The 144,179-nt window shown below is 33.1% G+C and overlaps 3 protein-coding genes across 3 annotated transcripts; 2 read left to right on the top strand and 1 right to left on the bottom strand.

Moving 5' to 3' along the window:
- The first annotated feature begins 35,557 nt into the window (after window positions 1–35,557).
- LOC145323750 (cuticle protein 19-like) lies at window positions 35,558–36,692 on the top strand. The gene is made up of 2 exons (XM_080166255.1): window positions 35,558–35,681; window positions 36,221–36,692. Exons 1-2 carry the CDS (start codon window positions 35,673–35,675, stop codon window positions 36,605–36,607), a joined length of 396 nt encoding a protein of 131 aa, XP_080022381.1. The 5' UTR covers window positions 35,558–35,672; the 3' UTR covers window positions 36,608–36,692.
- A 4,904-nt stretch (window positions 36,693–41,596) lies between these two features.
- On the bottom strand, window positions 41,597–42,495 carry LOC145323749 (cuticle protein 18.6-like). Its single transcript, XM_080166254.1, has 2 exons — window positions 42,434–42,495; window positions 41,597–42,064 (listed from the first exon to the last, which is right to left on the bottom strand). Exons 1-2 carry the CDS (start codon window positions 42,440–42,442, stop codon window positions 41,678–41,680), a joined length of 396 nt encoding a protein of 131 aa, XP_080022380.1. The 5' UTR covers window positions 42,443–42,495; the 3' UTR covers window positions 41,597–41,677.
- A 28,810-nt stretch (window positions 42,496–71,305) lies between these two features.
- On the top strand, window positions 71,306–143,042 carry LOC145324319 (uncharacterized). Its single transcript, XM_080166937.1, has 27 exons — window positions 71,306–71,358; window positions 72,173–72,323; window positions 78,060–78,208; window positions 78,871–78,974; window positions 81,808–81,879; window positions 88,386–88,429; window positions 90,743–90,809; window positions 95,325–95,399; window positions 98,840–98,894; window positions 99,736–99,780; window positions 100,338–100,367; window positions 109,788–109,841; window positions 118,243–118,336; window positions 120,953–121,004; window positions 123,093–123,173; window positions 123,906–123,999; window positions 126,106–126,176; window positions 126,741–126,808; window positions 127,174–127,284; window positions 127,723–127,819; window positions 131,053–131,152; window positions 133,645–133,690; window positions 133,930–134,026; window positions 138,270–138,337; window positions 138,883–138,908; window positions 141,113–141,197; window positions 142,767–143,042. Exons 2-27 carry the CDS (start codon window positions 72,215–72,217, stop codon window positions 142,820–142,822), a joined length of 1,950 nt encoding a protein of 649 aa, XP_080023063.1. The 5' UTR covers window positions 71,306–71,358; window positions 72,173–72,214; the 3' UTR covers window positions 142,823–143,042.
- Window positions 143,043–144,179: the final 1,137 nt, after the last annotated feature.

The following is a 144,179-nucleotide window of genomic DNA, read 5'->3' as shown; positions in this document are numbered from 1 at the left end:
ACCAACATAAAAAAAGATCCTTCTTAATTTACTTTGAAAATTAAGTTAGCATTTTAGACTTATTCTCTTAAACCAAAAATATTAAAATTAGGTTTTTTAAAATTTTAAGTTTAATAAGAACAAAGAAATAGTTAATTCTTTAACCAAAAGAACTCTAATGAAATTATGTTTAAGAAAGATCAAGTACCAAAGCAAAAAAATTCTTCAGACGGAACAGTGAGACATAGAGCAGATTATCAATGATCATAAAAATAGAGTTTGAAATTTGAAAAAAATATGATACATGTATAAAACAATGACGAAACCTGTTCTTACCTTTATGGCTTTTCTAGCATAACCGACAAACAGACAGGACATATAAATTATATACTGTATGCTCATTTGGTACATTGAATCTAAATATTTATTCAAGTTTACCTAATTCTATTTTTCTTTACATACGGACGGATAATTAAAATTTTAGAGTAGCTATGCTACTAAAAAGCAATGAACATAAAAAAGCAATAAACCTATGCTACTAACCCCAGTTTCGGGTATAGTCCCTTTCGTGGCAACGCACCTTAAGGGTCGATTCTTCTTTTTTTTTCACAGTAGCTTTTCTCCTATTTCTAGCCCCTGCGGGGCCAATTGCCTAACCTTGTGAGGCAATCACCTAACCCAACATAACCTAACCTAAAATAACCTATTAAAAGCTATTTCAAAAATACGACGAATCGCCCCTTAAGGGGCGTTGCCACGAAAGGGACTATACCCCCAGTTTCCTTTATGTATGTAGCTGGGTAATTTGACATTCTTAGGGGGTTTTGGTTTATATGTTGGTTATGTTATTGCCAGGGATTCTAAGGGATTAGACAATGGACAATACATTGATTCACTTACCCAATGATCATAAACAGAATCCCCCCTTCTGTAGACTAGAATTATTGGTTTGGACCTAACTAATAAGAAAGAACCCAAAGGTTTAAGGCCTAGAATAAGATATCTTGATTATAAAACGTTGGGTACCAGCATAATTTATAATCCAAAGTCCCCTCCCTCCCTGGCTTATTGCCCTAATTAAGCTCCCTAATTAGGTGAACAAAACTCAAATTTATTTTTCAATGTGCTGCATAGTTTTCTTTTAAAGCAACAAAAACTCAAAAAGTAGCTATTATTTTTTTTTGTAAAAAGCATACAAAATTAATTTCCGTCTTTCAATGTATTTTGATATTTATTGGGGGATTTGAATATTCTTACGTAGAAGTAAAAAAAATATTTTAAAGATTGTTTTGTTAGGTTTAGACGATTTTTATTATTTTTTTTTATGGTAAAATTGGCAGGTTTTAAACCCCTTACCCAATTATAAGAATATGAAGTAAACCACGGTAATCGATTTATCATTTCTTGGATGTTGCACCAGTAATTTGGTAAAGTGATGCTTGAAGAAGGCTGAAATAACGGTAACTCCCATCCACCCACTTTACCATATCCCCTCCAGCATTACTGGATGAATAGACTGACCAATAAATGAGGTCTATATTAATATCCTAAATTAAATACAAATTTTCATGTAATTTTATAAAGTGATGCTTGTAGCTGGCTGAAATAACGAAACATCTCTCCACCCATTTTATAATACCCCTCCCCTCCTACTGGATGAACAGACTGACCAATAAATGAGGTCTATATTAACATCCTAAATTAAATACAAATTTTCCCCTGTCATAATATCCACGTATATCCTATATCCACAGTATCTCCGTAAATATATGTTGTTCTTTTTCCTTTGTCTTCAAAGTGAATCTTCTCAACACAATGAGCCTAATGTGGATTTTTTTTCTACGATAAAAAAATTTAGAAAAAGAAATTACCCCAATATTAGCTCCTTCTCGTAAAATCTTTTCATGGCAAAGCCTTATATCTCACATTGCATTGGTTCCATTTTCTTCGTAATTATAAATAGATTTATGTGTTTTTATCCAGAGAGAGAGAGGGCTGTTTCTTACACATATTAATAAAGTTTCATAATAACCTTGGTTAAATATCTTTGGGAAATTTGGTGAATTTTGATTGGTTGGTTCATTAAGTTGAGTGTTCAAACGTTTCAACCACTAATCTAATCTACAGAAGGGGTAATTTTGTGTATCATTATTGGAAATTTACATAAATTTATCGGCAATTGTTTTATCCCTTTAGATCCCTGGTTTTTGTCCCTAGCAGTGCCACTGTGTGATATAAGACTGGGAACATCCATCAGAAATATTGTGATTTTGTCCCTAGCAGTGCCACTGTGTGATATAAGACTGGGTACATCCATCAGAAATAATGTGATTTTGTCCCTTGCAGTGCCACTGTGTGATATAAGACTGGGGACATCCATCAGAAATATTGTGATTTTGTCCCTTGCAGTGCCACTGTGTGATATAAGACTGGGGACATCCATCAGAAATATTGTGATTTTGTCCCTTGCAGTACCACTGTGTGATATAAGACTGGGGACATCCATCAGAAATATTGTGATTTTGTCCCTTGCAGTGCCACTGTGTGATATAAGACTGGGGACATCCATCAGAAATATTGTGATTTTGTCCCTTGCAGTGCCACTGTGTGATATAAGACTGGGGACATCCATCAGAAATATTGTGATTTTGTCCCTTGCAGTGCCACTGTGTGATATAAGACTGGGGACATCCATCAGAAATATTGTGATTTTGTCCCTTGCAGTACCACTGTGTGATATAAGACTGGGGACATCCATCAGAAATATTGTGATTTTGTCCCTTGCAGTGCCACTGTGTGATATAAGACTGGGGACATCCATCAGAAATATTGTGATTTTGTCCCTTGCAGTGCCACTGTGTGATATAAGACTGGGGACATCCATCAGAAATATTGTGATTTTGTCCCTTGCAGTGCCACTGTGTGATATAAGACTGGGGACATCGATCAGAAATATTGTGATTTTGTCCATTGCAGTGCCACTGTGTGATATAAGACTGGGGACATCCATCAGAAATATTGTGATTTTGTCCCTTGTAGTGCCACTGTGTGATATAAGACTGGGGACATCCATCAGAAATACTGTGATTTTGTCCCTTGTAGTGCCACTGTGTGATATAAGACTGGGGACATCCATCAGAAATACTGTGATTTTGTCCCTTGTAGTGCCACTGTGTGATATAAGACTGGGGACATCCATCAGAAATACTGTGATTTTGTCCCTTGCAGTGCCACTGTGTGATATAAGACTGGGGACATCCATCAGAAATACTGACTTTTTAATTACAACAACTCAGGATGGTTGTTGTTGTTGGGGGCAGGGATCTACAGGGATAGGACAATGGTAGATAAATTGATGTACATCCCCCATGATAATACTCAAAATCACCCCTTCTTTAGATGACAATTTGTGGTTGAACATTTCAACACTTAACTTAATAAACAAACCAATCAAAATTCAATGAAAGTCCTCAAAGTTATGAAGTCAACGAATAAAAAAAACATTATTATAAAACGTTGGGGACAAGTGCAATAAACAGCTGAATGTCCCCTCCCTCCCTGGTAGTGTGGGGGAGGGGGGGAAGGGTGGAAGTTAGTTATTGTACAATGTCTTGTTGCCTAATATGTGTATCAGGGTTACATAGATAGGTCTCTAGATATTTAGTAGATTTGTACCCTTATAAATTTTAGATTGGCCGAAACTTTTAAATCTAAATGATGTAGGATTAACTTAAAACTTATACTGAAAGTAAACTTAACTAATAGTCTACTAGATTTATTTTAAGTTAATAGGGATAATAAATATTACCACTGGGTAATGGATTTATTATTACTTACCTATTACTTTATTATTTATTACTTTATTAACTGACCTATAGGTGACAGGTGAAATAGAAACCTAAATTGACGGCGTTTGTTCCTGTCATAATGTACACTTCTATTCTACATCTATTTAATTATTATATGATTCACAGTGGGATCTTTTGAAAAAAATCGGGACATCCAAAAAATCTAAAATCGACTTTTATCTATCCTAGGACCTAATAATGGCTGTAAGTAGACAGCTAGAAAAGAAATTTTTGAAAAAATATTAATTTTTGGCGGATTTATGCCATTTTTAAAAAAGGTAGTGAAAAATTTCTTTTCAGTTTTGATGATTTTCCAGATTTTTTTACACAATTTTTTCAAAGCAACAAAAAATACATTTATGTTCATCTTATGAAAAAAAAAATGTATTGAGGTACTTTTCAGATACCTGTACCAATGTCTAATTAAAGAAAAAATTTTAAAAAATATTTTTTTGGTGGTGTAAATTGACATTTTGTGAGAAAATTTCACCAAAAATATTAAGATTTTTAACCCCAAAAAATCAGTTTTCTCTATTTTACCGAAAAACGGACAGGAGGCCCCGGGTTTTGCAATAATAATATCAATATACAACATGTATTGTGTATAAAACAGTTTTCACAACCTGGGGCCTCTTGTCCGTTTTTGAGTAATTGAGCATTTTACATTGCATGGTTTGAACAATTTCGTTCTTGTTAATTTCAAATTTTCCCCCATTAGAGGGGGAAGGAGTCATTTTAGAGCCCAAAGTCATCTCTGCAATATTTTCAAACTTATTAAGGCGGATCTTTCTTGACTTATGCATCATTTGCCTCTGGCGAACCGTTTCGCCGTTATATGCCGCCGTTGGCGTGATTTTTAACGATTTTTGCCGTTCTCGCGGTTTTAATGGACATTTAAGGGATAAAGGAGTCGTTAAATAAAGATGACTGAAAAATACTTTTATTTTAGCAATTAAATTTGCTAAATTTCATGTGTTCTAAAAAAATTTGTAGTTCTAACTAGTTTTGGTCCAGCAGAAATTCAAATATGGGGATTAATTATAATATTGCAAAAACATTATATACGCTAAGAGATATAAGTTTTCCGGAATTTTAATGTAGGGAGTAGATTTGAAATCTGCATCAAATTTTAAGGATTTTTTATAAAATTCGTTTTTTGTAAAATTCTTTATCTAAAAGCGAAAATACATTTTAAGTTAATTAATTTTGACCAATAGGATAGGTGAATTTTAAACTACCTGCGCTCTAATTGGTTGAATGATGTACGACATCCAATCAGAGCGCAGATTTTTTAAATCCACCAATCACAGATGCCAAAATTAATTAACTTAATTTGTATTTCCGCTTTTAGATAAAGAATTATACAAAAAACGAATTTTATAAAAAATCCTTAAAATTTGATACAGATTTCAAATCTACTCCCTACATTAAAATTCCGGAAAACTTATATCTCTTAATATACGCATCAGAGAGAGAGAAAGAAATATACGTTTGAGAGAGAATATAATTTAAGTAATCATGCTTATATTCTTATACAAACTTTAAATGAAGATAGCTAGACTTAGAATAAAGGTATTAACACAAAATCAAAAGTGTTTTGAAAATTATGTTATTGTTGTTTATATCTGTAAAAAAAATATTTGAAAACATGCCTTATAAGTGTCCTATTTTACTTATACTGGACCTACCTAAAAAAGCCGGGACTCGAACTGGGTGCACCTGACGCTATATTCATGTTCACAAACATTGTTTGCATTGAAGAAATATTTACATAGACGTTGATTTTGTTAAAATATTCCTACCCTAGCTAAAGTTATGAAGGTTTATAGATTTTTTAAAAATAGGGTAGCTTCGCTCCTCCAAAACAGCAAGACGTACTTACCAAATGCACATTAGAAGTTAACAGGAGCAAAATTTAAGTTATTTCCGAGTTAAAGCAAAAGAAATTACATCATTTCTTCAAATACAAGCTTATTTATTGAAGTTTACTTTTGTCTACTCTAAATGTCCCGTTTTTTGGCAAAAGATCCCACTGTGTGATTTGTTAACTTATTTTTGTAAAAATGTATAGAAAAATCTATAGAAATATTAAAATATAGTATGCCAAAAAAATAGCTTAGTGTACAAAGATAGTTTGCGAAGGATTTGTCTGCATTGCTTGAAAGAAATGTGATTAATATTGACTTATTCACCCATCATTTTATCCATGCAGTACAAACATAATCACACACACATACACACACACACTCAAAGAACAAGAAAACCTCTGAGCAAAGTTCAAGTCCATTCTATTAATTCATAGCTGAATATAGCTCAATAAGATCTCATAAACAAAAGAACTGATTAGTCCACAATTTATTATTGATACTGAGCAGGTTCAAGGCCATTTTGTGGTTAGATCATATCCCAAATGAGGTTAGTCAAAGAAAAAATAACTTAATGTCAAATAAGATTTCGAAAACGGCTGCACCAATCAGGAAAGTTTAATGCTAGTCTAGGGCAGGTTTTAAACTATGATTTGGGGTTTTTGGGAGGGTGGGTTCTTTATTTAGGCGAATCAAAGTAAGATCTAGGAGGGCAAAGAAAGGAAAGCATAGATCAACCAACAGGGATAAGACAATGGTCTATAAATTAATGTGCATCCTCAATATTAACACACAAACTTACCCATTCTGTAGATTAAAAATATTGGTTGAAACGTTTGAACACCTAATTTTATAAACCAACTAATCAAAATAAAGTAAGGGTCCCCAAAGTTGTTGCGCCAACGTTATTATAAAACTTTGGGGACCAGTGCAGTAAACTAACCATTATCCCCCCTTTCTCTCAATAAAGGCAAGCCTAAATAAGGAAAATTGAGCTAAATTACACAAGGAAAATAAACCTATAGAGAAGCTATGGACTGAGAAGCTCACATATAAATAAATTTTCAACACAAAAGGCATTGAAAACCATGGACATAAAAGTTACCCCACAATGTTACTAAAGTTTTAATCAAATTCATACTTCATTTTGAAATTTATAATGATGTTAAAAATAAGTAAAGTGTTGCATTTTTTAAAATACAAGAAATGTCTTGACACAGATAAAGAAAGCCATTGCAAAACTGCAGATATAGATATTTAAAGTTGTCGTGAAAATCGGGGTTTAAATGCAACTTTGTCACACTAAAGATGTTAAAAAAATGAATGCATAACCATAAAAAAGATATCATTGTACTAAGAATACTTAGAACAAAAAGATAAAAGTTATGCAATTAAATTACATAATTATTGTCTAATATCTTTTGTACTTTGCTTATGATATCTACGTTTGGTGATACGGAAAGTGTCATGTGTGACGTCATAAAATTAAGGATGAGAAAAGAAGTGGGAAAGAAAACCACCTAAAAAAGCGATGGACGTATTTTTGTGTCGTTATTCATGACACTTTAATTATCTCCTCTAAGTTTAGATAAAGGTGTATAAGTTTTGCTGTTTGCTATGTACACCCACTTATTCTTGTTACGTCGCACGTAAAAATTACATAAAAGCGGCTCAACAACGATATAAAAACAAGGACAATCTTGTTCATAAGTAACACAGTAATAACCATCTACCAATCTAAATAGTTATATTTCAAGAGAGAGAGAGAGAGAGGGGACAATGGGTTGTTTATTACACTAGTCCCCAAAGTTTTATAATTACGTTTTCTTATTCGTTGGCGCAACAATTTTTTTGTTTGGTTGGCTCATTAAGTTGCGTGTTCAAACCTTTAACAACTAACTTTTATCTATAGAAGGGGTAATTTTGTGTATCATCATTGTCTTATCTCTTAATATCCCTATATATTTCACAGAAATAATTAAATTTTTGTTTTCTCAAAATGAATTTAACGTAAGAAAGAATTTAAATTTTTTTTACATCAGTTAATATACAAGAAAATAACAGTCATTTAAAGGCAACTTTCATCGAACGACTAATGTGCTGTTGGAGGGTCGTACAAATTAACTTATTACTAGAGTAGCTGCGCTACTAAAAATTACATAAAAAAGAATTATAGGCCGTGTCGTTTTACTTTTTTAGGCAATGTATATATTTTTCTCATACAAGTAAGAAGGGAGAGAGACAGTTAATCAAGAAAAATAGAAGAATTAAGCAGGGATCTAAAGGGATAAGACAATTGCCGATAAATTGATGTACATCCCTAATGATGATACACAAAATTTTCCCTTATGTAGATTAAAATAAGTAGTTAAAACGTTTGAACACTCAACTTAATCAAGTTCCCAAAGTTGTTAAGATAACAAATAGGAAAAGGTTATTATAAAACTTTGGGGACTAGTGTGATAAACAGCTCATTGTCCCCTCCCTCTCTCTCTCCCTCTGAGAATAATGTATGAAATTTAGAAACATTGAAAGAGCAATGACGATGAGCTGAAAATGGATTGCCTATTTCATCTCTAATTTCCAAAGTTGTACAGCAGATAACCCAATTATTGCAAACGCTATTTTCAGCGACTCCGGTCAAAGAGTAAAGCGAAAAATGTACAAACGATTTATACAGTATATATTCAAAATTTTAATTTTTTAAATTTAGATTTTTTTTGGAAGTTTAAAGCTTTTTTAGCTAGTAGCAAATATTGAGATAGGACGCGGAGGCTAGGTACACTTTCGGAAACTAAATTTCAGTACATCGCAATGACTACAGTTTCAATAGATTTATTACCCCAGATGGGATGTCATACACATTTATCTGTCTAATTTAATCCAGGGTGTATTTTTTAGTTTTAGGGGGATGGGAGACACCCACCTTGGTTTCAAAGTCAAAACAAGCGTTCCTGAATTGGTAAATTGGTAGCTATCACCCCTCCCCCTCCTCAAACAATTCTGCCAAGGGGGTGGGGGAGGAGGGGGTTGGATAAACTCCTGCAACCCTCTCATGCATATATATTTTTTATCATGACCTACAAATCGACGAACTAAGGTAGTTGTATACTGAATTCTCTTCAATAATGGGTATCTTGCCCAAAAAATTCAGAAAAAAGAAAATCACATTTCCCACTAAAGATCTTTGTTTGTCATGATGTACAAATTATTTCTGAATATATATCCCTCCCCGCATGTAACATAATAGTGAGCTAATTAAGTTGCCAAATACTAAAAATATTTAAAGAATATATAAAAAAAAGAGAAACAAAGGGGACAAAAAAATTTTAATTACAAATAATTATGATATTGTCTGTATAATTAGGGCAACATATTCAAGTGCGGCGGGAAAACGGTGGATAGTGGTGGTGGGGGGGGGGGGTTGTCTAGAATATTCTCCCCCTTATAATTTCATGATACGCTCCTACTACACCCCCTCCCCACCATCTAGAAAATCATATTTCACAAAAAGATTAAAATGAAAAGACATTTTGGTTTTCACAATAGCTTTTTTCCTATTTATAGTCCCTGCGGGAGGGGCTCTAACCCTGTGAGGCCAATTTCCTACCGTTGCATGGCAATCATTAACATTTACCTAACCTAAAATAACCCATCAACAGCTACTTCGTTTTCTTTCCATAATACGAAATTTCATATAGCAAGAAACTAATTTTCCTTCAACAATTTTATTCATTTGAATTAACTTAGTGAATTTTTGGATATTTTAAAACGTATTTATAAATGTTTGACTATGGAATACCTTAATTATAGAATAGCTGCATTAAAAAAACATCTAATACTGATGCTAAAAATAATGCGATAATATATACTGGTAAGTTCTAAAAAGGCGAACCAAATTTGGCAATAATTTTTATCCAAAATATACAGTTAAAAATGAAATTGACAAAAACATACCAACTTTTTGTCAAAAACACATTGGCTGTATTTTTGCTAGTGGTAAAAATGGCAGCACCCCAAATAATGGTCAACTTATTAGCCTATCATTTAAAGTAGTAAGAATTTTTTTGGCTGTAGCTTAAGATTTTGATGACTGCTAAACTCTATATTTTGGAAGCTTTACATAGGGCACGGGATGGATTTAGCTATTTTGCTGCACTTCCTTGACTATTCATATTATAATTCACTGCATTGGAATTTATCGTTAAGAATTCTTAATTTTGTTTGATATACACAAAGCAAGTGCTTGTAAGTGGTCATCTTGTATATAAGTGTAAAATGGATATTGGATATACATGGATATATTGACAAGGGAAAATTTGTCGTCAATTTAGCTTGCTAGTATGAACTTCAATTATTGGTTCGTTCGTTCATTCAGTAGAGAGGGATTGGATGAGGGGTATCGTTATTTTAGCCAACTGCAAGCAATACTTTTTTAGAGTACATGAAAATCTGTTGCTTCATCCAGGTAGTAATATATCGATTAAGTGTAAATAGCACATTAATAATGACACAGTATGATACCATAGGTATTAAACCAAATATCAGGGATCTTAAGGGATAAGACACTAGATGATAAATTTATGTACATCCTCAATGACAATAAACTAAATTAGACGTGTGTAGATTGAAAATATTATTCAAAGTTTCAAATTAGTATTAAATAAAAGTACCCAAAGTTTTAAACCAACATATGAGAGTGAATATTTTAAAACTTTGGGTACCAGTGTAATTTACAGTCTAATGTCCGTTCCATTCTTGCAAAAAATGAAAGATAGATCGATAATTAAATAGAAAGATATTATCTACAAAATTGATTGATAGATAGATTGATAGTTAAAGGGAGATAATTTTTTTTTAATTCGAGGAGGCTAAAATTAGGAATTTTTAAAGTTTGAGGGGGGGAGGGCAAACACACCTTTACCCCCACCCTTGGATGTACAAACCAATCCTTACATATCTGTTGATAGTTGTTAAAGATAGAAATTTTACCGTATGTATTTATAGTTTTTTGTACTTGAAATTTAAACCAATCTTTTTGTGTCTCATGACGGTTAGATATATAAATAGATAGTTAGATAGATAGATAGATAGTTAGATAGATAGATAGATAGCTAGATAGATAGATAGCTAGTAAGATAGATAGATAGATAGCTAGTTAGATAGATAGATAGATAGATAGCAAGATAGATAGATAGGTAGTTAGATAGATAGATAGCTAGTTAGATAGATAGATAGCTAGTTAGATAGATAGATAGTTAGATAGATAGATAGATAGATAGCTAGTTAGATAGATAGATAGTTAAATAGATAGATAATTAATCTTGTGCATTTAAAGTTTTTGTATTTGAAATAATTTCTTTCTTTTAAGGATGGTTAGTAAAATTATTAGATAGCAAGCTGAGATAGATAGATAGCTAATCGTGTGTATTTAGAGTTTTTGTATTTAAAATAAATCCTTTGAAGTGGTTAGATGCAGGGAGGGAGGGGTTAATGGACAATTTATTACACTAGTCCCCAAAGTTTTATAATAACGTTTTCTTATTCGTTGGCTTACCAACTTTGGGGACCATTAATGTATTTTTATTGGTTGGTTTATTAAGTTCAATGTTCAAACGTTTCAACCCCTAATTGAGATCAAGAGAATCATAATTGGGTATGTACATCAATTTATCGGCCATTGTCTTATCCCTTTAGATCCCTGGGTTTGTTGGCATACTCCGTGGGAAAGTGTTTATGTACAACATACAAAACTGCTAAAATAATTTTCAAATAAAAGTAGCAGGATGTCTATGTGTAATGAAGGTTCTTGCTAACCGATAACCCAATATGGTTACGTCGACTTACATTTTTCATGTCACAAAATAAGGGATCTGTAGGGAAGTGATACTGAAATATAAATTGATATACAATCTCAAATGATGAAAAACAAAATAACCCCTTATGTAGATAAAAATCGTGGACTAAAAAGTTTGGACACTGCTAGTTTAAACTATCCAAGTTGAATATAGCAAAAGTATTGAATTTCTTATCGCTAGCTAATGAGTTTTTTTTAAATCTTTGGTTCCTGGTTGAATTTACAGTCCAATGTCCCATCCCTCTCTGCTTAAAATAAAATAAAAAACATATTTTAGGTATCGTATCTATGTTATGTCCTTAGTTTGATAATTAAAATTTTTACTGCAAAAAATGCTGTATCACAGACTACTGTTATTTTTTTCAAAACAAAATTAATAGCTTCTCTTAAAGTGCCTGTCGAGCACCAAAAAAAAACCCACCTCCATATTTTAGAAAAGTTATATCTAGTATGTAGAAGTTGTTGGGGCAGAAAAAAGGCAAAAACCTTTCCTGAGCTGGATCTTTAAATCATTTTAGCGGTGAGCGAGATCGGGGTGCGCCAAATTTTAGCCAATCACAGCGCGGCATTTCATAAAACATTGGTGGAAAGTTGGCTCACCCCGATCTGGCTCACCACTAAAATGATTTAAAGATCCAGCTCTGGACATTACAAATTAAGCATCATGTATTTTTATTTATCCAACTGAAGATTGTTCTTGACATGAAACACTGTGTATTGGACTTATCAAATAAAAATAACATGTTAAATTAAACTGTGTTGATCACTCTATGTTATGACATTAAAAATTAGTAAGAAATTGAATAAAACCACTATATGAAGCTTCTTGAAATGGATAACTCAATCGGTTCAGTGGTTAGACAGTTCGTAACTGACCTCTATACAAAGAAATAGTTTTTATTTTTATCTAATCCGTAAATCTTTTAGCCATTTTTGTGAAATTATTGTAGAAACGTTGAGAAAACCGCAACATTTGAGAAAAAAATAATTGACCAAAGATATTATTTTCTCCATACAAAAGTTTACTTTGTTTATATCATACTAGCGGCTACGCCCCTAGAGGCCTCTAGGGGCACTTGAGGAGGAGAGAGTCGAATTTGATAATTCAATTTCTTATTTTAGATTTTAAAAGAAAAAGTTTAAAAAAATTTACGTTTGATGTTTATTTTTCGTTGAACTCTCTTTCTAAAATTGGTAAATTTAAAAAAAATTTAATTTCTCTAGGGAGGGTGGTGGTACCCTCCCCCAAAATAGTTATAAACCTTCCTGGGACATATGAGAATCTACCCTGTTAAGGAGAACCCAATCGGTTCAGCGGTTAGCGAGATCCTTCGGTACACACAGACAGACACACAAACAGACAGACACAGAGACATCCTGTTACTTTAGTATAAGGCTTATCTTCTAGCGGCTACGCACCTAGAGGCCTCTATGGGCATGTATGTCAATGTCGTGTGGGTGAGTTGCACCTGGACTGAACAGTCAACTTGTCAACTCAAGGCCAGACTCTTGGTCCTTTACCTCATACCCGTGGTACAGTACATTACAGACAACCAACCCTTTGATTGCACGCTCTTTGTCTGGAGATCCTAACTGTGCATGGTAGTGAGTTGCGCCTGTTTGGGGCCAAGGCATTCCCTCTACTCAAACTCTTTGATGTCCTATGCCGAACAGATGGGCATGTAAAAGGTTTTTTTAAAAATCTATGTTAAGATCTGCTGTTTACCAAAAAATGTTTTTCGCTGCTAGATAAGGTTCGAAAAACTAACCTCCCCCCCCCCCCAATTTATAATTTTTTCTATACAAGGAGGTAGAGTTTCAGTGCTTGCAAGCAATTTGAGGGAAATTCCAAATACTTTTATCAATCAATTCTTTCTATCTTTCTATCTATACACCTTTTTTCTCTCTATATTTTTATTAATTCAAAATTTTCAACAAGTTTTCTTTTATATTATAACTTATTCATAATATAAAATTGTTTTATTTCATATTTATTTATATTCAATAATTTAAAATGTAACAAAAAATGTATAGAAAAAACTTTTTTTTTCAAGAAGAAATAACTTAAAACTTCACCTTTTCTAAAACTTAACAAAGTACAAAAGTTATGAAAAAGGAAGGATTTAAAAAATGTAAGACATAGAGGCCTTTGTCTGAAAGTCCTAACTATGCAAAGAATGAATAATACTTGCTCCTATTTACTGACAAAGGCATTCCCCTATCACGTGCCAGATATAGCAGCAGTAGGGACCATTAGTAATATAACCTTTTATATATATTTCCTGGAAAATAAGATTATTGGATTTAAAAGAGCAGCCAATGAGAGTTATTACAGATTTATTTAATCTCTATGCGATTTAAATGCTCAATGTTTGGAGAACTCAAGCTCACCCATTTTTTCAGTTATTTAGGTTGGTATTTGAGATAGTGGTCCCCCAAACGAGTATTTCTTATTTAGATCTGACATGTTAAAAATTGTAAGTATATATCTGTATAGTAAAAGTTATCGCAAATATAGGTATCAAATAATAGTTTGTTTTTTTTTATCGCATCATGTTACAACAGCTTTCCGCGGATATTAGAATGTAAAATTAGCCAGTTTGTTAGCCCCGTATATGTGGAAAATTGTCTGTAATATACATGATTTTTCAATACTGGCTGAGAACTTGTTCGAATCCAGCAGATATCAATCGGCTTCGAAGCCATACTGTAAAATTTTTTTAATCAGACTGTCAGCTGAACTTTTAAAAAATCTTGATAGATGGACAAAAGAACAAAGTTATTTAAAATGTTGCTGCGTCACTAATAAACTGTTAAAGATGCAAAAATGAAAAATGACCAACACGTTATTTTTTGCATTTGTCAAATGAGATGGTAAAGACATGCATAATTATTTTTTGCATTAGGGCTTCTCATTAATTTACTCTTGTCAGCAATCAGTAGCATAGAGTGCAACACGTCAATTGTTGTTGGTTACATGAACTGCATTACAGACAGACAAACATCCACATACTCTGAACTATAGAGTTACTTTTAGGTAGATTAAAACATTGAATAACTCCCAAAATGTGAAAAATTAAACCAATAAAGTGAAGCTTAAAAACCTAAAGTTCTACCATAAAATTTAGGGCAGTCACATTAATTCCATTGAATACTTTAAATAGAATAGTAGGCCGGCAGGGGTAAATTTGCATTTTTTTTTTGAAGTTGATTTTGTTACCAATTCAACTATATTTCTTGTCAACTTAAAAAAACTTAAAAAAAAACATTATTACGCCTAATTAGAAAATAATGGTTGATAACAACGTGGGACCAGACCTTTATAGTGGGTCTCAAGGCCATCACATTACATGCATAACGGGTTCTTCCCAGCTTCTTAGGCTTCTTGTTGGTGTCTCAACCCCTTTCCCCACCAACAAAAACATTCAAACATGACATTCCTCATGAAAATAAATAGCATATTGTATTCTTGTCCTTATATCACAAGAATTAGTATCAAAAGATATTCTATCATCCAAAAATTTTGTGCAATTATTCACAACCTTATTTTTCCATGTTTCAAACTTTTTGTTGCTTAGAAAAGAAGATCAAGGCTGAAAAAAAGTTTCTTGTACAAACACAGAATATATTTCACAAGGAAAGTGAGATAGATAGAAAAAATAAGCAGAGTCCCTTTCCTTAAAACAATTTAGAGATAAGATAATTACTTTATGAAATTGAAAGATACATGGTAAAATACATTGACTGTTCAAGAGTGAAAGATTAATTATTTCTTGTATTGCATTATAATCAGCTTTCCAAGGATATGAAATGTACAATTATAAGATTAAAACTGGTTTTAATTTTATGATTGTACATTTTTATATTCATAGAAAACTGGATATAATATGATTCTAGGCATCGTTTTTTCATATGGATGAGAACTGGTTGTAATCCATCAGATATTAATCAGTTTTTAATGAATAAAAAATGTTTACCAACTTTTTAAAAGTATTATTATTCAAAAGTGACCAACATCCCAATTATGAGTTTAATGTTTTTAGACACTCCCCAACCCACATGGTAAATTACACAGAAACTTTGCTGCAACATACAGAGAAATAAATTTTGAACAAATTCCAAGAATTTAAGTTTTGCTTAACTGAACATTTTCCTGGGTATTTTCCTTCTTCTAACCAGGGCCAGGATGTAATAACAATAGGAATATTTATGCCTTTCAGAAAAGTATTGTGTTTGTTGGTAGGTAGGTATTAGTCAAGGGTCTGCAATTGATTCTCAGCCGTGCATAAAACTCAAATTTGAAATTGATTGTCAGTTAAGGTTGAGACATCCAGCTAGATTTTAAAGTTTTACTTTTAATATAAAAATTTCAATGAGGCTTATATGCAGCTGCTGAGCCCTGGTATAAGTCCATTCTCAATGGCTTTCATGAACTATTTAAGATTTATATTTAAGATATATTGACTTTTGTATAAGACAAATTTCATAGTATCATCCTTCCCTGTGTAGGTTAGGGTTTAAGCCCCCTAAAAAAGGAAAATAGTTTCCATTAGGTAATTTATTGTTTTATAAAATTTATGTATTAGTTGGATGGATATTTATTACTTTTAACTGCACACCTAACATTTCATCAAACTGGATTTCTTAATCTTTTTAGAGTTTTAGATAAATTTTTTTTATGTTTCTGTGTAGGTATTGTAAATGTGGTAAGCCGAACGTTTCAGCTCACAGGGTTGCGAGTTCGAGTTCAACGAGCCTTAGCCTTGAATTATTCTACCAAAAACAAACTAGCAGGATTTAGTCATACAGAAATTATATATTTAACTGAATAATATTTACAATGAATGTTTACTATTTATATACAACAGATTATAACAATGGTTAGGTTTGAAGGGGGTGTGGGGACACAAGGGCTTAGCCCCACGGTGGTAGACAGGCTGCGGGGGCAGCCGTGGTAAAAGGGGAGGCAGCGCCTCCCGGTTATATAATTGCGTGAGGGGCGCGTGATAGCTGCGTGTTTGTGCCCCTCCCCATATTTAGGCAGGCCAGTTTGACCGCTGGATAGCGGGGTCACCGTCGGTCATGAGGTGAATGGTGATATAATGGGGATTAGTGCAGAGGGCTTGTTATGATAAGTCACTGCATAGCAATTCTGTAAACTGCCTGTCCGTCTGGTTGTCGTATTACCACAACCTCCCCTTCAAGGGTTGCGGGGCTCTCGAGCCACCAGGCCTTGAACCTGGGGATACGACAACCTATGTCTGCGCAGGACAGGATCTTCCTGGGGCACAGCTTGGTGGAGGACAGCTCTGGCTACACAGGCTCCGCGGGACACTCGCTGCTCTGTCTGGCTGTGGTTGGATATCAGCATTGTCAACTCCTGGTTGGCTTCCAGCCGTGGGTTAGCGACGGCCAAGCCCCGCCGCTGTAAATTTTGCCTCGTCTGCAGAACTAACTCTGTCTCGGCGGGTAGCTGGACACGGAGGCCTAGACTAACTCTGGAGGCTCCCAAGGGGGGAATGACGATGGAGGAAGGCGCATAAAATTCCATGGGGGCGCCCGCTTGGTCCAGGTTACTTGGCCTCCTAGCTCCTACTCGGATGGGGATGGCTGTCATCAACAGGGGGCACATTGCTTCAGCTTCGTCCTCTGGGGCTGCCTCTTCCATCGCAGTGGCCGCCTCTCCTCCTACAGGCTCGCTGCTGGCCGGCAGGTTCTCCATGTCAGTATCAGGGTTCCAGATGGCATCTCTGGGTGGCTCTGGAGCTGGCGGCGGCGGCGGTGGTTCGTTGGGTTGATCCTGCAGGTTCTCTTCTACTGGGTCACGATCCTGGCCGCTAGGCTGTGGGGCGGCTGCGGCTGGCTGGTACACTGGGAACTGCCCTGGGTCACTAGCTGGCGGCGCCGCAGCTCCGACAGGCAGCTCGGTGGCCTCCTCGTCGCCGTCCAGGTCGCCTTGAATGTCTGTTGGAATCTGATGGGCAGTTACATCTCCAGTGTATTTGCGCCATCGGCCTACATGCGAGGTGACTTCCGAGATCCTGGCTGTTGGAGAGGCAGGCTTGATGACATAATGGCCTGCCGCACTATCTTCCAGGGGCCAGTCCACCTCTTGGTAATCTTGGCTGCCTTCCCTGGCACCAGGCGGGGGGCCAGGTACCAGACCAAGTCTCCAACCTCGTACTTGGCCGTGCCTTCGTAGGCGGTCGCGCTCCTCCGGATGGTTCCCTCCTCTCGCTGCTGGATGGCGTCATACACGGCATGGTAGCGCTGCAGGAGAGCTTGGACGTTGGCTGGAACCGAGGCATACTCTGTGTCTGGTAGCCGGAGCACCATGTCCACCGGAAGTTTGGCCTCTCTCCCAAAGTAGGCCAGGAACGGGGTCACGCCTGTGGATCTGCAGGCCTTGGTGTTGTAGGCAAAGGCAATGGCAGGCAAGTGTGGCTCCCAGTTGTTGTCGTCTCTGTCTAGGAACAGACGCATGCCTGTGTTGAGCGTCCGATGGAACCTCTCCACTCGGTTGGACTGCGGGTTGTAGGGCGGTGGATGTGTCAGGCCAATCTCAAGCTTAGAGGCCAGTTCCTTGAATACCTGGCCGGTAAACTCCATCCCGTTGTCGGAGTGGATCTTCAGGGGGCATCCGAACGTGGCCAGGTGGCGGTGCAGCAGGGCCTCAGCCATCGTGAGGGTGCGCTTGTTGGGGATGGCGTAGAGGCTGACAAACCGGCTGAACCCATCCTGACAGGTGAGGATATAGCGGTTTCCAGCTGGGGTCTCTGGCAGCGGCCCCACCAGGTCAATAAACAGGACTTGCTGTGGATACCCCTGGCGGGAGGGCACATGTATTCCTAGCTTCAACCTCTCCTTGGTAACCTTCTGGACACACTCAGGGCAGGTTTGAACCATCAGACGGACGTCACGGGACAGGTTGGGCCACCAGAAATGCATGGCGACGCGGGCAATAGTAGCGTCCATTCCAAAGTGCCCGGCCATGGGGGTCCCATGGGCTAAGAAGAACGCGTCCTGCTGGAGGGCCGAAGGCAGTAGGTATCTGGTTCTTTCTCCTGTCAGGGTCTGGTCAGTGGTGGTGAGGCAGCCATGCTCGTCAAGTCCCAGGGCTGCAAAGCGGCTGGCGTACTGCTGCTCGTCTCGTTCCTTGCCGCGCAGCTCAGCCTTAGTTGGGGCTCTGCCATCGGCCACCCACTGGCGGACACGGAGCAGGAGAGGGTCCTGTGTCTGGGCTTCTAACACTCTAGCCGGGTCCAGTCGTGCGGCAGGGGGCCGGCCAGCTGCGGACTCCCCTAGCTGGCAGAGGTTGTGGATGTACTCAGCTTGCTCTGCTAATTCTTCAGCGGTAGCTGTCGGCATGTTGTCGTCCTCCCGGCGGCTGAGGGCGTCGGCGTTGGTATTCTGGGTGCCAGGACGGTGACAGACAGTGAAATCTAGGGCCGCTAGCTCCTCCTGCCAGCGAGCCACCATCCCTGTGGATGTGTTCAGCGACTTCATCTGTAGCAAGGCTGAGGAATCAGTGTTGATCTGGAAGCTGCGGTAGGACAAGATGCCATGAAATTTCCGAATTCCATACATAATGGCGGCCATCTCTCCCTTCCAGGACGGGTAGCGAGTCTCGGGGTTGGTTGTCTTGCGCCCCACGGCGGCAATCAGCCTCTCCTTGCCGTCCTGGCATTGACTCAGGATGGCAGAGATGGCGCGGCTGCTGAAGTCTGTGGTGAGCTGGAACACCGCCGGCAAGTCAAACCTAGGCGGCGCTCGGATGGGGGCTTGGCGGAACTTGTCCTTGAGCTGTAGCAGCTGGGCTTCCATCTCAGGCGTCCAGGCCAGGGTCTTGGCCGTCTTCTGCCAATTCATCTCGTAGGTGAGGTTGGCATACTCTGGGATGAACAGGCGGTAGTATCCAAAGAACCCCAGGAGCGCCAGCAAATCCTTGGGGGTGCTGGGGGCCGGCCAGTCCAGGATACGGTCAATATAATCCTCTTGCATGGCTATCCCCTCACGGCTGAGGGTGTGGCCCAGATAATCCACCTTGGCTCGAAACAGCTTGGTCTTAGCTGGCTTGAGGCGGATTCCTCCCCTGCGGTGGGCTTCCAAGACCTCCCGGAGCCTAGCCAGGTGGGCCCAGGTATCCTGGTGAAAGGTCAGGACGTCGTCAAGATATGACTGGAGGTTGGCTGTACCTAGTGGATTTAGGACCCCTGCAATAAATCTGGAGTAGACAGACGGTGCCGTAGCAAGGCCAAAGGGCATCCTTTTCCATTGGTACAAGCCCCTGGGGGTGGTGAAGGCGGTGCAGGGCCGGCTGTCCTCAGACACACGGATGGTGTAGTACGCGGCCACCGCGTCTAAGGCACTGTAGACGCGGTGTCCTCCCGCTCGTTCTACCAACTGCTGGATCCTGGGCAAAGGGTAGCTATCCAGTTCCAGGCACTTGTTGAGGGCTCTGTAGTCGACGGCCCAGCGGGTGCTCCCGTCCTTCTTCTTGATGGGCACCAGGGGGCTGCTCCAGGCGGAGTCTGAAGGCTCTATGACTCCCTCTTGTAGCCAGGTGTCCAGTTGTTTCTCCAGCTCAGCCTCCTGCCGCGGGTTCAGATCCCTAAATCTCTGGCGGATCGGCTGGGTCCCTGGCTTGAGGCGCAGCTGCAGCTCTACTACGTCAGTGCAGCCGGGGTAGAGTTGGAGAAGACGTCCCTGTATTCTGATAACATGGTCCAAACCTCCTTCTTGAGCAGGGGATCCTTACGCAGGAACTTGTTCTCCTCCATCTCAAGGGCCTCCCACAGTTCCTGCATATCTGGGGGCTCAACAGGCTCTTGGAATGAGTGGAGACGAGGGGGAGGCTTATCAGAAACCTCTAAAATGTCAGGCTTGACCAGATCCTCAGCCACGGGGAGGCCAGCGTCCAGCAGGAGGGGCGTCTCCCCTTCATTTACCACCAGCACTCGGAACACGCTGGCGGAGCCAGGCCTGTTGGCATACAGGCCTTCTGGGATGACAAGATCCTCCCCAAACCTCTGTTCTGGGGCAGCTAGTTGGATGGCATCCTTAGTACGGTGTCCTACTAATTCAACAGGGACAGCCATGACACCGCGGCCAGGCAAGACCACCCGCTTGGCCGTGCGGAGTTGGGGTGGCTGGCCATCAGTTGGAGTGACAGCGCTTAGCCTATACGTGGCCGGCGCGGGGTCAGCTTCGGCTCCGGGACCCGCCGGCCGCGACTTGACGGGCTCGGCCTCGGGAGGGGATGGCGTGTCGGAGCCAGGTGTGGCTCCGAGGGCGTCCGGCCACGATTTGACAGGCTCGGTGCTGGGAGAGACCGGGGCGCTGGGACCAGCCTGGGCTCCGTGGGCGTCCGGCCGCGACTTGACTGCCATATATAATTCTTTTAATTTTCCTATTAATAATATTCCTCGTTAGCGGTCAGGATTTGGGTGTTGTCTGGAACCAACATGCGTTGCACGCCCATTGCGTGCATGAGATGTTCAGAAATTACAGCAGACCCTGGTACACGGTTGCCAGAATCGACCATGGCATCAACCTGTACGTGCTGGGCAGGGTCAGGAGTGGGAAACCTCACCCTGATATGGCAGGGGAAGTGGAGGTCCTGCCCTTGAGATAAGGGGGCCTCCCGTTCGGCTGGGGTTGGCAGAAACTTCGGTGGTGGCCGAACCGCAGCTATGGTAGTATCGCTTACCATGGTGGCTTAGGCTGTAGCTTCGAATCACTAGAGCTTATCAATTATCACTGGGTCAACAATTTTATATTTCTTTTTATCACTTGGTTGACATTTATACACACTTATGTGTTGTTATCACTAGGAGCTCTAGGTGTGATTCTGGAAGCACTGGCAGCAGGGAATGTCCGTCCTGCAGGGTTAAGAGGGGTGACGGCGGCAGGGAATGTCCCGTCCTGCAGCGCCGCTGGTTCGAATCCCGAAAGATGGCGGCAGGGAATGGCCCGTCCTACAGCGCCTCGGGTTCGAATCCTGGAAGGCAGCGGCAGGGAATGTCCCGTCCTGCCATGCCTGTGGCTCAAATTCTGCTATCCGTCGCAGTGGTAGGCCTTACTTGTGTGCTGAAGCTTCGCAGCCACACATTGCCTTCTCAGGGAGACCAGCACCTAGCTGTCCGTCTCGTAGGTTTGGCCTGGGTGTCCTGGGGCTTGTCCCAGCTACACTTGCCAATTTAGACTCAGTTCTGTAGCCGTTTGAGCTAAATTATCCGATTACCGTGGCTGCGCACCTAGCGCTACTCCTACACGGTACGGAAAAAGCGTCGTAACTGGCGCTTTTAGCAGGCTAAATCTGCTTGCCGTAGGCCAAAGGCCCACATATTGCGTTCAAAATGATGGAAATTTGACCTAAAAAGGCCGTCTCACGGGTCAGTTGGCTTCTCAGTTGGCGGCTGATTGTCCCCTTACTTGCCAAAGGGTCCAATCAGAGGTAGAATAGGCTAATTTCTGTAAGGCTCGATTGAAACACGCTGACACCAAGATGTGGTAAGCCGAACGTTTCAGCTCACAGGGTTGCGAGTTCGAGTTCAACGAGCCTTAGCCTTGAATTATTCTACCAAAAACAAACTAGCAGGATTTAGTCATACAGAAATTATATATTTAACTGAATAATATTTACAATGAATGTTTACTATTTATATACAACAGATTATAACAATGGTTAGGTTTGAAGGGGGTGTGGGGACACAAGGGCTTAGCCCCACGGTGGTAGACAGGCTGCGGGGGCAGCCGTGGTAAAAGGGGAGGCAGCGCCTCCCGGTTATATAATTGCGTGAGGGGCGCGTGATAGCTGCGTGTTTGTGCCCCTCCCCATATTTAGGCAGGCCAGTTTGACCGCTGGATAGCGGGGTCACCGTCGGTCATGAGGTGAATGGTGATATAATGGGGATTAGTGCAGAGGGCTTGTTATGATAAGTCACTGCATAGCAATTCTGTAAACTGCCTGTCCGTCTGGTTGTCGTATTACCACATAAACATTACATTATCATTCTGGCCTTGTCAATGTATGTTCACCTGGCATGGAAATTACTTATTTTTATATCATAGAATATACTTTATGAATAAAACTATTATATTAATATTTCAAGTATGGCTTCAAAACCAAATAGTATACACTAGATTAGAACCGGTTCTCAGCCATACTAAAAATCATTTGTTTGTTGGCCCGGGCCATTGGTTCCTTGGGGCTAACAAAACTAGTATTAATCTTATAATTTTTCATTTTACTATCTGAAAAAATGTCTGATATGATGTGATAAATAATTATTACTATATTATTTTTCCCCAAAAATATTAGGGAAATATAAAATGACTCACAAAAAAATTTACTCTCCCATAAACTCATAATGTGTAAAATAATGCAATGGTTATTCTAACTTACCTTATCTATGATAACTAATAAAACCAGGAAGTAAGGGTATAATGGGCAATTCATTACACTAGTCCTCAAAGTTTTATAATAATGTTTTCTTATTCATTGGCTTAACATTTGGGGACTAACATTGAATTTTTATTGGTTGGTTCATTTAGTTTAGTGACTAAATGTTTCAACCACTACTTGTAATCTACAGAAGAAGTATTTTTTAATCATTGGGGATGTAAATAAATCTATTGGCCATTGTTTGTTCCCTTTAGATCCCTGTAAAAGACCTTCATAATAATCATTAAGCAAATGAGTCAAAAACAGAAATTATTTTTGTTATAAATAGAAATAATTATTGAATCACTTTTGTAACTTTTTTTCTGTTTTTGAACAGAGACAGTTATTCTTTAATTTAAATAAAAAAAAATAATTTGTGTTTAACAAGTTTGCTTTTCCATGACATCCTTCCTATTATTATTATGATAACAAAATACCTATACAATTATAAATCTACTAAATAGGGTGTTTAAAAAAATATATAGTAGGCATTTTAAAATAGGCGGTTTCTGAAATAGGCGTTTCTTGAGATGACAAAACTTAGATCCAATGTGTTTGCATTATGAGGGGAATGCTATGCAGGGTTGCAGCTATTTAGCGATGGTTTCCTATATTTTCAAAAACTTTATTGAATCTAGCAACAATATTACAACATTTATGTCCCATTCAATGCATATGAAATAGAAGATCTTTTAATTCTATAACTAGAAAAGTAGGTCACATCAATGAGAGAATAGTTATTTATTGTATCGTATTATAGACAGCTTTCCGCGGATATTAAGATGAAAAATGTATTGTATTAATTGTCTGTAATACGATGAAATACATAATTTTTTCATTATGACTAATCCAGTGGATATCAATTGGTTTCAAAGCCATACTGGAACAGAAATTAATATTATTTACTCAAGTAGACCATTATATCTAAAAAGTTCTTGTAGTTGTAGATTTTGAAATTTCTATGAATTTAATTTCACAAGGGGAAGGGAGTAGGGCACAAAGTAATGAAATAAGATAGGGGAGGGGGGACAGTAGAGCAGAGAAGAAAAAAAATTGGAAAAGGGGTGGGGTGGGGGGCCCGGGGGATATTTTTGACATATGGACAAGAAGGCGTTGCTGACAGATAGACCAACAAGGGTTCACTTGAAGAGTAGCTTTGGTACTCATAAAGATGAATTATAATTAGCTGATAATAAAAAGTAATTATGTCTCCCGTTATGCCTCAATACAATGTTTCAAACTTTCATACAAAAGATTAAAAAGGAATGTGTACGTCTAAAAGAGGCGAAGATTATATTTCAGTATGGCTTCGAAACCGATTAATATCTGCAGAATTAGAACCAGTTCTCTGCCACACTGAAAAATCAGAATACTTCCCACGAATATCAAAACAAAAATCATAAGATTAATACAAGTTTTTTTTTCATTTTAATATGCGCGAAAAGCTGTCTATAATACGATGCGATAAATATCTATTATAAAGACAAAATTTAACTCCTTAAAGTACATTTTAATGTAAAGAAATCGTCCAGTAATTTAAACACATTTTCACATAAAAATCCAACGAGGGGGGAGGGAAAAGGCAAAGACCAACAAGTATGGATTAAAGGGTGACAGACAGACGAACGGACAAATTATAGAGTAGCTTCACTTACACAAAGACCCTTTACTGACAAACTGGCCGACCAACCTACCTACCAACAGGGATTTAACAGATAATAGATTTACTACCCAAAATAGAAACGCTTTAAAGTGTTATGTGTGACGTCATAAAAATACGTCTATTATTCATCTTTTTTAGGGGTTTCCTTTCCCTCTTCTCCTGTCATCCCTCCTTTTCAGACGTATTTTTATGAACTCACACATGACACTTTCTAGCGCTGCCATAAAACAATTTGGCTGTTCTAAAAATCTGTATTAAGTAAGCGAACACTTTTTGAATTAGTCTGATTTATGGTAAGCCATGACTAGTAATTAGACACATTCATGTAACTACATATAACTTTATGTCAGTACAAAACAACAGAATATCATTTAGCAAATTAGGTTCAAATTTTAGTTGTAGCTTAAAGATTGTAGGATCTAATCATAATCTGACACCAATTGTGAATTAATATTTTTTGGAACACAGTAATAGTGTCTGACTGATTATGACGTAACAAAAAAAATAGCCAATGAGAGGCCACTATAAATTTTACCATTGGTCAATAACGGCCTCTCATTGGCTAATTTTTTTTGTTACGTCATAATCAGTCAGACACTATTACTGTGTTCTATTTTTTGCCCATTACTGCTATATAAAATTACTAGTGGCCAAACTCCTGTAACCTATTACATGCTTCACTAAAAAGGAAATCTTTAATAATTTCGGTAGTTAATGAAATCTTATAAGCTTCAGACAACTTCACTACTTTATATAATAGGAACAAAATTGCTAATGAGAGATGGAGAAATGCCTTGACCATTAAACACTAAACAGGCACATTGGAAAAAAATTACTTCACGCAAAGGTCGTGAAATGACCGATAAATTGATATATATCACAAATTATTATACACCAAATAACCCCTTCTGTACAAGAAAATTTTATCATTATAATATTAAACTTTGTGGACTAGTGTAAATATGTCCCCCTGTCTAATAGTACATTAGTGTAAAACACTAGAGGGAGAAGGGTTCAATAAGGACCCTGTGCCGACTTTTAATTGGGTCTTTGAAAATTAACGAATAGCGTCGGAAAAATTAACACAGCCTAGTCGCTACAAAATAGCAGAAAGCAATTTGCTAGCAGACGGAAAAGGTCCTTAACATGGGGATACAGGTAGTTGTCTGATTGTACATTTTTACCTATAAATATATTTAATCCCTTTACTAAATAAAGATTCGCTATCAAACTGACCTTTTAAATTAGCTGTTATGCGAGTTAACTATTTTTACTGTTGACTGCTCTTTAGAAAATAGATCTTTGTGTAAATGCCAATTAATTTTCATTATTAGTAGCACAGTTGCTCTATAATTAGGGGGTGTGTCTGTACGTCCCCAATTAATCACCTTTAGCTGCCTAAAAAAATTGTGTTGATGAATTTATAATTTTTTTCCATTACTGATCTTCGGATTTATAAAATCTATCAATAAACAAGGAAGTTTGTTAAAATGATTGAGGGACATACTGACATATCTAGTTGTTGAGTAGCTACGACACTAAACTATTTATGCTGTATATTACAATCAGCTGATTTGTTGAAACACAAGTTTAATTATCACACTTAACTTTGGTGTCGTTGAACTAAAAAAAAATCAATCAGTCACTTTTCACTGTACCGTTGAAAGCATTTTAATTGCTGATAAATCTGTTATTTTTCTTGCTTATAATAAAGTAAAAACCTATAAATAACATGGAACACAACATCTATAAAACGAAGCTCAATAAATCAGAAAAAGGAAAAGTCTAATTACAAATTCTGTGTATATATAGTCCAAAATTACTTGAATACAAGATACGAACATACATACATTTAAAATCTTGTTTATAAAAATGCTTTGTCCATAAAAAAGTGAAAAATCAACCTAGAAATTACTATTCCAAATATCCGATAAATAGGATAATTATATCACATAAACAATTAACGTCAAAATAGTTAAAAAAAATCACGATGCTTTAAATAGACTACGATCTTTGTATTGTACCTCTAACTGTAACTTTTGTTATCGATAAGACTATTTTACATGCCAAAACTAACGATAAGGGCCATAGACGTCCAAGGGGAGGGGGGGTAATGGGGCGATTACACCCCCCCCCCCCTATTTAAAATTTACCCCTACCCTGGGGGTGCCGTAGGCACCCCCAACCATTTAGGAGGGGGTAAATTACCCCCCCCCCCCAAAATTTTACCCCGGGGGTAAATTTTGGGGGGGGTAAACTAAATTTATCCCCCCCAACAGACTTCAGGGGGGATAATTACCCCCCCCCCAATCAAATTTTTTACCCCCCCCCCCAAAAAAAAATAGCTTGGACGTCTATGATAAGGGCTATACATATGGACGGACAGACGAGCGAGGTATCAGATAGTCCGGGCCTGCTTTATATGTATAACAAGGCAAAACACGTCAAATAATCTTCCATCCAATTTTTTTTGTGTCAAATATTAAAGTAAAAGAATAGAGGGGGGCATGTTATGCCTAACTTTGGCCATAGAGCGGGAACCCCGTCCCGATTTTGTAATGGGTCTCTGAAATCAGTTAATAGCCTCGGAAATATTAATAAAGCCAAATCCCTATAAAAGAACAGAAAGCATTTTGCAAGCACACAAAAAAGGTCTTCACCACTTGGGCCAGGTAGTTGTCTGTATTATACATTTATAATTCTAGATTTAATTGTGAAAAAATACCTTTGCTAATTGACCTATTGGATCGAGAGTTGTAGATTTTTCAATCGCCATTGCCCTTTCCTTCCCTGATGAAAAAGTCATCTTGCAAATTCATATAAATACCGTTTGACATTTTAAATATCTCAGCAATCAAAGGACAATCAAAAAACATATTTTGCAAAAGTTTTGTAATAGTTATTCATCGCATCGTATTTTATACAGCTTTCCACGGATATTAAGATGAAAAGTTACTAACCAGTTTTGTTATTTTGATATTTGTGGAAAATTGTCTCTTTTATGATGCTATATATATGTATGTTCAGTATGACTGAGAACCAGTTCTAATTCAGCCGTTATTAATCCAGTTTTAAGCCACACGGTAAAAGAAAAGTAAAGATTTGATAAACAAATGACGTAAAAATCGATTAAAAAAAGAGTTATTTAAACCTTATAAATTGTTTTTTTTTGTCAATGCTATAATTGTAATTCATAGAATATTATACAGGGTGGGGCAAATAAGACCGGACAAACTTTAAACGGCCATAGCGCCAAAAATACTTGACCAATCGGGACGTTTGACCACACTATAAAAAGCTTAGGTAATGACATTTTAGCACAAAAAAATCTTTGGACGAAGATCGACGTGTACAACGAGCTGGCCGCGCATATGTTCAACAAGGCAGATTCCAAATGCGCCGGTGGTTTAATCTTGATTCTCGACTAGGGCCCACTAAATCTGACCTCAGCCCATCTATAGGTGAGGTAGAGTTATGCAACTTGCTGGGGATATTGTTAGATACATAAGTAAGACACTAGAAAAGACTAGAGCTCTCTATCTGAAATGGCTTGGCCGTAGTACTCCAGCAAAGTGAAACGGGGCAGATTTTGAGATGTAAAAAACGTCACAAAACCGTGAAAATTTCTCGGTTCTTGACTTCAGAGACCCATATTGAACTTTAAAACTCATTTTAGACTATGGGTTGCGCTGACAACCCTAGTTGAAACTTTATGCCAATTTCAAAAAGGTAAAGAACGTCGTTCTAGCTCAACTGTGGTCCAAATAAAAGCCTCTGTGTATAAGGGTAGCTTGAAAGTTAGGCGAATTTGGATCCTGCGGTTACTCACATTCCTAAGGAAATGTGGCCTCCCAGCAGCCCGATCTGAATTCAATGGACATTTGGGCCTAAGGCTTCTTTGAAGCATGCACCAATAGACGTGCCTTTACCACAAAGACCTCCCTCATTGTCACTATCAAGGAGAACTACTCCAGCTTGGACAGGTACATCTTGACCTGGACCTGCCGGCGGTTGAGAAGGCGGGTAGAGGCGGTGATTTTTATATTCTGATTATTCAGTTCTGACACTATATAGGTGTTAATGTCCGTTTGTCCTATCGTTTCAGTGCTTAGCTTTTATGGATGTTGTCATCCTTGTTTTCATATTATCTCTCTTATTATCTGTCGACGTACAAAATGAATATGATTTAAAACCCCTCGCTCCTCCCCATAAGAAATATTTCCAAAAGTTGGGGTAGTTCGTACCCCTCTAAATCCAACAAAATTTTAATGGTTTATAGTCAAGTTATTTTTTTGGTGAAGGGGTTGTGAAAAAAAGCCTCCCCCCCCATAAAAAATTCAAGTACCGCCCTAAAATAAAGGCTTTGATGTCCTTGCCAATAAAGTACACTTAAATTAAACCATTAGAGAATTAATGTCATTTTGTTATTAGTGTATTATAGAAGTGATAAAAATATGTATAATAAAATTGGCTAAGGTTGTGCAAATATTAATGAAACAAGGATGACAACATCCATAAAAGCGAAGCTCTGAAACGGTAGGACAAACGAACATTAACTGAATAAGCAGAATATAATTATAATAAGTCTAAACAAAATTGTAAGTAAATATGTTGCAAAACTGCCTTAATTCAGGATACTATTTAAGGACATATTTCCATTTAGGATTATAGAGATGATTCGTTTATAACATTGTATCTTATTGTAATAGGAATTTGGGATCAGTATTCCAAAAGGCTTAACGTTTTGTCCGGAAAAGACAGATGGCCCGACCCTAATTACAGAAAAGCTTCGCTTTTAACAAAATGACAACATCCATAAAAGCTCAGCTCAACAAATCATAGAGTCGCACTGAAAAACATTAATAATTTTTTTACTATTGAAAAAGTTGAATACTAATAATTTAAAGGATGATTGGTTTGTAGAAACTTAAATTAAAAGATAATCATTATCTAAAAAATAAATTAATTAGATAAGAACAAAAGATAAAGTATTATCTAAAAACTTCGCATTGTATAAGTGCATGTTTTGTCATTAAAGTGCCTCTTAAATATTTTTTTCTTAAGTGTTTTTAAAAGTTTTTGTAATAATATTGAAATATTGAAAATAATTATATAATTGTCATATTTGCAATTGCAATTAGGAAACTGTAAATATTTTATAAGTAGCGCATCTCATTGACAACTCAGGGAGGGAGGGGACAAAGGGCTGTTCATTATACTAGCCCCCAAAGTTTTATAATAACGTTTTCTTATTCGTTGTCTTTAAAACTTTGGGGACTTTATTGAATTTCTAATGGTTGGTTTATTAAGTTTAGTGTTCAAACGTTCAACCATTAATAGTAATCTTCATATAAGGGTTAATTTTGTGTATCATCATTGGGGATGTACATTAGTTTATCGACCATTGTCTTATCCCTTTAGATCTCTGTGTTACTATATACTATTGTTTGTATTTCTACATATATTCATTTTTTTGGGGATTTTAGTCAATTTTATTAAAAAATGCATAACATAAAAATAAAATATCTACTAAAAACATGTTGTAGATAACTTAAAGGATTTTGTGTAGGTAAAAATTTAGATGGATTAATTGACTAAATAGATATAACATTAATGGATATAGTGTCTATTTGATAGACAATGGAACATATAAATGGATAAAGTGAATAGATAGATGCAACCAACAAGGAAATGCAAAAACCACTAATGCAATGATTCATAGACAATCTTTCATGCTTATACTTATATTTCTGCGTATTATATTAGGGGGTTTCTTATTTTATATGTTCCACTTTACATGATTTCAATGACAGATTTTTATAGGTTTTTTTAAAAGCAACATTAATATTCTTATTATAAAGTAACAGGATGTTTGTCTGCTTTTCTGTCTTTTTGTTTGTATCTCGCTAACCACTGAACCGATCGGGTTCTCCTTAACAGGGTAGATTCTCATAGGTCCCGGGAAGGTTTATAACTATTTTGGGAGAGGATGCCAACACCCTCCCAAGAGAAATCACAAAAAAATCGAAAATATCTAAATATTAATAGACTTCAATGCAACATTGCTAGGTATCGTAGTGATTTGAAAAGAGACTTGAAAGCAACGTAGATAGGTATCGTAGAGACTTGAACTAAAAAAACAAATATTAGTGCCACTAGAGGCCTCTATAAAAATAAAGAAGTGAAGCTTTTATTTAATTAGGGTACAACTTACATCATTGTTTTGCCATTTTTTAGTATTCTTTTAGTAAAAATTGTGACTTTTCAGGGTTATTGTTAACTGACGTAGTCGTAAAAAAATAATTTTACAATAAATTATACATAATTGATATCAGCTATTTTCTTATAAGATAACCACGACACAAATTATTGTAAAAGTCCATCATTAATTTTGTTGTGATTTGAAAGCTCCATAAATGAAAAATGCAGTTGTTTCATACTTCTTGGCCACCGGCTTCCCCCCAACCCTCCATTTTTCAATTTCTGTAGGAAAATTTCTAGCCTTTGCGGCGGGAACCTATCCCTACGAGTCCATATCAATTAAATAGATTCTAAGAAAAATATTGACAAAAATCTCAAATAATTTTATTGATATAGGACACGGACGTCCAAGCTTTTTTGAGGGGGAGGAGGGATAATCACCCTTTGTCCCCCCAAAAACATCCCTAACATAGACAATCTATAAAAAATTGGAACTTTTTGTAAAACCCGTGGGAAATCCAAGGGGGGGAGGTAAATGGGTGATTACTCCTCACGCCCCCAATACTTTTTAATCACCCCCTCCCCTCCAATAAAAAAGCTTAAACGTTTTTGCCTTTATGATATAAAGATTACCTCCTCCCCCCCCCAAAAAAAATTGGGGGTGCTCTAAATTATTCCATTCCACCCCTCCACCAAATGAAAATGCTTCGACTTCCTTGTGACACCCTCTAATGATTGTATGTGTAGAGGATTATAAGTTCCCTAATATGATGTGGTGTGGGTGGGTGTGTTTTGGGTGCGTCAACTCTTACCTTTTTTTTAGATATTGGTTAGGCTCATTGCGGAAAATCGAAACTTTATTGAATACATTTTTTTAGATGATTTATTGATAAAACTTCAGTGTCAGAACATAATAAGCAGAACATTAATTTTAAGGACTTACTTTCATTTTAGGATTTGATTATAGAAATGCCTTACTTTTGAACCTTGTTGTCCTATTCATCATTTTCATTATTTATAAAAAAACGATAATTATATCATACAAAAAATTATTGTCAAAAAAGTGTAAAACAATGCTATACATTAATTTTTAGTTTGGCTGAGAACCGGTTCTAATCCAGCAGAAAGGATATTGAAAATATAGAAAGATTTAAATTTGATTTTTAACATATAAAACTAAATACACTAGATATCTTTTTTTTCAATTTGCCTAATATGTGATTTTTTGGGGAGCTTAAAAATCCAAAAAAAGATGAAATAAGGTTTTTTTGACCCAACAGCCTAATTTAATAATTTTTGTTTCATTTAAAATTTTTCTATTTGTATCTAAGATTTTGCATTTGAAAACTTAAGTTTTGCCGGATTTTGTGTAAACCAAATGTCTATGAGAAGCCTACTGGCTGCTCACATATTTATAGTTTGTGATTAAAATTTATCTTCAGGTTTACAATAAAATAAACAACCTCTGCCAACCAAAATATTTTTTTTTGTTAGAGAGGGATATTTCATTTGAAGATTAATTCATTACCTTTTAAAAATTATCTACTTTACTATGACAATTTTAAGTTACATTCCAGAAAAATATTGTATAAGAATGGATGTACAATATAAGTTGATAATATGATAGGGGAAAAATTGTCGTCAATTTAGCATGCTATAGGGAACTCGTTTATTGGTCAGTTCGTTCATCCAGTAGGAGGGGACTGGTTGGTGTATAAGGGGAAGAGGGAGGAATCGTTATTTTAGACCGCTGCAAGTTGCACTTTGTTAGAGCACATGAAAATCTGGTGTAAGATCCAATTAAAAATTTCCATTTGTAAAAGTTATAATGATGACAATCTATAACAGTAGTGAAGTGTAAAAGTAAAAGAGCAACAAAGTAGATTAAGAAAGGTAGAGTTAGTTAATAATCAGCTAAAACCTGCTGCATTAGCGTACATGATAGCGTTCCTGCCTGCTGTCGGGGAGGTATTGAGTTAGAGTCTGGTCTACACCGAGTCGTACTAGAGACGTTAGAAACATATTACTGCTGCTTTGTCTAGCACGTAACACTAATAGTGAGAGGTTTGGGATTGCCTTGGCCCTCAAACACGTACAGTTAGTACTTCCAGACAAATGACGTGCAATCAAAGGGTTAGTTGTTCGTTGGATTTTACCGTGAGTGTTAGAGTATTGCATCCCATAACAAGCTATATGATGCTTTGAGTTCTAAGATGATCAGTTTAAAGCGAAGGAGAATCCCGCTACAACGCAACAGCAAAACAGAAAACTGTTTACTAACAAAATATAGCTCCTACGTGCTAGTGGTGAAGCCATTAACAGTTACATTACCATTACATCGTAAGGGCGGGATTTTCCATCGATTTAAGTGATCATCTAGAGAATCCAGAGCATCATTCACGTGTAATGAGATGTAACACCCAAGGATATTAGGTTAAACAATATACATCAGACAACCAACCCTTTGATTGCACGACCTTTGTCTGAGAAGTCCTAACTGTGCATGGTAGTGAGTTGCGCCTGTTTTTGGGCCAAGCCATTCCCCCTACTTTTACTTTTTATGTCGTGCACCTGACATAGCAGCAGTAGGAATCATTTTTAATATATATAGATACTATCATATACAGTAGAAAGATTTTTTTGCCTGAAGCTTAAGATTTCAATAACTACTAAACCGAAGCTTAACATAGGTCCTGGGATGGTTTTATGCTAGTTCTTTTCTAATAAAAAAGCCCATAGATGCTAGGGGCTCAACTGTACTAATTAGAGCACCGGGAAATATTCATTTTTAAGTGGGAGAAGAGTTACAAATTTGATATACAATCACTTCCACAAAAATATCACATATTCAAATAATAAGAATCGCAAATTATTACTATTATTAATGTTCTCTTACACTAATAAGTAAAAAGATTTCTAAATAATTTATGTCTGTATCTTTTTAAAAGCGAAGTTTTCTATAATTGGAGTAGGTCCGTCCGTAACGGTTATCTCTTTTCGATAATTTGGTCATGTTAAAATTGTCCTATCGATTAAAAATTTTTGATGATGATCCTTTTACCAGAAAGTCCATAGTCCATTTTTGTATGTTATGATTATCCTATTGATTTGAATTTTGTTATAATGATTCTTAGGACAACAAGGTGAAATATTATAAGCGAGGTATCTCCATAATCAAATCCTATAAATAAAAGTATGTCCTTTTTGTATTTACTCATTTGTATGTACAATTTTGTTAGACTTACAAATTAATGTTCTGCTTATTAAGTTCTGACACTCTACAAGAGTTATTGTTCGATTGTTCTTCCTTCATATTTTAGACCTTTGCTTTTATGGATGTTGTCATCCTTGTTTTAGCTATAATTTAACACTTTCAGGATATAAATATATGCGAAAATGATTGCACACCGTATTTGGCACTCAAGTTTTGGTTTTAATAAAAACTACTCAATATTGATTTGGAAAAAAAACAAGACGTTACAGAGACGGAGAATCAGTGTAGGAATAATTAACAGTGAGGGAGGGGATAATGGGCTGTTTATTAAACTGGTACCCAAAGTTTTATGGCAACATTGACAACTACCATTTATGTTAATTATCTTATAAAAAAAAATTTTGGTAGCTTATTAATGCTGCGCTACTTATGGATATAATTGTCTTTTTTTGAAGTAAACGTGGGTAGATGACAAGCAAAATATATTAGAATAATATTTAACTTATTTTAAAGGAAGAATTCCAGTATTTAAATATTTTTATGTAACATTTCCATAAACGAATATCCTTTTACATAAAGTAGTAAGCTTTTTTTTGTAGCAAAGGATCTCGCTTGCTGATCAAACGATATGGTCTCCTTTAAAGTGAAGCTTCATTTAGGCCCAAGGAAAGTTTATAACGGTTTTTATAAAGGTATATCCACCCTTCCGAGAAAAATCGCCCCTAGGAAAAATGATACCCCCCCCCCCCACATTCCCTTAAGTGTCCATAAAGGCCTTTAGGAGCGTACCTGCTGGTAAATGATAAGGTAATAATTGAGAGAATAGAAAAAATTAAACTTTCATACAGATTGAACAGAACAGAAAAAACAACTATTCAGAAATAATGAATAATAAATGACAAAAAGTCAAAAATAGTTAAAGAAATGTTTTTTGGGAGGGGGGGTAAAATATTACAATAGTTTGCTAAGAAAGTATGAAACTTTATATCCAGACGTTTACGAGATCTTCTAGGACATATACATACAAACAAATTACTACTGAACGTAAAACAAGGATGACAACATCCGTAAAAGCGAAGCTAAACAAATTGGACAATTTAAAATTAACATTAACAAATGGATTTGTTTCACTTATTTTTTGCCTATTTTATTAGGAATAATAACAATAAATAATATTGATAATAATATAATATTATTGAAGAAACAAGGTAAAGGATAATTTTAACATGTGTAAAAATATATGTCAAATTAAAAAAAATCATATAAAACAGAGTTATTTAATTTTTTAAATTATGCCTAAACTTTACAGAAACCATTTTACAATGTTAGAAATCGATAGGACAATTCTAACATGTCTAAATTAACATTAACTTTTACTGACGGGCGAACAGACAGACCGACCAAAAATGTAGAAAAGCATTGCCTATAAAAAGTTGTACTTCAACGGCACGGAGAAAATCCACGAGGGTCCTTTGGCGCCGGCGCTTCCACGGATTTAAAAAATGGCGCCTATACTTGATGAGTGCGCTACTATAAATAGAGGCGCGGATGATATTTTGAATCAGTAAACACTCAATCCTCATCCTATCCTATCCTACAATGTTCAAGGTGAATTAAGTTATTTTGTTTTAAAAATATTAATAGTTATATGTTATTAAACATTGACAAATTTTGAATCTTTTAAACTTTCATTATCATATATAGGTTTACTATTGTCTATCTAACTTAGATATTTAATTGTGGATAAATTTACTCCTAGATATAAAAGGATGAGACAATGGACGATAAATTAATTTATCTCTCGATTACATTTTTGTATATGAAATTATTTGTTAAAAGTTTGGACATCGATACTTTTTATTAACCCTTATAAATCAACCAATGCGCAAAAAGATATTAAACTAACGAATGGCAGATTCTAAATGCAATATTTCTTTATAAACAAGTTTTGTCCCAAGTTTACCTTTTGCCAAAAGTATTTTAATCTATCCTTTCAGTTATTATTTCCTCATTTATTATTTAATGATTAATGCTTTGAGGTTTTCTGACAAATTAGTATTGGTTTTAAACTTGAAAAAGTTATTGTGGTATTAATTTGTTTTGAAATAGAGACAGTATGATGATTATGATTTGATTTTAATGTTTAGGTTATCCTCGCCTCTGCTCTTGTGGCCGCCGCCGTCGCCAATCCCGCCGGTCCCCCCGCCTATGGCCCTCCCGCTCCCTACCATGAGGAGAAGCTGGCCCCCCAGCCTTTCGCCTACGAATACGGAGTTGCTGATGACTACAGCAAGGCCAACTTCAAGAAGGCTGAGTCCCAGGACGCTCAAGGCAACGTAGCCGGTTCCTTCACCATTGCCCTTCCCGACGGCAGAATCCAGACCACCACCTACACCGCCGACCACTACAACGGTTTCGTCGCTGAGGTCACCTATGAGGGCACCCCTGTCTACCCCGAGGCTCCCAAGGGAGGATATGGACCCCACCCCGCTGCCCACCCTGTTGCCCACGGACCCGTCCTTGTTGGCCGTTAAGAAGAGAGAAAGAGAGAGGAGTATCTAAATCCCATAATTATTTATTCCTATTTATTTCAATAAAACCTTCAAAAACCTTTAAAAATTATCTTTAATTCTTTGTATACTAACACGAAAACATATGTTAATAAGTAGCGCAGCAATTACAAGCTAATTGATTCAATTAATTACTTCAATTTTTTAATGAACAACATAATCTTATACGATAGCTCTAAAGCTTTGGGAACTTTTAATCGAACTTTGATTGGTTGGCTCAATCTTTAAACTTATTGTTCATTTTTTGTACATGTTTTGTACATATGTGTTTTCCTCGAAATTTATATATAGGTTTATTTTTACCAAAAAGTACAAAACTAATGATATTCTCAAAACTAACTATAAAGTAAATTTTTGAGGCATATTTTTGTTTTCTGTTAATCGATTTTCATGTACTCTGATAAAGTAATACCTGCAGCTGGTTAGAATATAGATACCACCCCTCCACCCCCTTTACTCCATCCTCTCACACTGGATAAACGATTTGACCATTAAATGAGGTCCATATTAGCAAGCTAAATTGACGACAAATTTTTCTCTATTAATATATCATGTATATCCTATATCCATTTGTATGCACCCATCAAGCAACATATTTTAAACAATTTATTTAGCTGTTATGTTAGATAGACTTATTTCTTGTGATGATTTCTCAATTGATGAAAATATTTTTAAATTGATGAATTCCTAATTTTATTATAGTATAGCTTCAAAACCGATCAATATTCGCTGGATCAGATCGTTTCTCAGTCATACTAAAAAGTCATGTATAGCATTGTATTGCAATTTTTAAAAGCGAAGCTTTTCTATAATTAGAGTCGGTCCGTCCGTCCGTACGTCCGTAACGGATAGCTTTTTTCGTTAATTTGGGCAGGTTAGAATTGTCCTATCGATTTCAAATTTTGCATGGTGATTCCTTTAGTAGTAAGGTAAAATTTAGAAAGCGTAGCAACTCTATAATAATTACCAAAATGTCCGTACGTCCATTTTAAACATGTTGATTTTTTTACTTTTTTAACAACTAATTTTTATGTGATCTAATCATCGGATTGATCTGATTTTTGGTATATTGATTCCTGGGACAACAAAGTATAATGTAATAAGCAATGCAACTATCAAGTCCTGAAAATGTAAGTATGTCCATAAACATTCTCCTGTATCAAGTTTTTTTTTGTATCTGTTTTTCAACAAATTTACTTACAATTTTGCTGACTTTTATACATTTTTATTATGATTATTCAGTTCTGACACTATACAAGTGTTAAGGTTCGTTTGTCCTACCGTTTCAGTGCTTCGCTTTTATAGATGTTGTCATCCTTGTTTTACTAATAACATAAACATTACAGAATTAATACATGTTTTTTTTAGGAAGGGCCTTCGGCCCGTAGGGGCTAACAATACTGTTTTTAATCTTATGACTTTTCATTTTAATATCCGCCAAAAGCTGTCTATAATACAATGCGATAAATAACTATTCTCAGCTGTTTTCAATGAACAAAAAGATTTCTTTCACCTGGTTTCAAATTTGAATGAATTTAAAGACGGATTATTTAAAAAACTTTTTTTCATCTTCAAAGAAATTTGGATATAAGGTTTCTATTTGAACGAAGGTTTTCTGCGAATTTATTTAGGAAAATTTAAAATTAATTTAGTTCTTTTTTAAAATTTCCTAAAAACAAATTTTACTAAATCTATTACTTTAAAATGAGGACAATTTTGTTGTTTTCAAGATAGGCATAGATACAGAGATTTTTTCCCCTTCTGTAGATTACAATTAGTGGCTAGTCTCCAAAGTTGTTGAGCCAACGAAAAAGAACTCAATATACCTAACCAAACTAAAAGAAATAAAAAAACCAAAACTGCCCTTTCGCCTTATTCTTATTTATTAAACAAGGATGACAACATCCATTAAAGCGAAGCTCTGAAACGGTAGGACAAATGAACATTATTACTTGAGTAGAGTGTCAGAACTGATTAATCAGAATATAAATGTATTAAAGTCTGAACGAAATAAAATTGTAAGTAGGTCTGTCGAAATACAGGAAAATGTTTAAGAACAACTTTCATTTTTAGGACTTTATTATAGAGATGCTTCGCTTATAACAATGTACTTTGTTGTCCTTAGAATCAGTATTCCAAAAATCAGACCAATCGGATAATTTTATCACATAAAAATTTGTTGTTAAAAAAAGTTAAAAATGTTTAAAATGAACGTACGGACTTTCTGGTAACGATTATAGAGTTGCTTCGCTTTCTAACTCGTACTTAACTCCTATAGGAATCATCATGCAAAGTTTAAAATCGATAGGATAATTCTAACATGCCTAAATTAACGAAAAATAATAGGAAGAAGGGGATGGTTTGTATTCCGTGCACTACATGGCACTTGGAGAGAAAACACCAGTTAGTCTGTACGTCCTCCGTAACGGTAAGCTTATTTATTCATACATTGACCTATTCTGATCTTAAGGGATAAGACTATTGAAGATAAATTGACACTCAAAAACCAAGATGATAAACAAAATTATCCCTGTAGAATAATTTATAGTTGATTAGTTTAGAAACTTCTAGTTTGAACCAAGTTTTTAAAAAAAGAACCTAAAACTTTAAAACCTTCGAATGAGAAAACTTGTTTATAAAACTTTGGGTACCAGTATAATTTGCAGTGCAATGTCACCTCACTTCGTAATAAAAAAAAACTCGGAATAGGAAAGACACTTCAGCTTGACACTCCAAACTTTTCGAGAGATTTAGCCAGGAATAAGGGAATTTAAAAGAATAATTTTGACTATAAGTAGCGCAGCAATTGAAAGGTTCTCTTGTAGTATTTATAGTAGCGAAGCTGCTCTATATGCTCAAATTTGATATGTTCGTCCGTCTGTCTGTTAGTAACAGTTCAGGAAAAAGATAAATTTCTTTTGTGGCTGCTGTTCATGATGGACGGCTGCAAAGTTTTGTAAAGCTAGGTTTTACTGATCTTAAAATGCAGCTATCATATTTCAAACATGTTGATTTTTCTACTTTTTTAATAACAAATCTTTATGTGATCTAATTATCCGATTAATCTGATTTTTGGTATATTGATTCCTCGGACAACAAAGTACAATATTATAAATATACAATATTTTCAGTTCTGACACTATACAAGTGTTAATGTTCGTTTGTCCTACCGTTGCAGTGCTTCGCTTTTGTGGATGTTGTCATCCTTGTTATATATAACTGAGCACTTAAATCCCAAATCTTTATCTAATCCAAAAACCATCCAAAGATTTTAGTTGAAAATTTAATAGCCTAAAACCATGTTATACTATCCAAAAATGGAAAAGCTCAATCAGTACAATCGGAAAGCCAAAACATATTTTTAGGTCAGGTCAATATTGGGCAGATAAGAGCCCTGCAAGATTAAGATACCGTTAAGTTAAAGACAGGCGATCGGCAGCCGCGCCTTCTGCCGTGCGGCTAAATTTAAATTTGATGGTTAAAATTTTAAAAATCTATATAACTTATAAATTATGGGGGAGGAGAGGTTAATAATGCCCTAAACTCAAAAAGCTTCCAGATACAATGTTCTATCCCTGCCTTCCTGGCAGTGAAGAGGAAAATGTAGAAATTAATTGATTATATGCTTTGTTGGACAAAACTTACATGGCTATATTTAACAACAAAAATACAGTTTTAACATTTTTTTAAAATCAAGTCTTTTTTTTTTACATGTCTGTTCGTTTGTGAGAGTTTTGAGAAAATTTATATAATGATATATAATGTAGTCCTTGAAACGAAGCAAATCTATAATTTCGTAATCCAAGTTAACTTAAATGTTAAATCTTTGCCATTTTTGCCAATATTTTGGCTCTAATGAATATTTAAATTAATTTTATTTTCAAATGGTGATTTCCTTCACAATGAGGCAACAGGATTAATCGAAGTATCGATACAAATTATGGCTCCAATAGTAAAAAATAATAGTAATCATGCATTTTAAGCATTTTTAAAAAAATATAATCAACATTTGTTTCTTTATACACACAAAAATGCGCCTTGATCGTAATATCAACGTAAAATCAGTCGTATTAGTTTTAAAAAAAAACTTCAAGCATTCAGGGGCTCTATGTTTGAAGAGAAGGCCAAAAGACAAAACCATTCCAAGACCTTTACAAAAAATAGATAATTCTATCGGTTGGTTCAGCAGTTATTGAAGTCTTAAGCTACAGACAAAAATAACCTTATTAATTTATTTTATAAATAAACATGGAACTTATATAGATTTAATGCTTTCAATTTTTTTCAGTTATCAGATTCGACTTTTCGAACAAAAGACATCCAATGGCAGAGGTTTATTATTATCAGCGAAGCTTTTATATAAAGCACGTAACGGTTAGCTCTTATCCATAAGTTAGACATTTTAGAATTGTCCTAAAAATTTAAGAATGTCATGTATTTAGTCAATTTTAGCACAGCCAAGTAGCAGGAAATAATTTGGTAGCAGACGAATGAGGTTATTGGAAAATTAAGGGAGGTAGTTATCTGTATATACATCTATAATATAGATCTGTTATTCTGCTAATAAATTTCTGGCACTCTAACAGAAGTGTTAATGTTTGTTTGTCCTATCATCTGATTATAGAGCGTAAACTTTTATGCATTTAGCCATCCTCGTTTGTAATAAAGTTTGATTGTAATAAAAATGAAAATTTTCATCCTCAAAAGACTAAAACTTAAAATTCACGAAAATAAGTACTAAAATATTTAATTTTTTCTGAAGTGATCGATCCATTATAATTTTTAAAGTGATTCTTATGATAAATAAAAATTGAAATTAAATTATATAATTTCATAGTTTCAGCCTAGTTTAATTATCTAAGAAATAAGCATTACATAGAAACACTTCAGTTTGTTTTGTCATTATTTTGGTTAAAATTAATTATGTAAAAATATAAAAAAACAAGTTATATAAAAGGGTTTTTGAGGGTTTTATTGAAATAAATAGGAATAAATAATTTTAGGATTTAGATACTCCTCTCTCTTTCTCTCTTCTTAACGGCCAACAAGGACGGGTCCGTGGGCAACAGGGTGGGCAGCGGGGTGGGGTCCATATCCTCCCTTGGGAGCCTCGGGGTAGACAGGGGTGCCCTGGTAGGTGACCTCAGCGACGAAACCGTTGACGTGATCGGCGGTGTAGGTGGTGGTCTGGATTCTGCCGTCGGGAAGGGCAATGGTGAAGGAACCGGCTACGTTTCCGTTGGCGTCCTGGGATTCAGCCTTCTTGAAGTTGGCCTTGCTGTAGTCATCAGCAACTCCGTATTCGTAGGCGAAAGGCTGGGGGGCCAGCTTCTCCTCATGGTAGGGAGCGGGAGGGCCATAGGCGGGGGGACCGGCGGGAATGGCGACGGCGGCGGCCACAAGAGCAGAGGCGAGGATAACCTAAACAATGGAATTAAATCAAAATCATCATACTGTCTCTATATCAAAAAAATCAATACAAAAACTTTTTAAAGTACTAATTTATCAGAAAACCTCAAAATCATTAATCAATAAATAATAAAAGAGGAAATAATTATTGAAAGGATGGTTTAAAATATTTTTGGCAAATGTTAAAGGTTGCACTCTCACTTGTCCTTTAATTAAATGTCAAACAAATTCTATTTTGGCTTGTAAAAATTATTGATTATTTTAATTTTAATGAAATATTTGATATATCAAGTAATAATTTAGTTATTAACACAGATAAAATAAAAATGCGCACTCCAGGGGCAAGTAGCTGGGCGCCTATGTGTCACTGTGTGCACGCACCTTGAACATGTTGAGGATAGGAGGGATGAGTGTATACTGATTAGAAACATGTCCCACACATCCTTTTATACCACCACGCATCAACTGTCCCACAGCAGCACACTCAGGCCAAGCGCCGGCGCCAATTTTGTGTTTCTACAATTGCGCATTTTTCTTTTGTTAAAATAAGAAAAATATTGATTTGAATTGGGTAGGGGGGTTTCAATTTTACAATGGTTTAGGAACATTTAACCATCAATGATTATCAAAAATGTTTGTGATTTTTTTAGTTTTGTCCCCCCCCCCTCCCCAATAAAAAAAAATTTTCTCTATAATATAATACCAACTTTAAACTATATATGACAAAAAAATCTTTAAAAATATAGATCTAATATTTTTTGTACATATTTCAAACCTAATTGCAATTATGTTATATCAATATTTTGGTTGCAAAGTATAAATACTAAAACAAGCGCATATTCTTAAAATACAGCAAATAATAAAAGTAGCTAATTTTAAATTGTTGTTCTCGACATACATCCTTTTCTACAAAGTAGCAAGGTTTTTATGTCTAAGATCTCCAAAACTACTGAACCGATAGAATACTTACCACTAGTTAAACATAAATTGTAGAAATTGTGAACCATTTTAATCTTTAAGTAACGCAGAAATAACATGCTATAATATTTTATGAATAACAAGGATGACAACATCCATAAAAGCGAAGCACTGAAACGGTGGGACAAACGGACATTAACACTTATATAGTGTCAGGAATGAATAATCAGAATATAAATGTATAAGAATCGGAGCAAAATTGTAAGTAAATTTGTTGAAAAACTGCTTGATACAGGATAATGTTTATGGGCATACTTACATTTTTAGGACTTGATTATAGCAGTTGCTTTGCTTATAACATTATACTTTGTTGTCCCAGAAATCAATATACCAAAAATCAGATCAATCGGATCACATAAAAATTTGTTGTTAAAAAATTAAAAAAATTAACATGTTTAATATGAACGTACGGACATTCTTGTAAGGATTATAGAGTTGCTACGCTTTCTAAATCGTACCTAACTAATAAAGGAATCACCATGCAAAGTTTGAAATCGATAGAACAATTCTAACATGTCTAAATTAACGACGGACGTACGGACGGACCTACCCTAATTATAGAAAAGCTTCGCTTTTAAAAATCACTATTCTATAAAAATTAGGCCGGTAAAAATATTAGAAATACGGGTGTCCAAACTGCGTTACAGCCCGTTTTTGGTGTTATTTTTATGGCTTCATTTTACAACATTTTAGAATTGATATATTTCTTTATTGTTTTGATGGAATATCTCATCATTATAGTGTTTATAAAATAATTTTAAAAGGTTCGAAGCTCTTTATTGTGCAGCCTATAAAAAATTACGTCATACAATACAAATTACTAAAGATAGGCCAATACACAGACTAAATTACCAATGGCAGGCCAGTAAGATTTTATTATTTTTTCTTTTTTTAGTACAAGGACAAACGTCGGAGTGGACACTTGCCCTAACCTTTTTAAAATCAGCATATAGGTTTTCTATTTAACTATCCCCTGCGGGGGGCTTATTTGTATATTCATATCTTAACTTTACCTAACTTGTAGAGAAATACTTAACTAACTTAATATTTTAACACTCCGACGTTTGTTACTCCTGCGTTTGTCCTAGAACCCTTTTTTAACAGTTGGTACCTTTTTTTCATTTATTAAATTTTTTTTGGGTGGTAGTCTCAGGTCATGAAAAGTTAAACCAGTAACGAGATCTAAGCGGACATACTTAGATAGAATGACCTTTACCTACAGTTATTGTTTATTTTGTTTGGACACTAACGCACACTGGTGTTTATACGATGAAGTAAAATACACAAAAAATGGCAAAAACGCTCAATTTTTGTTTGAATTTCACATTTTATTATCTCTTTTCAAAAATATAGTTTACTAAAGATAAACTTAAACTTACAAGTAAATCATTGCATCATGGATAGAAAACAAAGTAGCGGGTTTCGTCGTAATTTCACAGTAGCCTTTCTTCTATTTCTAGCCCCTGAAGGGGGCTCTAATCATTATCATTTACCTAACCAAAAATAAAGTAACCTATCAAAAGCTTCTGTGAAAATATGACGAAACCCAGTACTTCGTTTTCTTTCCATCATTCAAATCATCTTTTAAAACATAGAAATAAATCATTTGATATGAAGAAAATTTATCTTTTGTATAAAAAGGGCCAGTATAAAGCTTTCCTAAAAAATGATAGATTATATATATGATTTGGGGGGGGGGGGGGACAATAGCAGTTTAAATGATATAAAATCTTTTATTTCAAATATTTAATATTTACAAAAGGTAAAATTTCACATAAAAGAATTGGATAAAAATTAATTAATCCTAATCCTGTATCCCAGATTTTAATTGTTATAATGTGATAAGTTTAAAATTTGGCAGACTATTGAAATAATAAATGGAGTTGGATGTATTAATGTTAGGATCGCGGCTATTATATAACTAACTAGCAGTTCTAGCATCAAGGGTTGCTGTAATGAAATGGATAGCAAAGTCTGATTAAATAGTCTAAAACAAGCCAGTATAAATGTGAAGCTTCCCTAAAAGGGAGAACTCAATCGGTACAGTTTTTATTAAAATCTTAATCTTAATTTCTTGAGGTGTAAGACAATGGATGATAAAATGGTGTTCATCCCCAATGATGCTACACAAAATTACCCCCAAGGTTAGTGGTTGAAAAGTTTGGACACAGATAGTTTGAATCAACTAACCAACAAATGAGAGAACAGGTTTATAAAACGTTGAGTACCAGTATAAGAAATAAACTAATGTCATCTCCCCTATTTGTCGGGGTAAAATTTACTATATTTTTTCCCTAACTTTAAATATTTTTAAAAGCGAAGCTTTTCTATAATTAGGGTCGGTCCGTCCGTAACAGATAGCTTTTTTCGCTAATTTAGGCATGTTAGAATTGTCCTATTGATTTCAAACTTTGCATGGTAATCCTGTAGTAGTTAGGTACGATTTAGAAAGCGTAGCAACTCTATAATCATCACCAGAATGTCCGTACGTCCATTTTAAACATGTTGATTTTTTTACTTTTTTAACAACAAATTTTTATGTGATCTAATAATCCGTTTGATCTGATTTTTGTTATATTGATTCCTGGGACAACAAAGAAAAATATTTTAAGCAATGCAACTCTATAATCAAGTCCTAAAGATGTAAGTATGTCCATAAACATTATCCTGTATCAAGCAGTTTTTCAACAATTTTACTTACAATTTTGCTTCGACATTTATATTCTGATTATTCAGTTCTGACTCTATGCAAGTGTTAGTGTCCGTTTGTCCTACCGTTTTAGTGCTTCGCTTTTATGGATGTTGTCATCCTTGTTAATAATAATACATTGCAGATTTCTTTCTTTAAAATGTAAATATTTAGCTGAATTAAAGTTTGTTTTATATTTTTTTCTTCCGCTTTTCATAACAGTATTCTTCTTGTTGTTGTGTTTCAAATGTCATTAGATGAAATGATATCAATTTATATGTTACATTATATTATTTATCAACATTTTATACAATTTATAAATTATAATCTTTAGAGCAACGCAACTATTGTTTTGTGTGTTAATAAAAAAATTAAAAAATGTTGTTAACTTGCTCAAAAGCGACTTACAGCTTCCCTTAAAATCTTAAAAAATTAAAACTTTGTAGACGGGGAAGGAGAGGTGGTGTCAGAATAAATTTAAGAAATTCTTTTAACTAGGATGATAAAATACATAAAAAATTAAGCGAAGCTCCAAAATTAGACTGTAGGAAGAACGAACATTAACATTTCTAGAATGTCAGAACTGATTAAGTAGAATAAAATTGTAAGTAAGTTTGTTTCAAATTAGTTAAATACATAATAGTGTTTAAGGACATACTTACAATTTAGGACTTGATTTTAGAGGTGTTTTGCTTATTACAATGTACCTTGTTGCAATATGAATCAGTATTAAAACTTTATTGGTTAAAAAATTAACATGTTTTAAATGGACGTGTAGACATTCTGGTAACGATTATAGAGTTTCTTCTACGCATTCTAAATCGTACAAAACTACTACAGGAATCACCATAACATAAAGTCAAAAATACCAAAATTACATGAGGATAGGTAAAAGGTTTCGTGAATTTATAGTGAAGTATACATCTATAATACAAAGTAGAACGATGTCTGTCTGTTTGTGTGTGTGTTTGTCTGTCTGTTTGTTTGTAGCGAAGGATCTCGCTAACCGCTGAACCGATCGGGTTCTCCTTAACAGGGTAGCTTCTCATAAGTCCCGGGAAGGTTTATAACTATTTTTGGGGAGGGTACCACCACCCTATCAGGAGAAATCGCCCCTAGAAAAAAATTACCCCTCTCGAAAAAGAGACTCCAACGAAACATAAACCAATTATTTCTGTAATTAGATATTTTAAATAAAAAAAAACATTCAAAGTGCCACTAGAGGCCTCTAGGGGCGTAGCCGCTAGTAGTATTATAATACAGTAATCGATATTTCATTACTTGGATATGAACCTAGTAATAGTGTCTAACTTTTTATCTTTGTGACGTAACAAAAATCCATCTCTTTTTAAGGGGTTTCCTTTCCCACCTCCACTCTCATCCTTCGATTTTTGTTACGTCATAAATAAAAAAAGTTAGACACTATTACTAGGTTCCTTGGATATTGCACCAGATTTTCATGTACTCAAATGAATTGAAACTCAACCTCCTTTACCCCTACCTCTCCCCTCCTACCGGATGAAGGAACTTATCAATAAATGAGGTCCATATTAGTAATTTGACGACAATATATATATCTTATATACGTATTCTTTATCCACTAAGAAACTTTTTCTTTAAATGGGTATTGTCCGTCCAACTGATGGATCTTATTGATAACATTAAGCTTTGTTAGAATCCCCCTATTTATTTTGCATGATTATTTCTTTAAAAGTTAATTTCAATTTAAAAAGTGCGACAACTCTATTGTTGAAAAAGTTCAATATAAAAAAATGTATAATTATAGATGTATAACCCAGACAACTACCTGGCCCGAAGTGATGGGGACCTTTTTCATTTGCTAGCAAATTGATTTTGCTTTTTTTTTTGGAGCGACTTGACTGTGATGATATTTTTGACACTATTGGCTGTTATTCAAAGACCCAAAAAGAAAGTCATTACAGGGTCCATATCCCGTGGGTAGGGTTACTCTCCAACATTATTTTTAACCTTAATTAACTAATTAATCTTTAATTAATCTTCGCATCGTATTTCTGCGGATATTAAAATAAAAAAGATTAAAACCATTTTTTTGCGTTTAATTTGATTTTAGTTAAAATTTTATAATTGTTTAGTAGTTATCTTCGCATCGTATTTCCGCGGATATTAAAATAAAAAAGATTAAAACCATTTTTTTGATTAATTTGATTTTAGTTAAAATTTTCTACTTTTTAAGGTCAAAAAAGTTTGAAATATATTCTACACAATCGTATTGAAACTGTTATTGTGAAAGTCATCGTATATTAAATAGAATGTGATATATAATAAAGGAAAAAGTAAAGCTTTTGTTTTAAAAAAGTGTCAAGCTTCATACTGGTCTAGGGAAAGTTTTATACATTTTTATTTGATTTAAGATAAGATCAATTTACTTAATAAAATTACTTAATAAAATACTTTTTCAGTATGGCTTCGAAACAGATTAATATCCGCTGGATTAGAACTGGTTCTCAGACACACTAAAAAATCATGTATAGCATCGTATTACAGACAATTTTCCACGAATACTAAATCGAAAATCTTTTGATTAATACCAGTTTTAATCTTACAGTTTTTTTTCATTTTATTATCCGCGGAAAGCTGTGTATAAAACGATGCGATAGATATAGAAACTATTACCCCTCTTTACAAACATATTTTATAGTTATTGGATGGTAGGATCTCCCCACCCTCTTATTAGGGGCAAAGTCACTAGCTTTATTGAATGTAATTTTGTTAATTTTCCTATGCCTTTTTTCCTATGGATGTATAGAAAATCTATTTCTGCCACTCGAATTCTTAAAATAAACTGAAGATTGCCATGATCGATTCTCAAGATTTGTGCATAATGTACAGTGCATTATATTACTTATTAGCGGATACGCCACCTGAAGGCCTCTAGGAGCATTTTAGTGACTTTTAGATTTAAAAATAAAAGGTAAAAATAATGTTAGTGTGAGGTTGTAATTTTTCCTGTAATGTACTGAGTACTCTCCCTCTTTGTTAAAAACCTTCACTTTTCCTATGAAAAGCTACATTGTAACGGAGAAGTCCTACAGTTAACGAGATCCTTTAGTACAACACACACAATAATACATCCTGCTACTTTTATATTATTTACTATACAACATTTTTTCCAGTCTTCTCCTTATTATAATATTAAGAAATATGACTGTTAATAAATTAATAAATATGCTCAACAACTTCTATAGTTTATAATTATTAGTAGAAAAGTTCAAACAATGGAAGTCCAAGAAACAACGAATCAAGATTTATTAAAAGTTCAAAAACTTTTTTTTTGAATTGGTACATTTCTCTTTTCATTTTTCCATTTTTTCACTTTCTCTTTCCCTTCCTATTATAATTCAAACCAAAAAAATATAACAAGCTTCTAAGCGCACTTTTGACCTTTACATAGCCGTTGACACTTGACAACATTTGTAGCATCTTGCTACATTTGGCTGTTTATTACACTAGACCCGAAGATTTTATAATAACGTTTTCATATTTGTTAGCTTAACAACTTTGGGGACTTTAAATGAACTTTATTGGTTCATTAAGTTGAGGGTCCAAACGTTTGATCCACTAATTGTAATCTACAGATGGGGTAATTTTGTGTATCACCATTTGCTCAATGAAAAATAAGAATTTTGAATAACCTTTAGCATTAGAATATTTGATATTGTTTCTGCTTCTTGTCAGGGAGACATCAGGTTTTAATTGGACAAAACAGCATTCTTACTATTTGTCAGACATAAGACATTAATTGTATAAGTAGGGGTTATGCCATTGCACATACACAGACGCTATCACTTCCCTGCTAGTTAGGACTTTCAGAAAAAAATATACAATTAAAGGGTTGGTTGCCTGTTGGTTAGTTATTCTTGATTATTGGAACTGACGTTAAAGTGTCTTGGACAGCTGCCTCTCCCATACAAGGTTATTTAATAGTGGTTTTGGGTATAGTCCCTTTCCTGACAACGCCTGTTAATTGGTGATTTGTCGTATTTTGACAGTAGCTTTTCTCCTATACCTAGCCACTGCTGAGGGCTTTAACCCTGCAGGGCAATCACCTAACTTAACTTAACCTAACCTAACATAACCTATCAAAAGCTACTGTTAAAATACGACGAACCGCCCCTTAAGAGGCGTTGTCACGAAAGGGACCGTATTTTTTTAAAGCGACTTTCTCAAATACAGTAAAAAGGTGTACAATGTACATATCAATAAAAATTTGCTTGCAAATGCAAACCACTTGAATATATTGCAATACTTTTTCCATATTTGTATTTACAATCATATGAGTGCATGCCGAAAAAAACACCTACAATTTTTATATCCTTTAATAGAGCAGCAATAGCATACTATTAAATGTGTAAGTACAGATGCATAACCCAGACAACTACCTGGATACAGTGGTGGGGACCTTTTTTGTCTGCTAGTAAAATGCTTTTTGCTCTTTTACAGAAAGGGTCCACGGGGTGGAGACATACAGTTATTTAGCCGCTTCTAACTATTTACTTCTGCTTTAAACCATAAAATAAAACCAAAGAAAAGAAATTATTAATAACGTAGGATATATTTTGGTGTATTAAGTAATTGTATCAATATTAAGGAATTTGAAAGGGCTGTAAAGATAAATTGGGTATAGTCCTTTTCGTGTCAACGCCTCTTAATGGGTGTTTCCTCGTATTTTTACAGTAGCCTTTCTTCTATTTCTAGCCCCTACGGGGAAAGCACCTAACCTAACCAAAAATAAAAAGCTACTGTAAAAATACGACGAAGCGAAAAGGACTATACCCGATAATTCAACAAAATTGGTGCAGGGGGCGGGGGGCTCAAATTCTCTTAAAACTTTAATTTTGGACTTTGCTAACTTATTTTGTCAGTTGTTTTGTATAAATACCAACTAAACAATCATAATGTTTGCCTACCTATACTCTTCAAGTCAGACATTGACTATATAGTTTTTTTTTAAGGTTTTTATAGTTTATTTTGTTTGTCCATCCATCTGTCAGTCCGTGTACTATGAGGTAAATTTGATTTTCTAGGTTGCTATTGAAGGTATAGTCTTGTTTTTTTTTGGGAAGCCGAACCTTTCTAAAACTTTCTTGGCATGCCAGCCTGTAGGTTTTTTTAAAAAAAGGTTTCATGCTTTTCTAATATTTACAATTCTTCTATTTCTACCTAACTTTTTTTATGACCACTGAACAACTGCTCTATAATATAACTTTGTCTGTTTGTCCTTTGTTGTGGTTTTCTACTTATGGACGTTGTCATCCTTGAATCTTATTCAAATATCTAATAGATATCCAATGAAAGGATAATTACATAAGTATATCTAGCAATGTAAGATATAACTAACTGACTTTTTAAAGTAGATGAATATATATAACTGAGAAATGATCTATTTGAATATCTCCATCCAGAATGCCAGCGAACCTGGCAGGGTTATTTTGATAAAAGGAAGAGGACAATGAACGATTATATAATCTTCCTTGAAATATCCTTTAAATATACTTGAATGTATTGTAAAATTATAGAAGATTTATGAACGTGAGATTGGAGGATTTTTTTTATCTCTTAGAAGATTTTTACAAAAATAATTTCGGTGGTCACATTATTATATTTTTATATTGGCATATCCATAAATGCCTGAGTATAAGGTCAGGCTAGTTGACATTTTGATGTTTGGCATTGTCCAAGTTTGTCAGGGATATCAGAATCTTACTTGATGTTCATCGCCTCAGTTTTGTCATACAATTCTGATATATTTCATACCATGGAGGGAGGGGACATTGGGCTGTTTATTACACTAGTCCCCAAAGTTTTATAATGACTGAACAACTTTGGGGACTTTTAAAATTTTTTTATTGGTTTGTCATTAAGATGAGTGTCCTAACGTTTCCACCACTAACTGTATTTGGTGTATCATTATTGTGGATCTACATCTATCCCTTTAGATCCCTTACTATTATTGAATTTTGATTGGTTAGTATATTGGTTAGTGTCTAAACGTTTCAGCCACTAACTGTAACTTACAGAAGGGTAATTTAATGTATCATCATTGGGGATGTACATCTTTTTATTGGCCATTGTTTTATCCCTTTAGATCCCTGACATTTCTAATGGGGGGCGAGTTTCTCTTTAACATTAACTGTTGGCTGCACCCCTAGCATTTACAGCCCTGTAACTTAATTCTAAGGGGAAGAGCAGAGAAATATCCTAAAGCCAAACCAAAACTTGAATCTGATAATAAAACAGAATAAAACTATCCCAGGACCAAAATAAAGCTATCAAAAAATGGAGAACCCAATCATTTCAATACTTATGGATATCAGGGATAAGGGATGGGAAACGTAGGAAAATATTATTTCAGGCCTATTTCAAGCCAAGCTCGTTATCAAGGCTAATAAAATAGCTGCGTGTGTGTGTGTGTTGATAAAGAATAGAATAAAATTCAGGTAGCTAGTCTAAAGTAAAATTAGAACTTTTTATAAAGCAATATATTAATAGCTTTTTTAAAATCACATTATGATGTTTTTTTGTCTCCCAAAATTTTGTTCTCTTTTACTCTAGTAATTTGAATTTTTCCGAAAGTTGAAGTTTGCCTCAGACAGATTTTGTTTGTATTTTTATTAAAGAGTAAAAATTTTATTTGAAAATATTATTTTATCATTGCTTATTAAATTCTAAATAAATAGTTAAATTTAGTATAAGTAAATTAGCACTTGGGTAACATTCTATAAATTTTTCTTGTTCCATGAATAATATTTTTGTACTTTTTAACATAGAATAGTACTGAGGTGTTTCAATCAATTCTGTATAAAGTTTTAAAATTTAGAATACAACATTTCATTTATAAACTACCAAATGAATAATTCGTAGCTACCTACTTTCCAAAAAATAATCACTCTATTTTTGTTTTGTTTTTATTTATGGTATTTTTTAATGTAAAACTCTGGGCAGATTTGATAATTAAGTTGATGTGATCAAACACCTTTTCTTATTAATTCCTATTTTTATAATTTAGAAGCAGACAAGAAAATTTTTTTTCATTGCCGCGTTTAATTATATTCTCATCCGCCAATTGGTTATTGGTCGATACAAAACAGGCTGATCCTTATTGGTTTAGAGCGATAGCTACTTGGGAGCGTCCACCAGTGACGACATTTAATTACGAATTGGTAAAAGTTGCAATATCCCTTTAGAATCTAGGCCGGGACCTAATTAATGGCCAGGTTTCCTATCCCTTATCCCTGATGGATATCTTAAGCAACAGGCAACATAATTTTACTACTTTGTTTAAAAGGATTGATTACCAAAGGACTAGTCCCAAAAGTTTAATAAAGACTTTTTCTCATGCGTTGACTTAACAACTTTTGAGACTTTATTGAATTGTTATTGGTTGGTTCATTAACTAATGTTTCAACCAATAATTGTATCCTACAAAATGGATAATTTTAGGTATTATTTTTAGGTATGGACATCAATTTGTCGGCCATTGTCTTATCCCTTAGATGCCTGCTTAATAACAGAACTCTAAATACATCCTTATTAAAAAAACATAAAAAAAATTTGATGTTAAGTTTTACAAAGAATAAGGACTTGAATTTTTCCAACTCCTAATAATGTCTTTTTTCTAAAGTACAAAAACACAGTTTTTTTTGTGGCACACCCTGTATAATTGAACTGCCCAAGGAAATCATTATTACTTAGATCTTACATCAGGTAATCATGTTTTCTAATAAAGTGTACTTTGTAGTTTACTAAAATAACGATCTCCTCATCCCCTCCCCTTACCCCATCCCCTTTCCTCCTACTGGATTAACGATTTGACCAATAAATGACGAGTAAAATAGCAACCTAAATTTTCCCAATGTCATAATATCAGCGTATATTCTATATCCATTAACGAAGACGAAGAAAGTCCCTAAAAAAATCAGCATGTTACGTCATAAAAACGAGGGATTATCCATCTCTTTTTTAGGGGTTTTCTTTCCAACTCCTCCTCTCCTCATCCCTAATAATTATGACGTCATTGAGGCACTTTCTTCGTCTTCTCCATAAACTACCTATAGTTATTGCTCATATCATTGCTGTAAGAAAAGGACAGTTTACAAAAATATAAATGCTCAAAATTATTGATGGCTGATATAAATATGAAATAATTATAGATAGCTAATGCATTAAAGTTTAGATAAATCAAATTTAATTTGGCTAACTACATATCTACTCTACAAACATGCATATGCATTTACAACAACAAGCAATATTATATTCATAAATAGCGCAGCAATAACAAACCATAAAAATCCTCATATAAAAGTAACAGGATGTATGTCTGTCTCCACTGAAGGATCATGCTAACCACTGACCCGATATGGTTTTCCTTTACAATGTATTATCTCATAGGGAAGGTTTTATATATTCTTTGGAGGGTACTACCGCCCTCTCAATAAAAATTGCCCATAAATAAAATAAAATAAGCCAAATCTATCTATCTATCTATCTATCTATCTATCTATCTATCTATCTGTCTATCTATCTATCTATCTATCTATCTATCTATCTATCTATCTATCTATCTATCTATCTATCTATCTATCTATCTATCTATCTATCTATCTATCTATCTATCTATCTATCTAACCAATGATGCAAGGCTTGATATAAAGGTGAGCCCAAAGTCTCCGACGGAAGATTATTTCGGATTATAGGCTTGCAAGGAGAGAGAGAGAGAGAGAGAGAGAGAGTGTAAACGTGAGCATGTGTAATATTTGAGAAATAAGATAAAGGGTAAAAAAATGAGAGAGAGAAAGAGAAAAGGGCCTTTTTACTGGTAGTATATCTACACTAGAGCAAGAGAGAGAAATAGTGGAGTAGGCCTATATTTTCTCTATCTTTAACGGAGATTATTCTTTCTCTCACTCTCTCTCTCTCTCTCTCTCTCTCTCTCTCTCTCTCTCTCTCTCTCTCTCTCTCTCTCTCTCTCTCCCTCTCTCTTTCTCTATTTCTCTTTATGGTCCCTGTATCTCCGATGCATTTGTTATATTTTTGTGTCGTCACCCCACAGTCAAGCAAGATACACCTTGAAGCAAGGGGTGAATTTAGTTAATTTCTTACATTACGTGGATCTTGGTGTTTTGGTATAGCTACTGTTGTTTTACATTCTTATGGGTCCTGCCTTTACTAAAAAAAAGGCAATAATACTTTTACCGATAATAATTATAAATCACATTAAATTTAACATAAAGAAAGAAAAAACGTATTGTTGATGTTTGATGGTTATTAAAATTTAAAAGGGACGTCCAAGCTTTTTATTGAAAGGGGGGTTAATCTAATGTATTTTTTAAAATTTTGATGGGGGATAAATGAGGGGATTCAATGTTTTGAGGGAGGTAAACACACCGTTACCATCTAGGGGCGTCCAAGCTTTTTTATTTGGGGGGGGGGGGATAAAATTTTGAAAATAAAAGCTCATGGGTGGGGGGGGGGGGGATATAATCACCCCTTTACACCCCCTTGGACGTCTATGTTACCATCATTGGACGTCTATTACTATGAAAGGGTTTAAAAGCTTGACCCGAAACCTTTAGGGGCTATAAACAGTTTTTTCGACGGATAATAACAAAAACTATAGTTTGACTATGATTTTAATTGATGTAAATAAAGTAAAGACGTTTTTCTTTCTTAGTTATTTCGTTATTCCTTTTTATAAAAACAATTTAACAACTCGAAGAAAAAGAAAAGACACCCAAGTCCAAAATTTATCAAAATACAATCTAATGAAAATGGTGTTAATTTGTTAAAAAGTTGACTAAGATGATGTCAAGTTTGATACTTCAAAATAGGAATAAACCAGTTTTTTTTTATTTTTATGAAAGCCTTTCTAACTAGTTTAACGCTGAAGCTTTCGTTGTTTAATTAATTAAGTGAAGTGCTATTCTTTAAGCGTTTTAGTATGTCCTTCTGTCAGCAGTGATCAGGTTATCCGTTTTTATACTGCTAACCCTACAAAAAATAAAAAAAGAGAAAATTACGCGAAATACTCTAATACAGGTAAGGTAAGGAACCCTGTAATAATGTCTAACTTTTTATCTTTGTGACGTAACAAAAATCAATCTCTTTTTTAGGGGTTTCCTTTCCCACCTCCCCTCTCATCCTTCGATTTTTGTTACGTCACAAAGATAAAAAGTTAGACAGACGGACGTACAGACAACAAATGCCCTAATAATAGAGTAGCTACGCTACCAAGAACCCGAGAGAATATGCCAGTGCACCCATGGAGAGAGGGGACAATGAGCTGTTTTATACACTAGTACCCAAAGTTTTATTATGTAGTTTTCCTATTCGTTGGCTTAACAATTTTGGGGACTTAAATTCAGTGTCCAAACGTTTCAACCACAAATGGATAATTTTGTATATAATCATAGTGGATTTACATCAATTTGTCGGCCATTGTCTTATCCCTTTAGATCCCTGCCGAGCACCCATACCTTTCATGTTAATCTAATCTGAAAAAAAGATGAATCTAATTAAAAGATTTAAAATTAGCTGACTTTCAAAATGATTTTACAAAATTATCTTCGAATGAAACGAAACATCCACCTTTCCCTTTTTCAATACACTAGTGGCTTCGCCCCTAGCCTCTAGGGGCTTCGCCCTATGAGGTAATGGAAAGTCAACCCTCCAGAATAATTTTATAGTTATATTTTCAAAAAAGTTATTCTTTGCCGAATTACTCTTTGGTAAAATTAAACCCAGGTTGTGCGCCGTATGCACAAAAATTCAATTCGTAAAAATTAAACCCAGGTTGTTCACCGTATATCTCATACGGGGTGAGCATAAGCGAGTACCCTGTATGCGGCGCAAGCTCTGATAGTCCCACTGATTGGACCACATATACACAAAAACTGAAAACTCTCCTCTGTAAATTTTATTTAATACCTATAATTGCAACAGCTTTTTAAAGATGCCAATTTTTAAAAGTTACAAAAAGCCCAAAAAATTTTTTTGGTGAAATTTTTTTTTGGGGGGTGGGATTCATGGTGGCTTCGCCCCATGGTGCAGTAGGGTTCCCCCAACCCAATTACTGGTTTTTGTTTACAAACATAAAATAAAAAAAAAAATTGGAAATAGGGATTTTTTTATTTTTAGGGGGGTTGGGGTGTCCCACCCTCCTAGAAAATAGCCTAAAACCACCAGAGGACCAGTAGGTATATTCCCAGAAGAGTAGAGCCCAATTTGTTCAGCAGTTACTGAGATTTTACAAAAAATGCAACAAAAAAAATTTGGGGGGGGGGGTGGTTTTTTTAGTTTTTGGGAGGGTTGGGGGTGTCCCACCCCCCAGGCAAATAGCTTAAAACCATCACAGGACCAGTAGGTATAATCCATGAAGAGTAGAGCCCAATTGGTTCAGCGGTTACTGAGATCTTAAGCTTCAGACGGACAGACAGACGGACAGACAGGCGGACAGACAGGCGGACAGACAGACAGACGGACAGACGGTAAAACGGACAGACGGACAGACATCAAGCTACTTTGTATTATAGATAGATAATATATATTATATGTCAAGTTTTTCCTTACGGTCTAGTTTAACATTAGCATTTTTACTAGCACTAGAAATATATTTAGCGATTACAATAAAGATAAGGTTCGCATTGTTTTTTTTCAATTACACGCATTAGGAAGTTTTATCGTTGCCTATTAAGATTATGTTTTCAATGTATTTTTTTCAATGTTTCTTCAATGTTTTTAATGTTTCTTCAATGTTTTTTTCAATGTTTTTTCAATGTGTCTTCAATGTTTCTTTAATGTTCATTCCATGTTTTTTTTTAATGTTTATTTTAATATTTTCCAAAACATTGCAAGGAAAAAATCTTCGATGTAAATTAAAAAATCCTCCGATGAAAACATCCAATAATCTTCATAGTGCTCCGTGTAAAAATGGGGTTTCTTTTCAGGGAAGGTTCGCATATAAAATTTGTTAAAATTTATCAGTTATCATTATTTAAGACACATTGGGGTAGGGGGACAAAGTGTCTCAAAAAACAGCAAAGTGACGTCATAAAAATGAGGGATTATCCATCTCTTTTGAAAGGTTTTTCTTTGCCACTTCTCCTCTCATCTCCCTCATTTTTATGCCATGACATGGCTGATTTTTGAGACATTTTGACCCCCTCCACATTGGGTGAAATCCTACAGTTAAATGGGGAATTTAAAAATGGATGTCTATTCTAACAAGTCTATTGTTCAGACGCATATTCATAATTAGATTTCTGCTCTTTCTAACATACTATTTAGTACCAGTTATACACTTTATCATTTTTTTACATCTTTCATTTTTCAGTGTGGATTCGAAACCGATTGATACCCAATGGATTAGAACCGGTTCTCAGTCATACTGAAAAAATGTGTATAGCATTTTATTAATGTAATTTTCTACGAATATTAAAATAAAAAACAAAACGAAAGGTTAATACCAGTTTGGTTGTCCTGGGCCATCGGCCCCTCGGGGCTAACAAAACTGGTGTTAACCTTATAATTTTTCATTTAAATAACCACGGAAAGCTGTATTACGATGCGATAAATATCTTTTAACTTTTTTTTTAAAGTGAGAATTTTTTATATTTCGAGAGCTTTTGTGATTTAAAAAAATAATCTTTAAAGAAAGATTTAGGATCATTAAAAAAACCTTAATTCTTATTTAATATTTAATCTTCACATAGATTCTGGGATGTTTTAAGGCTATTTTATTTTTAAATCTTAAAATAGTTTTAGGCTTCTCCAGTTATCCTACCCATTCAAATAAAGACTCCTGGATTTTAGGGGTACTACAGCCGCTTGCCTATTATATAAAATAGTAAATTTTGTCTTTCCGCTAAGATCTCAATAATAACTGTTTCTATCGTGCCTTCGGCACCTCGGGGCTGATGAAAACTGGTTTTAATCTAATAATTTTACATTCTATATCCGCGGAAAGCCGTTTATAATACGATGCGAGAAATAACTATTATTTGTTACCTCAATTGATATGATTAATTAAGATCAGAAATTAAATTGGTTTTTATCATCAAATTCCAATGTTATTTTAAAACTTTCACTTCTTTGCTAATTGAAGGAGAGAGGGCGTCAATTATTCATTCAGTATGGGAAGGAGACACTTATATAGATGCCACGCAGCTAGAAGATCCCTTTTTGTGTTTTAAAGTTGTTGAAATAAATAGATTTTCATGAATGTAGAGAGATTAATTATTTGGCTACAGAATAAATCAAACACTTTCTCGTATTCATTCGAATCCGGTGGATAGGAACCGGTTCTCATCCATACGAAAAAACTATGTCTAGCATCGTATTATATCAAGTTTTCTACGAATATAGAAATGTACAATCATAAGATTAAAACTAGTTTTTTAGCCGGTGCCTTCGGCACCACGGGGCTAAAAAAACTAGTTTTAATCTTATAATTGTACATTCTATATCCGCGGAAAGCCGTTTATAATACGATACGAGAAATAACTATTCTTTCAAAGTGAAAGGGAAAAATACGTTGTTAAAAAAGAGTAATGAATACCCAAAAGTTAGTTTTACTTTTCTATTTGTTTTTGTTGCATTTTCTGAACTAGTTTTAACAAACATTTACCATCTAATCAATTGTTTAGTAATAGATATTTTGCCAAATCCTACAAATTTCCTAGGCTACGAAAGGATTTAGGATTACCAAACTTTACATATTTCTTTGTATCTATGCAGAAATAAAAAAAACACCCTTCTTTTTAGGCTAGACTGAGAAATTACATAAAATTTGGCATTTTTAATTAATATGTCTTTATGAGAAAGACTGAACTACATAACTTTTGTGTCACTTTTGAGGAAGACGATTCCTGTGGCGTCATATACATTTCGGAAAAGAAAAAGGGAAGGGAGGAAAAAATTTCTTCAAAAGTGATGGGAGAAAAGGGAATCGTCTTCCTCAAAAGTGACACAAGAGTTATGTAGTTTAGTCTTTCTCTGTTTTTATTTTTAACCAATTTTTATTTCTGTATTGAACAAATAAAGTAAATACATTTTTGACATATTACTAGACTGTTTAGGTAAATAGCTGTTCGAACCAATTTTTTAAACTACAACCTGTTGCCCTAACAATTCTAGCACTTGCATGATTTTATATGTAAGAAATATTAGAAAGTTTATCCATTATCAATTGTCAAATCCTTCAATTCCTGACTTTCTTCAGACAAATTTTTCATCTTGTAGAAACAAGAAATTAAAATGATTGTTGAAACAACAAGTGTTGTAAAACAAGATCTATTTGGTCCATAACAAGCGCAGCAATAACAAGCCAAAATTAAATAATAACGTTAAGCTTCCATCACTTTGAAATAATTTAGGGTGTACTTCTTCGTTTGTTGATAAAATTAGGCAAGGTTAGGTTAGGTTTTATTGGTAACTGGGTAGTCCCACAGGGGTAAGATATAGAAAAAAATACTCTCCACCTTATTTTCAATTTGTAAAATAAATAAGAGGAGGGTTCAATAGGCCGTTTGAGGGAAAGTACCGAGTATTTCAATATTGTAAATGTAGTATAAATTGTGAATTTGGTTACTTTGGTTTGTTGAATTAGTAATGCGTGCGTAAAGAGTAACTGCGTAGAAACAAAGTTTGGCTTGTATGCCCAGACTTTTAGCCCCTAGATTGAAATAAAGATGAACTAATCCTATCATTTTCCACTTTACCAAAGACTGAGATTCGGCCAATTAACTCAATTTGAAACTGCCAAAAATTAAATATTCTGTTCGCGTAACTTTTTTGTGTAGACGACGGGAGGTGGGTAATACGGGGAGAAATAGGAGAAGATGATTGTGGGAAAATTTTCACTTAGAATTATGTCAGATGAGCATTCCCTAGTCCTAACTATCGAAATCTGTCACTAATATGATGCGATAAAGCTTATGCATTATGAAATTTCTTATAAATTTTGTCATACTTGTTACGAGCGATGCTACTACAAAATACTTCTTCATTGTTCTTTTTGCTAATGACTAAATGAACTATCCTAATTTTTTTCTCAGTTTTTTTTCAACAAAAATTAAATTTTATAATCATTATTAGCATGCAGTTCAAAAAATCAAAGATTTTTATCTTTGACGACTTGATCCAGGTAGTTATCTGGATTATATATCTCTACTTAAACATTTATTTGGTTGATTTTTTTAATGTTAGTTAGTTTTTGAAAATAAACAGTGATAAAACTTTAAATTGGTTTGTGCATGAAAATATTAGGGGTTAATTTGTTTATCAAAATTTCACAATAACATTTTCTCATTCGTTGGCTTAACCACTTTGGGGACTTTAGTGAATTTTCATTAGTTAATTCGTAAAGTGGAATGTTCAAACGTTTCAACCACTAATTTTAACCTACAGAAGGGGTAATAGTGTTTATCATCATTGGAGGTGTACATCAATTTATCGGCGATTGTCTTATCCCTTTATATCCCTGTTTATTGTCCCATTAAGTATAATTACTGCCTATAATTATGTTTTTGCTGCGCTACTTATCAAAATAATTGATCTTGTTATAATACATAAATATAATCCTGACGAGCTGTTTTAAGATTTACATATTGCATACATATATTATAAATTGAAAATTTGATAATAATCTAATCCACACCTAGCATATTACATATATGCATATCAGGTTGTAAAACTATTACAGTACAAATTTGAAGTAGAGAGGCTACTTTATAAGTGTAACTAGCGGTTTCGCCCCTAGCCTCTAGGGGCATTGCCCCAAGAGGTGATCAAAAAAAAGTTAAGGTGAAATTCGTAAAAAAAAATAAAAGGACCAAGAAAATCTTTCCAAAAAAAAGGACCAAGGAAATCTTTCCAAAAAAAAGGACCAAGGAAATCTACTACAAAAAAATGAGGGGGGGATTTTTATTTTTTGGGGGGTTGGGGGTGTCCCACCCCCCAAGAAAATAGCCTAAAACCACCACAGTACCAGAAGGTATATTCCCTGAAGCGTAGAATCCGATCAGTTCAGTGGTTACCGAGATCTTAAGCTTCAGACGGACAGACAGACGGACAGACATCAAGCTACTTTGTATTATAGATTATCTGTCTGTCTGTCGGCCTTTAATCTCCTCTAACTTGGTTTTAGGACAAACGCAGTTTTTTTATATTGAAGTATTAAGTTAATTAAGTATTTCTACACAGGTTAGGTTAGGTTAAGTTATGAATTTACAAAAAAGCCTCAATGTTGAGACACAAAATTACCCCTTCTGTAGATACAATTAATTGTGGTTGAAACGTTTACACACTCAACTCAATGAACCAATCAATCAAAATTCAATAAAAGTCCCCACAGTTGTTACGCCAACGAATAAGAAAAAGTAATAACTTCGAGGACTAGTGTAATAAACTTTTTAAAATTTTTGAAAACTTTGATACTGATAATTTGAATGGACCAAACAAGATTAGATAAAAGTACCCAAAGCTTTCAAGCAAAAAAAATAGAGAATGTAACCAAAACTTTGGGTACCATTATAATTCACAGTGCAATGTCCCTACAATACCTGGGTTTAAGTATATATTTTTAATCAGTTTGACATTAACAAAGCATTTGACAACAACATTTTTAAGATTAAAACCAGTTTTGTATACCCAAGGGACCGAAGGCCCGGGGTAACAAAATTGGTATTAATTTTAGGATTTTTATTTTAGTGTTCGTGGAAAATTGTTTTTAACATACATTACTTTTCTGTATTGCTGAGAATCCAGCGGATTTTAATCGTTTTAAATTAATTTCTGATTTATTAAATTGACACACAGAAAACAGTCCCGAATTTGTATTAATTTTGAGGAACAAGACTCCAGTGACGTCATATTTTTCTTTCCCTAAAAAGGGAAGGGGGGAAGAAAATCTCTTCAAAAGAGATGGGGAAAACCCCCTTTTCTCCCATCTCTTTTTTCTTCCCCCCTTCCCTATTTTTCTTTTCCCCTTCCCTTTTTCGGGAAAGAAAAATATGACGTAACAGGAGTCTTGTTCCTCAAAATTTATACAAATTCGGGACAGTTTTCTGTGTGTCTATTAAATTGATTAAAACATCCGTTTACGTTGCACAAACGTACATGCCTTCGATAAATTCAATCATTCAAAACACTATTCTTGGGGATGGGGAGTTTCATTGCCTTTCATTTTAATTTGTGAAAAATATTGTTTCAAAAATTTAAAAAAGAACAACTTTTGAGCTTTTTAGTGTGTTGTGATTTCTCCTATAGTTTCCGAGATAGAAGGGGGGTCGGGGCATTTTAAGCCCCTCCTCCCAGAATATTGATTATTTAGAGCCCCCCCCCCCCACCTGGAAAAAAAGTAAAAAAAAACAATAAACAAAGATAATCAGCATTTACGCATGAAAACAATAGTAAATGACTTTTTATGAGCAAAGCTTTTCCAAAATTAATTCTTTTCTTATGCTACTTGAAAACAAGGATAACGAAGACTGTGAGTAGCAGAGCTGCAGAGGCAAACAAAAATTTAACAATGAACTGATAATCAGGCTAATGCAATGGACAATAATTTGACATACACAACCTATGATGATAAACAAAATTAAACCTTGAAATTATTGCTTGAAAAATAAGTTGGATACTAACCAATCAAATGTTTTTTTAAAGTATCCAAAGATTCTGATCCAACGAATAAGAAAGCATTATTATTACCTAACACATTTGGGGAGCCCTTACCCGGCTGGAACCCCCCGTACTCAATATGACCTAAATTGAAAAATCAACAAACGAATAACTAAACCCCATTATTTTCAATTAATCTCAAAAGGGTATTTTAATTGATAGCACCTTAAAATCTTAATTCTTTATTATGCCATGCTATGCTTCTTATATGTAGACTTGTTCTTTTCTTTAAACTAAGATAATTTTTCTTCAAACATACTTACTTTTCCTTTTATTATTGAAAACATTCATACATTAGTTTTTCTTTTCTCTAAATACAATAATACATATTTCTCTTATAGATACATATATAATAGGTAATAAATCATTACTGCTGTCAAAGTGAACATGCTACCTGCATTATCTAACCATTTATACAGGGAGGGAGGGCACATGGGACTAGTCCCCAAAGTTTTATAATAACGTTTTCTAAACAACCTTTGAGTCTTTTATTTAATATTGATTGGTTTGTTTGTTTTGTTGATTGTCCAAACGTTTCAATTGCTAATTGTAATCTACAGAAGGGTAATTTTGTGTATAATCATTAAGGATGTACATCAATTTATCGGTCATTGGCTTTTCCCTTAATCCCTGCCATTTATATCTCTATCTAATTATCTTTTATATCTATCTATTTTCTATCTCTTACATTTTATTTCAAGTGGCTCCGCCCCTTTTAGAAAACTTGTCAAAATATCCCCTTCTGAAGATAAAAATTATTGTAGGAAAAGTTTGATTGCCGCTAGTTTGTACAACCCAATAAAATTTAATACAAGTCTCCAAAGTTTTGAAGCCAACAAATAATAGATCATGTTTATAAAACTTTGGGAACTATTACAATTTATTTAATGTCCCCTTTTTTCTTAAGAATATGTAATTCTTGTTGAACTTTTTTTTTAATATGAATACTTATTTCTTTCTCTGAAAAATAATGCATCATATTTGTCTTTATATACCTATAACCTTGAGGAGTTCTACCAAACCAGCAAAAAATATGTAAAGACCATTTTCTGAAAGTCCTAATTTTGCATTGCAATGATACTACAACAATAAATGACATAACAGCAGTTTATACAATTTTTAGCGTCTTTAGTTTTACGTGGTTTGGGCTAAGATTCGAACCATCGCCTACTCAACAACGAGCCAGTTCATAAAAGCTAGGGTCAACACAACAACATAACTTTGTATATGTGATATTTATTAGAGAGAGAGAGAGAGGGGACAATGGCTGTTTATTATATTAGTTCCCAAAGTTTTAGATTAACAATTTCTTTTTCGCTGGCTTAACAACTTTTAGTGAATTTTGATTGATTGGTTTATTAATATGAGAGTTCAAACGTTTCAACCACTACAGACGGGGTAATTTTGTGAATCATTATTAGGGATGTACATTACTTTATTGGCTATTGTCTTATCCCTTTAGATCTCTGGATATTTACTAAGATGTTTAAACATCTAACATATACATAATGATATTAGTATTATAGATAAATTAATCATATATTGTGCATATTATAACATCTCTAGGTATATTATTAAACAGGCGTACAGACATATATAAGTGATAGAATAGTTATTTGTTGCATCGTATTATAGACAGTTTTCCGCAGATGTTAAAATGAAAAATTATTAGATTATAACTGGTATTATTTTTATGATTTTAATTTAATATTCGTGGAAAAATATCTGTAATACAATCCTATGCATGATTTTTTAGTACAGCTGAGAACCGGTTCTAGTCCAGCGGATATTATTGGTTTCGAAGCCATTAAGATGTTAATCTGTTCGAATGTTTTATCCCAAAAGGAATGTCGGGCACTGAACCCCACCGTTTTTTTTTTGAAATTATTGATAAGGTTTTATTTGTTATGCCTAAGCCCTACGGGGTCCTAAAACTTCGTAGCACGACAGTTTCAAATATAACCTACCCTTACCAGACATAAAGTAAGTAACAAACAAACGAAAAAATTTAAGGGTGTTGTAAGGCATAAAGAAGATTAGTACTTTATTGAAATGGACAAAACGAAAATGCTTATAATCTGCCCTTACATAGTTACGAAAAATTGGTGGCAGGGTTAATTCATCATACATTTATCTATCCATATATTTCATGAATATGATTATAATATTATAAAATGCAGGTCTTTGGTAGACTAGGGTAAACAAGAGTTATTGATAATTTTTGAGTTTACTACCTATTGATAGGATAAACTTATTAATAGATGATACTAGCTAAATTTTTGAAGTAAATATAAAAAACCACAAGAAGTACAATATAAATTCTATTCTTAATTCAAGATATGTTAAAATATTTGTTTTGTTTTTAATTTTTAATTTCTAAAATAAGAAATTTACTTCATGGAAAAAATATTAAATTTCATATAGAGTTGGGTTTATACACCACTTTAAGTCATTCAGGATGGTAAATAGTATTATTTTTTATTGGGGGTTTAGATTGATTAAGGACTATGAACCCCCTTTATTGTGAGAGGGATGTGTGCAATGTGCATGACCCTTTTTATGTTTTTTTCTAAATTTTTTTATCTTATTTCATTAATTTAGAGACAAAAGAAAATACAAGTAAAACAATCCAATGGAATTAAGTGGATACAAATATATTTAAAGATATTGAATATGTAAATGGAGAAATGTGACGTCATAAAAATAAGGAAGATGAGAGGAGAAGTATATTATAACAGAGTAAGGGATCCTAAGCTAAGTAAATAATATTAAAAATGCACTCAGATATCCCATCATATGTAAAAATAGGTAAGTATATTAGCTGAAAAGTTTTATAACCATTAGTCTCAATAATATAACAGCACAGTAACATAAAAATTTAAACCTAAACCCTACTGTTGTATATTAATATTTAATATATTTAGAACCCCCCCAAAAAGATGCAGAAATATTATCCTTGAACTAAATAGTATTACCTATCTAACTAATTTGCTACTGTGTATGTTAATGGATATTCCGCAGGGAAAGAAAAATGGGGGGATAAATTAATATTACCCACAACATTTAAGTGCTTGAAATTATGCCTTTAGGCCTAAAAAGTGAAATAAAGTTTCCAGTATTGCTTCAAAATAATCTGGGTTAGAAATGGTTTTTAGACGTACTGAAAAATAATTTATCTTATGGTATTATATACAATTTTCCACGAATAATCAACTAAAAATATTAGTCAAAATCTTCTATTCGTGGCATTCAATCAAAAGTTTAGAGGTATTACTAACCTACTTAACGACGAACGAACAACATACAGACAGTAAAAGACATACATACGGACTTACAGTAATTTTAGAGTTGGTGCGCTACTAAAATTTATTATTTACCGTAAAGCTGGAAGTGGACAATGCGCTGTTTATTGGACGAGTCCTCAAATTTTTTAATAACGTCTTCTTATTCGTTGGCTTAGGAACTTTGGGAACTTTTAATGAATTTTGATTGGTTGATTCATTAAGTTGAGTCTCCAAACTTTCAACCAATAATTTTAATCTACAGAAGAGGGAATTTTGTGTCTCATCATTGGGGATGTATATCAATTTATCAGCCAGTCTTATCCCTTTAGATCTCTGATTTACCGTACACCAAGTACAAGTCTACTAATGGTAATGAGTCTGAATTATTAATACTAATATTAATTTAAAGAATAATTAGGATTATTAAATTATACCATTACATTTACAACTTGCATTAGGATGCGCTTCCTATAATTAGGGTCTGTCATGTCCGTACATTTTAAAATTGTCCTATCGATTTCAGACATTGTATGATGATTCCTATGTCAAGTAGGTATAATTTAGGAAGCCCTGCAACTCCATAATCGTTACCAGAAAGTCCCCACGTCCATTTAGATTATGTTTCAGAGCTTTCCTTTGAGAAGCTTAGCTACAGTATATCATGGTATATACCCGCGACCGTGGCTCAACACGTAGCGCATCCGCTCGTTGTCGGGAAGGTGATAGGTTCGAATCTCGGACCAACAACGCGTCATAACTAAAGACGTTAAAAAATTGTTCCTACTGCTGCTATGACAGAAGCGCGACATAAATATTTAGAGTAGGGGGAATGCCTTGGCCCAAAACAGGCGCAACTCGTTACCATGCACAGTTGGGACTTCTCAGACAAAGGTCGTGCATCACAGAGAGTTGGTTGTCTGTTGGATGTTACTTAACCTAATATCCTTGGGTGTTTGGACAGAGAAGGGTGCGTACCAGTCATCCTTAGTTCTCCTGGATTGCTGGACCAGGACCTGGACAGTACATATCATGGTATATATTGACGTACAACCATCTATCTGAAAGACTAAGTGATTTCTTTAAACTAAAACAAGGACTTTATTTTGTTACTAGAAGCTACGCCCCTAGCATCTAGAGGCTCTGTACTGTATTGAAAGAAATAAGAAGGGAATGAAAAATAGCCTAAAACCAAAAATAAGACATAAATCTAAAAATAGCTTAAAACTACTATTAAACCTATGCGAATCTTCCTTAAAATGGAGAATTCAATCGATTCAGTGCTTATCAAAATCTTAAGCTACAGACAAAAACCTTACAACTTTATATAATAGGATAATCGCAACAAAGATAATTGGCATCTAAAGAAAAAGAAAGAGAAATGTAGAATAATAGAAGAAAAAGAAAAGACTTTAATCTGAATAACATACGAAAGTTGAAAGGTTGAAGAGTAGTATTGCTTAGAATACCAGTACATATATAAATCAGTCTTGATTTGTAAGATTAAGAAAAAATATTTCTTAATTATTATTAAAAATTATACCTAGCAAATTTAAAATGGAAAATGATGATTATATTTTTTTTTAGTTGTACATTTAAGCTGTTTCTTTTAACAATACGTTATATGGCTTCTACAGAGTGTGAATTCAGACCCGCCAACTTATTTTGGTTCCCTTGTCGGCCAAAAACTTTTTTTTCTATGATTTTAACTTCTATTATTTCAAATGTAGGACAATAATAATATAAGCAAGTTGAACTCAGTGAAAAGTATAGTTAAAACTTTTGGATAATTAAATGGCTTTTTTTTCTGATTCTTGTTAATTTACCTAATAATAGTATTAGTATTTTTTTAGTCAAACACAAATTTATAAACAGAGATAATTTATGCTTCTAATTGGGGGAGGTTTTTATAAATGTATAACTATAAATGTATAACCAAGACAACTACCTGGTTTCAATGGAAGGAACCTTTTTTGTCTGCTAGCATATTGCATTTTGCCCTTTTGTAGCGCCTTGGCTGTGTTAATATTTCAGCCGCTATTGGCTGATATTCAAAGAATAAAAAGTCGGTACAGGGTCCCAACTCCCCAACCCACGGACAAAAGATATTTAACCCCTGCCCTCTCTATTCTTTTACTTTTATCTTCTACACTGAAAATTTGTAATCTTTAAAGAAACACTTCTGCATAATGGATTTGTACATATTAAGTTTTAAAAAAGAACAAAGGGAGAGGTAGGTTTCGGGTGAAATCCGTAAAGGTGTGTGTTTTAAGACTTATAAATAGTAGTAGTACTGAATCGGTTTCGAAGCCAAATGATATATTTTAGAAAAAAGTTTTAAACTTAGCAACCTTATGATGACATCTTATAATATAACTACGTCCATAATACAAACAATGGATTTTAAGCATTTTTTAAATTAATCAACATAATAGAGATAATCTTGAGACATACTCTTTAATTCAGCAAATAGAAGAACAGTAGATGTACATTTAAGAAATATCATTGGTTGAAATGTGTACACATTTTGGGACAAAAGCAATTTTTTTTCCGCTTAACACTTATATAAAAGTGAGCTGAAGATAGTATAATTTCTTACTAAAAGGCTTAGCTAAATCAAACGAATTATCGTGTCTGATAGATAATCTAGATATGATAAAAATCTATTGTATTGAATTATGTGTCTTTTATTTTATTTTTATTGTTTTTAAATATGCGTTTAATTATACTATGCGTTTGATCAACATTAAAAACAGTTAGACTTATTAAGCACATTTGACTGGAAGCTTGCTCACAATTTCACAGAATTTTGCGAAAGCTACTATTCCCTTTCTTTTTTTCCATCTTTTTAATCCAAATTTGCCCAAATAAGATAAACTATTCAGCAGATCTTTAGAAAACTAACTTTTCTTTCCATATGTATGAAATCCTTTGAAAAATGTTGAAAAAATTATGCCATTTCTGAAGTAAAAGTTGAAAAGTATTATAAGTTTGCAAAAGAATATTCATAAATGTTCTTAGAATGCCACCAAAAAAAAAATATCACAAAAAAGCGAAGCAAACCTATATAGGAAATGTAAAATTGCTATTAAAGGGATTGATTTACTTGTCGAAATAACGTTCTAACATCGTTTCAAATTGCATAATAAAGTCTTATGTAGCTCTTTATAGTGCCTATCAAAAATTTAATTTAAAATCTTTTGGCCGATGTATCCCAAATGACGTCATAATTTTAAAAGAACGTCATTTGGGATGTTTTCTTCAAAAGTTTTTAGAGTTATCCACTTTTTAGGCTTTATAAAAAGCTGCAAGTATTATAAATAATCTTAAACAGAACAAACTCAAAATGCAAAGTCTATCTTGAACCAAAAAATATTTTTTTTGCGCATTTACAAATGATTGTGCAGTATTAAGACTTTAATTTGAAGTTCTTATTTTAAAAAAATGTACTAACAATTGAAGTCCTCATTTTAAAAAATTGTAAAACGTTGGCCTACCATCCAACTAAACTTTTGCAATATTTTGTTACAATGCTTGAACATTTAGTTGGAAATATCTTCAAGTTTGGGGCATAATGGTGTCAAATTTTAAGGTGATAAATCTATAGATAGACCGACATATAAATGGATAGACAGATAATTAGATGAATAGATAAAGAGATAGATGGACAGAAAGAAGGATGGATATACAGATATATAGTTAGACTGATAGATGGATAAATAGATAGATATAAATACTAATAGATGGATAAATGTATAGCTATACAGGCAGGTTGCTGGATAAATAGTAAGATGGTCAGACATATAGACGGCTAAAAAGAGTGTTAGACCGATAGCTATATGAATAAATACATACATAGATATATAAGTATATGGATAAATAGAGAGATAGATCGATAAATAGAGAGATAGACTGATACATAGATAGATAAAAAGAGAGATAGATGAATAAATAGAGAGATAGACCAACATATAGATGGAGAAAAAGATAGATAGATCAATAAATAAAGAGATAAAAGGCAGATATATGGATAAATCTATAGATAGATCGACATATTGTATGTAGACGGATAGATATAATATTAAATTAAACATAAATTATTTTTATCCATTTATGTTAATCCCAAATAAGATTATTATAATTTGTTTTTCTTACTTTAATACCTTTTTAAGTTTGTTTAATATATACAAAAACTTGCGGCTACGCCCCTAGAGGCCTCTATGGGGGGGGGGGAGATACCTTCCAGCATTTTCAATTTTTTTTTATAAATTTTGAGGAGGGTCATTTGTTGTGATATCGTTTGGAGGGTGGTGGAATTCTCCCCTAAAATAGCTATTATCCTATTACACCTATGAGAAGCTATACTGTAAAGAAGAATCATATCGGTTCAGCGGTTAGTGACATCTTTCAGGAAAGACAGACAAATACAGATCCTGTTACTTTTATAAACTTTTAGTTTTAATAATTTTATTAAGATCCTTAGCAACTCAAAAACTATTGTTTAAAATCATTAGCAAAAACTATTTAATTAATAATAAAAATCTTTTATTAAAATTTTCTAAAGAAATTATGTTTTTTTTTATTTATTTCAGAAAAAAAATAATGTGTGGTATATTGCTTGCTTCAAGAAATGCAAATTTGAGGTATATTTTGTTATTTTCGCGTTTACAGAAATCAAGGAAGACAACTATCCATAAGTAGCGAAGCACAAGAAAATCATGAAATGGACAAACAGACAAAGTAAGTTATTGTCAGATCTCCTAACAATGAAAAAAAAGAGAGAATATGCAATAACTATAAGAAAATCACGAAACCTTAAACAATAACGTTTATATCTTTTGAAGCATGACAGGCGAACAAAACAATGAATGATTAGATGCGCATATGCAAAAAATAAGCACATTTTATAATTTCAAATTGCGCGGCTAGTGTTAACATTAGAAAATTTTTATGCATACTGTAAGAATCGTCAAAAGCTCTAGTTTTTGAAAGTATAAGTACCATTTTTGTGCTATTTATAGCTTAGGAGCTACGTTTAAAAATGTGAAAAAAAAGGTTGAAAAGTTTTGAGAATTTGAACATTTTACCATTTTTTAGCTCATATACTAAATGGTTTTTATATATTAAAAAAGCTTATATATAGAGCTTATGACGATTATAATGGTATACATAACATTTTTCTACTATTAACACAAGCCGCTTAATTTGAATTTTAAAAAGGTGCATATTTTTTAACAACCTTTAAATCCATAAATCTTCGAAAATAAGGCCTTGGGAAAAACCTATTTTTAGGGCATAATTTGTTGAAATATTCATTTTCAATATTTGAAACATAAAAGCCCCAGAACAGGTTTTCCAAATATATGAAGCATTTTACATAAATGTTTTTTTTCTATGCATAATAAAGTTTTTTTTAATCATTTCTCTTGAAAGACCTTGTATATTCATGTTATTTAGATGAATGATTGATTGCTCTGGAAAGAAAAAAGAAAACAGCTGATGATGAATTATCTGCCATATGTCGTCTTACTTTCCCGCCAAGTGTACAGTAACTCACATGGGTACTCTCCTCTGGGCAGAGCTGGGCTCAAGATTGACGGTGTCCTAGGTAACATGTGTTACGTGTAGTTTACTAGAAATTCCGCTACCGTAGCGCATCCGCTCGTCGCCGGGAAGGTGATAGGTTCAAATTTCGGACCGACTCCAAGTCATAACTAAAGATGTTAAAATGTTCCTACTGCTGCTAGGTAGGGGAATGCCCCAGGAACAGGCAAAACTATTACAAAGAGCCAATGCTTTGTTTTCTAGATAAAAAGAACATAACCCCATTAAAAAAAAACGTCAAAGATTTTTATTGAAATAAATGTAATTTAGTTTTTTAAATTCGAATAGGCTAAATTGAAAACCATTTTTATTGTTCATTTATTTGCTTTAATGTTTTCTGTTGGTGATTAATATTTTATTTTGATATAAATTTTTTATGCCCAAAATGCAACATATTTTGCTGTCTCTATATTGATGTACAAATTAATCCTAGATGTAGAATAGTTTAGCTAAAGAAATAATATTTAATTCAGGGAATACTCAATAATATTATAATGTCTTATACCAGAGAATATTAAGAGGTGTTTATACGAAATTACAAATTATTTAATTTTAAAAATTAGCATAGTTCTTGCAATATACACATACTAGGATATGCTGATTTTTTGACTATTTAATAATTTAAAAATTTCCTCATTTCCAAAATACAACCAACGTTTTCAGTGAAAAGTTTGCACCTGTTTATAGGCAATGACATTTCCATACCTTTACTCATGTGTCATGTGTCAGACATAGTAGCATTAAAGACAAATCTCGAACCCGACAGCTTCATAATGGAGCTGTTTATATTGCCTATAAAAAATGACGCCATACGGGCCTACAATTGGTCAATTAAAATGTATATTGGTCTGCCATTGTTAATTAAGTGTGTATATTGGTAGCTGGACAAAGTGTCTCAAAAATAAGCCTTGTGACGTCATATAAATTAAGGATTATTCAGCTCTTTTTTTTTTTTTCATCTCTAATCTTCCTTATTTTTATGACGTCAAATGGCTGATTTTTGAGATACTTTGTCCAGCTACGTGTATTGGCCTATCATGGGTCGTTTGTATTGTATGACGTCATTTTTTTTATAGGCACTATAAACAGCGATATTATGTGTCCAATTATGCTCTTAAGGCAGTTTTATCTTTATGAGATTATCGAGGTATAGTCCCTTTCGTGACAACGCCTCTTAAGGGGCGTTTCATCTTATTTTCACAGTAGCTTTTGATAGGTTATTTTTGGTTAGGTTAGGTTAAGTTGGGTTATGTGAAAGCCCCGCAGGGTGGGAACCCCCTAGAAATAGGGGAAAAGCTTCTGTGAAAATACGACGAAACGCGGCTTAGGAGGCGTTGCCATTAAAGGGACTGTACCCGTTTAAAGTAGCTATTTATATTTATAAAAGTAAGCTGTTTTAAACGGATGTCTATGGTGTAAGTAACCTAATTATAAGAAACCTCGACACAGAATTACCCAGAAATCTAGATAAAATTCTGAAAATTAGATAATTTTTGCCATGTGGATATGCCGAGAATTATAATCTATTCTTTTCCTGGTTTATCCATTAAAGTAAAAGAATAGAGGGGGCACGAGCTATATGTAATTATACCCAAAGGGTAGGAATCCTGTGCCGACTCTCAATTGGGGCAATGGTGTCGTAAATATAAACACAACCATGTCGCTACTTTGCATGATGATTCCTATAAAAGTTAGACACAATTAAGAAAGCGTAGCAACTCTATAATTGTTACCAGAAAGTCTGAACGATAATTTAAAAAATGTTGTTTTTAACTTTTTTAACAACAATTTTATAATTATCTTATTCGAATTCATCTAATTTTTGGAATACTTATTCCTAATAAATCAAATCATAATGTTATGAGCGAAGCATATCTATAAATGAGTCCTTAAAATGTAGGTATGTCCTTAAACAGTATCCTGTATTTATGCAGTTTTGCAACAAATTTACTTACAATTTTGTTTAGACATTTATATTAAGTTCTCACACTCTACAAGTGTTAATGTTCGCTTTTATAAATGTTGTCATCCTTGTTTAATTAGTAACAAATTTAGTTAAATGCTATTCTAAGATCAAACTGACATTTTATTAAAAATAACAGTCAAGCTGTCAAAAATAACAGTCAAGTTAAAAATCTGTTGTAATATATGAACAATTATTAAAAAACAAGAATGACAACATTCCCAAAGTAGAGCTTAACAAATTAGAAAGACAAACATGACAATCATACAATAAGAGCGCTTTCAATATTAAATAAAAACGAAATATTATTTCGAAATCTATGCAAAAAAGTCGATTAATAGCTTTAAAAGTTTTTTTTCTTCTTTTTAAACATTTATTGCAAAATGCCATCAAACTGGAACTCAAATTTTAACCAACCCTGAAATGACTTTGCCACCAAATGTTCCAACAACATAATTAAACTTTTGAAATTTTATAGCTTATTTCAGAAGCTTGGCTCCTCTATAATTAGGGTTTATCAATTTATCCTACAACAAACAACATAAAATAGATGTAAAATTGCTATTTTGTGTTAACATTTAAAATTTAAGATCATGGAAAGAAAACAAAGTATTTCGTTGTATTTTCACAGTAGCGTTTCTTCTTTTTCCAGCCTCTGCGGTAGGCTCTAGCCCTGAAGGGCAATTTTCTAACCCTGCGGGCAAACTTTACCTAACCTGACCTAAAAAAAACTATCCAAAGCTACAGTATAAGTACCACGAAACCCGCCTCTTTCGTTTTCTTTCCATGATCCAATATTTTTTTTGTAGTATTAAAGACCCACCATCCGACCTAGTTCACTTACATTTTAAATTTAAGATTTCCGACATTTATCCAAATTTTATTCATATCTAACACACAAGAACTCGCAGCATGTAAGAAATGGATTTTATTTACATTTTTTGTCGTGAAAACATAGCTACTCTATAATTCTATAAATTTCTGACTTTAACTGTAACTTTCAAGCAAAACTTTTTGATATTTTTTGTGAATATTCCCATGACTGTTTTTTACAGAATCCTATGACCATTTGCTTTATAGTTCACTTCGTCCGTCTATCCGGTAGCTGTGTTTAGTGCCCTAAGAAAATGGGAAAATAAACCACCTAGAAAAGAGATGATGTATAGGGTATTTCCGGACGTCATTAGAATTGGTAGGCTAAAATCAGACATCTATCCCCATTTTGCACTATAGACCGCTACGTTCATTCTTACTTTACTCTGTAGTGATTTTTGAAATATTACAGTTAAATGTATAAATTGGAAGATTATCACAATAAGACAATTAATTCTTATTCAATTACTCTTAATTTATTATTTTATTTAATAGTTTATGTGCTTCACTTTTTGTTGTTATCCTTGTTTATGTCTAGAATTTGATTTAATTCACCGAGGACATTAGATTAAATTTCTTAGGAACTTCTTTTAATACTTAATGTTAAAGTTTCACAAGTCTAAGAACAAGGTCAATCGTTTTCATGATTAACACAGCATAAAAATTGTTATATAGAAAACCTAATAATGCAGTTTGAATCACTAGGGAATAAATATCAATAGTTAATCAATGTTACTGTAAAATTAAATGAAATCTAAGGCAAGATTTTTCCAGTATGGCTTTGGATCCCTTATAATTCCTCTGGATTAAAACCAGTTCTAAGACTTACTGAAAAATCATGTATAGTATAATATCATTAAGAATTTATCACGAATAGTCTTTAAGAATTAGTCCCTGTTTTGTTTGCCCTGACCATTATTCCTCGGAGCCACTGAAAACTGAAATTAGTCTTGATTTTTCATCTTACTACCCGGGGAAATCTGATCATAATACAAAGCGATTAATATTGTTGCCCTGGAGAGTGTACATCGGGCTGTTTATTACACTAGTCCCCAATATTTATAACGATACCTTATTTGTTGGCCTATCATCTTCGGGGACTTTCATTGATTTTTTGTTAAATTTAGTGTTCAAACGTTTTATTCACTAATTGTGTGTCATCAATGGAGATGTACATCAATTTATCGGCTATTGTCTTATCCCTTTAGATTCCTTAACTTTTATACAATATGTGTGTGTGTGTGTGTATATGCCCAAGAAATATGGGTGTGTGTGTGTGTATGCCCAAGATATATGTGTGTGTGTGTGTATATGTCCAAGAAATATATGTGTGTGTGTGTATATGCCCAAGAAATATGTGTGTGTGTTTGTATATGCCCAAGATATATGTGTGTGTGTGTGTGTGTGTGTGTGTGTGTGTGTATATGTCCAAGAAATATATGTGTGTGTGTGTATATGCCCAAGAAATATGTGTGTGTGTGTTTGTATATGCCAAAGATTTATGTGTGTGTGTGTGTATATGCCCAAGAAATATGTGTGTGTGTGTGTGTATACGTCCAAGAAATATATATATGTGTGTGTATATGCCCAAGAAATATGTGTGTGTGTGTGTGTGTGTGTATATGCCCAAGAAATATGTGTGTGTGTATATGCCCAAGATATATGTGTGTGCGTGTCTATATGCCCAAGAAATATGTGTGTGTGTGTGTGTGTATATGTCCAAGAAATATATGTGTGTGTGTGTATATGCCCAAGATATATGTGTGTGCGTGTCTATATGCCCAAGAAATATATGTGTGTGTGTGTATATGCCCAAGATATATATGTGTGTGTGTGTGTATGCCCAACAAATATGTGTGTGTGTGTGTATGCCCAAGAAATATGTGTGTGTGTGTGTATATGCCCAAGATATATATGTGTGTGTGTATATGCCCAAGAAATATATGTGTGTGTGTATACCCAAGAAACATGTGTGTGTGTGTGTATATGCCCAAGAAATATGTGTGTGTGTGTGTATATGCCTAAGAAATGCAACTACTTATGCGAAGCAAGAAGTGAAATAAATTTTGAATTATTTGTTTGAAAGCAATAAAATTTGTTGCTTCACTTGTTTATGTTCCAAGCATGTAGACACTATAAATACACACAGAATTCAGGGATCTAAAGGGATAAGACAATGGCCGATAATTTGATGTACATCCTCAATGATTATACACAAAATTATTTATTTTGTAGATTACAATTAGTGGTTAAAACGTTTAGATACTCAGCTTAGTAAACCATTCAATCAAAATTCAATAAAAGTCCCCTAAGTTTATAAGCCAACGTAAGAAGACTTTGGGGACCAGAGAAAGAAATATATTTACTATTGGACAGAGGGAGAAAACAAGCTTTGAGTGTAAAATCACAAAATATTCACAAACAATAGCAGACTTCAATCTTTAATAGCGTGCAGCTGAAAAATAAAATTTCTTCTGATAAATTTTAGTCTCCATTACAGAATAATGAACGGACAGACGGTCAAAAGAATCTTAATGGTCACAGGAATCCCTCCAATTTGGAAGAAAAAATCACTTTTCCCTTTATACGCCTAAACCATCCTTTCATTCAAATTTTAACATAAAGTAGTATAAAAATCGATTAGAAGCTTTGTGAAAGTCATTGTAAATTTATATCCTAATTGTTCAGTAGTTAGCGAGATCTTTACGAACAAAATATACCTTCTTTCTATAATACCAGCGGTTACGACATTAGAGGCCTATAGGGTCAATTGAGTGAAGAAGGTTGAAAGGCATTCCTACAATTTCAATTTTAGTTTTAAAAAGTACGGGTAAATGCCCAACATTTCGGTTCAGCGGTTAGCTTTGCCATCAACACAGACAGGCATCCTGTTACTTTTTTTAGGTCGGTCAGGAAGCAAGAATGACAAAGAATCCGAGGAAGAAGATGCTCTAAGTGTTGGAGATGGGCTTCAGTGGTGGGTGGTGCTCCTCATCACTCTAGCCATTGTTGTTTGCATATTCATTCTTGTCAAGTGCTGCGTAGAATTACAGGTAAATAACAAGCTGTTGTGTAAATATACTTCAGTTGTGGGTGGTGCTCCTCATGACACTAGCTATTGTTGTACGCATATTCATTCTTGTCAAGTGCTGCGTAGAATTACAGGTAAAGGTCATCATGGTGTATATATTCTTCAGTTGTGGGTGGTGCTACTCATCACTCTAGCCATTGTTGTTTGCATATTCATTCTTGTCAAGTGCTGCGTAGAAATACAGGTAAATTTCATGTAGGTGTTATCAACAACAACAATATAGTTCATCAGGAGTGGGCTACTCTGATCATTACACCAGCTATAGTTGTCAAGTGCTGCGTAGAATTACAGGTAAAGATCATGTTGAAGTATTTAAATATTCTTGTTAAAAACAGATAAACTTGTGAATAGTATTGCTTATCACACTAGCGAAAGTGCCATGCATATTCATTCAGGTGGTTTTAAAAAGTCTTAAAATAATTAGAGCATTATAAGCTGCCAAAGAACAGTAGCTTTTAATTTAGTAAAAATGAAATTCTGGTGATACATTTAAAATGAATTATATATTTAATAAAAAAAACCCTACTGACTTACGGACATACTCTAAATGTAGAGTAGCTTTGCTACTAAAACATAAGTCTTCAAATCTTGATATATTTTTGTAAGAACTTGTTTTATTTTCAGTCCTATAATTTTGGTGCTGGAAAGAAGATTTGCTACCTGTGTCTGGCTAAAATACCCCTCGGTGAATGGAAGTCGGGGGCTCACAGGAAAGCTTGTGCTTTCAAGTAAGTTTTTAGATCAAGGACGTCTAAGCTTTTGATTGGGAGGGGGGGGGGGGAGATTAAAAATTATTTTTTTTGGGAGTAATCTTTATATTAAATAGGCAAGAACGTCCAAGCTTTTTTTATGTTGGGGGGGAGGGTTATTATCCCTTTATCCCCCCCCCCTTGAACGTCCCTGTTTTAGATAGCTACCTAGTACCTACCTATCAATTAAGATAGTGTGGCGTTTTAAGGAAGACGACATTGGACTGTAAATTATACTGGTACCCAAAGTTTTATAACCAAGTTAAATCTTTGGATACTTTACCGTAGTGTCCAAACTATATACAATACATAAGTATATTAGGATCATGGAAAGAAAACGAAGTTGCAGAATTCGTCATATTTTCGCAGTAGCTTTTCTTCTATTTCTAGCCCTGCGGGGCAATCATTAACATCTACCTAACCTAACCTAATAACCTTTCAAAAGCTACTGTGAAAATATGATGAAACCCACAACTTCGTTTTGTTTCCATGACTCGTATATTATTATTATTATTATGTTATGCGTTTTTACACAATTATGACGCAGTTGACGCTTTTATTGTATAAAATGCCTTTTGTATTGTAATAATATCAGATTCAGGAATCATAGACGTCCAAGGGGGGGGGGGTAATGGGGCGATTACCCCCCCCCCCCAAACGAATTTGGGAGTGGCGTAGGCACCCCAAAATTTTTTTTCATTTACCCCCCCCCCCCCCATTTAAAATTTACCCCTACCCTGGGGGTGCCGTAGGCACCCCCAACCATTTAGGAGGGGGTATTTACCCCCCCCAAACAATTTTGGGGGGGTATTTACCCCCCGCAAACAATTTTGGGGGGGTAAATACCCTCCCCAAAATAGAAAATCTCTAACAAAAAAAATTTTTGCGCGCTTCGCGCGCATTTTTAATACTAAATTTTTGATCAAATTTAAATTACCCCCCCAAAAAATTTTACCCCGGGGATAAATTTTGGGGCGCGCTTCGCGCGTCATTTTACCCACCCCCAAAACCGAATTACCCCCCCCCCAAAAATAAAAAGCTTGGACGCCCCTGTCAGGAATCGTAAGGGATTAGACAATGTTAGATAATTTAATATACCTCCCCATTAATGATAAACAAAATCAAAATATGAATCAACCAATCAAGCGTTAATGAAAAATTAAAAGAGAGAATGCTCATAAAATTTTGGGTATCGGTAAAATTTTGAGTCCAATGTCCTCTTCCTTTCTGAATGGTATAAAAATAATTGCTACCACTTAAATGTGTACCATTATAGTGCCCCTGCAATAATTGGATAATTATATCTCTATCTTTCTATCTATATCTATCTAATTAATCATCTCTTTATCTATCTATCTATTTATATAGAAATGGTATGGACCTGAACATATCATTTATCTATCCATATCTTTCTATTTATCAATCCATCTATCTGTCTTACTTTCTTTCTACCTATCTATTTATCTAAACTGACCCTCACATGGCTTACCATCGATTCTTGAAAAAAAATATTATGTACAAAAAAATCTTCCAAAATATTTTCAAAAATCCTTTTAATTTATATCTAATCTATAATACAAAGTAGAACGATGTCTGTTTGTTTGTTTGTAGCGGAGGATCTCGCTAACCGCTGAACCGATCGAGTTCTCCTTTACAGGGTAGCTTCTCATAGGTCCCGGGAAGGTTTTTTATTTTTTATTTTTCTTTTAAATCTAAAACACGAAAAATTGGTTTGATCAAACCTCTTGGGGCAAAACCCCTAGAGGCTAGTTATCTATATAGAAATGGAATGGAAAAAAACATATTATCTATCTATTTATCAATCTATCTAAAAATGGAATGGACCTGAACATATTATATATCTATCTATCTATCTATATAGAAATGGAATGGACATGAATATATTATCTATCTATCTATATAGAAATGGAATGGAATGTATCTATCTTTCTAGAAATGGAATAGACATGAACATATTATCTATCTATATATCTAGAAATGGAATGGACCTGAACATATTATCTATCTATATATCTAGAAATGGAATGGACCTGAACATATTATCTATCTATCTATCTAGAAATGGAATGGACCTGAACATATTATCTATCTATTTATCTATTTAGAAATGGAATGGACCTGAACATATTATCTATCTATTTATCTATTTAGAAATGGAATGGACATGAACATATTATCTATCTATCTATCTAGAAATGGAATGGACCTGAACATATTATCTATCTATTTATCTATTTAGAAATGGAATGGACCTGAACATATTATATATCTATCTATCTATCTATATAGAAATGGAATGGACCTGAACATATTATCTATCTATTTATCTATATAGAAATGGAATGGACCTGAACATATTATCTATCTATTTATCTATATAGAAATGGAATGGACCTGAACATATTATATATCTATCTATCTATCTATATAGAAATGGAATGGACCTGAACATATTATCTATCTATTTATCTATATAGAAATGGAATGGACCTGAACATATTATCTATCTATTTATCTATATAGAAATGGAATGGACCTGAACATATTATCTATCTATTTATCTATATAGAAATGGAATGGACCTGAACATATTATATATCTATCTATCTATCTATATAGAAATGGAATGGACCTGAACATATTATCTATCTATCTATCTATCTAGAAATGGAATGGACCTGAACATATTATCTATCTATATATCTAGAAATGGAATGGACCTGAACGTACTATCTATCTATCTATCTATCTATCTTTATATCTATCTTTATATCTATCTATATATATCTAGGAATGGAATGGACCTGAACATATTGTTTCAACACAACAAAGTGAAATGTCCCCGATGTGACAATTTCTTGAGGTAATTTCTTCCTGTTTTTAGTAGCGAAGCTACTCTATATTTCACCTTGTCTGTCCATCCGTTTTGTAATTTTGACTATAAAAAGATAAAAATACATCTTCTTTGAGGGGGGGGGGGGTATGATGGTGATAAATGTGAACAAAATAATAGGACACCAAAGTAAAGAGAGTAAGAGATAATTCAATAGAAATAATCTAAGTAAGTATATGTTCTTTTCTTTAGGGTTGGAGAGGATATTGGGCTTTTTATTAAACTAGTCCCCAAAATTTTATATTCATGTTTCTTAATCGTTCAACAAGTTTGGGGAATCTTATTGAATTTTCATTAGTTGGTTCATTAAGTTGTGTGTTCAAACGTCCCAACCACTAATTGTAATCTAGAGAAGGGTAGAATTTGTATATCATCATTGGATATTACATCAATTTATTGGACATTGTCTTATTCCTTAAGATTCCTGACTTTTCTTACATAGGAAAAGCTTGGTATGTTTCTAATGATATTTTTTGCCTCTTTGACATTAACAAAGCTTTTGATGGTGTTTTACAAATATTTACTCTTATATTTTCACAAATAAGTATCCAAAATTTTGAATTTTCTTAGGAAATAAAGTATCAAGCTTTTCATGTCTGTTGCAAATAGCTCAGAAACTAATTATCTAATTAAGATTTTTCTTTTAATATTTTAACCTTAGATAGTTTATTATACTTCTGTAATTTTATGGAGCAAAGTTCTAGAAGAAAATTCTAGAACACATTGATTAGGTATGTTCTTTTTAAACTGATTTATAGAAAAACACATCCCATAGGTAATAACCTGAAAAATCGCCATTTATTAAACCTTGCCTAAGTAGTGGGAAAAAATGTAATAAAAATCAGCCATGTGACGTCATAAAAATGAGTGATTAAACATCTCTTTTTTAGGGGTTTCTTTCCCACTTCTCCTCTCTTATCCCTAATTTTTATGACGTCACATGGCTGATTTTTGAGACACATTACCTTATATCTTGTCCTTTTCTAATATTTGATTTGTCAGCTTTAACATGTATTTTAAAATATATAAATATATTAACTTATGGTCAAAGTTTTAAAGATACAATTCTGTAAAAAAAAAAAGATGACAACATCCATAAAAGCGAAGCTCTAAGATCAGAAGCGTGAACAAACGAAAAATAACCCTTGTAGAGTGTCAGTACATATATTTTCAATATGGCTTAGAAAATAACCGGTTATGATCCAGCGGAAAAAAATACAGTCTCAAATCATAAATCTTTCTGAGAAAATGTGCAAAAATATTTTATTAATGATATATCAAAATATCATTAAAAAATATCAATTATTGGGTTGTTTTATTGGCATAACGATAAAAAGCATCACGTTTTGTATGTACTGTACATTAACAAGAAAAATTTCCAAACATAATGGCGAAGATATTTCAAAAGCAACAAACCTCTAATATTGAATTCCTCGTTTTCTTATTAAGACGCTGTCTAAAATTGTGCAAGGTTTCTTTCCTCCTTTCCTTTTCTTTCCCCTCACTTGTGACGTAAATAAACAGCCCCGTCAAATCAATTTTAAATTTGTCCCCATTTTAGACAGCATCCTTATTAAAGCAAAGCTTTTTTACTTGTATGGTCTGGTCGAACGTCCGTTACGTAGACTTTAGAAAGCGTTACAACTCTATATGCATAACTTGAAACTACCAAGAATAGTTATTTCTCGCATCGTATTATAAACAGCTTTCCGCGGATATAGAATGTAGAGCCCCAAGGTGCCGAAGGCACAGGATAAAAAAACTGGTTTTAATCTTATGATTGTACATTTTTATATTCGTAGAAAGCTGGATATAATACGATGCTAGACATAGTTTTTTCGTATGGATGAGAACCGGTTCCTATCCAACGGATTCGAATGAATACGAGAAAATTAATTATTGATAACAACTTGTTTTATGTTAAAAATATTTTTCTTGATTTTTGATATATAGGTTCCTAGGACGATTGGACATAATGTCATAAGCGGAGCATCGCTATAAGCAAGTCTTAAAAAGCAAATATGATTTAATGTAAATTTGAGACTAATTTTGAGGATAAACATTAAACATACATTGAAAGAGAAGCTTTGTTAACTAAAAGGCCAAAAAGAAAAAAAAAGGCAATTATAGGTTTTTAAAAAGTACAAATGGAATTGTATAAAAAAGTAATGGTGTCTCTCTTATATAAACTCGTAAACCAACAAGCCAATCCCCCCCCCAACTAATTTTTAAAAGCAGGTCTTTTCTAAAATTACTTAAAGAAAAGCCTTTCCCGTATCGCTTCGAAACCGATTAATATCCAGTGGATTAGGGCCGGTTTTCAGCCATACTGACTAATTATGTCTAGTATCGTATTATATCAAGGTTTCTACGAATAATCAAACTAACATCTTTGTACATGTACAGGCCAAATATATATATTTCAAAAACTATAGTTTCATTTGAACTCGTCCTGTATAGGGAAAAAACGCAAATTAAATAATACATACAAAAAGTCTATTTTTGAAAAATCTTAATTAGATATTTAATGTTTCTTTTTTGCTTTTGATTTAATGTATTGTAGAGATGCATCGCATCTTTATAAAAAGTCGGGTAGGTAAAAATGCTAATAAATATTAAATTTTTATTATTTATATTAATAATAATAAAAACACATACATTATTTTATCTATATTCAGTCATAAGTATTCTGAGAAATTATTTAGACTAAAAAGTATGCACAAACAGACACAATAAACCCACGGATATTTAGGGATAAGACAATGGACGATAAAATGATTTATATGTAGTGTACCCCTCACAAAAAATCAGATATAAAGTTACCTCTTTAATAGATTAAATTAAAAGTAGAAAATTTTTAACATTCCTAGTTTGTATCAAACAGTCAAGATTTGATGATAGTGCCCCGAAGTTTTTAAGCCTGTAAATGAGAGACCATGTTTATAAAACTTTGGGTACCAGTATTATTTACTAAAAATTTCCCCTTTTGAGATTACAATTAGTGGTTGAAATAACCAACTTCTTGAACCAACCAATCAAAATTCAATTAAAGTCCTCAAAGTTTTTAGGCGAACGAATATGAAAACGGTATTATTAAACTTCGGGGACAACTGTAATAAACAGTCCATTGCCTCTCTCCCCCCGGGTACTAAAATACTTTACATAAGGGTAAACCCATTGGATGTATTAATAGCTTAAACTATTGGTAAAAGTATTTAGTGCTTACTTTTTTTCTATTTATAGAGATGCAGTCTTTTATCACTTTATTTACAGGGTGACCTCCAAAGAACTAATACGATATTCTCCCCTCTTTCTGCAAAATTGTAGCGCTTTCACTCGAAGTTTCTAGTTGAGCACTACCGTCAACCCCCCTAAATTGAAAATATTGAGGATTGGTAGTTTTTTTTGTTTATTTGTATATTACTTTAGAACAGGAAAGGGCTTTATATTCGTCTTGGCTGTTTTTGGCTATTTTTCTTGACCTTCCGTGCCCTTTCCTCTAGGCTAGGGTCGAATCAATCTGTATTTTATCAGAAAAATCAAAAATGTAACAGAAGATTGTTTTTTGTTGTCCATCCTGTAAAACCTAATGCAGTGTATTCATTATATGTAAATATGTGTACTTGTTTCTATTGATTATCTATACATTTACTCAATATGCAAGCACAGAGGGAAATGACAATAGTGTTTAAATTAATCTACACCTTTCCCATCTTTATATTATGAGAAGTTTTCAAAGACAAAATTCACAAATACGTCCAAATAATGATTGTGCTAACAATGGTACAGTATTCCGTCGTGCGACATAAATCGTACTTGTAGGGGAATGTCTTAGCCTATAAACAAGCACAAATTACCATCAGACACATAAAGAGTGTCAATCATAGAGTTGTTTGTCTGCTGGTTGTTAAACCCCAAGTGTTTAGCCTGCCTTTAATCATCTGTGAATACTATTGGACCTGACGGTTATAGCATGAGGAATAATAGCCGCGCAATTGAATTATTTTCAGTAAATCTACCCCTGTCATACATAATTCACCATAGGATTTGCATTAAGTGTATATTCTGTATATTATTATTTTTTTACATTTTAGTTATTTTAAGATGGGGTATAAGGAGAAAATTTATTTCAAAATAAAAACTTAAAGATTGAAATCTGAAAATGTAAAATTCATATTTTTTTATTTTAAAATATGATGAATAATGTTTTAAGATTCTCTAAAATATTCTAGTATCGCGAAGATTCCATAAAATAAATGTTCTGTATTTATCAAAATCTTAAGATACTGACAAAAACCTTACTACTTTATAAATATACTAGCGGCTACGCCCCTAGAGGCCTCTAGGGGGCACTTGAGAAGGAGCGAGTCAAATTTAATAACCCAATTTCTTATTTTAAATTTTAAAAGAAAAAGTAAAAACAATTTTTTTTTTTTGGGGGGGGGTGCCTCTCCCCTCATTTTTAATTTTAGTTTAAAAAAATAAAAATTTTTATTTTTTTTTTTGGGGGGGGTGATTTTTATTTTTTTGGGGGGTTGGGGGTGTCCCACCCCCCTCCCTAAAAAATAGTTATAAACCTTCCCGGGACCTATGAGAAGCTACCCTGTTAAGGAGAACCCGATCGGTTGAGCGGTTAGCGAGATCCTTCGGTACAGACACACAGACACAAAGACACACAGACATCCTGTTACTTTAGCATAAGGATAACTAATTATTTCGCCTCTAGCATCTAATGTGATGTCAGAAAATGGCCTAAAACAATCCCAATACACATATACAGCCTCCCTGAAAGATACAACCAATTAGCACCGGCAATTTCTGAGATATTTAGCTTCAACAATAAATGTAGATGGATAATTTAACCACCTCTGTCTTGTCAGCAATTAGGTTCCTACGAGGCAATTAATTGGCAATGGCAATAAGTGTCTTGGCAATAAATTATTCAAAATTGACAATCAAATAGTTCCTTAATTATAGAGTAGTTGTCAATAGCGCGGTTACACTATAATTAAGATATGTACATCCGTCTATAAGTCCGTACTGATGAATTGTATATAGCCTAAAACATAGCCGAATCGTTCCCAAATGGAAAAAAATGTTTTCTTTTTGAAATTTTGTTATAAATTATTTATGGAAAATACCTACATACTTTCAAAAACTGTGTTTTTTTCCAATTCTTACTATATTATTCTTTATTACTTATTACTGCTGTTCTATTTAGTTTTTTTATAAACTATGTATTTGAAGGGGGAGAGGGAGCGATAAAGGGAAGAACCGATAAATAAATAGCTTGAAACCATCATAATACTTAATATAAAAAAAAATAGTCTAAAAGAATCCCGAAATAATGTGGACTTAATGGTTCAGTGGTTAGGGAGATCTTAACTGACAAAAACACAAAAATCCTTACTACTTTTATAATAGAACAAGGATGACAACATCCATAAGTAGTAGTAGTAAACACCATTGATATTAAGAAAAATTAGAAAAATATAAAAATAGCCTAAAACCTGATAAAAGGGGTCCGACTGGCATCCATGTTTTATACTTAATTATGCTCCATATTAATGGGAATGTTGACAAGAAATTTAAGCCTTCTATCTTAAACAGGAGCCGAGAAAATCACATTTTCCCTATTCTGTCTCAGACGGACGGACGGACCGACGGAGATCATTTTGAATTATAGAGTAGCTTCGCTACTAATAAATTGTCAGGTAGGGAGAGGACATTGGTCTGTTCATTACTCTAGTCTCCAAAATTTTATAATAACGTTTTTAATTCGTTGGCTTGACAACTTTGGGGACTTTTACTGAATTTTGATTGATTGGTTTATTAAGTTCAGTTTTCAAACATTTCTATCGCCAACTTTAATCTACAGAAGGAATAATTAATCATTGGGGATATATATAAATTTATCGGCCATTGTCTTATCTCTCTCTGTACTTTTTTCTATATTTCCTATGTCTGACTTATTTATCGTGACATTAAAGATTTATAGATATCACTTTTATTAACTTTATTCTTTATCTATCTATCTATCTATCTATCTATCTATCTATCTATCTATCTATCTATCTATCTATCTATCTATCTATCTATCTATCTATCTATCTATCTATCTATCTATCTATCTATCTATCTATCTGTCTGTCTGTCTGTCTGTCTGTCTGTCTGTCTGTCTATCTATCTATCTATCTATTTATTTATCTATTTATCTATTTATCTATTTATCTATCTATCTATCTATTTTTCTATTTATCTATCTATCTATCTATCTATCTATCTATCTATCTATCTATCTATCTATCTATCTATCTATCTATCTATCTATCTATCTATCTATCTATCTATCTATCTATCTATCTATCTATCTATCTATCTATCTATCTATCTATCTATCTATCTATCTATCTATCTATCTATCTATCTATCTATCTATCTATCTATCTATCTATCTGTCTATCTATCTATTTCAGACTGTGGCCAGAACAAGAGACTCCTGGCTTCACATGTGACTCAGGAAAATAATTTTTTGGAATAAAAACAAACAAAAAAAATGCTTAAAAGTGCTTAAATGTTAGTCTTAACGAAGATTAGGTTTACAGACAAACATACATTACTTAATTGTAGAGTAGGTCTGTAACAAAAAACAAGGATGACAATATCCATAAAAGCTATGAAACGGTAGGAAAAAAACGAACATAAATCCTTGTAGTGTGTCAGAACTGAAAAATCAGAACATAAATGCATAAATGTCGAATAAAAATTTTAATTAAATTTGTTGAAAAACTGCTTAAATACAGGATAATGTTTAAGGTCATACTTACGATTTTAGGACTTGATTATATAGATGCTTCGCTTATAACATTGTACTTTGTTGTCATAGGAATCAATATTCCAAAAATCAAACCAATCGGATAGTTTTATCTCATACAAATTTGTTGTTAGAAAATTAAAAAATAAACATGTTTAAAATGGACGTACGGACATTCTGGTAAAGATTATAAAGTTGCTACGATTTCTAAATCGTACCTAACTACTACAGGAATCACCATGCAAAGTTTGAAATCGATAGGCAATTCTAACATGCCTAAATTAACGGAAAAAGCTATCTGTTCCAGACGTACGGACGGACGGACTGGCTCTAATTATAGAAAAGCTTCGCTTTTAAAAATAGAATAGTACGTTTAATATCCATAGGTAGGTAAGATGCTGTGAGTATTGGTGCAAAAAATATGACGTAACAAAAAAAATTAGCCAATGAGAGGCCGTTATTGACTAAATGGTAAAATTTATAGTGGCCTCTCATTGGCTAATTTTTTTTGTTACGTCATATTTTTTGCACCAATGTCCAATACTCACAGCATCGTAGGTAGCGGAGATATAACAATCTAACATGAATTTTATAGAAAAATAAATCAAAGGTATTGTAAATAAATCACTGAATATGATATTTCCGATAAAAGATTGATTAAATTTTGAAAAATTTTAAATACTTCAATGCATAAGTATAGGTTGGTCGAACGTTCAAACATACTTTTAATATTTTACAGTAGCTTCGCTGCTACAAACTGTTGGTCAGCAAAATTTTGCGACTTAATCTGATTCAACTCGTCATCTTTCTTGGTTCTACAGACAAATTGTCTCAGGGATCTAAAGGGATAAGACAGTGGCAGATAAAACAATTTACATCTACAATGATGATGCCCAAAATTACCCATTTTGTAGATTAAAATTAGTGGTTAAAACGTTTGAACATTCAACTTAATGAGCCTGCAACCAATAAAAATTCACTAAATCCCCCAAAGTTGTTAAGCCAACGAATAAGAACACGTGTTATTATTAAATTTTGGAGACTAACGTAGTAAACAACCTATTTTCCCCTCTCTCTGCAAACGGTCTGCAAAATTATTTTAGTCTTAAAACAAGGACAGCTATATCGACTGGTAGCGAAGCTTTTTAAAATTTTTAGGGACAGGGGGCCAGGATTCTGACAAACATTTCTAAGGGAAAAGTTCCCATATTACTTCTCCCGCCTTGTTACCTACTTCCCTTTAGTTACAGCACTAAACAAGTTTCTTGCTACAAGAATATCCAAATTTTCAGCAATTTCAAATGAAAACTATTTGCTGAATCACAGCCCCTTGAAATGATTAATTAAAATCTTGACGGTTAAAAAAGTATAAACTAAAAAGAACTATACCAAGTTTATTTTTTGGATTTCATAAACCATTTTTCATTTATTTTTCCTAAATACAAATGTTTAAAAAAGCGAATATTTTGTATAATCTGGGCCTTTTTGTCAGTATTTCACAGTCAGTTCGGGAAGGTCCCCTGCAAAAATATAATGAAAGAATTGTCTGATCTTCATGAAACTTTGTATAACTAGAAGGCCTTTATAATCTTTTAAAGATACACATTTTTTAATGCAATATTTTTTCAATGGAAAGTCCTTTTTATGGGATCTTTTAGTTTTGTAAGAAATGTCACAATATTTTAATCGAAGCTACTCTACAATTTAATCACAAAGTACAATGTCTCTTCCTGCATCTATCATTTCATAGCTGTTAAATCTAGCAACTATCATGTCATAAACCAATCTTACATAAGGTTTTAAGGAGAATTAATGCGAGCTACTTTATGATTGATGCAAAAGAGATGAGCGAACAGAACAATGAACAAGTTCCATATTAGCAACCTAAACTGGCCACAGATTTCCCTATCAATATATCCACGTATTCTATATATCCATATTGTTAATGATTGAGCTTCACTCCTATGGATGTCGTCTTTCTTGATTTTGTTTGAATAAAATTTATTGAATTATGCACAGAAGGAGATGTGAAATCCGGCAACTGTCTAAGCAAAGGGAAACAGATATCTTCCACTGGAAAAAATAGGTAATTTTATTTTAAAAAAGAATTTATATCTAAATATTAAAATATCTTTGTTTTCCCTCAAAGTGTAACTTACCTCCCCATAATTTTGAAATGAATTGAAAATAATTGGGAGTGGGGGGGGGGGGGGATGGATGTTTATATGCCCAACACGGGGTAAAGGGACCATAACCTTGCGGGGTTTTCTTACCTATTCTAAAATGATCTAAAGTAAAATATAAAAAATTACCCTTCCCTACTTTATATATGTTTCAATATAAAGAAACATAAAAATGTAGAAAAAAAACTACACATTACTAATAATTTCTTTGACTAGTGGAAAGCTTAAAAACAAAGAAAAAGACTTTTTACATCTTAACCAATAACTTAGGTAATAAATGTATAAGTAGAGATGCATAACCCAGATATCTTCCGATGGTATGGGCTGATATTCAAAGACCCAATATTCAAAAGTGGACACAGGGTCTCCACCCCAAGGGTAGATTTTCATTTAGCTCGTGCCCTCCATATTCTTTTACTTTAGATTTAGATTAGATTTATTTTTCTTGGGTGTACATACATAGAAAAAAACAACAATAATAAATGAATTAAATGAGTATTATATACATTTACATATATATACAGTCAAATTTTATTGACATGGTTAATTTATAAAATAAATTTTCTTCCCAAATGGCAGTTTCCTAAAAGTAGGAAGTATGCAGTAATGTGTATTCACACATTGTTTTCATACAGGCCATATAAGTAAGACAAAAAAATAGAAAAAAGATAATAAGCAATAGATAAAATCATATTGGAGAGGAAAGAATGATAATAGGAAGGATTGATTAGGGCATACAAGTCTCACACCATTATTGCAATAATAGAAATTTAAGAAATTTTCAACAAATAAATTTTAACTAATTTATCAGATTTTAAACAATATTGAAAAGAAATATAAGTTAATTACATTCTTGACATAATGGGTTGTTACTTAACCCTTAACGGTCGGGGGGGGGGGGCGTTGAACGCCCCCCAATCCGGTTTTTTCTATCTCATTTTCTGTGTGTGAAAGATAAAGAGCCCAAACTGCTTGACTTTTTAAGTATGGGTATGACACATAACTGAGAGTTGAAATTTTTTGAATATCTCCATCCTGGCGGGCACAGGATGCCAGCAAACCTGGCAGGGTCATCCAGGTAAAGAGCAAAAATATTTTTTTGACTAAAACAAAGCATTTTATCATACCAAAATACTAAAAAATCCTCTAGTAGTACATCCTTATATAAAATACAGGTGTTCAGGTCACTTTCAGGTTCCAGGTATGATCCTGCAGGTCCTGATCCTCCAGGTCTCCAGAAATCTTTAAAAGGCTCCTGTGGCCGCAATTTTTGACTTAGAGACTTCAAATTTTAAACTTAAGCTTTTCTTACATGTCTACATAACATATTAAAATTTCATGAAGATCCGCCGCCGTTTTCCCGCCGACCGCCGACTGCGGCGGCTGGCAGCTGCCAAGTACAACTGCGGCCGCTGAAATTTATATTTTGATATTTCTAATGTAAAATTTACATAAAAAAAACATTTTCTGGAAAAAAAATTTTCTTCTAGCTTCAAAAATAAGAAAATTACAGCCGTTTGAAATTTTTAAGTAAAAAAAGACCTAAAAACAAAGGTTGTTAAATAAAAGGGTAAAGGAAGCGAAAATTTACTTAGACTTATAAAAGGTCGGAAATTCAATATCAAACAGGGGACTTACACAAAAAAATTTAGCCCTCTAGCTCTAATAGGAACTGAGATAATAAGGGGGGGCGTTGAACGCCCCCCCCCCCCCTCCGACTGATTAAGGTGCGGCAAGGGGCCCGACTGTAAAGGGTTAATATAGTTAAGCTTGATTTTAAAGATTCTTTTAGATTTTTTATAATTTTTTTAATACTTAGGTATGATTTGAGGAAAATGTATCTTTTAGTCTCCATAAAAAAAACTAAATGTTTAAAATAATTTTTTTATTTATGTTTCTAATCAGGATGCATTGAGACAAAAATGAAAACCAAACAAAGTTTAGTTTTCCATAGAAGTTAGAGATATTTTACAGAAACCAAGGATGAACATGTCTTTCAAGTAGCGCAGTAATAACAAGTAATAATAAAGGCCATTTTGAGGGTTAAAGAGAAACCTATAAATCTTAAAGGACAAGACAATGGACAATAAATTATAGTACACTCCTCATTACGATATACAAAATTACCCCTTCTAAAGATGAAAAGTTTGGATACTGCTATTATGTACAACCCAATCAAGAAAGAAAAAGATTTATCAATGTTTTCAAAGCCAACCAATAAGAAAACTTGCTTTAAAAACTTTATGGACCAGCTGGTTTATACAGTCGAATGTCCCCTCCCTCCATTATAATCACCTGTACATCTTTTATGAACAAACAGACAGAAGGACGTACTGACATACTTACTTTTTCCATAACTATAAAGTAGCTGTTCTACTATACAAGAACTTTGTATAAAAAGTTTTACCCAAATTCGAAATAATTTATTTTATGTTTCTGTTTTGTGAAACATGTGTGTTTAATTTGTGTTGGGGGAAATATAATTATATATCTTCATTTCTTTGTCTATCTATCTATCTAACCTTTCTATCTAATACTGTGTGTACTGTATTGTTCTTGCTATCTAATTAACTACCTTTTTATCTCTCTATCTCTCTCTCTCTCTCTCATTCTATCTATCTATCTATCTATCTATCTATCTATATATATATATCTGTCTATCTATCTATCTATCTATCTATCTATCTATCTATCTATCTATCTATCTATCTATCTATGTATATGTGTAGCTATCTATCTATCTTTTTATCTATCCTATCAATCTAATACAGTTTGTACTGTGTTGTTCTTGCTATCTAATTAATTGCCCTTCTATCTCTCTATCACTTTCTCTAATCTATGTATGTATGTATCTATGAATATATCTATGTATCTAGGTATAATTGTTTCCTATGTGACTGTGACATATGTGAGCCGTGTAAACAGAAACTAGATAATCTATTTATGTATGTATCTATGAATCTAGGTATAATTGTTTCCTATGTGACTATGACCTATGTGAGCCGTGCACTCAGAAACTAGATAATCTATTTATGTATCTATCTATGTATGTATGCATTTATCTATGAATAAATCTATGTATCTAGGTATAATTGTTTCCTATGTAACTATGACCTATGTGAGCCGTGCACTCAGAAACTAGATAATCTATTTATGTATCTATCTATGTATGCATGTATCTATGAATATATCTATGTATCTAGGTACAATTGTTTCCTATGTGACTAGGACCTATGTGAGCCGTGCACTCAGAAACTAGATAATCTATTTATGTATGTATCTATGAATATATCTATGTATCTAGGTATAATTGTTTCCTATGTAACTATGACCTATGTGAGCCGTGCACTCAGAAACTAGATAATCTATTTATGTATCTATCTATGTATGCATGTATCTATGAATATATCTATGTATCTAGGTATAATTGTTTCCTATGTGACTATGACCTATGTGAGCCGTGCACTCAGAAACTAGATAATCTATTTATGTATCTATCTATGTATGCATGTATCTATGAATATATCTATGTATCTAGGTACAATTGTTTCCTATGTGACTAGGACCTATGTGAGCCGTGCACTCAGAAACTAGATAATCTATTTATGTATCTATCTATGAATATATCTATGTATCTAGGTATAATTGTTTCTTATGTAACTATGACCTATGTGAGCCGTGCATTCAGAAACTAGATAATCTATTTATGTATGTATCTATGAATATATCTATGTATCTAGGTATAATTGTTTCCTATGTAACTATGACCTATGTGAGCCGTGCACTCAGAAACTAGATAATCTATTTATGTATCTATCTATGTATGCATGTATCTATGAATATATCTATGTATCTAGGTATAATTGTTTCCTATGTGACTATGACCTATGTGAGCCCTGCACTCAGAAACTAGATAATCTATTTATGTATCTATCTATGTATGTATGTATCTATTAATATATCTATGTATCTAGGTATAATTGTTTCTTATGTGACTATGACCTATGTGAGCCCTGCACTCAGAAACTACATAATCTATGTATCTATCTATGTATGTATCTATGAATATATCTATGTATCTAGGTATAATTGTTTCATATGTGACTATGACATATGTGAGCCCTGCACTCAGAAACTAGATAATCTATTTATGTATCTATCTATGTATGTATGTATCTATTAATATATCTATGTATCTAGGTATAATTGTTTCCTATGTGACTATGACCTATGTGAGCCGTGTACTCAGAAACTAGATAATCTATTTATGTATGTATCTATGAATATATCTATGTATCTAGGTATAATTGTTTCCTATGTGAATATGACATATGTGAGCCGTGTACTCCGAAACTAGATAATCTCTTTATTTATCTATCTATATATGTATGTATCTATGAATATATCTATGTATCTAGGTATAATTGTTTCCTATGTGACTATGACCTATGTGAGCCCTGCACACAAAAACAAGCTGATCTTGTGGATCAAAGGAAATCTTGAAATAAAAAACCTGGAAATAAATTGCATTTTTATGCAATAAAGGTTTTAGAATTAAAAGGTTCCAATAGAAAATTGAAAATCCTGAAAAAGTCAAGAAAGGTACTAAAAAAATAGAAAATTTGTACAAATTTTATCAACCTTACAAGAAAAAAATTAGAGTTCTCTGTCTGTCTGTACCAAAAGATCTCACTAACACCTAAACTGAGATAGGTTCTTCTACTCTAGCTTATCGTCCCTCTATATGTGATATGTTTATATGAAAATTGTATTCTCACAAAAACATTATTAAATGTTTTCTTTGCATAAATAGAACTCGGATGAGAATTGTAATTCTACCCAGGGAGCAAGGAGGCTCAGCCGATATTTATCTTACAAGCGGTTTTTATTGACACTTTGTGTAAAAGAAAGGGGGTTAAGTCGACCCTTCACTTTAAATTTAATTTTTTAAGAACAAAGATGTCAACATCCATAAAAACGAAGCACTGAAACAGTAGGATAAACGGACATTAACACTTGTATAGTGAAAGAACTGAATAATCAGAATATAAATGTATAAGAGTCGAAGCAAAATTATAAGTAAATTTGTTGAAAAACTGCTTGATACAGAATAATATTTATGGACATACTTACATTTTTAGAAGTTGATTTTAGGGTTGCTTTGCTTATGATATTGTACTTTGTTGTCCCAGGAATCAGTATACCAAAAATCAGATCAATCAGATAATTAGATCACATACAAATTTGTTGTTAAAAAGTAAAAAAATCAACATGTTTAAAATGGACGTAGGGCATTCTGGTACATAACTACTACAGGAATCACCATGCATAGTTTGAAATTGATAGGACAATTTTAGCATGCCTAAATTAACAAAAAAAGCTATTTGTTACGGATAGATGGACGGACAGACATACGGACGGAATGACCCTAATTATAGAAAAGCTTCGCTTTTAAAAAGTAAAATATTTTGTTTTGAGAGTGGATTTCTTTCTAGGTACCGATATCTTTTGGGGAAAGTGGGGGTACCCTGCCAAAAAATAATAATAAACCCTTACAGGACTCAACTATAAAGTAGAACTATTTCGGTATAGCGATCTAAATCTACTGAAGGCAGACACGCATCCTGTTACTTTTATATTAAGATTCATATGTTTCATACTATCTCGAAAAAACAGCTGGTCTGATCCCCCTCCCCACGTCTAAGGTCCTAGCCAAGAGTTTAAAATAAAGTTTGCTAAATAAAGATGTTTATGTAAAATATTTGTTCAAAATTGTTAAATTATTCTTTGTTTAAGGCTAACAATTGGCTAAATTTTCTTCGTAGGTAATGTCAAAAAAATTTTATGTTGGTTTATATATTATTACATAGCTCATAGAATAAAGACTATGGAAAATCTTATTATTTGTTTATGTTTCTTTTCTGCGGGATTTTTGAGGAAACTTTTTGTCTGATCCTCCCTGGTTTGTGAGATTTATGTTTACATTAACAATTTTCATATATGCTGCACATTCACAAATACAAAACAAGAACGATTACGTCCATTACTTGTGAAACTCAGGGATTTTAAGGGATAAGACAATGGCAGTTAAATTGATGTACATCCCAATTTATGATAAAATTTCAATGTTTCGTAGAATAAGGTTATTGTTGGAAATCTCAAAAGTTTGGAGACTGGTACAAACAAATTATGCTTTACAAAACTTTGGGGACCAAAGTCTAATGTCTCGTCCATCTCTTAATGAAGCCACTTAAATTACTAGAAAAACAATTGTGCTGCTATTATAATAACATAGGATTATGGTCACAAAATCATGAGTATAATATCATAACTATAATATTTAGGCATCGAGCCATTTAGATGCCATATATATAGTCGACATAAACCATTTGCTTTGCTCAATTCCCATTTTTACCTTTATTACTTTAACATGTAAAAAAAACATGAAGTTACACCCTTTGATTGTAGAGCTTTGTTTATCATGTCCTGTATTATTTGCAAGGATCTAAAGGGATCCAACTAATAAGAAAACGTTATCAAAAGCTTTAGGTAATAAAATGAATATTCGGGATTTTTATGTGTCATTTTATATCCCCTAAAAAAAGTTGGTGGTGGGGGGGGGGGGTATTTATCCTCCAATAGCTGTATCTTTGCTTATAGTCTCATGACTATTTTTAATTTATAATACTCATTGCGCGTCTGGTGTCTTTGAAGATGAAAACTTTTTATAGACATAGTATAGTACTTACAATTGGTTAGCATAGCTACTAAATAATTATGGTAAGTCTGTATCTATAAATTAATAGAATGTAGTAAGTAGCATGTTGTCTGAGTGTCTGTACGAACTTTTCAGATCTGGAGTTTTCGTTCTATTGGGGGTTTTAATTGTCCTTTTTTGTCCAGTTTGTTCGATCCCCCATACTTTCTAAGCCTTTCTTTTTTTCAATGATAGATTTAATAATCATAAATGTCTTTAAGTAACTTGATTTTTATAGTTGTTTTATTTTCAAAGTATTCTTTAAGTTTGATTGTTAAACAACGCAGTTTTCGATATTTTCATTCTTGTTAGAGTTAATATAATAAAGGCAGTACACGAAGTTCTAAAGTTCTGTTTTCTAGTTAAGACGCAAAAAAACGCTAATTATGTAAGGGTTACTTCGCTAGACTAAACTTACTTAAAGTCTGCCCGGTAAAATCTCATGTACGGAAAGTAGTTAGATTTTTTTGTCTGAAGATCTCAATAACTACTTAACCGATTAAGTTCTCCATTCTAAAAAGGTTCTTTTAAGTGCTTGGATGGTTTTATGGTATTTAATTTGATATTTAGTTTCGGTTTTACGCTATATTTCTACTTTCCTTACTCCTTTGAATACTGAGCTCCTTAGAAGCGCAGCCGCTAGTAGTCATATAAATCTATAAATATTATTGACAATATAACTCCATATTATATTGACATTTATGTACACAAATGTATATTTATTTTCTAAAGTAGCGCAGCTACTCTATAATTCTTTACATATTATTTTTCTAAAACGACAATTTACATAGTTTGTTTCGACTCTATGATATTTTTTGATAAATGTTCTTTTCTGGTAATTTATGCAAGTTTTAATACAGGATGTCTGTTTTTCTGTACCAAAAGATCTTGCAAACCGCTGATTGATATAACTTTTCTCTACAGGGAAGCTAATAATAAATCTCGGAAAGGATTCTGAAAATCTATTATGTAGGAAGGGTGTCTTTAATATCCCAAGAAAAATTTTTCTCTGAATTTTTCTTCTTTAAACCTAAAATTTAAGGTGGTAGTCCGAACTCCCCCTCCGGCCTCCCATACTCATTAAATATTCGGCTAGGGGCAGTATTTTACATTAGTTTTTAATGTACTTTATATACGAATTTAAATAAAGAGATTTTCAAGATTAAACTTAAACAGAGGAAGTATTCCAAATGGCCAGAAAGCTGTCAATGGCCAACGTTCAAACTCAAAGGTTAGTAAATTTTATTTTACGTGGACAATTCATTAATAATTCATTATTCTTAAATGGCAATTTTTAAATGATATTTTTTGTTTAAGTTCGATTGTCAGAAGAAGTTAAAGATTTGTATTGGTCTATTTCAGATTACTATTTATAGATAGCGTAGCAACTTTATAAGAAGGGTTTGTTGTCATGTACATGCGGGATAAGTGTAAATTGGTGTGTGCCTGCTTGCTGTCGAGGAAGTGTCGGGTTCGAATCTAAACCACACAGCGTCATAATTAAGACGTTAAAAATAGTACCTATAAATGTACTTGACACTTTCTAAGATTGGGGAGATGCATTAGCCCAAAAAACAGGTTTAACTTATTACTTTGAACAGTTAAAACTTAATTAAGACAGAGGACTTGCAATAAAAATGTTTGTTGTCTGTTGGATGTTATTTAATCCAATATCCCGTGGTTATAGAGCATTGAAGTCAAATAGGACATTGACAGTTCTACGTAATTAAGTTTTTTATTTAAACCCATTATCGGCGACGGTAACATTAATGTCCCAAAAAATATAAAAACCGTGTCCGATTGAAATTCATCTGGACAAAAACCGTGATATTTAGTAAATTGGATTGCCAAAATAAAAGTAATTAAGAGTCACCTTAATACAATAACTCCCTCCCACCCTATGAACTCGTGCAATAATCGCCAAAAATCCGTCGCCGTTAATGGGAAAATTGATTTTACCTGTCTGTGAGAAGCATGTATTGCTAAAAGTTTGATAAAAAATAAACTTCACTTAGAGATATTTTTTTATTTCTTCGTTTGAAAATAATATTGTCATCCTTGTTTTGTTTTAGATTTCGCTTGGTCAGCTCTCTGCAAAAGCATATGATCTTGAAAAGGCATTCGAGAATTTTCTTTTTTTAGCTTTTGTAGATTTCTTGATAGCTAGATATATCTAAATTTATATTTTTCTATTTTTGTATAATATAAAAAGGGAAATTATGTCCAAAGCAAGGCGGAAAATCAAGTAACTTTACAAACTTAAAGAAGGGTTAGGGGTCGACGAGGGGGATTTTTAAAACTGGTTTAGGACGTGCCATCCCGAAAAATAGTCAAAAAGCTGCACATTAAAAAGTATTAGATCAGACGTTCATGAGATCTTACTTGACAGATCTACAGACAAACAGTAACAGATCACGCTTCATTAAATAATAAAATTTTATCTCATGTTAAAAACTAACATTTGATATATTTAATAATTTTAAAACCATAATATCTATAATGCTAAAATATTTTTCATTTATGTATGTCCATTTAGATATCGTCAAAATTATAAGAAAAATTTGTGTTGTTTATTAGCAGGTTTTTGCCCCCCCCTAAAGCAAAGTGCCCCCCTTAGAGGCTAGGGGCTAGGACAAAGGGTACATAATAAAGAAAATCTCTCTTATTCAAACAGAATGGAGACGTATCTCGACGACAATCTAAGGTAATTCTCTCTTTAAAATTTAATATCATCAGTATATTTGAATAAATCTTTAATAACGATTCCTACGAAATACAATGCAAATACAATTTTATAAAGTAGTAAAGGTTTATTGTTCGAAAGCTTAAGATCTCAATAAGTATTAAGTTCAAATAGATCCTGTGATGGTTTTAGGCTATCTTATTTCAGATTTAAGTCTTGGGATGGTTTATAGCTATTTTTCTAGACACTTTAGGCTAAGCAAACACAATATATATTATTGCTGTGCTACATATGGGCTCAATAGTCCTTGATAGATAGATATAAATCTCTGTATTATAGTATACTGTATTTGTGTGTACTTAGCTTATGTATAAAAAATAGTAATTAACCTTTCCAGGACCTATGAGAAGCTATCTTGTAAAGGAGAACCATTTCGGTTCAGCGGTTAGCAAGATCCTTCGGTACAGATAGAATGACAAACAGGCATCCTGTTACTTTATCATAAGACAGAAATAAATCTCTGTATTATAATATACTGTACTTGTGTGTACTTAGCTTATGTATAAAAAAAAAGAAAAATAGTCATAACCCTTCCCAGGACCTATTAGAAGCTACCTTGTAAAGGAGAACCATTTCGGTTCAGCGGTTAGCAAGATACTTCGGTACAGATAGAATGACAAACAGGCATCCTGTTACTTTATTGTAAGACAGAAATAAATCTCTGTATTATAATATACTGTACTTGTGTGTACTTAGCTTATGTATACAATCAGAATATAAGCAAATACAATATATATAAAGGCTATTTGTATCCAGCGATAACGGGAAAAGTAATTCAGAAAATTTTTCAAAATCTTATGTATAAATAATATCCTTATATTAAAGTAACAGGATGTTTCTCTGTATGTACTGAAGGATCTTGCCAACAAATGAAATGATATGGTTCTTCTTTAATATTTAGCTTCTCATAGGTCATGTTAAGGTTTATAACTATTTTGGGGAATGGTACCAACACGCTCTCAAGAGAAATCGTCTCTAGAAAAAGTTACCCCAATTTTTTTCACATTTTCTTTTTAAAACTAAAATTAAGAATCCTTTAGGCTTCTGCAGATTAAAATGAGTGGTTTAAACGCTTGAACACTTAACTCAATGAAACAACTTTTTTTTCAAAATTGACCAAAGTCCCCAAAATTTTTAAGCCAACGAATAAGAAAACGTTATCATAAAACTTTAAGGACTAGTGTAATAAACAGCCCATTGCCCTCTATGTCTTTAAAATTTGTAATTTTTTCTTGATCCATTTGTCCGTGATTATATAGGGATAAATATAAATGTTGTAATACATTGTATCAGTCATTGATCTGGGCCTTCAATATCTCATATTAGATGCTCTATTTCTCATACGTGAGAATATAAACACAGCAAGAACAATTAATTCCATGATAAGACTACAGTAGCAATAATAATAAAATTTGAGTTTTATTTGTGTCAGAAGAAAATTACTTTTAAAGCATTGCTTATTGTATATTATTCTTCTTTTTCATGAAATATTTTCTTTGGTATTACTGTATAATTATACTAGCGGCTACGGCCTCTAGGGCACTCTAGGAGAGAGGGGGGGGGGGGTTAATTTTAAAACAAATTTTTCTTTGATTTAAAAAGAAAAAGATTTTTTTGCGGCCCCCCAATTTTTTAATTCTAGTTTTTAAAAAATATTGAAATGTTTATTTTTTGGAGGGGGGAAATTTTTTTCTAGGGGCGATTTCTCTTGAGAAGTTGTTGTACCCTCTTTAAAAATTTGTTATAAACCTTCCAGGACCTATGAGAAGCTACCTCGTAAAGGAGAACCCGATCGGATCACAGTGGGATCCAGTGGGACATCCAAAAAATTTAAAATTGACTTTTATCTATCCTAGGAATTAATAATGGCTGTAAGTAGATAGCTAGAAAAGAAATTTTTAAAAAATATTCATTTTTGGCGGATTTATGCCATTTTTAAAAAAGGTAGTGAAAAATTTCTTTTCAGTTTTGATGATTTTCCACATTTTTTCCCACAATTTTTTCAAAGCAACAAAAAATACATTTATGTTCATCTTATGAAAATAATTTTTGATTGAGGTACTTTTCAGATACCTGTACCAATGTCTAATTAAAGAAAAATTTAAAAAAAATATTTTTTTGGTGGTGTAAATTGACATTTTGTGAGAAAATTTCACTAAAAATATTAAGATTTTTAACCCCAAAAAATCAGTTTTCTCCATTTTACCCAAAAACGGCCAGGATGCCCAGGGTTTTGCAATAATAATATTAATATGCAACATGTACTGTGTTTTAAACAGTTTTCATAACCTGGGGCCTCCCGGCCGTTTTTGAGTAATTGAGCATTTTACATTGCATGGTTTGAACAATTTCGTTCTTGTTAATTTGAAATTTTCCCTCGTTAGAGGGGGAAGGAGTCATTTTAGAGCCCAAAGTCATCTCTGCAATGTTTTCTAACTTTTTGAGGCGGAACTTTCTTTACTTATGCATTATTTGCCTCCGGCCAACCGTTTCGCCGTTATTTGCCGCCGTAGGTGTGATTTTTAACGATTTTTGCCTTTGTCGCGGTTTTAATGGACATTTAAGGGAACAAGGAGTCCTTAAAAAAAGATGACTTATAAATACTTTTATTTTAGCAATTAAATTTGCTAAATTTCATGTGTTCTGAAAAATTGTATTTCTAACTGGTTTTGGTTCAGCCGAAATTCAAAATCGGGGATTAATTATAATATTGCAAAAACATTATATATGCGTCTGAGAGAGAGAGAGAAATATACGTTTGAGAGATAATATAATAAAAGCAATTATGTTCATATTCTTATACAAACTTTAAATGAAGATAGCTAGACTTAGAATAAAGGTATTAACACAAAATCAAAAGTGTTTTGAAAATTATGTTATTGTTGTTTATATCTGTAAAAAAAACATTAGAAAACATGCCTTATTAGTGTCCTATTTTACTTATACTGGACCTACCTAAAAATGCCGGGACTCGAACTGGGTGCACCTGACGCTATATTCAAGTTCACAAACATTGTTTGCATTGAAGAAATATTTCCATAGAAGTTTATTTTGTTAAAATATTCCTATCCTAACTAAAGTTATGAAGGTTTATAGATTTTTTAAAAATAGGGTAGCTTCGCTCCTCCAAAACCGCCAGACGTACTTACCAAATGCACATTAGAAGTTAACAGGAGCAAAATTTATGTTATTTTTGAGTTAAAGCAAAAGAAATTACATCATTTCGTCAAATACAAGCTTTTTTATTGATGTTTACTTTTGTCTACCCTTAATGTCCCGTTTTTTGGCAAAAGATCCCACTGTGCGGATCGGTGGTTAGCGAGATCCTTCGGTACAGACAGACAAACAAAAATACATCCTGTTACTTTATTATGAGGATAGTAGACTTAATTGTTCCGGCATATCTATATTTAAAAATAACAAAATATCTGTCTGTGCCTTTGTATTTAAAGATCTCGCTAATGGCTGCCTGGGACAATATAGTTCTCCTTTACAGTAAAGCTTATTATAGGTCCAGTAAAGGTTTTCAACTATTTTGGGGAAGAAATCACCCCTAGAAAAAAATACCCTCCCCCAAAAATTACTTTAACTTTTAAAATTAGAATGTAAAGTATTTAAGGTATATTTAAATCTAAAATTGAAAGAAAAAACTTAATTTTCCATTGAAAATAAAAATAGATTAAAGCAATTTAATTTTGTTGAGATGAAACTCTTTACAAAAGAATTTAATAATGGTTTAATTTTCTTATAAAATGATTCAAAGACAGGTATCTATCTTTGGAAAACAAGGGCCAATATGTCTATAAGTAGCGCAGCAAAAATAAGCTAAGGATATTTAAATATTAGAAAGAACAGTAAAGTTTAATACAGTTTGAATGGTACATTTCTTATCGACAAAAGGTAAAAATTAACACGATAGACCTACAAATAATAATAGTTATACCTAACTGTTACAGGAGTCATCAATCATCACATAAGATTTAAAGTTGAAAGAACGATTCTAACATGTCTAAATGAAACCATGGACGTAGGAACTGCCATACCATACATGTAAAGCAAGATTACCCACTCGCATTTCAAAGAAATTCTACCGCTATATCCTTTATCGAAGTAATTTAATTTAAAATTAAACTTTGATAATCTAAATTATATCCTTGTAATAGAAGTATCGCTAATGGAATTTCCCCTAGCTTTTAGGGATGAAAAGATTAGAAAAGAACATAAGGATCATGGAAAGAAAACGAAGTAACGGGTTTCGTCGTATTTTCACAGTAGCTTTTGATAGGTTAATATAGGTAAAGTTAGGTTAGATAATTGTTATTGATTGCAGGGTGAGATAATTGGCCCTGCAGGGTTAGAGACTCAACAGGGGCTAAAAATAGGAGAAAAGCTAAAGTGAAAATACGACGAAGCCCGATACTTCGTTTTTTCCCATTATCCGAAGATAATAATTAGTTGGAGTTTTTTTCTTACAGTAAAATGATAATTCAGAAATAAACTATAATATTCAATAAATTAATCTTTAACCAAATTATTTGTTAAATGCTATCTTTAGAGGCCATTTTTAGTAGGAGGGGAGGTTTATACTTGAATTTAATTGCCATTTTTCATTCCTTTCCTAAATTTTATTCTGCTTCTAAAATGTTTTGGAAATTGTAAGAATTTTGAAGATATTAATTATTCAATACTTGTTTTATTTTATATTGAAAATATTTTCCAATACAAATTGAGTATTTTTTTAAGCAAAGCTACTCTATGGAAATAAATGTCTGTATGTTCGTAGAGAATATGTATCTAGATGGGTATACCTATTTATAAGATAGGTAAACATCATTTATTTGTAATATGTACACATTATTATAGACAGGTACATTATAAATAGGTATACACAAAGATACATCAATAGTTATACCTAAAAAAGACAAACATACAATTGATTACCAATTTTTCCCCTAATTTCCGAAGTTGTATGACAGATAACCCAACTATTGCAAAAGCTATTTTCAGCCTCTCCGGTTTTAAATAGCTTAATTTGTGAAAACAAAGCGATTTATACATTATACATTCAAAGTTTTAAGCTTTTTTAGCTAGTAGATATTTAGTAGATATTGAGATAGGATGAGGGTGAAACGTACAAAACCGGAAACTAAAATTTAGCTGATCAAATGAAGCTTTGTTATTGATTAGGTTCCTGGAATGCCCGTGATGCAGCTAAACGGGCTAGCCAAGGGGATGCCCATGGGGGTAAACGGGCTACCCATAGGGGTCAACAACGGGGTTCCAGTTGGGCGCCAACTGGAGGTGATTGTCTGCCCCGACTGTGGAACTACGCGGGTAGATCCTCCTTTGTCCACCCTGATAATAAATATTTTTTTTAATATTAGTTAAATATGATGCTGATGCTGTTAAGGCTATAAACTATACTTTAGTAGAAATAGACTATTTGGTGATTTTAAAAGTTTTGAAAGAAATAACTGACATAAATTTGTAAAGAGCTATACAATATCAAAAAAAGATAAATATTTTTAGGGAGGAGAAAGAAAAAAAACCCTAGATATAAACCCCTAACAAATAGATAGATTTATTTAAACATAGAATTTTACCCACGAAATTGCACACGTCTTGAAGGGCAATTATGTAACGTTTTAACAATAAAGTAAGATAGGTTATTAATCAAAGTATCAAGAACATCCAAGAGAGAGGGTTAGGGTGACAATTAGGTGTTGACCCTTCCCTCCCCCACAAAAAAAAACGAATACGGGGTTGCTGTAATTTTGGGAAATATATTAGATTTAATCTTTGCAATTAAAATTTTCTACCAACTTGGGAGTGTTTCCAGAGCAAAAAACATATCTGCCCCCCCCCCCCCTAAGAAAGCCTCCATATTTAATACTTCCCCCCTGAAAGAAAATAATATGCTTGGACGTTCTTGACGATTATTTTATGGTTAGAGTAAGACCAAACAGCGGTTTTCAAAAGTTTCAGGATTTCCAAAGGTCTTGGTGCAATAAATGTGTGAAATCTTGTGATTTTCAAATTCTAATGTCCCTTAGCCTTGCACAAATTAGTATTAAAATTAGATATGACAAGAAATACTAAGGAAGAGCCAAGTTTTAGGTCGAATTTAAAGGCTGATTATTACGGCAAAACAGCCGCACACACACATACATACCTTTAACGGTCAGCTTGTGCCAGTTCTAATGATAATTTCACTCTGAGTCTGATCGTTTGGTATTTCAGCCGTATTCAGCCTTTAAATTTGTCTAAAGAACATATATTTCAGTATGGCTTCGAAACCGCTGAATTAGAACCGGTTCTAAACCATACTGAAAAATCTTGTATCGTATCGTATTATATTCAGTTTTCTACTAATATTAAAAAAATGATAATATCAAAACCAGTTTTGTTTCCACATGCCTTCGGCATCTCGGGTCTAACAAAACTGGTTTTTAATCTTAATTGTTAATTTTCATATCCGCGGAAAGCTGTGTATAATACGATGCTATAAATACCTATTCCTCATTATTTCTATGTTAATTCAAATAATTTATAATTGCACCCTAATAAAAATAAACTAGATTTAGAGGTATAAAAACATAAAAAAATTAAATTATTGCATTTGAAATATGTCTATAAATAACACAGCAATAAATTAAGTTAAAAAAAACAATAAAGTTTATTCAGTTATTTGAAGTATTTTGTAAGGTCAATCTATAGAGGTTTCAATTTATTGAACTTTACCTGGCTCACTGGATGGTTTTAGGCTATTTTATTATAATTCTTAAGTCCTGGTATGGTTTTGAGCTATGTTTAAGTCAGTATACTAAAAACTTTGTAAAAACTAATTTTTGTAATGTTAGGTCAACTTTGATGAACTAATTATAAATATAAAACTAAATAGTTTAAAGTTTGCAAAATAATTGATAAAAGTGAAATTATGTTTATCACCCAATGGCCTCTCCCGAGTCAACGTTTAAAAAATATTGGCATGAAGCTTGCAAATTCAGCCCTAATAGAATAATCCAATTAATTGAAAACTTTGCATGGTTATCTAAATGTTAATTTTCATGTTAGGAATCTTTGATGATTTAAATCCAATGCTACTCTGTAAGTATAATAGAAAAATCCATAAACTAAAAAAGGACTTTTTGAAATTAATTAATTGTACATTTCTAAAATGCCCCTATAAATATTCTATATAATTACTTTATAACAGGATCTGTATCTGAAGTTTTATATTGTTATTGTTGCTCTATTTATGAACTAGCGGCCTCTAGTGGCATTTAAATGTTTTTTTTTATTTTAAATATCTAATTTGAGAAAAAATTTGTCTATGGGCAATCAGCTGTTAAATTCATGTCTCTACGCAGCGCCACTACGCTACATAGAGACATTCATACGCTAGCGACACTATGTGGCAGGAATATTTCAATTTTTTTCGATTTATTGCAATTTCTCTTGGGAGGGTAGTGGTACCCTCCCCCAAAATAGTCATGAACCTTCCCGGGACCTATGAGAAGCTACCCTGTTAAGGGGAACACTTATCGGTTCAGCGGTTAGCGAGATCCTTCGGTACAAACAAACACAGACAACCTGTTACTTTAGTATAAGGATAACTTCCCTTGTTTTACTCCTTTACTATGTACTTGTCTATTAGAGCGTCGATTACAAAATTAGGATTATTAGATCTAGTCAAAATTTTTCCCATCTTTAATAACAATTAGTATGATGTCTGTCTGTATGTCTGAAGCTCATGGTCTCGGCAACTGGAAAACCGACAAGATTGAACTCTTAGTGATGTACTGGTCCTGTGATAGATGATTTGGGGCATAGAGACTAAAACATTAGTAACTTTAAGAGCTGCTAACGGCTGGTCACAAATGATAAAGCAGTTTCAACAAGGCTTAAAAAGAACTATTACGTATAGGGTGCAAGGCTACAATACTCAGCCTTTTAAGCTATTAAAAACTATAGGTTAAACCCCTAGCATCTAGGGGCGTTTTTATTTAAAGTATGAGGAAGGTAGCATAAGTCTATTTGGGAATAGTCCCTTTCGTAACAACGCCCCATAAGGGGCGATTAGTCGTATTTTTAAAATGGCTTTTTATAGGTTATTTTAGGTTAGGTTAGGTTATATTGGGTTAGGTGATTGCCTCACAGGTTTAGGTAATTAGCCCCGCAGGGTTAAAGCCCCCCGCAGGAGCTAGAAATAGGAGAAAAGCTGCTGTGAAAAATACGAAGAATCGCTCCATAAGGTGTGATGTTACGAAAGGGACTATACCCGACTATTTTCAAAAAAACAAACCCGGAACTGTGTGAAGCTTTCTTTTTTTCTTCATGCAATTGGATAAAAAATTAGTTTCTAAAATATTTGTTAAAGAATGCTAAAGAAAAAGTTATCGCTCATATAGGTATAAAACAAGATATAATAAACAGAATTTCTGTTTAGATTAGACTTGATCCAAATTATGTTTTGTATAGCAAGTCTATGATTGATTGAGACTAGTAATTTATCGCATCGTATTATAGACAGCTTTCCGCGGATATTAAAATAAGAAAACAATATAATATTAAACCTGTTTTGTTAGCCCTAAAGGGCTTCAGGTCCGGGCTTACTAAACTGGTATTGATTTCATAATTTTTATTTTGATATTCGTGGAAAATTTCCGTAATGCTAGAAAAGTTTTTTTTCCGTATGGCTGAGATCCGGTTACAATCCAGCGGATACCAATCGGTTTCAAAGCCATAATGGAAAAAAAGTTTTATTCTACACTAAAGTATATACACAAAAATATGCAGGGATTTTAAGGGATAAGATCATGAAAGAAAATTTGGGAAAAGTCCCTTTCGTAACATCGCCCCATATGGGGCGATTCGTCGTATTTTTAAAATGGCTTTTTATAGGTTATCTTAGGTTTGGTTAGGTTATATTGGGTTAGGTGATTACCCCACAGGGTTAGGTAATTGGCTCCGCAGGGTTAGAGCCCCCCGCAGGTGCTAGAAATAGGAGAAAAGCTACTGTAAAAAATACAAGGAATCGCCCCATAAGGTGCGATGTTACGAAAGGGACTATACCCGAAAATTTTATAAACATAAATAAATTAAAATTATTGGAGAAAAAGTTAGATATGTAGCTATTTTTTTTATTGTTTGTAGAGTTTATCGTTCACCCCTTTAAAAAATGTAAATATTTCTAAATTAATTTATTTATATATTGAAGTTCTTAGTTTTAACAGTTAAATAGCTAGAAAACCACATAAAAAACATAGGTATACCCCTAAATTAGGCATGCTAACTGCATGGGTAGATAAGTATACCTAAATTAACTGTAATTCTACCATATCTAATTATCTATTTTTTATATTGTATTTATCTATTTAGACAGAATATTTGAGGCCTGGCCACGAAGGTCAAAATGAAAGAAGGTGCTCAAAGGTAAGAAATAAATTTTAATCAATTTATGGCTTCACCCCTTAACGTCAAAGAAGGGGGGGGGGGGGTAGTACTTTGAAACCTTTTATTTTACTCCCCAAAACAAAAAAACATCATTTTATCCGACACAATACAATCTGTCCCGATTTCGTATTACTTTTGAGGAACACGACTCCAGTTACGTCATATTTTTCTTTCCCGAAAAAGGGAAGGGGGAAAAAAAGATGGGAGAAAAGGGGGTTTTCCCCATCTCTTTTGAAGAGATTTACTTCCCCCCATCCCTTTTTCGGGAAAGAAAAATATGACGTCACTGGAGTCGTGTTCCTCAAAAGTAATACAAAATCGGGACAGATTGTATTGTGTCTTTTTATCCCCCCCCCCCCCCCCTTAAAAAAATCTTGGGCGACCTTGATTTAGAGGATTTGTTTAATAAGAATGGGAAATGTAATTAAAAGGAATTGTCAATAAGCTGTACCTGTTCATTGGCCAAGGCATTTCAGCAGAATTCGTCTCTAGTATGACGTGGTGTGTGATTGAGGATATTATAAATGTTTATTTTACCTCAGGAATAGGACAATGGACTATAATTTTTACCCCCTCTGTATTCAAATGCGTGAATTCTGTCAGGAGGAGAATAATATAAGCGCCATTGTCTTTTCCCTAACTGGGTAACCGATGATTTATTTGATAGTTAGAAGATGTTATTTTCCACCATATTGGCCAAAATATCCATCAAACTAGAAACTTAACCCTCCAAGGATTGTTTAATAATAGTTGCAAAAAAAAACATTAGCAATCACGAAACCTTTAAAGCAATGGAGTGTACAGGGTTTTGTCTAGAGTATGTAAACCTGGGGGGGGGGGGGGGAGGTTGGTTAATGGGGAAAACATTAGGCCTACATAATTTCAATTTATTTTATATATTTCATTTTTTGTTATTTTGCTGTGGTTAATGGTCTGGTCTTTCGTACGTTTTCTATCCATAACGTAGCTTATATACCTACAAGATTTCAAATTTGTAACTACTTTTAATTCTATTGAACCCAAATTAACCTAACATTAAAATAAACATTCTAATAACATTTAATATGCAAAATCATCAAATAATTATCTTTTACACCTTGCAACTTATATGCCAAATAAGACAATAACTTTCATAGGAAGCACAACTTTGAAAATTAATAAAAGGTTGGATGAAAAATAGAACAGTATACTGTAAAACAAAAAAATAAGAAAGTTGGTAAAAATAAAATTTATACTTATATAAAATGTAAAAATCACGAAACATTGTTAGTTGAAGTTCTTTTACGTTATGCCATACAGACTGACGCACATATGTAGGACTTTCCTTAAATATAGAGTAGCTCCACTTCTAAAATTATGTATAATCTTTACACGGACTCTAGTTTTTAACACCTCAGAGCATCCACTAGTTGTAGGAGAGGTGACGGGATCGAATCACGACCTAAATCATGACTGAACATTTTTGAAAAATATTCCATAAATTATTGCCAGTGAAAAATGAGTTAAATGTCTGACAATTAAAGAGTTGGTTGTCTGTAATATGTTAACCTTTCCATGAATACATGGCCTTCTATCAATCCATTAATCTATCCATTAATCTATCCATTAATCTATCCATTAATCTTTCCATTAATCTATCCATTAATCTATCCATTAATCTATCCATTAATCTATCCATTGATCTATCCATTAATCTATACATTAATCTATACATTAATCTATCCATTAATCTATCCATCTATTCAACTATATATCTATCCATTTATAAATCTCAATTTCTATCCATCCATGTTTCTATCTACCTTCCTATCCACCAATCAAAATCCAAATATCCATCTATACATTTATCCATCAATTTTATATATTTAACTATCTATCTATCCATCCATTTCTCTATCTATCTAACTATTTGAATGTCTATCCACTTGATATTCTGTGTATCCTCTTGCCAAAAGTTTGATTCACTGTTTAATGGATTTCTAATTTGACTCTTTATCTATCTGAGTTGCTTCACGAGTAAAAGGGATATAACTTCCAGGAATCTAAAGGGATAAGACAATGGCCGATAAATTGATGTACATCAACAATGATGATATTCAAAATTACCTCTTCTGTAGATTAAAATTAATGGTTGCAACATTTGATCACTCAACTTAATGAATAAACCAATCAAAATTAACTAAAGTCGTCAAAACATGATTATAAAACTTTGGGGCCTGGTGTAATAAACAGCCCATTGTCCTCTCCCTCTCTCTCTCTCTCTCTCTCTCTCTCTCTCTCTCTCTCTCTCTCTCTCTCTCTCTCTCTCTCTCTCTCTCTTCATGATTAAATAGAATTTCACTCTGTCTACAGTCTCTACACAATCATACTACAGTATACACACAAAAAAACTTAAACTTAACCAAAAAAATTGCTATTTTCAAAGATTTAGTTACAACTAGCGACTGCTCCACTAGCACCTAGGGGTTTTATATTCGAAGAAGTAGATACGTGGGAGAAAAATAGCCTAAAACCATCCTACAACTGAAACCTAAATGATAAAATAGCTTAAAACCATCCCAAGACTTATTGCAATCTTCATTAAAATGTAGTACCCAAACGGTTAAGAAGTTATCGAAATCTTAAGCTGTAGACAAAAACATTACTACTTTATTATAGAATATTTACTTTAAAATAAATTATATCCTTTGAACGAATGGACATTATTGTCTTTGTTACAAAAAAAAATATAAAGGATACTTCACATAGAACAATTATGGAAAATAAAAGAAAAAAGTTTTAAGGATTTCTCATTAAAAAAACTTTTTTTTATCTTACATAAAAATTATTATTTTTGCAATATGAGAAAAAAATTATTAAAAAGCAATTACAGTATTTTGAAATAAAAAAAACTTAATTTGTCTTCAGAAGAGGCGCAGAAAAAAATAACATTTTCTGCAGTTAATGTAAATAATTCACCAGAAATGACACTTTCGTTATTTAACTAATTTTATTCATATTTATAAAATTTTAGAGTATAAACAAAAATTAAATCTTTAAAAGGGAATAGTAGCTTTCACAATATTGCGTAAAGTTGTGAGTAAGGTTCCAGTCAAAGGCGCTTATTAATTCTAACTGTTCTTGATGTTGACCAAACGCATTGTATAATTAAACGCATATTTACAAACAGTTTGACCTAATAAGCGCTTTTGACTGGAATCTTTGTCACAACTTTACGCAATATGAAAGCTACTATTTCACTTGTGAAAGACCCAAAATATTGAAAAGATTGGCTGCAAAAATAAAAATAAAAATTATATCAACACAATAAGAAACAATTTGTTTCATTTTCAATAATATTTTTCTTCATCTTTCATTTTCAGGCAATTTACCCTTGAGAGAAAGTGGACCACAAAGGCTTTAGGGAAAAAAACAAAGTAGTTTTAAAGCTTAATTTAGGTTCCTTATAGTGTTAACCAGCGGATACGGCCCTAGGGGAATGTAAATGTTTTCTTTAAATTAATGTTAACATCAGCTGTTTACCAAAAATATGTAAATAGTAGGGTTGGGCCGGATATTTTTTTGGCCGGATACCGGATATCCGGCTGATTTCAAATGCCGGTTATCCGGTATTCGGCCGGATATCCGGCCAACGCCGGTATCCGGCAAATATTCGGTTATCCGGCCAAATTACCGGATATCCGGCCGGATAACCGGCAAAATTACTACATATTAAAGTATCAAAAAAGGATATAGTCCCTTTCGTGGCAACGCACCTTAAGGGGCGATTCGTTGTATTTTTAAAATTGCTTTTAATAGGTTATTTTAGGTTAGGTTAGGTTATATTTGGTTAGGTGATTGCCCCGCAGGGTTAGGCAATTGGCCCCGCAATGTTAGAGTCCCCCGCGAGGGGCTAGAAATAGGAGTAAAGCTACTGTAAAAATACGAATAATCGCTCCTTAAGGGGCGTTGCCACGAAAGGGACTAGACCCGCAAAAAAGGTCATTCAGAAAAAAATATTTTTTTACTTAAACAAAGCATTTCATGTTATCTAATACTAAAATACCCTATAGTCGTACATCCTCATATGTAATATAGGTGTTCAAGTCGATTTCAGGTTCCAGGTATAATCCTGCAAGTCCTGAACCTCCAGGTCTCCAGAAATCTTAAAACGGTTCCTCCGACCGCAAATTTTTACTTAAAGATTTCAAATTTTTAACTTAGGCTTTTTTATATATCTTCATGCATGACATATTACAATTTCATAAAATCCGTTGCCGTTTTTCTGCCAACCGTCGGTTTTCGGCTGGCAGCTGCCAAGTTCTGCTGCCACCGCCCAAATTTATGTTTTGAGATTTCTAATATATAATTTACATAAAGATAAACATATTCAGAAAAAATTGTTCTTCTAGCTTCAATAATAAAAATTTACAGCCATTTAAGATTAAAAAAAACAGAGATTTTTGTTGTAAAATATAAAAAATTATATTGCCGGATATCCGGCCACACCGGATATCCGGCCCAACCCTAGTAAATAGGTGGCTCTATTTTGAAGGCCTTGCATTTTTTGCAATTTCTCTCGGGAGGGTGAGGGTTGGAGGAAGGGTTTCTATGGCTCTCGCGTCAATTTCGAGGGATAATTCCCAGAGATCTTAAGGGATAGGACAATAGACGACAAATTGATGGATATCCCCAATGATCATAAACAAATTAAAATTATTGGTTTAAAGTTTGGAATGTTCGGATTCCATACAAGTACCCAATGTTTTTGAGCCAAGGTAACCTTTGAGTAATATTAATAATATTACAAATTTCGTCGATGTCCCCTCCTTTCTTTTCTATACCCATCTTTTTTTTTTATTTCTGACATATAACAAGGATGATTCTGTATTAGTCAGATAGGCCGGGAAAATCTATTAAGCTCCTGACACTTTAATTGCATGACCTTTTTTATTGAAGTCCTTACAATTTTTGAGGGTTAGTATATCCTAAATGATTAATGAAATTGATACGGACATACTATATTAATAAAGAAGCTGCGCTTCGAGTATTAATGACATTAATAATCTGGAATACAGACGTACGGCCGTAGATAATTATATAAAAGATTTGCTTTTTACAATCATAAACCTACGTTGCACTGGTCCTACCCAGGGAGGGAGGGAGGGGGCATTGGGTTGTTTATTACACCAGTCCCCAAAGTTTTATGAATTGTGGAAGGGGGGGGGGTGTGGGGTTAGCTCTTGACAAGGCAAGGGAATGTTTTGTACATAAAATAGCTAATTACTGACATCTTTAAAAAGATTTTTCTTGTACATCCATGAGAAAAAAGTGATTTTCTTTTTTTTTTTGCACCTTACAAAGCTTGCAACACACTGAACCAAAGTAAACAATTATCTAACAAATTAGGGGGAAAATATTTTTTTTTGGGTACAATGTGTTTTGTACTATTTATGCAGTACCTCTAAACAAGAATAAAAAAAATTAATAATTACCTAAAAATATAAACATGGAACAAATTTGCTGAAATATTTAGAGAGTGGAGGAGGCATAAAGCTGTAAATTACACTTGTACCCAAAGTTTTATAATCATGTTCTATTTTTGCTGGCTTCAAAACTTTGAATTTTAATTGGTTGGTTCCAAACTAATTTTGTCCAAACTTATTATTCCAATTTATACAATGATAATTTTGTGCTTAATAAACTTATTTCCGTTTGTCTTATCTTTAAGACCCTTTTATATCATATAGCAACTGATAAAAAATTATTTCTTGCATATGAAGGTTAGACGGAGAAGCTGAATTTTCTTCAATACATTTATTCCAGAAAGAAAAAAATACACCTGTGCACTCAAATTAAAAAAAAATAAAGCTACTTAAATTAATAAATAGGTGCTTTTTCCCTATCCTGGGGAGAGAGGTTTAGAAAAATAGCATAAAACCTCCAGGAACACTTCCCTGAAAAGTAAAACCCATTCGAATAAGCCTTTTTATCTATAGTTTTAGACAAAAACTTTGCTACTTTATATCATAAGCATTTTTCTCTTTTAATTGCATATCTTTTTTAATTTATAATAAAAATAAAATGAATATTTGTAGTCTAAAGTCTCAGGGACCTAAAGGATAAGGGTTAAGACAATGGCCGATAAATTGATGTACATCCCCAATGATGACACACAAAATTACATCTTTAGTAGATTACAATAAGTGGCTGAGACGTTTTGACATTCAACTAAATGAACCAACCAATAAAAATTCAACAAAATTCGCAAGATTGTTAAATAACCTTATTATAAGACTTTGTGGACTAGTGTAATAAACAGCCCAATGTCCCCTCCTCCCTGCTAAAGTCTGCACCTAATATCAATAAATCAAGAAAAAAATATTTTAATTTAAACTCGACATTCCAATATTCTCTTCCCTACAGATTTGGAATTTTCCTACAAGGATGTAATGTCTTTGATCTCCACCCCCCCCGTTGTGAGAGTTGTGTGTTTTAATAATATATTTAATCACCTAAGGGGGGGGGATTCAACCCTTCACTTAACATTATAGTTTTAAACACAACATTTTTGGATTGGTAATTTTTTTCGTAGGTCGATTTCTCTTTGGACGGTGGAGGTAGCAATATCCTTTGGTAAATAAAGACAGACTGACACATGGACATCCTATTGCTTTTTTAAAAGGATTCAAAATTTATAAAGGATTTGGTGATTATATTTTATATCTAAGTTTAATTTAATTTTGATTGGACATAAAATTACCAGTTGGGTTTGGGGGTCTTATTAGTTTGGTAGATCCTGAAAGGTTGAATTTTGATTCAATTTAATTTATTCAAAATTCTTTAAATTTCCTTTAAATCCTAATTTTTCACACAGATTTTTATTTAAAACAAAATTATAAAGCTACACCTTAAAAAAATCATAGCATTCATTCAAGTGCGAGATTAAAGATAAAGAGAGGGTGAGAGAGAGAGTGGTGAGAAAGAGAGAGAGAGAAAGAGAGAGAGAGAGAGAAAGAGAGAGAGAGAGAGAGAGAGAGAGAGAGAGAGAGAGAGAGAGAGAGAGAGAGAGAGAGAGAGAGAGAGAGAGAAAGAGAGAGAGAGAGAGAGAGAGAGAGAGACAGAGAGAGAGACAGAGAGAGAGAGACAGAGAGAGATAAAAGGATAGTGACTTGTGAATAGATAGAAAGATAGAAAAAAATAGAGAGAGAGAGAGAGAGAGAGAAAGAGAGAGAAAAAAGGATAGTAATTTGTAGATAGATAGAGAGAGACTGAGAAATGAGAAAGAAAAAATGGATAAATAAACAGATAGAAACAGAAAGAAACCGAACAATCATACACAAATAGTGACTTTAGTTTTCATGCACAATTTACACATAATCAAAGATGATACGTTAATTGAACTGCTACTAAGCGCCTAGAGTTTCTATTTACATTAAACCATAGCCAATATAATATCTTTTAGATAGCACAACACACAAGTAGTAAAAAATAGAAATATTTTCTATTGAACTATCCCAATCAAGAACTTACATATATATAACACCGTGCAGACCGAATAAATCCAAATTAAATGTCAATTCTGCAGCCCAGGAATGATTTACTATCCACCAAAAATCCCTCTTATGTAAACTAGTTTTATTGCATTTTGTAATAACAGTGGCTGTGATTTATAAGCTTTTGGAAGCTTCGATTTAGTAGAAGGGGTATTGATTTTTAATTCTTTATATATGTAAAAGAATACAAAGAATCTCGAAATTAAACCATTACCCAAAATTTTATAAAAATAAAATTTTTTAACCGGAAGTGTCCAAACTTTTCAACCAATTATTTAAAGCTACAGAAGGAAAAATTATGCTGGTCATTATTGGAGATGTCTATCAATTTATCATCCATTGTCTTATTCTTGAAAAAAAATCTTTTACTTTTGACTTCTAGGTATCATGAATTCGAAAGGTTGGCTAGGGCATTTAAAAAATAGCCTAAAACCATAGCAAAACTTATATCCTAAAATATGATTATAACTACAGTTTCAGTATGGCTTCGAAACCGATATATATCCGCTGGATTAGAACAAGTTCTCAGCCATTATGGAAAATAATGTATAGCTTTGTATTACATACAATTTTCCACGAATTTTAAAACAAAAACTATAAAATTAATACCAGCTTGTTAGTTCGGAACGACGGCAAACAAAACTGGTGTTAATCATACAATTTTTCATTTTAATTTCCGCGGGAATCTGTCTAATAACGTTTATCTATCCTAGGCGTCCAGTTGTTTTAGCAGTGCGTCCTACATGATTATAAATCTGTCTAGTTATCTTGTAATTTTCTTTTTAACTTCTGCCTAATTATCTATCCATTTAACTTTATATCTAAATAAATATCTATCTATCTAGGCGTCCAGTTGTTCCAGCTGTGCATCACGCCGCCACTCCAATGATGTTCTGGAGGCCATGAAGAACAACTCTGATAGGCGTACATCCTGTGCAGGTTAGACGAATAGGATCAATTTTTGTTAATATTTGCACAAGTAGTCTTTCGGGTAACGACGCTAATCTATAATTCAAAATATCTGTTTATAAGAAACGAAGCTCTATATAGTTATAGTGATAACTGGGTAGTTTGGATACTCAATAGTCAAGTACATAATATCAGTACAACTCTTACCCAATCTCCTCTGTGGAGAGCGTCATTCATTACGGTGACTTAATTTGGGACACCTTCCATATTCGGCGAGGGTTAGGTAATAAAGAGTAGGTCCCTTGAGACAGCGGGTCAAGTACTTATACTTGAGCGTGGATCTTGAGCTGGCCCTGGTGCTAGCATACAAAGGTGTCTCGTCCTACTCCATGACTACTTAGGTCCAAACACTAAAAATATATGGCTACACATACATACATACATAGTGTCGACATACAATACAAATGATAAATGGTAGACCGATACACAGACTTAATAACCAATAGCAGGACATTATACATTCAATTGACCAATGCAATGGTAAGCGTGGTATGACGTCATGTTTTATAGGCACTATAAAAAGCTTCGTCAGGAACAGAATAGATAGCGTGTCTTTTGTAGCATTTTTTGAATGACAGATGGACCAAAAACAGTATATCTTAAGTAATACATATACTAATAGAGTCACGGACGAACAGATAAAGTGAATTATAGAAAACACAAATATTTACAGAATTAGAGATAGGGCGACAAAATTCAAGCTCTGTAGAATGTTATTTGCGTGTTATTAAGTCTGTAAAACAAAGTAGAATGATGTCTGTCTGTCCGTCCATCCGTCCGTCTGTCCCTTAAGATCTCGGTAACCACTGCACTGTACCGATCGGATTCTACTCTTCAGGGAATATACCTAATGGTCCTGTAGTGGTTTTAGGCTATTTCTTGGGGCGTGGGACACCCCCAACCTCACAAAAAAATTCCCCCTTATTTTTTTATGATGTACTAGCAGCTTCGCCCCTAGCCTCTAGGGGCTTTGCCCCAAGAGGTTTGATCAACCTAATTTTTGGTATTTTAGATTTAAAAAGAAAAAGTAAAAAAAAAATTTTTTTTTTGGGGGGGGGTTTCATTTTTTGGGGGGTTGGGGGTGTCCCACCTCCCAAGAAAATAGCTTAAAACCATCACAGGACCAGTAGGTATGAGTAGAGCCCAATCGGTTCAGTGGTTACTGAGATCTTAAGCTTCAGACGGACAGACAGACAGACAGACATCGTTCTACTTTGTATTATAGATATGATGAAAATGAAGATCCTCAATTTTTTTTTGATGATGCATATGATGAAGATAAAGATCCACCACATGTACTACATTTTTTTAAAATTACCTTTTGGGGCAAAGCCCCTAGAGGCTAAGGGCGAGGCCGATAGTAAATAACTAAAGTAAAAGTACATGAGAATGTACCTCGCTAAAATTGCTGTTAATTATCTAAAGAAAGGATAAAACATTGAACAAAAAATTAATAGTTACTTCCCATACAAGCGAAGCTTTGAAAAAGTAATTGTTAATTAACTATTAAAAAGGCTTTAAGTATAATGCAGCTGCGCCCATACCTTCTAAGAGAGAATTAACACTAACATAGCCTAAAACCACCCCCAGATAAATGTAAGATTCCATAAAATGGAAACTCAATCGGTTCATTGGTTTTCGAGATCTTAAGCTTCAGACGGACGAACGGACGGACAGACATCAAGCTACTTTGTCTTATGGATGATACTAAGCTTATGTTTCACTTGTAGAGTATATTCGCTTCTAAAGAACTTAAAAGAAAACTAAAAAAAAGTAGTTAAGTACATCTATATTTTATTTGAAAAAGAATTATTATATTTTTACTTTAGACTGACTTAAGCTTTAAGTCTGCTACAGTTTTTGGTTAGAATTATTGAAAAATAAAAGAAAAAAATACTCTTATTTTTTAGTTTGAAATAGTTTAAGGATATTGGTGGGGTGAAATGTTGACCTTTTTACTAGAAAAAAAGACACAGCCCAAATTGTGACAAAAATAATAAAAATGAGGGATTATTCATTATTCATTTTTTTTAGAGGTTTTCTTTCCCACTTCTCCTCTCATCTCCCTTATTTTTATGACGTCACATGGATAATTTTTGACACAATTTGGCCTTTGTCGAAAATAAGCTCTTTCCCATAAATTTCCCGATTTCCCGATTTCAAAATACAATTTAATGCTAAGGGCTCTTAAACTTCTGAGATGACATTAGAAGTCCATCATTATTTAAGTAACCATTGCGGTTTTAAGATTCTTAAAAATTGTGTGCATTTCTTATGCCTTTTTTGATTTCTAGGACAACAAAGTGCAATGTTATAAGCAATGCATCTCAATAAAAAAGCCTATAAATGTAAATATGTCCTTCATCAGTATCCTGCATTTAAGTAGTTTTGCAATAAATTTACTTGCAATTTTGTTTAAATATATACATAAATGTTTTGTTCTTCAGTTCTGACACTAGTGTTCATGTACGTTTGTCCGAACGTTTAAAATTTCTCTCTTATGTATGTTGTCATCCTTGTTTCATTAAAAAATAGGCATTAGTTGTAATGAAAACTATCTTGTTTATTTATATTTTTTGTATTTAGCTCATATGAGAAGTCAAGTCCATATACAAGATGAAGTCTCAAATAAATCCAGGTATATTTTTTTTATCGTACCGTATTATAGGCAGCTTTCCGCGGATAATGAAATAAAAAAAGATAAGAGTAATTCCAGTTTTGTTTGCCCCGAGAGACCGATTGCTTGGGCTTGTGATTTTTATTCTGTAGTTCGTGAAAAATTAGCTATTTTACAAACGATACATGCTTTTTAGAGTGGATTTGATCCGGTTCTAATCCAGCTGATATTAATCGGTTTCGAAGCCTTACTGGAAAATTCTTTATATTAAAATCTGAAAGTTATGAGTCGTCTTAAGGGGATAGTTTCAACCCCCATAAAATATCAAGAAGTGATAAAACCCAACCATGTCTAATACAAAGGTTGATTTTAAAATCATAAAGGACATACAAACACAGATACACGTTTAGCTCCTTAAGTATATACAAGATTTTATTTTAGATTGATGGTCAAAATGTAAATTTGAAGAGATTGAAATTGTAAAGCATTTTCGATTATAAAAAAAAACTCACACATACACACGCGATGCAAACACCCACCCACCCACAACACACAAACACACACACACACACACACAACACACAAACACACACACACAGCACTTGTCTGTTTGATAAATTGATTTGTACAAAATACTCAACCTTAAGTCGGAATCTCTTATTTTACTAATAGACAAATATAAACACCCTCCAAATGAATTATTTCTTTTCCGGCCAGTACCCTGTAAAATGTCGTAATGCTATTGTAGTGACGGCTGGCTGTGAGTTTCGTTGCCACGTTTGGATAGACAAAGTATATTACGAGTAACGGATCATTATAAAAGCAACAACTTGTAGAGTTGCTGCGCATACAAGAATAACACAATAAGGGGCTGCTATTCAGAAAATTAATTCCATTTGAAATTGCTGAAAATTTAAATAAATTGTTGGAGTAAAGTTGTAGTAAAAATCATTTTTAGTGTAACTGAAAGGTAAGTGGATAAGAAGGGGAGAGAAAAAGGGGAAGGGGGTTGAAAGGATATTTTCACTTGGAATAGTTTGTCAGAATTACATTCCCTTTTTTTTCTGAACAAAATGCAAAGTTATAACGATATGTTTATTGCATGAATTTTAAGACAATACTTAAGGATTATTACAATGTATGATTAACAGATAAAGTACATGTAGCGTGGTAATGGGGAGTGGTAGGGTAAAGGGGAAAGAGTCATTATGCGATAAATAACTATTATCATATAAATTTAGATTTGATTAGGAGGGACAAAAGGTGTGTAAATTGCAACAAAATGAATTTTACCCTCCTTTATCATATTATGTTATATTTTCAGTTTCATATTTCTCGTAGGATTTATATTATTTCTGTATATCTTCAAACATTTGTCTATCTATCTATCTATCTATCTATCTATCTATCTATCTATCTATCTATCTATCTATCTATCTATCTATCTATCTATCTATCTATCTATCTATCTATCTATCTATCTATCTATCTATCTATCTATCTATCTATCTATCTATCTATCTATCTATCTATCTATCTATCTATCTATCTATCTATCTATCTATCTATCTATCTATCTATCTATCTATCTATCTATCTATCTATCTATCTATCTATCTATCTATCTATCTATCTATCTATCTATCTATCTATCTATCTATCTATCTATCTATCTATCTATCTATCTATCTATCTATCTATCTATCTATCTATCTATCTATCTATCTATCTATCTATCTATCTATCTATCTATCTATCTATCTATCTATCTATCTATCTATCTATCTATCTATCTATCTATCTATCTATCTATCTATCTATCTATCTATCTATCTATCTATCTATCTATCTATCTATCTATCTATCTATCTATCTATCTATCTATCTATCTATCTATCTATCTATCTATCTATCTATCTATCTATCTATCTATCTATCTATCTATCTATCTATCTATCTATCTATCTATCTATCTATCTATCTATCTATCTATCTATCTATCTATCTATCTATCTATCTATCTATCTATCTATCTATCTATCTATCCATCTATCTATCTATCTATCCATCTATCTATCTACTTATCTATCTATCTATCTATCTATCTAGGAGGACATCAAGAGAGTCTACGTGTAAAGGGCAGATACAGTATAAACAAAATGGTGCTAGCCATGCTGCTTTGGCTAAAAGGTAAGTTAGGTTAGGTGAGGGATAGTTGTAAGTCCCGCAGGGGTTTGATAGTTTATTGACATATACTTCCTGTATGATGAGGATAATTTATGTTTGTTTTTGAATCATTAAATTTTTATATAAGGATTGGTAGCTATAATCATTGGGACTAAGAAGGGATTGTAAATCAATTTGCCAATGTTATTAAATATTTATACCCTTATTTATTTTTAAGGTACGGAATTAATATTTAGTTTATAAAATATGTGTTCTGTGTTTCAAGGGGGGGGGGGGGGGGGGCGGTTTGAAGGGAGTGGTAGAAAAATAGCCTAAATCATTCTAATAGTAAGTCAAATAGTTCACTTCTTTATACACTTCGAAACGATATATTTTTAAAAATGGAATGTATAGGACCGTTTTAAAAGATTATACATGGCTATTCTCTTTTTTATCAACGTAATCAACCTTGTTTTATTGAAGGATTTATAGTATGGATGTGTAGTGTATATACAGATAACTACCTCCCTTTCTTTTTCAATGACCTTGTTCGTCTGCTAGCAAATTGTTTGCTGCTACTTATCTGTGTGATATATTCCCGTTGCCGCTGGTCGATTTGAGACCCATTTGAGAGTCGTCACAAGGTCATGCGATAGGGAAATAAATTCATTTGACCCTTTCTCTCTCTAGTGCTTTACTCTATCACTAACCGCTGAACCAATATGAATCTTCTTTAAAGTGATGTTTTATTATCAGGCGCAAATCACACGCAGACATCCTTGCTGGAGGCTCAATGCTCCTGAAACCTGAACATCTGATGCCCGCCCATGCCTCCAGACGGTTCTCCCAGGTAACATGATAGTGTCCTGCCATTGGTAAATTAAGATCTATACTGTCTTATCATTGGTCAATTAAATTTATTCTGGCCTATCATTGGTAATTTAAAATGTATACTGGCCTACCATTGGTCAATTTAAATGTTTACTGGCCTACGATTGGGCATTTAAAATGTATACTGGCTTCCAATTGGCAATTTGATCTGTGTATTGGCTTATCATTGGTCATTTGTATTGTATGACGTTATTTTTTTAATAACTAATATTAGACCTTTCTTTTTTAACCTAAAATATCCACTTATGCTTATTGAAATACTTGATCATGTGGCCAAACTTTTTTTATCAAATGAACCTTTGATTGAAATCAAAATTATCAAGGTTTAATGAGTTATTCATAGATGATACATATGGCATTTTTCCTTGCAGCAATTAGGCATAAAAAAACTAACCCCCCCCCCCATCCCCCACAAAAAAGATATTTGAACTAATTAAAAAAAAGAGGATGGGGTTCATTGTTCGACAGGCACTTTGATTTTTTCCATTACATTTAACTTTAAATACAAAGAAGAATTTATAAAAGTGCACCTTTAAAGTGAATCATAAGCTTCTGATTTAAAAATTGAAGGAAGTTCCATCTTTTACCCTTAAATTACTACAGCATATAGAAATTACCGTCAAATTAAGAAATCCTCAGAATAATAAGCAAGTAGTTTCCGCGCCCCTTGCTTATAGGGACTCTTCTTGGGAGTAAAGAGGTCTTAAGCCATCCCAAGGCTTAAATCTAAAAATAAAATAGCCTTAAACTATACTGTGACCAATGTTCAGCTTTCATAAAGGGAAGAACCCAATTAATTCTGTTCTTAAGGTTCAGACAAAAAAACGTACTACTTTATAAAAAAAGCTGAAAATAATCCCATAAATTAGATCTGAAAATCAATAAGCCTATAACCCTACCAGGACCTGTGAGAAGCTTACCTAAAGTAGAGAACATAATCGGTTCATTAGTAAATGAAATTTCAAGATGGAGACAAAAAAACTTACTTTATATAATACTACATGTGTTATAGATGATTGTTGCTTTACCCCTTACTTCTAGGGGATGGTATAAGAGGTTAGGAAAATAGCCAAATACCACCTTAAAATATTTATAAACCTTCACTCAAAACTACATCATATGTGAAAAAGCAGTTTTCGATATTTGTAGCCTCAAAAAGGCTTACTACTTTATACTATAGGATGTATGAAGTGACCCATTCGCATTATAAATTTGCTTTTGTAATTATTTGCAATTAACATTTTATACATTAGTGATTTATATATCGATTTTTATATGAAAAAGGTTTTTTTCTGCAGAAGTGGTGAAACATTCAAATTTAAAATATACCCTTGTTAATCTTTGAAGTTATGAAATTTGCAAAATTTTAACAAAATTAAATTTGACTAAAATATGTAGAAACAAATTTATAAAATAACTTGAAGTTAGTATGACATCCGTATGTATGTATGTATTTCTGTCTATTTTGCATGGAAACTTTATGAACCTATTTGGTTACGACTTTCAGGCAAGCTTAACACCAGTTTAACGAAGCAATTTGCTCTCATAACGAAATCTAAAAAAGACTAAAACAATTTTATTTGTAGTTGGCTAAGAAGCTTAAGATCTTGGAAATTGCTGGTCTAAATAGCTTATACTTCTTCGGGAAGCATTATAAATGTCTTGGGGTGGTTTTAGGCTATTTTTCTGACCTCCTCCGCACTCCCCTAGAGTCTGGGGCATAGCAACTAGTAGAATATAAATCTAATTTATAATAATTTTATCTATTCTATCTATTGGATGATTTAAGGTTGAAATGAAACACTCAATTTTAGTTTTTCAAAAGAAAGTCATTTTTTGCGGTTTTTTTTTGTAAAATTGTGTTTTAGCGTTTAGTCAAATGCGCTTGTTACGTCAAACTGTTCATAATTTTGACCAAATGTATATACATGAAATGGTCAAAATTAAGAACAGTTTGACTTAATAAGCACATTTGGCTAAACACTAACACACAACTTTACAGATAAAACAAAAAATTACTCTTTCTACAATAATTTTATATGTACCATTTATTGAATTATTTAAGGTTGAAATGAGAGATATTCTGGCCCTACAGTCAAGTTCTGTTTATCAAAATGCGGTCAGCAGTAATCAGGAATGGTCATACTAAAATAAAAAGATTAAAAACTACATCATAAAGTACTTACAAGGAGTTTGAATTAAGGGGTGATCCACCCTTCCCCTAGGGTTGGGCCGGATATCCGACCATTTTCGATATCCGACCGGTTACCGGATATTAAAAATATCTGGATAACGGACATCTGGCTGATTTTTACTGCCGGATATCCGGTTATCCGGCCAGATATCCGATAATTTGGCGGATATCGAGCGTTGGTCAGATATCCGGCCAAATACCGAATATTGAAACTATCCGGATACCGGATATCCGGTACCCGGCCAAAAAAGTATCCGGCTTACCCCAACCAAGGATATTCAAATAATAAAATCAGATCCCCTTCTCCCGTTAAAATTTTACAACAAAAACTCCTAAATTTTTAAAATGGTTTTTGGTCATGTAAATCTTTTAAAAAATATATAAGAATCTCTTTTGAATATAATCTGTGAAAATCATGATGAATCCTAATGTTGCCATAACAAAATGAACGGACGGAGGGACAGTGTGAGTTACAAATTATTTTAGTATGAACCTTTTAACAAGGATGTGCAACATCAAGGGAGTACAATAACTTGTAGGAAACATTCTACAACTAACATCATCTCAGACAAAGGAACATCATTTTATTTGAAATATGTTTATACATATTTTATAATAAGTAGAACAATTCCTTCTGTCCGTCTGTATGTCTGAAGCTCAACCGATTTGGCATAGGTACTATAACTCATGGTCAGGCCAGCTATTTTTGAAGGGTTAGAATTTCGTACCTGGAAAAATGTCGCGTCTTATTTTTTCCTATCTTACTTTGTGATACTTTACCCCTAGAGTTTATCTGTATGTTTTAAAGCGTGCTTATTATATTAGAAACAGCTTAGTCCTGGACAGGTTTAAAGCTATTTTGCGAAATGTAAGTACTGAAGTTACCAAGATCTTATATTAAAAATTATATCAAAATAATCATGTTTTTTAAATCTACAGAGAAAAAGCTGATACGTGGTTCCAAAGATCAGCATATGAATCGGAGTCATGGGGAAATGAGAGAAAACCGGTTTCCATCTGTTACGGACAGAGGCTCCATGGAGTCAATAGGTATGATGGTGCTTTCCCTCATAGTGCCCAGCGAGCACAGAAATACCCCTTTAAAAAAATAAAAATAAGGTGCGGTGCTCAAACCCTGTGGGACAACCCCCTTACAAATATAACCTAACCTAGTCTGACCAAAAGTAAAAAAAAAATAAACAGAAACCCTCCCCCCCCCCTAACCTCCACTTATTTTGAATAATATGATTCTATGCTCGGCTAAGCACTTCCAGTGTTTATTATCATGTGCGAATAGATACTCTATAATTGTGATATATATACGTGTTTGTTTAATTCTTTCTTTGAATATGATTTTAAAAAATGAATAAAAAGGGTACTCAACTTTTGTTTCTCATTAAATAGCTGAAAGCCATCAAAGTTATGCATGTGCAAGTGAATGCACTTATTTAGGGGAAACTGCCCTAAAATTTTACTTTCAATTTTAAGGGGGTGACCGAGTAGGTTCACGAGAGTCTTTATTGGCAAGCTCCAGAGAAAATCTTATCTCTCCCTCAACTGACAGAATCAAGAATAACTTTGTGCGGTACGTACTTGTTAGGCAGACTAATATCAGAGTTAGGTTTACCTATACATTGGTAGACAATTTGGAAGATATGTCAGCTTGGATTGAAGATAGATCAGCGGTATATCTCAGAATACGCCATCATAAAAAACGCCATCGTCAAAAACGCCACCAAGTAAGAAAATTAGGGCTTGGTAGGGCTTAAAATTAAACTCATTTAGATGCTTTAAATTTTTTACTTTTTAAAAGCCTATTTGCAAGTTAGGTTAGCCTATGTGGGCATAGGTAGATAGATTTTTATTTTTAATATATATAGTTTAATAGAAAGAATAGCCTATGCGGTAGATATAATAGGCTCTATTTAAGATAGCTTACCCTATGTCATATATGGATTATGGATTAATCAATGTATTAGATATCTTATGGAGTAGATATGTTATCCTATGATTTATAGTCTTTGGAATTAATAATTCTTTTGGAGCACTTTTTTGGGTACTAAAATACCCCTATCTTCGTGAAAAATGTGCTAAAAATAGAAAAGTACTTCCCCCCAAAAAAGTACACATGTGTAAAATTCTTTTCTCGGCTTATTTTTGTTTTGTTGGCACAACAAGTTTATAATATTCCTTACAAGCACCAATGGTGACTTGACCCAGGGAGGTAGTGGACAATTGGCCGTTTATTACGCTAGTCCCCCAAGTTTAATAATTTTTTTTTCGTTGGCTTTATAACTTTGGGGACCCTTATCGCATTTAGATTGGTTAGTTTATTAAAATGAGTGTTCAAGCATTTCAATTACCAATTTTAACTAATATAAAGGGGTAATGTTGTGTGTCATCATTGGGGATGTACATAAATTTATCGTCCATTGTCTTATCCATTTAGATCCTGGAATATTCTTGACAAGCACCAAAGGTGACCTGACTAAAAACAAAAACAAGTATAGAATAATCCATTTATAAAAAGTGTGTCTTTTTCACACGTTTACCTAGATCGCAAGACCAATGAATGACCAATTCATGATTATTTGTAAGTTTTTACGACGTTTTTAATAATGTATGAACATGGCAAGTTCTTTCAAACGTTTGACCGCTTGCAGCCTCTAAGCCATTTTTATGGCAATTTTGATCCAGTAACTTTTAGATTTAACTTTTCTGACAATCAACATTTCGAGCACTTTAAAGTTTCACTATATGACAGACAAACTGACATACATACGGAAATGCCTATATTATAGAGAGTACTTGAGATTATAAATAAAAATTCTAATAATAATCCTTCAAAATTATTTCTAGAGCAGCTATTCTCACAAAAAATATGTTTTCCTTTAAAAAGTTTCTGTTTCAAAGTACGTAAGAAAACATACATGTCTGAACATACAAGTACTTTAAGCATAAAAAAATCATGAATGGACTTGGACATATAGACAAAGTGATTTAAATAGTAGATGTTCAATGGTCATAGTTTAAGAATAGTTAAGTTATGTTTTTATCATATTTATATTTTTGTAGAATAACTTAAATATTAACGGACCAAGTAAATTTATACTAAATACTTATTTGTATAAGAAATATACACAAACAAATCTATCTTTAATAGCAACAGAGAAAATCACGTCTTTTCCTAAATGTAGCCGATTGCTTTACATACATTTCGATTTACAGAATAAGAAGCAATTAAAAAGGATCTGAGAAATGAAGATATTTTAGAGAATTTCCAATACATACAAATTTCATCAAATTATTCTGTGATTTTCAACATAGTTTTGAAGAATTAATATTAATTTTTTTTTTAAGAATTGACCTATGTACTATCATATTCTCTTTATATTTTTCTTCAATTTAATTGTTTTCTGAACTCCTTTGAGATTCTTATTTCAGTTCAGGATATGATTTCATAATAGAAATAATATAACTAGATGGTCCATCTGAACCTAAAATTCGTCAAACTTTAAAAGATTTTTTTATTTCAGACAAACCATATTTTTTCCATTAAAGAAATCAAGCAATGAAATTTTTCAAGGATATAATTTGTAAAAGGCTAACTTTATCAATTCAACTATTCATAGCTTATAACTTATTACAGATTTTGTCATGTGCTTCACACTATACTAGGAAATAAATTTTTCCGCGTAGAATTTACCCAAGAAATGCGAATGAAATAAAAAAAAATATGCCCTATTCTAATAAAATATGTACACAATTTCATCCAATGACATGTCTGTAATGTACCTCCACTGTTCTCCTATTGGCTGATTTAGAGAAAACGTCTCTAGATTATCTCTATTCATATAATATTTGTTTTAAACATTAAACATTTCAACTGGACTTTGAACATTTAGCATCTTTTGAAGTGCGCAGCTACTATCAATTTTTACATGCGGGCGCCGGTCCATGCCACTCTAACGTCAGGTCCAACAACCCAGGATAACTAAGGGGAAGAAGGCCCTCATTTTTTTTGTCTAAACAACCAGGGTGTTAGATTAAGTAACACCCAACAGACAACCAACTCATTTGAAGTCCCAATTGTGCATGGTAATAAGTTGCACTTGTTTTGGGCTAAGGCATGCTTCATAATCTAAATATTAAAGTCGCACACCTGACATAGCAGCAGTTGGAACCATTTAAAACATTTTAGTTATGAACCCTTTTAAGATGAGATTCGAACCCAACGAAGCTTTTTAGAGTGTCTATAAAAATGACGTCATACTGGCCTTCTAAAAAAATACGGGTATGTTTATAATGGCAAACTGAGTCTCTATGCAGTCCAAAGTTTCTCTTAGCACCGGAACAACAAAGTGTTTTTTAATATATTATTTAATATTTTTAATTCCCTACCTATGTATAGCATTATCATTGTTTGATTCTATTTAGAGATAGATAGTACAGTGGTAAGCATTCATTCATTTTTAAGTACAAACAGTTAAATAGAACTTTATTGTAACAGACATATTTAGGATAAGATTCTGTACAGTAAAATTGATATGGAACATTTGGAAATTTTACAGACTTAAACCATTAAAGTAAAACAATAGTAGGGGGGGGGGGGGCACAAAAAAATCATAGATGGTAATACGCACACGGAAATTTATTTTGTAGCATGACTGATAGACCAACGGACAATGTAAATTACATAAGGGATGGTAACTGGTATTTGGAATCCATACACAAAATCAGCCGTCTATCATATATAACAGCTTAGAAAATTATATTTCTTCCAAGACGTTTTATTCTAAAAAAAAGTCTTATTTTCAGAAGTTGTGAAACCGTGTTAACACCTCCGTCAGATGTGAACACCTCACCTCCGAGTCTGTTTTCGGATGCCAGCAGGAGGCGGGGCTCTAACTCAATAAAGGTAAACACCAACATAGACATACCCTAGTTATAGAATAGATGTGCTGCTGAAAATCAGTGATATTTAAAGTACATGAATGTCTGTTTGAAATATAAGATGTATGTGATAACTCTGGTAGGGAGATGTATTTCACATTGGTACACAAAGTTTTTTAAACACGTTCTTTTATCTGTTGGTCTTTAAAACTAATGGTACATTTATCAACTCTTGATTGATGTGATCAAACTAGAAGTGTCCAAGCTTTAAAACTAATAATTTAGTTATGTAAAAGGGTTAATTTTGTTTATCATCATTGGGAATGTACATAAATTTGCTGTCCATTGTTTTACTCCTTGAGACCTTAAAAATTTCTGGTGATGACTGAACTATCTTTTATTGCTTTTATTGTAAGGTTTTTAACTATGAATTTTAAACAGATTTCTAAAAGGAAATTTGAATGTGAGACCCAAGATTTAGAGGATCTATGATTCAAATCAATATAAAGATTATTCATATATCTAAATATATCTTGATTTAGCTACTCTAAAAAATATTACTTCTAATATCCAATTTACTCTTGGTACAATTTTCTATTCTATACATAGATTATATATGCTATAATAAATTATCTACTCTACTTTTGGAAAGTATTGTCCTTGTTTCAATTCTTAGCATGATTTCTTTCTTCCATCAACCTCTTGAAGAAAAAATTCTATATATAAATAAGAATGAGATATGTTTTTTGGGGGTTAATCCCTTAAACAAATATATGGACCACATTTAACCTCCCCCCCCCCCCCACACACACACACACAATTCTAAACTTGAAAAATAAACTTCAATCCCCTGAAGTGAGATCTTACATTATTAGTGCCACTACTTGCGGTTTCACAACAAGCATTCAACAACCCACATAACCCATTCTTGACCTAACTTGGTTTGTGGTCCAATTTCAATAATAGGGAAATTGCCGTTTTTCTAACAACAAATGTTTAGAATAAGAATACAATTTACAAAGGAGATCCAATTTCTAAAGAAATATTAACATTATACCTTGAAGTTCCATTGAATCCATTTTATCCCTCTCTTTCCTATTAAAAAAAAATGATGTGGAAATCATTAAAGCTACTCCTCCAAATATTACTCACTGCTTTACTTGGCAGAATAAGAAAATGATAATGACACTTCACTTTTGAGACGTATCTTAAGAAATCAAAAGAAATTGAGAAGAAAATCATCTATTAGCTGTTTAGTCCGTAGTTTTAAAAATTTATTTTTGATGGTTTCACTTCTTGTAGAATAACTAGAAATTACTTATTTTTTAAGATCTAAGCTGTTTATGCATATAATAGTAATTATTTTTCTCGTATTCATTCGAATCCGGTGGATAGGAACCGGTTCTCATCCATACGAAAAAACTATGTCTAGCATCGCATTATATCCAGCTTTCTACGAATATAAAAATGTACAATCATAAGATTAAAACCAGTTTTTTGTAGCCGGTGCCTTCGGCACCCCGGGGCTAAAAAAACTAGTTTTAATCTCATAATTGTACATTCTATATCCGCGGAAAGCCGTTTATAATACGATGCGAGAAATAACTATTTTATAATCTAAATTTAGAAGGGGGGGGGGGGGGGCGTTATTTTGTTTACACAAAGGATTAATGTTATGCTGCAGATTTCTTAAAATTAGATTTTTAGTATCTCAGATACTTTACAAGTCACCAATGTCTGTCAGTCTTTTATGGTCATATGTTACTTTTTGGTGGATTTATCTCTTCTGTGGCTATTATATTTTTTCTATTTATTACCATTCCATTCTAGACTTTCCTTTTTTTTCCATTATTTGTGTTAGCTTTGTTGGTATTTTGACAGATGGAAAAGTTGAAGGAAAAGCAAATAAGGTTTCACTGAAAATTTCCCATTATTATTATTTTAAGATATACTTTAAATCTCAATTTTTTCCAAACTTCAAAATTTCTAAAAGAATTGTACTTGTTTACAATATTAAGATTAAAATATCCTAGTATTTTTAAAATAGGAAACAACAAAAATTCTTTTGTTAAAATGCAAAATTATCCTGATAATATTCCACTTTTATTAAGATTAACCTTGATGTGCCTATTTTTAACAAATTTATTCTTTTGTAGAGTTTGTAGAGTTTATGGCTGATAGTACAAGCTTTTCAAAATATTCACATTTTAACATTTTTGCCAGTGTATCTTTTAGCTTCTTAAACTTTCATCTTGGAATTTGAATGAAAATTAAAAAGGCAAATTCACCACTTAAAGTTAAATCTTTTTTTAGAATTTTAAAGGGTGTTGATTAAAGGATGTTAATTAACTATCTCTAAGAAATGATTTTTAAAAATTTTGAATGATTAATAAAAAAAATAATTACTGAATGAGTGTGTTTTATTCTTATCTTGTTAATATTGAGGAAATATTTGGATGGATATTAATTTATCTGTTATTGTAATCTGATACTTACTTTTATAAAATATATTTTTAGGATGTTACTTTGGGAAACACAGAATCTATAATTAGCCAAAACTCAGGTAAAAATTATAATAGTGTTTTTATGAAAATATTTTTTACATTGGGCTCCAATTAACCAACTTAACAATTAGAACTAATTGACAACTTTTTCAGCTGTTAGCTGTGCTTAAGGATTGTGTTGTATAATAAGCCAAAATTTGGAAAATCTGAAGTTCAAAAATTGATGACAAAAAAACCAAGCCTTTTTATGATCTTTAACTATACTAACAAACGTTTTCTTATAAATGTTTATATTTAGCAGCCACAAGTACTGCAAGTAGTTCTGACTGTGAAGAAGACAGCCAACAAACTACAGAACAGGAGAGGTCACATCTGGAGGAGCTACCATCTTCAAGGTAAGTAAGAGCTTGAGGAAGATAGTGAACATACTACAGAACAGGAGAGATCACATCTGGAGGAGCTACAATCTTTAAGGTAAGTAAGAGGAAGATAGTAAACATACTACAGAACAGGAGAGGTCACATCTGGAGGAGCTACCATCTTCAAGGTAAGTAAGAGGACAATAGTAAACAGACTACAGAACAGGAGAGATCACATCTAGAGGAGCTACCATTTTCAAGGTAAGTGAGGAAGATAGTGAACAAACTACAGAACAGGAGAGATCACATCTGGAGGAGCTACCATCTTCAAGGTAAGTGAGGAAGATAGTGAACAAACTACAGAACAGGAGAGATCACATCTGGAGGAGCTACCATCTTCAAGGTAAGTAAGAGGACAATAGTAAACAGACTACAGAACAGGAGAGATCACATCTAGAGGAGCTACCATTTTCAAGGTAAGTGAGGAAGATAGTGAACAAACTACAGAACAGGAGAGATCACATCTGGAGGAGCTACCATCTTCAAGGTAAGTAAGAGGACATTAGTAAATAGACTACAGAACAGGAGAGATCACATCTAGAAGAGCTACCATCATCAAGGTAAGTAAGAGGACGATAGTAAACAGACTACAGAACAGGAGAGATCACATCTAGAGGAGCTACCATCTTCAAGGTAAGTAAGAGGAAGATAGTAAACAGACTACAGAACAAGAGAGATCACATCTGGAGGAGCTTCCATCTTCAAGGTAAGTAAGAGGACATTAGTAAATAGACTACAGAACAGGAGAGATCACATCTAGAAGAGCTACCATCATCAAGGTAAGTAAGAGGACGATAGTAAACAGACTACAGAACAGGAGAGATCACATCTAGAGGAGCTACCATCTTCAAGGTAAGTAAGAGGAAGATATATAACAGACAACAGAACAGGAGAAATCTCATCAAAGCTGCAAACAGAATAAAGAATAATATAAATAATATATTATATTAAGTTATATAATAGTACAATACAAGTTTTTTTTTGCTTTTTAATGAATATTTAAATATTTCTTCTTCAGAATTGACATCTAACTTAGCTTAATTTAATTTAGTTAGTGTACATATGTACTTTTACATAATAGGATAAGGGATCACCTATGGGAAAATTTAGACTTAGAGACTCATATCAATAAGATTTATATGCATAGAGCTCATATTTATGAGCCAATTGTAAGGATACAGTATTAGGAGGTGAAGTGTTTCAAAATTTTGAGTTTAAAAGTATCCACTGCTGCTATGTCAAGAATATATCATAATAAAAAGAAATACATATTCTTGTATTCATTTGAAACCCGCAGATTAGAACAAGTTCGCATCAATACGAAAAAACTTTGGCATCTTAGGGCAAAAAAAACTAGTTTTAATCTAATAATTGTACATTTTATATATCTGCGGAAAGCGTTTTATAATATGATGCGAGAAATAACTATTTATGGCTCCCAAACAATGTTAGACAAGCAGTACCCTATGTATTTGAACAAACAAATTTCATATGAAATTAGGTTAAGGAGTTGATATGGTCTTTTTAATATCTTATACTTACCCTTAAGGATTCCTGATTTACTGGTGCATGTTTCCTTAAAGTTTCCAGAAAAAAAATATAATATTTATTGAAAGTGTTATATCCAAATATAGAATTTAAATCCTGCTATTTCTTAGAATTATATCTCAGGGCTGAGGCATTTGTGTCTCAAGAATTTTAGAAAAGAAAAATATCAAATAAGATTATTTACCAATTACAGAAAATGTTCATAGTTACTTTCTTTATTTTACTGACTATTACTTACAATTCCCAATAACTTAATACTCCACATTAGCAATACCTTCAACAAATAAAATAGCCTTTTTATGCCCTGTTATTAGTATGCAATCATTGAGGTATATTGGAGTTGGAGTATTTGTACATCAGTGTATGGAAGCTTTTTATGGTTGTTATAATGACCTTATACTGTCCTACCATTGGCCAATTAAAATGTATACTGGCCTGCCATTGGTAATAGAGTCTGTGTATTGGCCCATCATTTTTCATTTTCATTTTATGTCGTTATTTATTTATAGTTACTATAAATAGTTTCCAGTTTATGAAATGAATTTAGAATTTTCATACAAGTTTTATTACTTGAAGCTTCCTCCATTTCTGATGTTGAGAGAAGATATGATTGTGTGAGTGAAAGTATTCCAGTATATCTTATATTACATTTTCACTACATATGTTGTCATACATACATCAGGGGTTCTATGGATTTTGCTTTGCTATTTACAGAAAATTCATGAAATAAGAAATACAAAATAATAACCTCCCAAGATATCTAATTTAATTATTATGCATTTGTATAAAATCTTACTTTGTGACAGGCAAGGAATCAATGAAAGAACCTTAAAGTTTTTACAATATAAAAGTGATATTTTCATACCAGTTTCAAATATTTATTTGTGTTACAGATTTTTTTTATATGCATGTGGTATCAGGTTTTTGTACTTTACAATGGCAAAATACTAAGCACTCTTAGCAAACATAGATCAAAATTCATACACAAAAAAAAATGTGTCTGAATAAATTTTTAACTATTCAGGTTTTCATATGTTAAATGTTTTTAAAACATATTCAATATTGAGACTAAAACTGAATACATTAGATTAAACAGAACCTTCATATTTTGGGATCAACTTTCCAGTATTAACTAACCATACTTTGTCCCAATTCAGTTTTTAACTGTTCTCCAACTCACGTTCCTGGAAAAGGTGTAAAATATTTTTATTAACTACAAGTTATCTGCAATTCTCTAATACTAATTTAAATGGTTGGCCAAATAAATTTTGAATTTCAAACTTAAGTTCCTTATTAGTTGTTTGTTTGTTTGCTATAATTCCATGCGGTCAATTAAAGGAATATCATTCAGTCTCTGGAATCAATTGTTTATTTTTGAACTATTGAACTTTTAAAAATGACATATCACAATATTCATTCATCATTAAAAGATATTTTTAAAAATTTTCTTAAATTTTTTTTTCACAGTCACACGTTTTCTCTTCTGTTGGTAAGGAACAAAGCAGCTTCTCTGGTATGTATGTGAAAATAAATAAGTTTTAACAAGGCCTAGAAAGAAAACCTGAGATGTCTCAACATAGCTTCTAATCCAGTTTTCAAACACAGGTTTCAGATAGGGATGAATGAGGCTCATTAAGGTTATAATGTTTAATCTACCTTAAAAGTTATGTAAGGGAAGATTAAAGAAAGATAGATTGATATATCTTCATCTCTTTTAATAGCACAACACATCAGAAGCAGAGGAGTTCATTTATTTTCTATTACACCTCAAATACAAGTACGACAAGATTTAACATTAGATAAGATTATATAAGATAAATATATAAGAGAGTGTCAGTATCATATTTCTAAAAACATATTTTTTTGTAATCTACTATTATGAATAGAATTTAAAAATGTATGTGTATAATCAATAACCCCCTGACAAAATTTAGGGGCTGGTAACACTTTCCAAACAGGCACACTTTGGCTTGATTTGACCATGGAGGGGAAACTGGATGGTAAATTAAACTGGTACCTAAAGATTTATTACCATGTTATATTCTTGGTTGGATCAAAATCTTGAGTACTTTCATTGGATTTTGGTTCCAAAGTAGTGGGGTCTAAACTTTCAACAAACAATTCCAATCTACAAATACAAAAGGTGTAATTTAGTTTCTTATCATTGGGGATGTATATTAATTTATCTTCCAAAGTCTTATCCTTTAATATCCCTAGATTAGGCCATATAATACAAACAATATAATGAATACTAGTTACTTCGACCCTAGCCTCTAGGGTAGGGGTGAGGAGGTAAGGAAAATAACCTAACCTTATAAAGCTTCTCTGGAAAGAACATCCAATTTGTACAAGTATTTTTTCAAGCTTTTTAGCTTTAGACAAATAAACCTTGCTACTTTATATTTTATGATTACTGGGTTTAAGGAACACTACATTTATATTACATAAACTCTTCTTTAACTGACATACTCAATTTGTATCAAAGCACACTCAGAATAGCACACAAATATCATTACAATTTCTGTAAGGAGATTGTCATACATAAGTTTACTAATACAGTTTTATTTCAAATTTGAATAGCAATTATTTTAGGCTGTGTACGGTCCCCAAGACAGGGGCCCGGTAGTTGTCTGAAGTATACATCTATGCTTATTTATTCTTGTTTGTTTAGGTTACTAGGTCCAGTGGCCACCAGACTTAACCTTCCTGGAGTTGACAGCCAAACACTTGCTAACAGGAACTTTAATATTCAATAAGAAATATTAATGCTTTTATATGGAGTAGTACTGTTTTTGTCTGTGGCTTTTAATTTAAGGTTCTAAGACACTGGCCGATAAATTGATGTACAATCCCAATGATAATACTCAAAATTATACCTTGTGTAGACCAGAATTAGTGGTTGAAACGTTTGAACACTCAACTTAATAAATCAACCAATTGAAATTCACTTAAGTCCTAAAAGTTGTTTAGTCCACGAATAAGAAAACTTTATTATACATAAAACTTTGGGGACTAGTGTAATAAACAACCCATTGTCCTTTACAGAAGCTATTATTCTCCATTTGTCCCCATTTTTATTGCCCATAGGTCCTGAGATGGTTCTAGGCTATCTTTCTGTGGCCTTGCACACTGAAATACATAGCTCCTAGATACTATTGCTCAGCCAATAGTAAAAATAACAATTAAGTATTCACATGACATAAAATTTTCTACTTTAAGATATTTTCAATTTTTTCATACTTTTGATATGTTAAAAATTACAATGAATATTATAACTTTTAGGAGGAGATCTTTGATGCCTGGAGACCCTGTAAGTATTTCTGATTTTATTTTAATTTATTTTATGGTTATAATTTGATTCATTTTCTTTCTTCAAAAACCTTATATCATTTTCTATTATGTCAGGTTTTGTCAATATTATTTAATTGTCTATATGAATTAAGGGGATACTGTCAGAGAGGAAGGGGGCATTGGGATGTTTATTACTCTAGTCCCAAAAGTCTTGAAATAATTTTTCTTATTCATTGGATTTAAAATCTTGAGGACTTTTATTGAATTTTGATGGATGTTTCATTTAGTTGAGTGTCTAAATGTTTCAACCACTAATTGTAATCTACAGAAGGCGTATTATTGTGTATCGTCATTTGGGATTTAGATCAATTTATCGACCATTATCTTGTCCCTTTAGATCCCTAGGATAGTAAACAATTACATTCATCAAATCTTAACCCTAAATAGCTGTTTTGCAAGTCAACCTATTACATCATGGTTTTCTTTCTTTTGAAGTTGTTTTAGGCAACACAATATAATCTGAAATAGAATATACCATTTGTTGTTTCTATTCCCAATGGTATTGTTAAACAGTGGCTTTGAAGTTGTTTTTGTGTACTTATCACATTGTACAGTACATACAACATGTAAATATTTTATAAACCTTTATTTTTAAGTACATAAATACCAAAGTTTTGTTTTTACAAATTATGTCCGAAATTGTTATATATAACAAGGATGATAACATCCATAAAAGCGAAGCACTGAAATGGTAGGACAAACGGGCATTAACACTTGTATAGTGTCAGAACTGAATAATCATAATATAAATGTATAAGAGTCAAAGCAAAAATGTAAGTAAATTTGTTGAAAAACTGCTTGATACAGGATAATGTTTATGGACATATTTACATTTTCAGGACTTGATTATAGAGTTGCATCTCTTTTTACATTATACTTTGTTGTCCCAGGAATCAATATACAAAAAATCAGATTAATCTGATGATTAGATCACATAAAAATTTGTTGTTAAAAAAGTAAAAAAATCTACATGTTTAAAATGAATGTACGGACATTTTGGTAATGATTATAGAGTTGCTACGCTTTCTAAATCGTACCTTACTACTAAAGGAATAACCATGCAATATTTGAAATCGATAGGACAATTTTAACATGCCTAAATTAACAAAAAAAGCTATCTGGACGGACCGACCATAATTATAGAAAAGCTTCGCTTTTAAAAATAAACTAAGTTTAGAAATATCAATTGTATAATTCCCTCATTTAGCTTCATGGTCTGCAAAAAATCTCCCCCTCTTCTTTTTCTCCAAATTCTTATCCTGTTTCATAAATTAAGTATTTGTCATAAGCTTAAGATTATGATAACTACTGAACCGTATGGAAGACTCTTATAGGTCCCTGGATGATTTTAGGCTATCTAATTTTATATTTAAGTTTAGTTTTAGGTTATTTTTCTACTTTCCTTCGAATATAGATCTCCTAGATGCTCTGAGCGCATCCGCCAGTTTCTAATATTTTCCAAACTTGTTTCTAGGTATGTTTGGGTGTGATACATTACATTCAGACCTTACTCTGCAATCCATGTCATTTCTAACCCTCACTTAACCAAACAGTTCCTGTGCTAGAAATAAAAGATACACACATATTACTTCCAATGAAAGAAACGTATAAAAGTGGGATAGAATAGGTGTTATATGAACTATTTGAAGGAATTTATTATAAAATCTGTGCGGTGAAAAGATATTTCTGCATTTTGTATTCTTGTCACAAGTTTGTGGAGGCGACAAATAATACAATTTTTCTTTATATAATGTGTCTATCAATTTTTAGGAAACAGGATTATGTTACAATTTTGAACACTAATATACATAAATTAATACCTTATTGGTTGAATGGAGGTTGCATTAAAACCCTTTCTAAAAGCTAAATTTAAAATGTTTATCTTGTAAACAAGTTTTTTGTAAAAACTCCTTAAAATGCTCCTAGAGTCCTGTATCAGCACTTTTAAACGTTTTTCTATGCCCCTGGACACCTTCAACTGCTCTCTAAAATATGTTTTTGGTATTTTCAGGGGATGATTTCTTTTTGGAGGGTTGAGTGCTCTCCCAATATAAAAATATAGGAGAGCTACAGCAGTCAAGATCCTACACTATAGACGCATAGACATCCTGTTCTTTTATTGTAATAAAATAGACAGACAGACAAACATTGCATTTATTTTAGGAAATCACAGTTGATTACCATAGCAGACGAAGGAATTCTAGTGCTGTCATCATTATCAGAAATCCACCAGAACATCTTGGACTAGGTAAATAACAAGGCGTAACCGTTAGCTTAAATTATAGCATGCCCGCTTGCTGATTGGGCGATTCTGGCCCACATCGTCTTATACTAGATACATTAAAAATTTTGGTTATGTAAACAGACCTATCTGATTGCCTAGAAAAATTAGGGGCTTTAGATAAAGGCTGTCAAACAAAGGGTTTCCGGTATGTCAGGTGCTACTTAAGCAATAAATGTATATACAAATAATCCAGAAAACTACATGGATCCAGTGATGGGGACCTTTTTTATCTGCTAGCTTTCTGCTCTTGTGTAGTGACTATGCTGTGTTAACATTCCCGACGCTATTGGCTGATATTCAAAGACCCAATTGAAAGTTGGCAAAGAATCCACGGGGTGGGAACATACAGTTATTTAACCCCTTCCCTCTCTATTGTTTTACTTTAATCTTAAACTTATACTCTTGGGGATGCACTATTTCTAGAAAATTGCTTGAAGTCATGAGGTAAGGTAAATAAAGGTTTAGAAATTAAATTACATGAGTTTCATGATCATTTTAAGTGATCTTATGATACAATTGTGATAAAAGTTGATTTTCACTTAAACTTTAAAAGATACTCAATTATATACTATTTTTTAAGGCTTAGAATGGTTTTAAGCTATTATTTTAGCCTCTGTATGTTCCTTCAAATACAGAGCCCCTAGATGCTAGGGCCGTGGTTGCTAGTATAATTTAATCTAATAGAATTATTAAGAAAGGAAAATTCATTCAAAAAAGGATGTTTTATTATGAATAGTAGGATAAACAAACCAAAGGCTTGAACAATCCTTACAGAAATTATATATATCTAGGATAAACAGCTCTTATGAAAGCAGCTGATAATACAAGAGCAATATTTTATATTTAATATCTTGGTATATTTTTTATGTGTGGCTGTTAAGTTTAAACCACTAATAAAGATTTAGATTCTGTTATCTTTAATTCTATACAGTAAAATTAGTTATTGCATCTACAAATATTACTACTCTATCCATTTCACCATTAAACAATATCATTTTAAAAGAAAATATTTGCCATCTATTAAAGAATATAGAAACTAAACTATAGAATATTTTCCAAATGATAAGAACTTGATAAGGATATTAGTAAGTTTAAACAGAGTTTCATTAGAGTGTCATCATCAGTGGCCATAGAACTACACCCCTGACAAAGTTAAGGGGATGGATTCACCCTCCTACACCTCTTTGTTAAAGGTCTAAATCCCCCCTGATACACCTCCCTCCCAAATACATACAAGTGGGATGTTAAAGTAAAAAGCCACACTTTTAAGAAACTCTTTTTTACTTTTAAAGAAGCTTGTGTACCTATGGGATGTTTCTACCCCTCTTACACTAAAAATACACCCTTCTTGTTGTCTGTAATACACCCTTCTTTTTTAGTTATAGGGGGGTGTCACAAAATGAAAGTTATATGTATATCACTTTCAACATCCTGTGCATGCCATTGCATTGGTCTTCATTCATTTTAGAATAGGTTTATAAAACATTAATTTTATAATAAGTTTATACCACATTAATGTATATTTTATTTCAGAGCCCAAACCTATAATTGTCAACACAAATGATGGTCTGCATCAAAGAAAATTCTAAACTAAACAAAAAAACATTAAATAAAAATAAATTTCTTTAAATTTACACAAAACAAACTTTAACAAGACATTGAGTTCATATGAAACTTTAAGGTGTGCTAAGTAAAATGAAATGAAGATTTATTTATAAATAATTTTATGTATGTTTATGATAGTACAATTATTGTAAATTAGTTTTAGATACTATAATGTTATGAATATGCCAATTTAATAAGTAAGTGCAAAGCAATTATTTTGATAAGAAAAATTTTTAACTCAATAATATAACAATTATTTTTTTTGTGAATAATATAATTCAAATTCAAAAACACTATTTTAATATATATATATTTGTAATTATCAAATTATTTAAGTATCAAAATTTCATGTATGATTTTTTATTCTATTGGTTTAAAGAAAAATTAATTGTAAGTTATTTTGCCTAAAGTTTCTATTTGAAGAAACTGAGAAAGAGTACAACTCATTATTGACTTTAGATTTAATTAAATTCATTGGGGTGCAGTTCAAGATGAATTACTTCTAATTATAATTGATTTAAAAGGAATTATATCTGTCTATGAAAATGTACTATAATTTTTTAAAAAGAATTATTTCCCGGAGAGATGGGACATTGGACGTTAAAGTTTTAGTTTAGCACTCACTAAAGCATTTAATAATTTTAAAAAGCCCCAAAACATCTTTTAAAATTATCTTAAGATGTAATGACCCTTTTTTTACATTCTAGTATACTTATACAAAAGTAATATGATATCTATCTGCCTGTACCGAAAAATCTCGCTAACTGCTCCTGAATAATGTAACTTCTCATTGATCATTAAAAGGTTTATGATTTTTTTGTGGGGATGACACCTTTTTAACGGGGAGGGGAGAAATTTTCATTTTCTTTTCAATTTAAAAACTAAAATGTGGTGGAGGGTAGAATTCAACCAACACCACTTTAAGTACCCCTTGGGGCCTCTATGTGCATAGCCACTAGTATTTCAATATTTGAATTTAAAAAATACTTTTTAGAATATTTTCTGTAGGAATTTTTTATCGTTTATTATTTAGTTGCAAATTTTTCATGAATATATAAAATTATGGTGTCCTAACAATTTGGAAAATTTACATTCTCTAATAATTTAACAACTTGAATTATATATAGACAGCTTTACGGGGATATTAAAATGAAAAAAGTCCCAAGGGGTTGAAGGCCCTGGCTAACAAAACTAGTTTTAATTTCATGATTTTTATTTTAAAATTCGTGAAAAATTGTCTGTAATACGATACTATACATGTTTTTTCAGTATAACTGAGAACTGGTCCTAATCCAGCGGAAATTAATTGATTCGCAGCCATACAGAAATAGTTATTTCTCG

The sequence above is a fragment of the Acartia tonsa genome, chromosome 7 (genome assembly GCF_053477335.1).
Source record: "Acartia tonsa isolate MP-2025a chromosome 7, ASM5347733v1, whole genome shotgun sequence".
In the NCBI taxonomy this organism is placed as follows: Eukaryota; Metazoa; Arthropoda; class Copepoda; order Calanoida; family Acartiidae; genus Acartia; species Acartia tonsa.
The sequence above is the reverse complement of the archived record's forward strand: the minus strand, read 5'-3'. Positions and strand labels throughout refer to the sequence as shown.

Coding starts and splice junctions, on each gene's coding strand:
- LOC145324319 (XM_080166937.1), top strand. CDS start 72,215: ATGATGAATTATCTGCCATATGTCGTCTTACTTTCCCGCCAAGTGTAC. Junction 81,880..88,385: donor CGATGTGACAATTTCTTGAG/GTAATTTCTTCC, acceptor TATCTATTTCAG/ACTGTGGCCAGAACAAGAGA. Junction 127,820..131,052: donor ATCAAGAATAACTTTGTGCG/GTACGTACTTGT, acceptor TCTTATTTTCAG/AAGTTGTGAAACCGTGTTAA.